Here is a 110,017-nt window from a genome sequence, read left to right on the forward strand (position 1 = left end):
ACTCACAGCGATCTGCCTGCCTCGGCCTCCTGACTGTTGGAATTACAGGTGAGCACCACTGCGCCTGGCCTCACTGAGCTTCTGACAGCCAGTGGCTGGTTAGATAGTCAGCTTCCTCTTACCCATCACATAGGAGGGCCCATGAAGAAAAGCTCGCTTTGGTTTTTGAGCTCTGTCTTTTACCGGACCAGGACTAGTCCATTCAGCTAGTATGGCTGGCTGAGGAACCCAGGGTTCCCCAGTCTCTGCTTCCTCAGTGTGGAGATCGTAAATTTGCACCACCACATCAGGCTTGGTTTAAGTGGTACTGCAAAGGGGCACATTCTATGCCATGAAGCAGCAGGTTTGGTTAATATGTGATCCATGTTAAAGTCTAACTCACTGACAGTGGCCAGGATGTGGTCTGTGTCTCTCTGTCTGTGAGTCTTCATGAGAGCAGTGCATAGCCTGTCCTTTGTTTTTATTTATTTATTTTAAAATATTTATTTATTTATTATTTATACATATTCTGCTCACATATGTGCCTGCCTGCCAGAAGAGAGCACCAGATCTCATTGTAGATGGTAGTGAACCACCATGTGGTTGCTGGGAATTGAACTCAGGATCTTTGGAAGAACAGACAGTGCTCTTAACCTCTGAGCCATCTCTCCAGCCCTATTTATTTATTTTATTTTTTGGTTTTTCAAGCTGTGTAGCCTTGGCTGTCTTGGACTCACTCTGTAGACCAGGCTGGCCTCGAACTCACAGCGATCCGCCTGCCTCTGCCTCCCGAGTGCTGGGGTTAAAGGCGTGCGCCACCACCACCACCTGGCCTAGCCTGTCCTTTGTATCTGCACCTAGAGGAGAGAAAGACTTCAGGGGAGTGTGGTTGAGATTGTGAGGCCCTTCAGAGAAATACCAGGAGGGTCAGGGATACATAATGAATATGAGAAGGTGGGGATATGGTGCAGATGCCTAGCAGGAATGTAGCCTTGGGTTTGACTTGTAATGCATAAACCTTTATATGCTGATACATGTGTAGAATAATACTAGCACCTGGGCTGGGGAGATGGCTCAGTGGTTAAGAGCACTAGCTGCTTGTCCAGAGGTCCCTGAGTTCAATTCCCAGCAACCACATGGTGGTTCACAAACACTTGTAATGAAATCTCATGCCCTCTTCTGTCATGAGGCCATACATGCAAGTAGAGTGCTTATAGACACAAATAACTTTTCAAAAAATTATTTTAAGAAAACACCCGCTCACCAGGCATGGTGGCGCATGTCTTTAATCCCAGCACTTGGGAGGCAGAGGCAGGTGGATTGCTATGAGTTTGAGGCCAGCCTGGTTTACAAAGTGAGTCTAGGACAGCCAAGGCTACACAGAGAAACTCTGTCTTGAAAAACCAAAAGCCGGGCTGGAGAGATGGCTCAGTGGTTAAGAGCACTGACTGCTCTTCCAGAGTTCATGAGTTCAATTCCCAGCAACCACATGGTGGCTCACAACCATCTATGATGTGATCTGATGTTCTCTTCTGGCCTGCAAGTGTACATGCAGGCAGAGCATTGTATACACAATAATAAATAAATAAATCTTAAAAAAAAGAAAAACCAAAAACCAAAAAAAAAAAGAAAAGAAAAACCAAACAAAAACAACAACAAAAAACAAACAAACAAACAAAAGTAATACCTCCCCCCCAAAAGAGAAATAATACCAGCTCTTGGAAGGTAAGGCAGGAGGATCAGGAGTTTTAGCTCCTTGGCTATATAAAGGGTTCAAGCTGGGTATGGTGCCACACCTGTAATCCCAGTACTCGAGAGCCAGAGGCAGGCAGATCTCTGTGAGTTCAAGGCCAGCCTGGTCTACAAAGTGAGTCCAGGACAGCCCAGGCTGTCTGGAAAACAAAAAACAAAACGAAACAAAAAAAGAGTTCAAAGTCAGCCTAGGTGCATGAGACTATGTCTCAAAAAATAAAATGAGGGGCAAAGGAGATGACTCAGTCAAACAAGCTCAAGGACCTTGGTTTGGATCCCCAGTGCCCTTGTCAATTTCCAGCTCAGATGGCACCTACCTGTAATGCTGTGGCTGGTGAGGCAGACAGGAAGAGCCCTGACACCAGTGGACCTACCCAAACCACTTGAGCTCCAGGCTCGATGAGAGACTCTTTTCAAAAATTAAAGTTGACTAGGTGTTGGTGGCGCACAGCTTTGGTCCCAGCACTTGGGAGGCAGAGATAGGAGGATCTCTGAGTTTGAGGCCAACCTGGTCTACAGAGCGAGTTCCAGGACAGCCAAGGCTACAGACACATTTTACAGCTTTCTCTGCTCCAGGCGCTCTTTCTTCATGTCTCCTGGACCTCTGGTCATGGCTTCCTCTCTCTCCTCCTCCCTGGTCGGCAGGAAGTCCAACCCTATTCTCTCTTAGGCAGGAGGTGGCCAGGCCGCTTGTGCCACCATGGCTGGCTTCTCCTGCAGTGTTTGTTTTAGGCTCTAATAATATTCTTTTGTTGTTGTTGTTGTTTTCCGAGACAGGGTTTCTCTGTGTAGCCTTGGCCATCCTGGACTCACTTTGTAGACCAGGCTGGCCTTGAACTCACAGCGATCCGCCTGCCTCTGCCTCCTGAGTGCTCTAATAATATTCTTGAGCTTCTGTGTGAGTCCATTCTTTCTTTTTATTTTCTTAATGATTTGATTATTTTATGTATATGTATACCTACATGCCAGAAGAGGGCATCAGATCATATTATGGATAGTTACAAGCCACCATGTGGTTGCTGAGAATTGAATTTAGGACCTCTGGAAGAGAAGACAGTGCTCTTAACTGTTGAGTCCTCTTTCCAGTCCCATGCAAGTCCATTTTTTTTTTATTGTTTTGCTTTTTGGGACAGAGTTTCTCTGTGTAGCCTTGGCTGTTCTGGACTCACTTTGTAGACCAGGCTGGCCTTGAACTCACAGCGATCCACCTACCTCTGCCTCCCGAGTGCTGGGACTAAAGGCGTGCGCCACCACCGCCCGGCGGCAAATCTGAAGGAGAGATTAGATCTGTTTTTGTTATGATTCCAAGTGTGGGATCGGTACAGTCTTGTGAGAACAGGTGAGGTTAATCCACTAGAAGACAAAGCACCTCATGTGGGAGCTTGATTGTTGCCAGCTGAAAAGATCCCGTGAACAGGCTCTGGGAGGAGATATGTAAATGAGCCCAGAACTGGAGGCGGGGCTTTTGGAGACTTGGGATAGTTTGGCTGTTCATCCTTCCACTTCGAGAAGCTTCTAGAGAGAACCGCTCGAGGGAAGGCTTCTGGGCTCCAGCTCCTACTGAAGTTCCGGGTTCTGGTTGCTCCAGGTTCTAGCAAAAGAAATCCTGCTGACTACACCAGGAGAATTGTTCCTCGGAATTGATATCCTTACAGTTTTATTATTGCATTCTTTAATCCTCTTTTCCTGTTGTTTAGGTTAGTTGGGTTATAAGTGACATACACTTGGTTAATAAGTTCATAATAAAACATATTTGTTAAGAGAAAAGTAGCCTACACAAGTCCATTCTTTTTTTTTTTTTTTTTTTTTTTTTTGGTTTTTTTGAGACAGAGTTTCTCTGTGTAGCCTTGGCTGTCCTAGACTCACTTTTGTAGACCAGGCTGGCCTCGAACTCACAATGATCCGCCTGCCTCTGCCTCCCGAGTGCTGGGATTAAAGGTGTGCGCCACCACGCCCGGCCACAAGTCCATTCTTAAGTTATTTTATTAATGAGACTAAGAACTCCAAGAGGGAAACCCAGATTTCTTCTGTGTCATTCATGTAAGATACCAAATGTCGACCAACATCTGGCCTAAATATACACATAAAATGTACCCATATTGCACACATGTGCACACACCCCGCCCATGAACACCATGCATAGACGCGCCACACATACCCAATAAATAGAAAATAAATATTTTGGTGGAAAGGGTCAACAAAAGCAAATAATGTTTGAAAATGCCATAATGAGGTTAATAATTTATATGATAAATACAAAATAAAAGTATTTTTAAAGGTCTTCATTTTCAGTACTGGAATTGTTACAGCAGGGGATTGTCTGATTATGCGCAGGTTTCTGGATCCCCAAGGACAGAGTCTGAAGCTGTATGCTTCAGAGATTATTTAAACTCGAGCCCAAGGGCTCTCGAACCTCAGCGGATCAGTAGGAGAGTCCTGAACTACCAGTAGGCAGAGCTTTTTTGTTTTTTGTTTTTTTAAGATTTTATTATTATGTATACAGTGTTGTCTGCTTGCTTACCTGCAGGCCAGAAGAGGGCACCAAGTTACATTATAGATGGTTGTGAGCCACCATGTGGTTACTGGGAATTGAACTCAGGACCTTTGGAAGAGCAAGTGGTGCTCTTAACCACTGAGCCATTTCTCCAGTCCCTTGTTTTTTGTTTTTCCATCAGGGTTTCTCTGTGTGACAGCTCTAGCTGTCCTGGAACTCGCTCTGGAGACCAGGGTAGCCTCAGACTCACAGAGATCCGCCTGCCTCTGCCTCCCAGTAGGCAGGGTTTTTTATCATGGTTATGACAAAGAGCACCAGTTTGGCAGTTACAGGATTGGCTGACATTTAGCAAGGTTGGGTTGATGGTAGTGGATTGATCAAGCCTGACCTTGAAATGCTTCTGGGGGAGTTAGCTCAGGCGTAGGGTGGGTCTTTTCCTGGAACAGTTTGTGTTTTTTACTGTAACTGGGGTGACCTTGAGGACAGGCGTAAGGACAGGCCTGTGATAAAGTCTGGCAACAAGATGGAGTCACAGTGGCTGGGGTTCCACAGTCTCAGGGGTTTTCCATGATTTGCTCTTCATGTCTTGAGCAAAGAATTGAGTGAGACACAGAGTAACTACAAAAAGTGAAGGCGTGGCAGGGAAGAACGTGCAGAGCTCTCTCCATCTTGTATTCTTCCTGAGATTATTTCAGGTGTAACTAGAATTTGATCTCCTTGATGGAAAATCCCATGGGAAATCATCCAACTCTATTTTGGGGCACAAAGTCAAGAAGAAGCTCCAGGTAGGGAGGCAGAGGCAGGTGGATCGCTGTGAGTTCGAGGCCAGCCTAGTCTACAAAGCAAGACCAGGACAGCCAAGGCTACACAGAGAGACCCTCTCTCGAAAAACAAAACAAAACAAAGCAAAAAAGCCCCAGGTAATTTAGCTTCTGTGCAAACCTCCCTTTGCTGTGCTGAGTGAGAGTCTAGGAAGTGGTTTTGTGTTTTAAAACCCCATATTAGCCGGGCGTGGTGGTGCACGCTTTTAATCCCAGCACTCGGGAGGCAGAGGCAGGCGGATCGCTGTAAGTTCAAGGCCAGCCTGGTCTACAAAGTGAGTCCAGGACAGCCAAGGCTACACAGAGAAACCCTGTCTGGAAAAACAAACAAACAAACAAAACCAAAATAATAAATAAATAAATAAATAAATAAATAAAACCCCATATTAAGGGGGCCTGTGGTAGCACAGGCCTTTAATCCCAGCACTTAGGAGGCAGAGGCATGTGGATCACTGTGAGTTTGAGACCAGCCTGGTCTACAAAGTGAGTCCAGGACAGCCAAGGCTACACAGAGAAACCCTGTCTCGGGGGTGGGTGGTGGGTAGGATGGGAGCAAAAAAATTAGACATCAGCAAGAATGTGACTCAAAGTGTCTTCCTGTTTTCCACTTTAGGGCTTTTAATTGCAAAGGAAAAGGGAGAGGCTCCCTAAAAGCCATCTTCTGACTGAAGTAGGTGATTGAAGTCTCCAGGTTAGGGAGTTGAAAGCATGGCTCAGTGGTTAAGAGCACAAGTTGCAGAGGACAGGGTTTTGACTTCCAGCACCCGCATGACAGCGTACAATTATCTGTAACTCCAGGGGGATCTGATGTCCTCTTCTGACTTCTGAGGGTACCAGGATGCACACTGTGTACATGCATAGATGCAGGTAGGACAGTCACACACAAATCCGTCCTGAAGAAAGTCTCCAGGTTATATGGCATGATGTTTACTATACATGCACCATCCCGTGATCCTTCCCACATATAGTCATATATGTGCACAAGCTCTTGTGTGGCTTGCCAAGTCCCTAAGGCTACCTGGAGATGAGGTAGTGTTGTTAGGAGACAGTTGTCTGAGCCCAGCCATCTCAGGAACAACCTCTATCTTACTGACAGGGACACAACCGAGTTCATGTTGCCAGGCTCCAGAACCAATGCCTACCCTGCCTCTTCAGATGTTTCATGTTTGCCTGTTAACCAGTAAAGGATGTAAAGAGGGAAATTGCCATCATCCTGTTATCTAAACCGAGGCTCATAAGCCATAAATGTGTAGCCTGCCTTGACTTAATTGACTATGTGCAGCTTGCCGGCTCCTTTGTTTCCTTATCATCCTAAATCCGGGGCCAAAGTCCAAGAGGGGACCCAACTGCTAAAGCTGAATCAAGGACCCTAGAATAAGGCCCAGTCACCAATGTTAACTTCTTTGCTTAACCCCTTGAGTCAAAATATGATTGGTCAGTGCAATAGCCCAACCCCACTCTCCCCCTCGCTTTGTGTTCCCATCCTTGAAAAAATGTGCGATCTCCCTTCAGGGAACGTGGCTTCTACCCCAAACCCAATAGTAGTTCTTTCTGTAAGCCAGAGTAGGCAGAGACGGGCTCAGTAGAAAAAAGACTGTATAGCTATCCTGGCAGGACAGAGGACACTACAGGGAGGGACAGGCACTTGTACTATTACTAAAACAATGTGCGTCGATGAACTAAGTATTCTGGCTGGGAGTGGCACCACGCAAAGCCTTTGGTTCCAGCACTCAAGAGGCAGAGACAGGTGGATCTCAGAGTTCCAGGCCAGCCTGGTCTAGAAAGTTCTAGGACAGCCTGAACTATATAGATAGACCTTGTTTCAAAACAACAATAACACCCTACCCCCCCAAATCCAGTGAAACCTTAAAGAATTATAGAGGAAGGCCATGTTGGGGAGTCTTAGTCAGGGTTACTATTGCTGTGAGGAAACACCGTGACCAAAAGCAAGCAGAGGAGGAAGTCAGGGCAGGCGCTCAGGCAGGGCAGGATCCTGGGGGCAGCAGCTGATACAGATGCCATGGAGGGGTGCTGTGTACTGGCTTGCTCCTCACGACTTGCTCAGCCTGCTTCCTTATAGAACCCCGGCATGGGGACACACACAATGAGCTGAGCCCTTGATAAACCTGAGACTCACAAGGAGAGAAGACCAAAGCCACGACTGCCCAATTAAAGCCAGTTGTATTTTGAGGTGCATTGGGACTGGCCAGCTGGCTGTCTCACCCTAAGTTGGGATTTGAGAGAGCAGCTCCTTTTGTCGGAGAGATAAAGTGTTCACAGGGGCGAGAGGGTCCACATTACACACTGTTGGAAAGATACCTAGCGTGGTGGCGCACGCCTTTAATCCCAGTGCTCGGGAGGCAGAGGTAGGCAGATCGCTGTGAGTTCAAGACCAGCCTGCTCTACAAAGAGAGTTCACACCAACCAAGGCTACATAGAGAAACCCTGTTTAAAAAAAAAGAAGTTACAATGAAAGGGAAGGAACAAGGATGAGGCTTTGCATCATGGGCAAGGATGTGCATCATGGGCAAGGATGTGCATCATGGGCAAGGATGTGCATCATGGGTAAGGATGTGCATCATGTGAATGGAGTTGCAGGCAGTTTACAGCAGATCTCAGAAACAGGATCTTATTCCTTTTGTTTGTTGTTTTGTTTTTCAATCAGAGTTTCTCTGTGTAGCCCTGGCTGTCTTGGACTCCTTTGTAGACCAGGCTGGCCTGGAACTCACAGAGATCTGTCTGTCTCTGTCTCCTGAGTGCTGGGATCAAAGGCGTGCACCACCACCAGGTGAAGTTATTCTTTTTGTTGTTGTTTTGTTTTGTTTTTGTTTGTTTGTTTGTTTGTTTTTTAAGACAGGGTCTTCTGTGTAGCCTTGGCTGTCCTGGACTCACTTTGTAGACCAGGCTAGCCTCGAACTCACGGCGATCCACCAGCCTCTGCCTCCCGAGTGCTGGGATTAAAGGTGTGTGCCATATATTTTTTTAAATTAAATTTAATTAATTTATTTACTTTGGGTTTTTGAAACAGGGTTTCTCTGTGTAGCCTTGGCTATCCTGGACTCTCACTTTGTAGACCAGGCTGGCCTTGAACTCACAGCTATCTGCCTGCCTCTGCCTCCCGAATGTGGGGATTAAAAGTGTGTGCCACCATGCCCAGCTGTGAAGTTATTCTTTTTTTTTTTTTAAGATTTATTTATTTATTATGTGTACAGTATCTGCCTGCATGCCAGAAGAGGGCACCAGATCTCATTATAGATGGTTGTGAGCCACCATGTGGTTGCTGGGAATTGAACTCAGGACCTTTGGAAGAGCAGCCAGTGCTCTTAACCTCTGAGCCATCTCTCCAGCCCCTGTGAAGTTACTCTTAATTACAAATAAAAACCTTAACTTTCAAGGACTTAATATAGGACAAGCAAGAACTTAATCCTTTTTTTTTTTTTTTTGAGACGGAGTTTCTCTGTGTAGCCCTGGTTTTCCAGGCTGGCCTTGAACTTTCAGAGTCCACCTACCTCTGCCTCCTGAGTGCTGAGCTTAAGGGTGTGTGCTTCTAGCCCCAGGAACTTACTCTTAACTGTTTTAACTACAAATAGAACCCTTACCTAGCAAGGTATACTGTTCCTGTTTTGGTTTCCCACTGACTTGCAAGGTATATTATAGTTCCTGTTTTGGTATCCCTCTGACTTGCAAGGTATATTATAGTTCCTGTTTTGGTCTCACGCCCTCCCCCATCAATCACTAATTAAGGAAATGCTCTCTACAGGCTTGCCTGCAGCCCCGTCATATAGGGGTTTTTTTTTCCCTCAGTGGAGGATACCCCTCTCAAATGACTATACCTTGTGTCAAGTTGACAGACTAGCCAGCTCATGGGCTAAGGGAACCTAAGAGAACCTCTGAAGCTGTGGTGTTAGTCAGAGGAGAGGAGACTCTGTGTTCCCCAGTCAGAGAGCCACAGTTTCAACCTAAACCTGAAGATAGTTTGTTAATCTTTTTGTGTGTGTGTGTGTGGTGGTGGTGCATACCTGTAATCCAAGCACTCGGAGGCAGAGGCAGGTGGATTACTGGGAGTTCAAGGCCAGCCTGGTCTACAAATGGAGTCCAGGACAGCCAAGGCCACACAGAGAAACCTTATCTGGAAAAACAACAACAACAAAAAGAAAACAAAACAAAACCCTCCTTTTTCTGCTTTTTTTGGATGAGCATTGCTCTGTAGTTCATGTACTTAAGGCCCAGTGGCCAAGCCCAGCTTGTTGGCACCAAGGCCCAGGCTCTGACCGTAAAAACTTCAGTAATGAGGAAGCAGATGGGAGAGTTAAATAGTTGTTTTGAAGTTACATTCCTTGCAAACATACAGAGAACCTGGAGACTTCTGTTTTTCTGTTTGGTTTTTTGGGCAAGACTGTCTTCCTCTTCCTGCCACAGAGCTGGCCTAACTGGCGGTGCAAGCCAGTCCCCCCCAGGCCCAGTGTGAACTTTAGCTGAGTGGGCCCCTTTGAGTATTTAGCTTGCTCTCTCAGGCCCAGTGTAGGAATCTGTCCATATCACTGCCCTCTGCTAACAAATATTTACTAGGAGGAGGAAGAGGTGTAACCAAAGCCTGGGGTTGTGGGAAACAGAGAAGCGATGTTAAGAAGGAAGTGGTATGTAAAAAGGAAAAATGTTTAATTAATTAAAAAAAAAAGTTGGGCTGGAGAGCTGGCTCAGTGGTTAAGAGCACTGACTGCTCTTCCAGAGGTCCTGAGTTCAATTCCCAGCAACCACATGGTGGCTCACAACCATCTATAATGTGATCTGCTACCCTCTTCTGACATGCAGGTGTACATCCAGACAGAGTACTCATATATATAAAATAAATAAATCTTAAAAGAAGCAGAAGAAGAAGAAGAAAAAGAAGGAGGAGGAGGAGGAGGAGGAGGAGGAAGGTGGAAGGGAGGGAGAACCAAAGACTTGTTGCCTGCCAGGCCTCAAAATGCCCTTGTCAGCCTGTGTATGCACTGTCCTCTCCAGGGCACCGTGACCTTGATTCCTGGCTGCTAGGTAGTTGAATAGCTGGGACCTTATCATATAGGTCAGCTCAGAGGTCACATAAGGGGTGAGCAGCATCCCAGGTGAAAGGACTGCCCTGTGGGTGGTGGGAGAGGACCCAGCCTCAAGAGCCCAAGGGGTTGGCTACCTTCAGGACTGCGCAGGGGGCGAGGGGTGGGGGGGAAAAGGAGGCATTCTGAGAATAGATGTGAGAAGGTTGGCATGGAAGAGAAAGGGGAGGGAAGTAAGGACTAGGTTGAGGACATGACTCAGGAGAGTGCTTGCTTAGCACGCAGGATGGCTTGGGTTTGATCTTCTTCAGAATTCACAAAAACCTGAGGACCAGAGTTCAGATCCTCAGCAACCACGTAGAAACTAGGTGAGGAGCAGGGCGGTCGTGGCATACACCTTTAATCCCAGCACTCGGGAGGCAGAGGCAGGTGGATCGCTGTGAGTTCTAGGCCAGCCTGGTCTACAAAGTGAGTCCAGGACAGCCAAGGCTACACAGAGAAACCCTGTCTCGAAAAACCGAAAACCAAACCAACCAAACAAAAAAAACTGGGTGAAGATCTGTAACCATGGGAAACCTGTGATTACAGCACTGGCCATGACGAGGCAGGTGACTCTCAAGGGCTCACTTCCCAGCCACAAGCCATAGTAAAGTGATCCAGTCTTAGCCACAGATCTTATCTCAAAAAAATATGGTGGGCAGGTCTGGGGATCTAGCCCAGTGGTAGACTCCTGGATTAGTGTCTCAGGTTTCTTTTTGTTTGAGACAGGGTTTCTCTCTGTGTATTCCTGGCTGTCCTGGGCTCACTTTGTAGACCAGGCTGGCCTCGAACTCACAGCGATCCGCCTGCCTCTGCCTCCCGAGTGCTGGGATTAAAGGCGTGCGCCACCAAGCCCGGCCATCCACAGCAATTTTTTGTTTGTTTGTTTTTGTTTTTATTTTGAGACAGGGTCTCTCTCTGTAGCCATAGCTGGCCTAGACTCGATTTGTGGACCAGGCTGGCCTTGAAAGCACAAAGATCTGCCTGCCTCTGCCTCCCTGAGTACTAGGGTTACAGATGTGAGCCACTACGCCTGACAAGGAAAACATTTTTGGGGGGCTGGCTTGCAGTGTCAGAGGTTTATTTAGTCCGTTGTTGTCAGGGCAGGAAGTTCAGGCAGACATATTGCTGGAGAAGTAGCTCAGAGTTCTACATCTGGTTGCCACTGGCAACAAGAAGTGGCAGTGACACACTGGCCAGGCTTCAGCAGCTGATAACTCAAAGTCCATCCCCTAGTGATGCACTTCCTCCAACAAAACTGCACCTACTGTAACAAGGCCACACTTCCTAACAGTGCCACTCCCTGTGGACCCATGGGGGCCATGTCTATCCAAACCACCACGCTAAAACAGGAACTAAAGAAGAAACCGTGGAGGAATGTTGCTTAGTGGTTTGTTCTGCAAGGCTTGCTCAGTCCCTTTTTTTTTTTTTTCCAGAAGCCAAAGCAGGCGGATCTCTGTGAGTTCGAGGCCAGCCTGGTCTGGAAAGCCAGGCCATCTAAGGTTACACAGAGAAACCCTGTCTCAAACAACAAAACAAAACAAAAAGGGTTATTTATTTTACTTTGTATGTGAATGTTTTGCCTATAGGCGTATTTGTACACCATGTCTATGCCTAACGGATTCCTTCAAACTGAGGTGACAGATAGTTGTAAGCCACCACGTGGGTGCTGGGAACCAAGCCTAGGCCCTCTGTATGAGCAACAAGTGTTCGTAACCACTGAGTCATCCCTCCAGCCCCGCCCCCCTCTTTTGAGACAGAGTCTGTCTATACAGCCCTGGCTGTCCTGGAACTCTTTGTGTAGACCAGGTTGGCCTCAAACTAAGAGAGATCTGCATCACAAGTACTGTCAGCCTGTGCTTTCTTGTACAATTCAGGAACACCTGTGCAGAAATGGCACCTCCCACATCAATGATTAATTAAAATGTCCCATAGGCAGGGCTGGGCATGGTGGTACACTCCTTTAACTCCAACGCGGGAGGCAGAGGCAGGCAAATCACTATGAGTTTGTGGCCAGCTTGGTCTACAGAGTGAGTCTGGGTCAGCCAAGGCTCCATAGAGAGACTCTATCTTGATTTTTTTTTTCTGAGACAGAGTTCCTCTGTGTAGCCTTGGCTGTCCTAGACTCACATTGTAGACGAGGCTGGCCTTGAACTCACAAGGATCCACTTGCCTCTACCTCCCGAGTGCTGGGATTAAAGACGTGTGCCACCACTGCCTGGCGAGATCCTATCTTGAATAACAATAAGTGAATGAATAAATAAATAAATAAATAAATAAATATAAAATAAAAATATTTACTTAAAAAAAAGATGCATTTATTTATTATGTATACAATGTTCTTCCTGCATGTGTGCCTGCAGGCCAGAAGAGGACACCAGATTCATTATAGATGGTTATGAGCCACCATGTGGTTGCCAGGGACTGAACTCAAGACTTTTGGAATAGCACCCAGTGCTCTTAACCTGCTGAGCCATCTCTCCAGCCCCCTTATTTTTATTTTATGTGCATTGGTGTTTTGCCTGAATGTGTGTCTGTGTGTCAGACCTTGGAGTTACAGTTGTGAGCTGCCATGTGGGTGCTGGGATTTGAACCCAGGTCCTTTTGAAGAACAGTTTGTGCTCTTAACCACTAAGCCATCTCTCCCATGCCCTAAAAAAAAACATCTTTAAGCAACTGTGCCCCCAAAATACCATCCACAGTGAGGTGTGCATTTAAGACCACTGGGTGTGTAATATGTCTCTTAATCGCCCTTTGGGGAGTGATGATTAACCAAAGTTGTTTGGTTTGGGTTGTTCTTTGAGGCAGGGTATCACTACACAAGCCCATGCTGGCCTCAAACTCATAGGAATCCTCCTGCTTCAGCATTCCAGGTACTAAAATTACAGGCATGAGTGACTACACCTGGCAAAGGGCTCTGTTTTTTTGCAGGCTCAGAGCAGTGCGGCTGAGCCCTCCACTTGTTTCTGGTCTATGCCCTGGAGCAGTGCCTGCTGTCTCTTTGAAACCGAATGCTTCTCTCCTTGTTTGAGTACAAGTCCATTGACTGCACTGTCAGGGATATTCTCCACGTTTTCTCCCAGGCACCTGACAGTTTTGTCTGTCAACCATGTTACATCCAATATTTCTAGGGGCATGTTCACTTTTAGGGAGCAGGGTAGATCCTTTCTGCTTCTCCACACACAAGGCATTTTCTCAGCACCATTCCACCCCCCACACACATCCTACCCCTCCAACCCCACCCCCACCCCCACCCAAGGGTCTCTTCGCAGGCTAAGCATCACCGTCCCCAGATAACATGCACATCTTGTACTGGGTCACCCAGGTATGAGGGGCATCTCACCATCTCTGTCATACCCACAAATATCTTGAGAAGGCAACTATTTTATATCGTTTGCTTGGAAAGAAGGGAAAGCCCTTTCTGAGTGGTGTGGGACGCCCCGTGTGTCTCAAATGGCTTGAGTGGCCACAGGCGTCTATGGCCTGCTGTGGGCGATTAAGGGGTTGGCAGACCACAAAGACATGCTTGTCCCCAGACAGAGATGGGCCTTGTTCATGGAAATATTTGCTGGTGGTGGCACTGGGCACAGAGCAGTAGCCACAGCAGTCCCATACACAGAGAGCTTACTGGCTAAGCAGCTTGTAAGCGATCCCCGGGCATGGGGGTTTAAAGTTCATTCTTCTTTCTTGTGTAGGGCAGATCTATCTGACCTATGGCTAGCCTCTCTTCAACTGGGGTCCCACAGGTAGTGCCAGTCTTTCCCTCTCTCCTGGTGACTTGTTGGATAGGGAGTAGAGTGAGGCATATTGCAATTTTTTTATTATTATTATTATTATTATTATTATTATTATTATTATTATTATTATTATTTTGTTTTTGTTTTTGAAGACAGGGTTTCTCTGTGTAGCTTTGGTTGTCCTGGACTCGCTTTGTAGACCAGGCTGGCCTCGAACTCACAGAGATCCGTCTGTCTCTGCCTCCTGAGTGCTGGGATTAAAGGCGTGTGCCACCATGCCCAGCTGCATATTGCAATTTTAAAAGTTGCACTTGAACCCCAGCCCAGATGACCTGGCCCCTTTGTGTCTCATTCTGGGTCCAGGCCTGCGTCTTAAAGCTTGACTGAGGCCACCCAATGCTGAGCACAGCGCTTGGTGCATGGTTATAATTTGTTGTTCCTCCTTTGCAGACCACGCATAGTGACCGTGATAGTGAGATTGCGAGAAGGTCCCAGACTGACTTGCTATGCGGCTCTAATACTTCCATTTCATCACTAGGCATCTGGGACTGGTGGTCCACTGTTACTCTTTTTAAAAGGTCCTGAGGGTGCTGGGCGTGGTGACCCAAACCTTTAATTCCAGCACTTGAGAGGCAGAGTCAGGCAGATCTCTGTGAGTTCGAGGCCAATGTGGTCTACAAAGAAAGTCCAGGACAGCGAAGGCTACACAGAGAAACCTTGTCTCAAAAAAAACCAAAACTCCAGGGCTGAAGAGATGGCTTAGTATAAGAGCACTGTCTGCTCTTCCAGAGGTTCTGAGTTCTATTCCAAACAGCCATCTATACTAGGATCTGATGTCCTCTTCTGGCATGGAGGTGTATATGCAAATAGAGCACTCATATACAGAAAATAAATAAATAAATAATCTTTTAAAAACAACAAACAAAAAAGCCAAAGAGGAGAGAGGGAGGGAGGGAGGGAGAGAGAGAGAGAGAGAGAGAGAGAGAGAGAGAGAGAGAGAGAGAGAGAGAGAAGAGAGCGAGCGTTGTCTCAGGCTTTAGGAAGACTTACTACTGTACCCACAACTATTTATAATTCCAATTCCAAAGAATCTGATATCATGTCTAGCCTTTGTGAGCACCAGGCACACATGTGTACAGCGTACATACATACATGTACAGGCAAACATTCATGCACATGAAATAACAACAAGAAAATCTAAAAAAATTTTTTTTCTCAGCACAGGGTTTCTCTGTATAGCCCTGGCTGTCCTGGACTCACTTTGTAGACCAGGCTGGCCTCAAACTCACAGTGATGCACCTGCCTCTGCCTCCTGAATGCTGGGATTAAAGGCGTGCACCACCATGCTGGGCTTATATATTTATTTATTTATTTTGTTTTTGAGACAGGGGTTCTCTGTGTAGCCTTGGCTGTCCTGGACTCACTCTGTAGACCAGGCTGGCCTCGAACACACAGCGATCCCCCTGCCTCTGCCTCCGGAGTGCTGGGATTAAAGGCATGCACCACCATGCCCGGCTAAAAAAATATTTTGAAAGTAAAGATTTAGATTTTGTTTAACTATGTAACTCTGGCTGGCCTGGAACTTGCTGTGTAGACCAATCTGACTCCAATTCACATAGATCCTATTGTTTCCTGATTTCTGGCATTAAAGGCCTGTGCCACCACATCCCAGCTCTCTGCTTTTTAAAAAGGACCTTGGTGGAAGGCCCTCCAGAGAAGCAGGGACAACCTCTGAGAACCCAGAGGCCGGAGCACATGGGAGTGTGGAATTGGAAGCGCCTGTGGTTCGAGAAGGATGCCTGGGCTGAGAGGGCTGGAGCCTCCTCAGCTGTCTGGAAGCAGCATTCACGGTAGGAGGACCAGGAAGGGCAAGCAGGAAGCAGATGCATGTTCTGGAGATCCCCGAGGGTGGCGCTAGGCACATTGGAGGTGAGGCTGGCTCCAAGGGGCTGGTCTCTCTGAGCTGAGGGGCCTAGAGCCTCTGAGACCTGAGCCAGGCCTGGCAGGACGGTGGACTGGATGAAGGACACTGTCTCTGCAGCTCATCCTGAAGACTGAGGTGACCCCTGCGGGGATTTGGAATGCGGGACAGTCCCCACACCAGGTGTAAGGGATCTAGCAGCTACCCAAGGATGCACAAAGAGCTGCCAGCAGATGGCGCCAAAGGCTTGCGCCAAAGGAAGAGTTTCTGGCCAGTCAGCCAGGTGCCCCTAAAGAGCTGATACCTGGGCAAGCTCTTGGTGCCCGCTGCGAACTTGTCCGTGGAGCCTTTCAGGCTCAAGCCCTCTCTTTTTGACACCCCTGGCCCCCCATCTTGGAACAAAGTCTTCTAGGTTGTGCCTTTACTTCCCCTCTGACTCCTGCGCCTGGCCCTGATGAACTCCGCTTCTCCTTAGAATGGGCCCCGCAAAAGCCAGCTGGTTGGAAGGCTTTGAGCTGTCTGTCTAGACGCCCTCTCAAGTCCCTCCCAGAAATGTCCCTAGGGCATTTTGGATGGGTGTGGAGGTGAGAGGTGTCCCCTGGCATGGCCAAAGCAACCGCCTGTGGATGGGCTGCTCTCTGCTCTTTGAAAGGACATGGCCAGGCTTGGTGATACACATGGGATCCCAGCACTGGGAGCGGTGCAGGATGATTTAGTGGTCAGGGCCAATGCATTATCCCGGGAGAAGGATGGGGGCAGTTTGGGAATTGGGGCAGAGTACCTCACCCCAAGAGACAGACATGTAAGTTGCTAGGAGAGAAACGGTTTATTGACATAGCCCGGGAGTCCCCACTCTCATCTCTGGGTCTGAGATGAGACTCCATCCAGAGCTTGGAAACTCACAAAGGCTGGCGGACACAGCCAGAGACAGCTGCTGTCCCCAGGCTCTTCAGGTGCAACGGGACGTCTGAAGACAGAACCTCTGTCTGGTCCATTCTTAGATCTTGAAAGAAGAAAGAATACAGCACATTCCATCCCAGCAGGGCGCCCACAGCCTCCTGTCCTGGAGCCCCATGACCAGGTTGTTCTTAGGGTGCTAGTGGCGTGAAGGGGGTGGGCAAATCTGAAGGCAAGGTCATCAAGCTGGTCATCTGGGAGCTCAGGCCCACGCCGCGGTTAGGGCCCAGCGGACACAGGGGCAGGTGACTGGAGAAGCAAGCAGTACAAGGGAGAGTTGTCGGGCTGGGGCCTAGCGTCATAAGGAACAGGAGCCTCCGTGTGCACAGGGAAGGCCAGGGGAAGAGGCCTTGCCCACTTGGAGAGTCCTGGGGCCTTGGCAGCAGGTTGAGAAGGGGCTGGCACTGCCAGGTACAGGTTTGGCTGAGGCTGGCCTTGGTTTAGGGAGGAGAGTGTGGGTTGGGGCTGGGGCAGGAGTGGCAAAGGAGCCACCCACAGGTGGCTCATGCACAGGACTCCACCTGGAGGCAGGTAAGCCAGTTACACCCAGTCCGTGTTCTTGGTATAAAATAATACACATATAAAAATAATACTCCATGCATTAGGGTTGGTCCCACTACGGGTGCGGCCTCCCCTCTGTCTCTGGTGAAGTTCGAATCGTTGGTTTAGCTTTCCTCTGACTTCCTGAACCTGTTCATAAGTTCCTCCAGCTCCGATCCACTTTGCTTTTTCTAGGAAAGAGAGATCGGACCTCAGCCGAGAGGTTGGAGAATAGGGTGCCCAGGTCAGGGCTCTGCTGTTGTTTTTTCAGTGACCCCAGGAACAGGTGCATGTGCCAAGAAAGGACCTCGGAAGCAGGCAGAAACCACTCACCTCCAGGAAGGCCTTCTGAACTGTAAGCTGGCTGTACACGCGGCTGCCCTCTTCCCCACACACTTTCTTCAATTCCTCTTTGTTGAGGGAGAAGAGCTGGGGCCCAGTTAAGATGCCCAGGTTCTCCACGATCCTAGAGGGGTCAGGTGGGGGCATGAGGGTGTGGCCCACGTGTCCTCCTGCCCCCCCCCCAGCTGTGCACACGGGGCTCACCAGCCACTGAAGGCCTTGGCTTCCAGCCAGGCTCGGACTTCTTTGGGACCTGACTCGAAGGTAAGTGGCAGGTGCACTGGCTGGCTGCGCTCCACGCGGAAGTTGCGCTGCGGCTGTGCCTTGATGTGGCTGATCTTTTTCATGAGCTCATCATTGACCTCGTCCATATGGTGAATTAGCTCTGCGGGGCGCATGCACTCAGCCCCTCCACCAGGACTGGTTCCACGCCTTCTCCCGCACCCCCCTCACACACTTCTGACCCCAAATGGGCTCTACTCACCTTCTTTGTTCCCTGCGAAAATGGGGGGCATTTTGTGGGTGGGGCTGGCAGGACCCCAGTATTTCTGGCCAGACTGCAAGGGGGTGAGGAAAAGGTAAAAGGGTTATTAGGACTTTACCCAGGACCCCTAGATATGTGGGCCAGCCCTTCCTTCCCTTGAGTAAGACCCCAGGAACCCACAAAGCCCTGGGCCCAGCTTGGGGGGCAGCAGGTTTCCAGGGCTCAAGCTCAAATGTCATATGGAGACCAGCTGCACCCCTGACCTTAGGGGCTATGGCTGTGCTGTAGACAGAATGGAGGCGTGGCAGGCGATCACCTGTTCCAAGGGGGCACCAACGTCTTCCTGCCGAGCCTCAGCCAGGATGTTACAGGGCACGTAGCCGGCCTGGCCACTGCGATTTCGCAGCTTCCACCACTGCCGGCCATCCTCCAGCACCTGCCAAGGCGTCAAAATGCCTGTGAGACACACCAACACCCGTGTGCAGACAGACCTCAAGTACTATTAGGGTCAGATGCTGGGGCTACTTGCCAAACTTTTACAGAGGGCCAGAGTCATCCAGGTGTCTCCTTAAGCCCAGCTTTCCATCCTCTGGGCCGTCTTGCCCTAATGGGCTACACAGTAGCTGCCTGGCGCCCCCAAGTCCTGGGGATAGGGTACCTCTTAACCTGATTCTGAATGTAGAGCTTCCCCCATCCTGTCCCACTTTTTGTCCCTGAGTGGGTGGCCTGGATTCAGGCTTGGCACAAAGAAGCTGGTCCAGCGTACCGCTCTTAGGTGGGCGCGAGTGACAAGCCCCTGCTGGGTTCTGCTGAAAGGCTACCCCACCACGGTAGACCTTCAGGGAATTCCCCCAGACATCAGAAAGCGGCTCAGTGGCTTAGTCGGACTGTGGCCGGGGGTGGGGGTGGGGTGGGTCAGAGAGGGCAGTGGAGGCTGAATAGGAAGCCCAGGTCAAGCACCCCGGGAAGACAGGTGAATTATACAACCTGGTCCCCACCGCAGCCCCCACCTCTCCTGTATATAGCCCAAGTCCTCACCTCCAGGACCTCATCCTTGAGCACGGACAGCTCATTGGCATTGCGTGCCGTGAAGTCGTAGAGGATCTTTACATACTTCGTCATGGCTGGTGTCGGCTGGTAGCCCCTGCAGGACCAGGAAGGGTTGAAGGGCAGGGCTGGACTGGGGTCTCTTCCTGCCTCCCAGCTGCAGCTGTCTCCCGCTCTGCCGCCCAGGTTGCAGTGCACAGAAGTGGTGCTCGCTCACCAGCCGGGAATGGAAACTGTGACATCCCAGCAGGCAGGAGGGGGCAGAACAGACTCCGAGAGGCTGGCTCAGCTCAAACTGTCTTAGGGAGTCTCTTGCCCTGCTCCTCAGAGGGCCTAGAGCAAGGGGTGTGCCTAGGGAGTGACAGGGTCACAGGTTCCCCGCTAACCACAAGACTAAGATTATTTTCAGAGTCATGGCCCCTTAGAGGCAACCAGGTGACCTCTCTGGAAGCCTCCCTGCACCCCTGGAGCAGGGGTGAGCTCTGGCTATTGGTACACTCCCCTAGCCAGGTCATGTTCCTGGCCAGTATAGTCCTGATACAGGGCGGTGCCCTATTCAGGTGCACTGGAGAGGGAGGAGGAATGGGCGATGCAGGTCTGTGCCCAGTGTATAGAGGTCTGAGAATCTTCTATACACGTGGTCCTAGCAGGGCCACTATATACCAAGCTAAAGAAGGCCAAGGAAAGGGGCTCGCTTGCTGGAAAATCTTGTTTATAGCCATTGAAAAGGAAGCCCTGGGCTGGGCGTGGTGGTGTACACCTTTAATCTCAGCACTCGGGAGGCAGAGGCAGGTGGACCACTGTGAATTTGAGGCCAACTTGGTCTACAAAGGGAGTCCAGGACAGCAAGGCTACACAGAGAAACCCTGTCTCAAACAAAACAAAACAAAAAAACCCTATTTTCTTCTTCTTCTTCTTCTTCTTCTTCTTCTTCTTCTTCTCCTCCTCCTCCTCCTCCTCCTCTTCCTCCTCCTCCTCCTCCTCCTCCTCCTCTTCCTCCTCCTTCTTCTCCGTCTATTGTTATTATTATTATTTTTTGAGACAGGGTTTCTCTATGTAGCCTTGGCTGCCCTGGCCTCACTTTGTAGACCAGGCTGGCCTCGAACTTACAGCAATTTGCCTGCCTCTGTCTCTGCCTCCCGAGTGCTGGGATTAAAGGTGTGCACCACCATGCCCAGCTGAAGAAAAAAAAATTTTTTTTCAATAAGAATTAAAATTATATAGAAGAAAGAAGAAAACTGGATCCTCACTTGGAAGCTAAGTGTTTTACACCAGAAGGAAGCATGTGGCACCGTGTGGTGGCAGCACACTTGTGACAGTGTGTGTGGCTCTCGCTCTCTAGGGACTTACCTGTTACTATGTGGGGAGCTGCCCGGTGGTGCAATGTCCTCTGGGGCTGGGGACTCAGAAGAGTGGCTGTGTTTTGAAGAGTTTCGGATGGACAGTCGGCTCATGGGGGTCAACTGTGGGGGAGAGCAGGAAGCCTGGGCTTGTTGTGGGGTACATACAGGCTGGGCCAGGGAGACACGGGGGGGGGGGGGGGGGGAGAAGCTTGATGAATTGCTGTGACCTAGCACCATTGAGGACAAAGGGCCGAATGCTAAGGCAGGTGGTGAGCCAAAGTAGCGAGCGTGTTGCGAGGGTTGCGGCAGACCGCATTGGTGCTTTGGAGCCTTGAGGGTAGAGGCACAGGCGGGCTGGGCTGGGGCTGGGCTGCAGCTCTGACCTGGTCACCGGGCACAGACGACAGGCCCTCTACTTCCCAGGGAGCCTCCTGTAGGACGTCCAGGGGTGGTTCCCAGCCGCTCTGGAACTTGGGCACATAGAGCGGCACCTGTGGCTCCCGGGGCCACTCAGAGCTGTGGTTGGCAGTCCAAAAGGTCAGTAACATGCCCTGCAGGGACCAACCCACCAGGGACCTCCATCTCAGGTCAGATGTTTCCCCTTCTCCATACCGAGGCCTCATCCAGGTCTCCCCCAGTGACTCCCACAGTGTCATCTCTTTGGGCACCAGGTGACCACGCAGGAAGCTCACAGCATCCGTGGACAGCAAAGGGCTGGAGACAGAGCGTGCAATGTCTGGGCCACCACAGGTGTTGATGATCTGGGCATAGTGAGTTTCAGTGGGGGAGGGGGAACCCAAGGCCACCAAATCCACCAGCCCCAGCCTATCACCCATCTACCCACCCACCACAGCTCTATAGGCTGGTGCTCAGGGAGGGACCGTGGCCTCCTGGGAACCTAGACAGAGCCTGAATATGCTAAGGTAGGCACGCGTTTCTTCCACCCCCAAACCCATGGCGTATCACTCTGTTGCCCCAGTCCCAACCGGCCCCGGCCCCAGTCACCAGATCCAGAGGCCCGAAGAGGAAGTGCACCAGCTCGGCTGCACTAGGGTTTTGGATGTGTTTCTGTAGCTTTGCCTGGGGGGCGGGAAGAACAAGCAGGTGACAGATGGCATGTGTGCGTGTGTGCACGCCTGTGTGCTGCCCCGCCCTCACTGCCAGCCAGCGCAACCAGTGCAGGGAGGGGCTGACTCACCAGGAGGTTGATGGCTAGCTTGGTTTTCTGGAAACAGTCCACGAACTCGCCTTCTGAGGGAGGTCGCGCTCGAAGTGTGAGGACACCCTCTGGCAAAATGTGGGAAGCTGTGAGCCTGGGACCCCCCCCTCCCCCCGACTGAGTGCCTGATGGGTCTTGCCTGGTGTCCACTTCCCACCATTCCTCGCCCCAGGGTTGTCCAGCCCTCCCTGTCACTCCGGTCAGCACCTGCTGGCCCCTTCTTGTTCTTCTTCTTCCCCCGTTTCCGCTGATTCAACTGCTTGAACGCCTCAGCTGCCTTCTGCAGCCGGGCCACGAACCACTCAATGTCATCCAGGGCGGAGTTGAGGATTTGCTGAGGTTAGAAGAGGGGTCCGGGGGTCAGCCATTGTCATCCCCGCCTGCTGTGGGGACACTCTGGCAGCAGAACGAATGGTCCAGGCCCAGTGCCAACAGGAAGCGGGCAAGGATGGAAAAGAGTCTTGGAAGGCTGGGTACCCACCGTTTCCTTTTCTATTCTCTGAGCTAGCACAGCCCGTGGCTCCTCATCCTGGGATTCCCTGCGGCGATAACCTGTTGTGGGGGCGGGGGCGGGGGGGGGGGGGGAGAGACGGTCAGAGCAGCTGCCAAAAGGGCTCTCTCTATTAACTCCAAAGGGTGTCCCCCACCCACCCCTCAGCCTACCTGGCTCACTGAATGGCACTGGCAGTGGCAGGCCCACACGGTTCTTGGCCTGAGGGGAATCTCCAGCCTGTCGTTGGAAGGGGATGTGGGCGGGGCTTTGAGGAGGGGGCAAGATAGACTGCCTCTGACGGATCTTCTCCTGGTGTCCCCTAGGGCGGAGAGGAAGACACAGTTCAGCCTAGCCATGGTCCTCCCACCCTCCCTACCCAGGCTACTGTGCCCCAAGCAAAAAGGGCACTTTGGACATTTTCCCTTCCCTTTCTACACCCCCCCCCCAGGGCCGTACTTTAGGGTCTGTGGCCGCATCTTCTTCCCCAGCCGGTGGTCAGCCAGGGCGCTCTCAATGTCTTCCTGCACCAGCTCTGCCTGGGGAAACAGGGGTGTCAAGTCAGCTTGGCCAACTGGCACTATGCCCACCCCTGGCTGTCTGCCTCACCTCCACCTCATCACAGTGAAAGAAGTGGATGTCGGGCTTGCTCTGGTCGGAGTCCTGGCACACCAGCAGCAGCACGGAGGGGTAGCGCAACTGGTTTAGCACTGTCTGGCTGTGCTGCACAGTGGGCAGGGGGAAGTTCTCCAGTTCTTCCTGTGGGAGGGTATGTGATGGGTGAGCCGTGGCTGACAGGCCCTGGCTATGGATGTAAGCTACCATCATGAGCATAGATGACACTACGTATGTGGCTGAGAAAGGAACCGACACCCCAGCAATGGATATTTCCGGTCATAGTGTTTGGAACATGTTACACAGATAGGAACACATGTGTAACTCGCAGATGCAAAACGAGAACACAGCCGAGACTTGGCCCGTGGGCAGAGAGAGAGAGACACAGGCACTAATGGGGATGGCCCCAGAGCACAGGCAGGCCCCTGGGACACAGCCAGCAAGCCTCTCGCAGGGAACAGCGCTGGCCTGGTTGCTCAGCAACCTAGCAGGTGCAGAGCTAAGCTGTCCTAGGCTGCCAAAAGTGGCCCAGACTCCCAGCTGGGTCCAGTTTTCCCTACCCACCCTCAGCCTCGTTCCCTTCCATAGATCAGCATGGCCACACACGTCCGGATGAACTGGACATCTGGCCCTGCCTCCGCCCATCCACTCCGTGCAGCTGCTGCTGCTGTTGTCAGCCAGTACCTGAGTCTCAACGTCCAGCAGTCTCAGTGACTTGTCATTCACCTGCAGCAGCACTTCCTGGGCCCAGACCTTCTCCTTGGAGCTCAGCTGCACCAGCTTCCGGATGGCATCATCCACTGAGGCAATAGCCTCACTCTTGTCCATGATGAATGTGGCCAGGTGCTAAGGAAAAGGTCAGAGGTCACCACTGGGCACAGGAGATGGCAGTCTGGGAGCCTCAGGCAACTGGGGGATCCTGAGGGGGTCCCAGGTACACCTCAGGTGGGAGGAGTCGCCTTTCTGCTCTGGTGTGTGTCTTTGTGGGTCCTCAAAAGCTTTCAGACTGGGGCAAGAGAGATGGCTCAGTAGTTAAGAACAGTAGCTGCTCTTTCAGAAGATGGGGGGTTCAGTTCTCGGCATTCACTCGGGAGGCAGAGGCAAGCAGATTGCTGTGAGTTCAAGGCCAGCCTGGTCTACAAAGTTAGTCCAGGACAGGCAAGGCTACACAGAGAAACCTTGTCTCGAAAAACCAAAAAATAAATAAATAAATAAATAAATAAATAAAATTAAACCACTTTCCATACTTGCTAGCTTTGATGCTACATGCTTTTATTTCTAGCACTTAGGAGGCAGATGCAGATAAATCACTGTGGCATTGAGGCCAGCCTGAAATATACAGCAAGTTTCAGGAAACCCCACAGTGAATGCACACACACACACACACACACACACACACACACACACACACACAGTGAATATATACATATATATACACACACACACACATATACACTGTGAATATATATATATATAGACTATTGTATAGCTGGGCAACACTCTACTTGTGTCTCCCTATTTTTTAAAAAATATTTATTAAAAGCCGGGCGTGGTGGCTGTAATCCCAGCACTCGGGAGGCAGAGGCAGGTGGATTGCTGTGAGTTCGAGGCCAGCCTGGTCTACAAAGTGAATCCAGACAGTCAAGGCTAACACAGAGAGACCTTGTCTCAAAAAACAAAACAAAACAAAAATTATTTATTTATTATGTATACAGGGTTCTACCTGCATGTACAGCTGTAGGGCAGAAAAGGGCATCAGATCACATTACAGATGGTTGTGAGCCACCATGTGGTTGCTGGGAATTGAACTCAGGACCTTTGGAAGACCAAGTGTCTCTCTTAACCACTGAGCCATCTCTCCAGCCCATTGTCTCCCTATTTTGATACTGTGATGCAGGGACAGTGGAGTTTAGGACCTTTTGCCCTCACAGCACCTAGTGTCCCTTCCTTCACAGATGTCACCTTCCATACTGATTTTGTTTTGATCTCTTTCTGTCTTGTTGAGACAGAGTCTAATGTATCCTGGGCTGGTCTCAAACTGAAACTGGCTACGCAGCTGAGGATGACCTTGAACTCCTCACTTTTCTACCGCATCTCCCAAGAGATGTGATTGCAGGTTTGTGCCACCATATCTGTATGAGTCTGTGGTGCTGAGCATCAAAGCCAATGCTTTGTGCCTGTTAGGTAAGTACTTTACACACTGAACTACATCCCCAGCCCCTCAGCCCTTTTGGGAGACAAGGTTGTACTCTGTAGCCCAGGCTGGCCAGGATCTCACTATATAGCCCAGGATATTTTCAAACTTGCAGTAAATCTTCTACCTCAGATTCCTGGGTGCTAGGATTACAAGCCTGTGCCACCTCTCCTTGCTTTTGGCTAGTGTCCTTTTTTATTTTTGTGTGTATGATTATTTTGCCTACATGTATGTATGTGTGTGTACCATGTATGTGCCTGGTGTCAGAGGAGAGCAAAAGAGGGCGTCAGAGCCCCTGCAGCTGGAGTTACACAGTTGTGAGCTGCTGGATGTGGGTGCCTTTGTAAAATCCATCTCTCCAGACCCTGGCTAGTTTTGTTTATATACATAAAGAGAGAGACATGCGGTTGGACAGCGGTGGCACACGCCTTTAAGGCCAGCCCCTGGGAGGCAGGAGCAGGAGAATCTTTGTGAGTTCAAGGCCACCCTGGTCTACAGACCAAGTCCAGGACAGCCAAGTGTACACAGAGAAACACTGTCTCAAACAACAACAACAGCAACAAAAACCAAACCAAACCACCCTGAAGGACAGGGGTACTAAGTCCTTTAAAGTGCCCAACTATCTTGCTCAAACCTCCCCAGTACTGAGATTACAAGTGTGTGCTACCACACTGGGTATAAGTAACTTTACAATTTTTAAAATCATTTTAGCTGGGCATGGTGGCGCACTCCTGTAATTCCAGCCCTTGGGAGGCAGAGGCAGGTGGATCACTGTGAGTTTGAGGCCAGCCTGGTCTACAAAGTGAGTCCAGGACAGCCAGGAGTACAAGAGAAACCCTGACTAGAAAAACAAAAGCAAACAAACAAGCAAATAAAAGATGTATTTATTATGTATACAGTGTTCTGCCCGCATATATGCCTGTTCGCCAGAAGAGAGGCACCAGATCTCATTATAGATGGTTGTGATCCACTGTGTGGTTGCTGGGACTTGAACTCAGTACCTTTGCAAGAGTAGTCAGTGCTCTTAACATCTAAGCCATCTCTCCAGCCCCCTAGTGTAATCTTTTAACAAAGTGAATTATATGACGTCTGACTGAATTTTAAAAATTGCACTTTTTAAAGAGACTATTATTTCTAGCCAGGCATGTTGGCTGGTGGCGCATACCTTTAATCCCAGCACTTGGGAGGCAGAGGCAGGGGGATTACCAAGGCCAGCCTGGTCTACAGAGTGAGTTCCAGGACAGTTATGGCGAAAACAAAGAAACCCTGTCTCGGGGAGGAAGAGAGAGAGAGAGACACTATCCTTTTATTTCGGGATTGATTTTCATCTCTTCTACTGGCCAATGCCAAAAGTCCCTGTGAGCTACACTCGTGCGTTTAGACACAGAGAAGCGGCAGGCACTCTGGTCCAGCCCGAGCCCGCTCTCTCTACTGACAAAATGGTGACACCTGGAGAAGCTGAAGCATGCATCTTCTTCCCTTCCCAGAACTAACGCAGGTAACCTGCAAGGTTTAGTGCAGGTCGATGGCTCCGAACAGGCTCAGCAATGAGTAGGCAGAAACAGTGGGATAGGTAACAAGTCAGGCAGGGTAAACACTGAAACACAATTCCCCACAACTAACCAAACAAAACCATGCTGCTAGGTGACCAGACAAGTCTCAGGAGATGCCAAACGACTGAAAAGCACGGAGTTCTTTGACCTTAGGGGAACTAGAGCACAGATCAATAAAAAACCTTCAGCAGGGTGTGGTGGTGCGAGGCTGTCATCTCAACACCCGGAAAGCACAAGTCAGAAACCAGGAGTTCAAGGTTCTCTGTACGCATTGTGTTCAAGGCTAGCTAGTCTGGCCTCTATGGGGCCCTGTCTCAAAAACAAACAAGCAAATACATTTATTATATATACAATGCTCTGCCTACACACCAGAATAAGGCATTATATCACTTTATAGATGGTTGTGAGCTGTCATGTGGTTGCCGGGAATTGAACTCAGGACTTCTGGAAGAACAGTCAGTGCTCTTAACCTCTGAGCCATCTCTCCAGCCCCTAAATAAATAAATTAAAACTGAAAATATTCTCAGGGCTGGAGAGAGAGCTCAGTGATAAATGGCACTCTTCCAGGGGATCTGAGTTCAATTCCCAGCACCCACATGGTAGCTCACAACTATCTGTAAATGGAGTCTCATTTCCTCTTCTGGTGTGCATGAAAACAGAGCACTTGCCGGGCTTGGTGGCACACACCTTTAATGCCAGCACTAGGCAGAGGCAGGAGGATCGCTGCAAGTTTAAGGCCAGGCTGGTCTACAAAGTGAGTCTAGAACAGCCAAGGCTACACAGAGAAACTCTATCTTGAAAAAAAACAAACACAAAAAACAATCAAACAAACAAAAACAAAAAAAAAAAAAAGAAAAGAAAAGAAAACAGAGCACTTATATACATAAAATAAATAAATATTTATAAAAACACAACAAATTCTTAAAGCATGGTAACAAATGCTTGTCACCCCAGCACTTGGGAACTGAGGCAGGGGGGCCAGGAGTTTCAGGCTAGTCTGGGTTACAGAGTAAAACCCTGCCTCAAAAACCTGTGAATGAATGAATAAAGAAATGAATGACATATAGCAAAAATAACTTATGGGTCAAAAATAAAGTCACAGCCCAGCAAATGGCAGTAGCTCATCCCTTTAGTCCCAGCACTTGGAAGACAGAGGGAGGTGGATCTCTATGAATTCTAGACCAGCCTGGTTTATGAGGTCCAGGTCAGCCAGGACTTGGCTTACCAGCCAGTAAGACCTTGTCTCAAAAAGAAAAAAAGAAAAGAAAAGACAAAAGAAAGAAAAACAAATAATGAAGTTACAAAGAAGATGTAAAAATATTATTTGGAGCTGAATAAAAAAGTCACATATGACTATTGTTTCAGTGAAATCTATAGCTTCCAATAAACATATTAGTTTAAAAAAAAAAAGCACCTAAGGCCAGGTACGGTGGCCTTTAATCCCAGTAATCAGGAGGCAGAGACAAGTGGATTGAGTAAGTTCGAGGCCAGTCTGATCTACAAAGAGAGTTCTAGGACAGCCAGGCTATTACAGAGAGAAACTCTATGTTGAAAAAAAACAAAAACAAACAAACAAACAAAAAAGCATTTAAGATCAATTATCTAAGCTTTTACCTTAACAAGCTAGAAAACCCTGTTGGCTTTGCGGTTTAGTGGTAGGCACATGTCCAGCCTGAACATCGGCCTGGGTTCCATCCCTAGCACTGAGACTAAACAAACAAAGCAAGTTGAACACAATGAAATAAGACCCAAAGTAAATGGAAGGAAATTATGGGCAAAAATCCACAAACCAGGAAACAATCAACATAGTATATTAAATTTAAAAATTAAATAAGGCCCAAAGTTAACCCCTTAGCAAGGGTAATTAGAGGCAACACTAATGTCTGAGCAGGGCATGGTAGGTGGTCTACGCCTACAGTCGCAGCAGCCTGGGAGACAGAAGCAAGTGGAAGCAGAAGGGTCATTGCAAGGTCAAAGCCAGCCTGGCCAACACACCAAGTTCTAGACTAGCTAAGGTTAACTTGAAAGACTCTGTTACCAAAAAACAAAAACAAACAAGACAAAAACTAAAGAACCCACAACTACAACGATAAAAAACAAACAAACAAACAGACAAATGAACAACCAAAAGTACCCTGCTGATTTTCAAAAACCAAAAGGAAAGACGCAACATGACTAAAAATCTTACAGACATGAGAATGAAACTTCCATACAAAGGAAATCTTGCAGGCCAGGCGTGGTGGTTCACACTGCTAATCCCAGCACTCAGGAAGAAGAGGCAGGCAGATCTACAGAGCAAGTTCCAAAACAGCCAATGCTATAGAGAAACTTTGTCTCAAAAACGACCAAACACCAAACAAACAAAAAACAAAAGCAAACAACCCACACCTCCAAAAAGGAAAATTTGCCATGGTTATTATACAGAAAATTGAGGTCTCTATTATTTATTTAATAATATTATTTAACATTTATTTTAAAAAAATAAAAAACACAAAACACAAAAAACAAAAAACAAGGCTTAGCCAGTCATTGTGGTGCACTCCTATAATCCCAGCCCTTGGAGAGGCAGAGACAGGCAGATCTCTGAGAGTTCGAAGCCAGCCTGGTCTACAAAGCCAGTCTAGGACACAGAGAAACCCTGTCTCGAAAAAACAAAAACAAAAACAAAGAAACGAACAAAACAGGGACTGGAGCGATGGCTCAGAGGTTAAGAGCACCGACTGCTCTTCCAGAGGTCCTGAGTTCAATTCCCAGCACCCACACAGTGGCTCACAACCATCTATAATGAGATCTGGTGCCTTCTTCTGGGGGGGACAGGCACACATGCAGGCTGAATGTTGTATACATAATAAATGAATAAATGTTTAAAAACAAAAAACAAAAGAACAACAACAACAACAACAACAACAAAACCCCAAACAAACAAAAAGTGCTCAGGTCTGGAGAGCACATCCTGTTCCTGCAGAGGAAGGTTATTCAGTTCTCAGCACCATATCAGAAACATGTGCATACACATAAACAATAAAATGTCCATAATAACGTGTTAGCAAATAGCTATGAACATAGACAAAGGTTTTTGTTTCTGTTTTTGGTTTTGGTTTTTGGTTTTTCAAGACAAAGTCTCTCTGTGTTGTCTTGGCTGTACTGGACTCACTTTGTAGACCAGGCTGGCCTGGAACTCAGCAATCCACCTGCCTCTGCCTCCTGAGTTCTGAGACTAAAGGTGTGCACCACCACACCCGGCTCAAAGTTGTTTTGTTGTTGTTGTTTTTGCTGTACTGAGGACTGAATTCAGGGCCTCATGTATGCTGGGCGAGTATACTACCACTGAACCATATCCCCAGCTCAGTTAAAATTTATTATTTAGCTGGACATGGTGGCGGATCGCTGTGAGGTCGAGACCAGCTTGGTCTACAAAGTGAGTTCAGAACAGCCAAGGCTACACAGAGAAGTCCTGTCTCCAAAAACAAAAACAAAAACAAAAACAAATTTAAATTATTTATTTCAGGGCTGGGTGTGGTGATACACTCTTTTAATCTCAGCACTCAGGAGGCAGATGCAAGCAGATCACCGCATGTTGGGCCAGCCTCATCTATATAGCAAGGTTCAGGACAACCTGGATCTATCTAAAAATTTTATTTATGCATTTATGTACTTATGTATTTATTTTTGTGTTTTTGTTCTTTGAGACAGGGTTTCTCTGTGTAGCCTTGGCTGTCCTGGGCTGGCCTCAAACTCACAGAGATCCACCTGCTTCTGCCTCCCACGAGCTGTTATTATTGGAACTCACTCTTTAGACCAGGCTTACCTCAAACTCAGACCTCTTCCTGCCATTGCCTTTGTAGCACTGGGATTAAAGGTGTGCACTACCACCACCTGACTCAGTATTTTATTTTATTTTTATTATTTTGGCTTTTTGAGACAGGGTTTCTCTGTGTAGCCTTGGCTGTCCTACACTCACTCTGTAGACCAGGATGGCCTCAGACTCACATTGATCTGCCTGCCTCTGTCTTCTGAGTGCTAGGACTAAAGGCGTGCGCCACCACACTCAGCCTTCTGCTGGTTGTCTCAGTCAGAGAATGGAGGCAAGAAAAATAAATGGCATAGAAATAATAAATAAAGAATAGACTTCCATTTATTTAACTATTTCATTATTCATTCGTGTATTTCTTGATTTACTTTTTGAGACAGGGTCTCAGTATGTAGCCCCTCCTGTTTGGAACTCATTATGTAGACCAGGCCGACTGCAAACTCATAGATAGCCACCTGTCTCTCCCTCTTGAGAGCTGAGATTAAAGGTGCATGCCATCACAGCTGGCCTTTAAAAAAAAAAAAAACCACCCTATGTGAGTGTGTGAGTGTGTGTGATAGTGTGTGTGTGTGTGTGTGTGTGTGTGTGTGTGTGTGTGTAGGTACTCACGGGGGCCAGAAGGGAGCCAAGATTCCCTTGACCTGAATTTACAAATATTTCTGAGCTGCCCATTAGCGGTGCTGGGAACTGAACTTTGGTCCTCTGAAAGGGCAAGCAAGTGTTCTTAACCTCTCAGCCAGCTCTCCAGCTCTCAGATATTTCTTTTCAAACAATATAATTGTCTCTATGAAGACAGTCTGGTCTCCAAGGAAATCATTAAACTCACCAAAGCCTCAGGACACTTGACAACCATACAAAAGTTCCATTGTTTAGCTATATATAAGCAGCAGATAATTAGAAGATGAAGTTAAAAAAAAAAACAATACTACAGTGCACACACCTTGGGGGCCACCACAGCTCTCTACTTAAGTCTAAGATTCTATTAGTGAGAGGGAACTCATGCCTTGCAGCGAAAGCCCAGCCAGCTAGCTACCCAGGACTCGTGAAGTCATGGATCTTGGAGGAGAAACTACGACTGCAACTTTATTACACCAGCATAACTCTTACTTACATTTTATTTTATTTTTGTTTTTTGTTTTTCTTTTTTGAGACAGGGTTTCTCTGTGTAGCCTTGGTTGTCCTGGACTCACTTTGTAGATCAGGCTGGCCTCAAACTCAGAGATCCGCCTGCCTCTGCCTCCCAAGTGCTGGGATTAAAGGCATGTGCTACCACATCCGGCCCTCTTATTTACATTTTAAATATTTGTCCTCATACCCACAGATAAATGTAGTCCTGACGCTTTGACAAGGAAACTTCTCTTTGTAACAAAAGGAGACCATTACAGAAAACCACAACCAACCGAAACGCAGAGCTGTGGAGCCCAGTCCCAGCGATAAACCTACAAAGCAGCCCCCCCCCCCCTACAGCTCAGGTAACATTGCAGATGAAGGGGCAGAAAGACTGTGTAAGAGCCAGAGGGTCAGGGAGTGTGCTGCGAGACGGCGGCTGCTAGTAATGTCCGAAACCGCACCCATAAAGTCCCATCAACATGGCTGCTCAAAAGTGAGCTCAACAAAGATAACAACAGTATACATGCCAGAGTGGGTGGGGCAAAGCCCACAAGGCCTCAGTCTCAATCCCACACCAAGACAGATAGGCAACTGAGGAATGTGAGACCTGGAGAAACAGTCTTCTCTAGGGCAGAGCACACCAGCTGGTTTCCAATACCAAATGGTGGTCAGCCCTGAAAACATACATGCGCACGAGCAACATTGTACAGGCTGAACAAGCTGAATATTCAGGAAGATATATGCATATATAAGCATACACACACACACACACACACACACACACACACACACACACAACAAGCATACACACACACGTAAACAATTAATGAAAAACAAGGCCATGAATTTGAAAGAGAGGCAAAAGCGGTATATGGGAGAATTTGGAGGACGGAAAAAGAAGGGGTACATGATATAATTATATTATAATTTCAAAAATTAAAAAGGGCGCCGGGCTGTGGTGGCGCACGCCTTTAATCCCAGCACTCGGGAGGCAGAGGCAGGTGGATCGCTGTGAGTTCGAGGCCAGCCTGGTCTACAAAGTGAGTCCAGGACAGCCAAGGCTACATAGAGAAACCCTGTATTGAAAATTAAAAAAAAAAAAAAACAAAACAAAAATTAAAAAGGGGCTGGAGAGATGGCTTAGTGATGAGAGTACTTTTGTTCTTGCAGAGGACCCTGATTCAGTTCCTGGCACCCACGTGGCAGCTTGTAACTGTCTGTAACTGTATTTCCAGGGAATTTATTGCCCTCAATGGGTACCAGACTTGCATATGCTGTATATACATACAGACAGGCAAAACACTCATATGTATTATAAAATAAATCTAAAATATTTAAAACAACAACAACAAAAGGGAAAAAACAAAAAGAAGAACCAGGCTCTGTGGTGCACACCTTTAATCCTAGCACTCGGGAGGCAGAGGCAGGCAGATCTTTGTAAGTTTGAGACCAGCCTGGTCTACAAAGCAAATCCAGGACAGTGAGGGCTACACAGAGAAACCCTGTCTTGAAAAACCAACCAACCGGCCGGGCGTGGTGGCGCACGCCTTTAATCCCAGCACTCGGGAGGCAGAGGCAGGCGGATCGCTGTGAGTTCGAGGCCAGCCTGGTCTACAAAGCGAGTCTAGGACAGCCAAGGCTACACAGAGAAACCTTGTCTCAAAAAACCAAAAAAAAAAAAAAAAGAAAAAGAAAAAAGAAAAACCAACCAACCAAACAACCAAACAAAAACCAGTACCATCTGTGCCAGGTGTGGTGATACACGCCCTCCTCCCCAGCACTACGAAAGCAGAGGGAGGTGGTAAATCTCTATGGAAACCACCCTAGTCTAAATAGCAAGTGTCAGGTCACTCAGGGTTACATAGTGAAACCCTGTCCCAAACCAAAACCAAAACCAAAGCAAGAATAAAACCACACGACTGTTTATGTTGTGAGCATGACGTGGGGAAACTTCTCATGGTTCCATTTGTAAGCTGAAGAATAATTCAGATGTTAATATGACCTCCACAATGAAAGCCAGGAAAAAAACTCGTTACAAAATTAAATCTTAATAAATGGAGAAATATTTGTGAATGGGAACACGAAATATTGTTAAGATGCCAATTCTCAAGTTGGAGGCCAACCTGGTCTATAAAGTAAGTCTGGGACAGCCAAGGCTACACAGAGAGACCTTGTTTTGAAAAAACAAAAAACAAACAAAAGAGATGTCAGTTCTCCCTATACTGATAATAGATTTGACTCAATGACAATCAAATGTTACCAATGTGCTTATTTACTTAATTAGAGACTGGGTCTCAAATATTAAAATAAAGCTGATAATGGGCCTAGATGCAAAAATACTACACTACCATGAAAACACAGAACTCATCAGTGTTAACTCCTGGAGATGAAAAAAAATAACCAGCCGGGCGTGGTGGCGCACGCCTCTAATCCTAGCACTCGGGAGGCAGAGGCAGACGGATCGCTGTGAGTTCGAGGCCAGCCTGGTCTACAAAGGGAGTCCAGGACAGCCAAGGCTACACAGAGAAACCCTATCTCAAAAAAACCAAAAAAAAAGAAAAAAGAAAAAAAAAAGAAAAAAAAAAAAAAAGAAAGAAAGAAAGAAAGAAAATAACCAGAAAAAGCAATGGGCATATTACTAGATGTCTCTAAAATCAAATATATCTGCTTATCAAAAGATGTTGACACACATTAATTAACAAATTACTGGCTGGAAAAAGATTTGTTTGCTTTTTTCTTTTTGAGACAGGGTTTCTCTGTGTAGTCCTGGCTGTCATGGAACTCTGTCATAGGCTCTGTAGACCAGGCTGGCCTCAAACCCACAGAGATCTGCCTGCCTGAGTGCTGGGATTACAGGCGTGGGCCACGGCACCCTGCTTCTCTAAAAGACAAATGTTGGGGCTGCAAGACAGATCAGCATTGCTAGGGGTCGGGGTGGGATGGCTTTGAACAGGAGGAGGTCTCAGAGACACCTAGGAGTGATGGATGGTAACAGAACCGTACCCCCACGTTAATTTATTGTAGAAGTCAGGAAAAAGTCAAAAGAAGCAGGCCCGGTTTCAGCACTCCTACTGTTTCTCAGTCTCTTTCTCTCAGGCCTCAATGTTTTCATCAGAGAGAGGCAGACAAGCCTTAAAGAAAGCCCTGCCCTGCTGGCCCCTGAGCAGGAAGAAAAGGTCCCCGCATCAGCAAGGCAGTGTCAAGTAGTACAGAGCAAAGTCCAGGAGCCAGGCTAGACGCCCCACACACGCACGTAGTTCCTCACCAAGGAGGACAAAGTTTCACTTCTGAGGAAGGTGGCGCATTGCAAAGGAGGAGGTCAGAGCTGAGCCCTCTCTGCCTTCATGCCCTGTCCTTGGACACTGAATTGCTGTGGTCACTGTATCATGACCCATTGGCCCAGGGTGGTCAGAACCTTGATCACCCAAGACAGCAGAGCTGAGGAGCCATGGGGATACCTGATCGCTCTTTTGGTCCATTGGTTGGGGATACTGTGTGGGGTCGGGAGACAGGAGAGAGACAGCAACACAGGGGACCCACTGCTAATGCTGGTTACTAGGGGGCTCCTCTGTCTTTTTTGGGGGGGACTCCTCTGTCTACTTCTCTGTCATTACTCAGGGTTACCTTACAAGCTCAGTCTATGGCTAGGAACCCAGCCGGCTCCCCGTCCCAGAAAAGCCATTTTAAAAGATAGTTCTTGGATTGTCAGGGCAAATGAAAAGTAGCTAGGAGAAGAGCCACTCAAGCTGGCAGCTGGTCAAAGGGCACAGGTTACGTCTAGACTCAGCACTGCCATCCAGGCTCCCTTTAGCACTCCATAAAGGGCGGCTTTGTTCCATCATGCTCCTCCCAATGCAGTTCCTTGTTTGGGGGCCAAAGATGACAACTTCCTTCCACGGTCTTTCCTGAGCTGCCCAGTGACACAGGTGATGTCTCGGGCACCCTGGGTGGTGTGGGCCACGGGTACCCAACTCCATTCAGGCCCCACTATGAACTCCCACAGTCTTGAGGAAACTGCGTTACCACCATGGCTGGGGCCAGGGCCAGGGCCAGCAAGGGCCGGTCCTTTGCTCTCTCCTCCCACATCTCCCTGAGCCTCTGATTCTCTCTCCTGTTTCCAAACAAAGGGAGCAGCGGGTATTTCCTGGCCCTTACCTGGACGTGGTACTGTGAAGTCTCATGCATGATGACGTTGGAGTTGGAATATTTCTTCCTCTGCTCTGGATGGAGAGACAGATGTCATGCACCCCAAAGTGTAAGACCCAGGCTAGTGGGACTTGGCCCCCAAGGGTGACAGGGGAGAGTAGAGTTCAGAGTTGAGAGTTGCTGCTTTTTGAACCCCTCCCAGCCATCAGGAAGGACTGCAGGCTGAGGAGTGGCACTGAGGCTCCTGTGGGGACTAGAAGGATCACATGGGGGAACCTTCTAGCTTGGCCCTGTGACAAGCCCCACTGGGGACCTGAAGCTCCAGAAGACAGATTTATTCAGAATGGGAGGGCTCAGTTCTCATTAAGGATTCTTGGGTGAGGGGCAGGAAACTCAGTGATATCTAATGGGGCTCCCCACTTTCCTAGGGAGGAATCCAGGCCAATGCCTCTCTCTCCTACGCTACCACAGGAACACGCCCTCTCTCTCTGGTACTGTCTAGCCTCCATCTTCCAGCCTGTAGCATCCAGCATCCAGAGGCACAAAGGGAGGGCACGGTTGAGCACAAGCAGCCTGGTCCGTCGGAGCGGATACCCGGCAGCTGGGTCCCATCTGACCCCACTTACTCGATCGGGTTGCAGGACTGCACAGGTGAATCAATATTAATGCCCCTTGAATTATTCGTAAAGGCCTCTCCCCTTACAGAGCAGCAGAGAGCAGTTAGTAGCCAGGAGTCTTGCAGACAGATACCCAAAGTTCTCAGTGAGTCAGGGTCCAAAGACCTCCTCTGGGCACTTAGAACTACCCAGGCTTGGGGCGAGCAAGGATGAGACCACCGTGGTCACATTCATCCTCCTTAAGTCCTCGCCATCCTTAAATTTCACTCACCAAACAGGTCCTTTGCGCTCATCTTGGGCATACCATAAGACCGGCCCAGACTGCCGCTGCAGGGGGGGAGAGGCAGGTGAGGGCAGAGCTCATGTCACACCCTTCCCTGGGGACTTCAGGGATGGTAGGAGAACACTTACTTGGCAGCTCCTGGGCAGCAGCTCATGGACCCTGACTGGCTCATGGTGTTCCCAGTGGCAGCCAGCGTCAAGGAAGGCAAGCCTTAGTCTGGTTGGAGTTTAGGGCCCAGCACCTGGCCTCCACCTAAGGACAGAGAAGCCCAGCTGACACGTTCTCCTGGCCAGCCTAGGCCTGGGTCTCCTGTCTCATTTCTGCTAAAGGGCCTAGAAGCCTCAGGGCCTGGCCCGACTCCTCAGGGGATTTCCGGGAAGCAGAGCCCTCCAGACCCATGCTATTGCTGGTAGCAACGGAGACCCAACTGGTCCCAGACTCTTGGTTCTCTGCTCCCAGAAGCTGCCAGGGAGGCTCTGATGGAGGGGTTGGGCAGGGAGCACTCTGAGGAGAGAGGACAGCTTTTTCAAAAAACAAAAACAAAAACAAAACCCACAAAAAAACCCAAAAAACAAACAAACAAAAAACCCTGAGGCAGGGTAAGGCTGGAGATCTAGGGGGGCATAAAGTATAGAGGGACCCCAGTACCCCAAGGGACCCCTGCATATCCATGTGGATACGGTCACAGGGGCCAGCTCCTTCAGATCCAGCAAAGAGACCAGCCCTTAGCTCCCTCTTGGGAGACCCTCGAAAGGATGGGTGGAGGGCAGGTGTTTTGAGGGTGGCTGACCTCCCCAGTATAAGCCCAGGTGACCATACTGCAAGGCCACTCCATGAGTAGGATTCCCAGCCCTGACCTCCCCTGGCTACATTTTGGGGGAACTGAGGCAAGGCTATCAATGTGAACAAGCTTTCATATATACTAGACTTGCGTCCTTTGGACATAACAGAAGCTGCTGGCCTGCGCCAGCCTGACAGCAAATGAGGGTTGTAGAGCTCTTCAGTGACAGGCTGCCTTCATGCCACTGGAGAGACAGGTAGACAGCATTTCTAGCTGTCCCTCTGGGGCTCTTCCTAATGTCCTGGGTCCACATACAGATTACCTCTGTCTGATATTACTAGCAGGGCCACCATCTCTCTGCAAGAGTAGAGCCACCAGTCAGGGGTGCTGGTACGAGGGCTCAGGAGAACGCCTTCAGTATTCTAGAATTTTCTGGTTTGACCGGGTTCTTGAGGGGTGGGCTGCCAGGAGTTGAGGCCTTAGCTACTACCTTGGCTAGCTCTCCTGCTGCACTCCTGCCCCCACCCCAGGTCCTAGCTTGTGAGAAGGGGCTGGGCCAGATTTCTAGGTCCACCTATCCATGGAGAATGTCCGGAATGCTCCTGACCTCAGTAGGTGAACCCTAGTGTGTTTGCTTAATGGGATTCCTGGCTAGCTCAGCCAAGGGCGCCAGGCACGTGGGGCCAGGAATACACAACCGGGACAAAACAAACTGCTAGAGACCCAGGCCTGAAGGCACACAGACTCTGAACAGGCTTGGACACGCAGCCCTGCCCTTGGGGAAATCTAGGCCAGGACCTTAGGCCTAGGTAGGAGGGATAACACTGGGGCTACCTCTAGCCTGCAAAAAGCCTCACTCCCAGGAGGCCTCTACCGCTGAAGGGGAGGCAGGGGGCAGGAAATCTATACAATCCGTTGCGGGCTACGATGAAACACCCAGGCCTAGAAGGCTTGGGGGCTCAGGCTGAACTTCAGCTTTACTGTAGCCATTTTCCGGGTTGAAAGGGAGGCCCAGCATGTCAGAGGAAGGGGAGGAGGCCCTGGCACGGCAAGGAGGGTGGAAGAACTGGCTCCAAGTTCAAATTCCAGCTCTACATGCTGAGTGACCTTGGGGAGGGGTCAGCTTAGTCACCTGGGCTCTCAGGCTGTCCTTGTGGGAGCTGGGTGTGGCCCTGGAATGGGATGGGGGAGTCCCTTAGGTCCTCGGCTGGGTCCTACTCTAGGAACAAAGTTCAGAAAGCATCAGGTGAGAGCTATAGAGGCTGAGATGAACTGGAAAGCTATTGGTGGGACGGGATGGCTACTCCTGAGGAGACCCGGGAAGGCTGGGTGGGAGTGATTGGCCCACCAGTCCTGTGTAACAGATCATGGAGTCTAGGGTGGGAGTGTGCCCCGCTTTGCCTAAGAAGGCTGCACATGGGGGACAGCAGAGGTGGTCTGTGCCCATGCCTGCCCCCACCCTGCCTCCAGTGATACCTTCATGTACTAAGTAGCACAGACTTGTCAGTCCCGGGGATCTTAGGGAGGCAGGCTCTGGATGTCCACAGGCCCTTCCACCAGCTGATTGCCGTCCCCTCAAGATCTACTTCCAGGCCCTACCCCCCACCCTCTGAGATTCCACACCCCAACTTTGACCTGAAGACTGACGCAGCCTGATACTTCCCCGGCTCTGGGTTTCTCTGGGGCTCAGAAAGCCACTGGGCTGTATGCCCATGCCAGGGTCAGATTCTGAAGGAGGTCCAGTCTGCTGGACGCAATGAAGGCCCTCCCTTCCTTACCACCTCTCTTGTCAACTGCCAGGTTCCCCTCATGCGCCCCAGGGCTGGGAGGGGGCCGGGACCAAGGCGAGTGAGTCACACACCACTGGCTTAAAAATATCACTGAACCACTGGCCACCGCCCGCTGGACCGACGGGGCCTCAGCCAAGCGGTTCTTAGGCTAAAAACCCAAAAAAGGCTCAGGCCCAGCCTCTCCCCTAAGTTCCTACGCCCCATGTCCCTCTTACAACCCTTAAACCAGGCTTAGCTGTCCCCTGAGTCCCACGATGCCAGCCATGCCAAACCCCACACTCAGGTGCTCTCAGCTCCTGGTGCTGGGTTGCCCTCCAAAGCAAGCGTCTCTCCCAGAGTCTCGGCCCAGAGCTCCCCGTCCCATGGCCACTCTGGGAAACTGAGGCCCAGATTGGTAAACTCCTTGGCTAAAGCTCTCACCTGCTCTCCGGCAGTCAGCGCCTGCGCTTGGCTAGTCCACTAGGTCAGTTTGTCCGCCGCCCGTCTGTCAGAGCCTCAGCAGCAGAGGAGCTCCCTCTGCCCGGACAGGCGGGACCTCTGCTGGGCCGGATAGGCAGGGGCGGGGCTGTGAGAGGAGGAACCTGAGCGACAGGTTACCGAGTCACCCGGGAGTGGGCTCCTGGGAGGCTGAAGAAAGGGGGCGGGCCTGGGGTACTCCCTCCCCCCCCAAACACAACACAGTCCCGCCTCCCTCGCCTCCGCCTGCCCTCCCAGCGGTCCCCAAAGCACCTAGGGCCCCTTCGCGGCTGGCCCTGGAGTACAGGGTGCGGCCCCAGCTGCTCTGACTGGCCAAGCTGCTGTAGCAGGTAGGGACCTGGGGCTGCCTGCAGGGGCAGTACTGGATGAAGCCTTTTGAGGCTGCAACCATGGGGAAGTCTCAATCAAGCCGCTATCAGATACCCTCCATCCCCAAGTTGTAGTGGGACAGAGCACTTTAGTGGTTCAGTCCTGGGGCCTGGGACATTGGGTTCAAGGCTTTTGGGGTCTCGGGGCTTTCAGCCCCCGGTGGGGGCCCCTCCCTTCATATACAGGAGCTCCTCAAGCTTTTTGTCCAGCTTGAGCATCACCTAAGAGATGGGCTATTATGGAGAGGGCACCTGTCTGCGTCTTGTTGACCTCAAGGCTACCCTGCCCACCCTGCTGTTTGACAGCTCGGGGCAGGGTAGGATGACTTTAGATCAGCCAACTAGCTGGGTAGGAGGAAATAAACGGAGTTATGAACCGCTAGCCAACCCTAAGGCCCCGGCTATTGTTCCTGGGGTTGGAGCAGAGGAAATGGGTGCTGCCAGGAAGTCAGGGTCCCAGGCTACAGTCCCAGAAGGGTAGGGCCCTGGCATGTTTACCCTGGGCAGGCAGTCAGCACTTCCTAGGGCATTGGGTGCTCTGCCCCAGAGGGTCAGCAACACTGTGTGACCTGGCTTGTGCGCACCTGACACACTCTGGGACACCGCAGGTGAGCTGGACAGAGGTGTGGCAGAAGTGGACTTGGTCTTCCAGGTCCAGCTCCTGATGAACCCCAGAGAGGCTTCCTGGTTCCTAGCCCTTACTGCAGACCTCACAGAACTGGCCCAATCTTGCTCTGCCTGTGACCTCACCCTGGCCCAGCAGCCAGGGGTCAAGTGCTCAGCTGAGTAATGGGAGGGGCAGGTGCATGTGTACGCCCTGACATTCTTGGGCAGTGCTGGGGAAATCTGTAATGCAGGTGGGGCAACCTAGTGCTGCTACCAGTGTTCATAAATTTTGTTCTGAGGCAGCCCAAGCTGGTGGCAGTAGCTGATGTCCATTCTGGGCCACCTGAAGTACCACCTCCATGTAGCCAGTAAGAGCAGGGGTATTAAAGGCTTGAAATTCTGGCTTACTATGTGTGCAGGTGACAAGCTTCCTTCCCAACAGAGGTCCTGACTTGATGTGGAGGGAGTGGCTGAGCCCTCCAGACCTACTGGCCTTGGTCTATTCTGCATGCCCAGGCTACACATGCTCAAGGCAGAGGGACAATGGGGACGGAAGTGCCCATAGGCTTTCTACATCACTGGTCCTCCCCACGACTCCCTGTGGGACAGGTAGAGCACATCTCCAGCCATTCTGGTTCTCACCACGGTCTCTGGCAGACATGGGTAAAGGAAACCAGCCAAGGACCCATGGTATAGAAGGTTTCCTGGTTCCAGAGAAGGCTCTGGAAAGCCCAGCAACATACCACCTCAGCAAACTTCACAGGGAGGCTTCTGGCTAGTGACTAGGGTAGAAAAAAAGCCAGGCAGAGGCTACAGGGAAAGTCCTAGGATAAGGTTGAGAACGGGCAACAGGGTGGGCTCTTCCATACTGGACCCAGGGGCGAAGATAGGTAGTTATAATTAAGACAAAATCATGACAGTATAAGTATTTATTTATTTTTTTTAAGGAGAAACTAGGTATTTGAACATAGCATCACAAACAGAAAACACGTAACAGAAACAAACGGAAAAAAAAAAAACACTGCTTAAATACTGTTTAAGAAAAAATAGGCTAGGAATGGAAAAATAAGAGATGATGGAAGTCACTCTACAAAAGCGGCAGTTTAGTGGAGTGTGACTCCCAGACTCTCAGACTGAATGCTGTTCTTTTATCTGTCTTCTGCTCCCTATAGCTCCCTAGCCACCCCCAAAAGTGGCTGAGACGAACATCACAATACACAGTTCTCTGGTCTGTTCACTCCCCCACCCTAAGACAAGGGTTTCTCTGTGTAGCCTTGGCTGTCCTCGACTCACTTTGTAGACTAGGCTGTCCTCGAACTCAGAGATCCACCTGCTTCTGCCTCCCAAGTGCCGGGATTACAGGTGTGCACCACCACGCCAGCTTACTTTTTTTTTTTTTTTTTTTTTTTTTAAAAAAAGACAAGGTCTGACTATGTAACCCTGACTGACCTGCAACTCACTAGTAGACCAGGCTGGCTTTGAACTTACAAAGATATGCCCGTCTTTGCCTCCTGGGATTAAAGATGTTTGTGTGCCATTACACCTGGCATACGTCTGCTTTTGTTTCCTTTTGGAAACTAAGCAATTTCATTCAGGGCTGGCCTGATGGGGAGTCAAACTGGGGAACACTGGAACACAGGGCCTGCCTCCTACAGCCTTGGACCAATGTCTGGCAACAGAGTAACAGTAGGCTTTCAGAACAAGAACCAGGGCCAGTGTGGGAAACATGGAAGTCAGTACTTCCTGTGTGAAAAAACACATGGAGGCAGACCAACACAGCCACGTCCTCCTGCCGTGATGCCCCATTTCTGGTGCTGAGACAAGATGGAGTTGCTGGGCTGGCCCCAACTCTGACTTCCTGAAAGGCCTTACCTTCCACTGGCCTGGCAATCATTGGAGGTCCTGCTACTACAGCCAGGACTTCGGGCACAGGACAGGAATAGACACCTCTGGGATTCACTAGACTACTATGCATGATGGCCATCTTCAAGCTTCTAAGTTTTTCCCTCCCTGCTTTCTGTACCCAACTCACTAAAAAATTATTTGTAAACCATCTGTCTATAGACAATCAATAGAAAATGACACCCTCCTTCCTCCTTGCGTGGGCAGTGGAGTTGGCTGGAGGCTGAGGAGTGCTCCTGTGCATGTGATGGTCCATCTACCTGATGAAGTTGGCAATGACCACCACCTGCAGGCCAGCCTCCAGCCCATACAGCACCAGGAGGATGGTGCTGAGGACTGAGTCCATCCACAGGACCAAGGTCTGCCAGAGCAGGAAGTGGACGGAAAGGAGCCCGCTGGCTGCTGTGAATGCCAGGCTGGCAGCCAGGGGTGCTTCGGCCTCAGTCAAGTTTCCTTTTGTGCCTGGAGAAGAGAGTAAACATGAGAGTAAGGCAGGGGCTACAGGCACCCAACAACTGCCCTGCTCCAGGTACTGTGCTTGCTAAGTGTCAATGAATTCATGGGAATTGGGAAAACTACCCCACTGGGGCCACTCCATGTCAGAGAGGTAAATCTCAGATTCTGTACTCTTGAGGCACCAACAGTTCGGATTTAAAACTGTGGGCATTTGCCACCTTTTTCCAACTCCAAGTGAGATCAAAGGCATTTTGTTTAAAATATCTAAAAATATTTCACTCTGTGCTAAGGCAGCCTGGTTCTGGAAAATTTCATGAATACTTATGAAAAACAAAACTGCCCATTTTATAAACAAATGGGTCAGTCATGGAAAATGCCAACTTGGAGCTGCCAGTAGCTGGCCAGCTGCCAGGATGCCCAAGGGTCTGCTGACCAGAGATGCTGGGGAGGCCTAAAGGCCTGGGTGTCTGGTTAGGCTGACTCTAGTGGATGTGTGTGCTAAGGGCCTGCTGAGTAATGCCAAGTGCTTAGCGAGGTCTAACGCTGACAGCCCCCTACAGGAGACTACACAGGAGTGGCCTGACTCCTCAGTGATGCAGCACAGTCTCTGCAGCCCATGGGAGCACTGTCTACTGAGCAAGCTGTGGAAGTGCCAGCACAGTCCATGGCAGCAGACACTGGGGCTCTGTCTAGGATGAGCAGAGAGGATACTTGCTACTCCCAGCAGAGGGGGAGGGGAGGTACCAGATCCAATCAAAAGAAAGGGATCAGAGCCTGACAGTGCAATGTAGCTGGAGAGACCCAGATGTGTAGCCAGCTCTGGGAGGAAGACTTTCACGGTTCACTTTTGCACTCCTTTCCTATTAGAAGAACCTACCTGTTCTGACCCTAGTGCTGATCTAAATGAACCGTGTGACTTAGGAAACTTAAAAAAGGGGGGGGGGTGGTGGATGGGGGATGTAGTTCAGTTGTTAGTGTTGGCCTAGCATGCATGAGCCCTGGCTTTGACCCTACCAGTACATAAAAGCTGGACAGGATGATGCAGGCCCACAACTCCAGCACTCAGGAGGAAGAGGCAGACAGATCAGGAGTTCAAGGCCAGCTTTAGTTACATGAGACTCTGTCTCAAACCAAACAAATAAATAAGTGAAGAGGCAACTGGCTAAGAGTGGCCTCTAGGGCTGGAGAGATGGCTCAGAGGTTAAGAGTGCTTTAGACTCTTCCTAAGGTCCTGAGTTCAATTCCCAGCAGCCACATAGTGGCTCACGATCATTTGTAATGAGATGCAGTGCTTTCCTGTGGTGGGCAGGCCCACATGCAGGTAGAATACTGTATAAGTAATAAATAAATCTACATATAAAAAAGTGGCCTCTAAGGTGGGAACGGATGTGAGTGTGTGGGCTAGACAAGGCAGGGCCCCTGTCCTTGTAAGGGGCTTGCCAGGCACTTCAGACCTGGCCGACTTTCTTCCTGACAGCTGACGCCAATAGGCAAGAGAGAAGTTCAGGGGCGTGGTCAGGAGCTCTAGCTTTAGGCTGGGCTTCTGGTCTGAGTGCAACTGTGGTACGCACATCCTTCCAGACAGGATGCCACCAGTGTCGTTCTTGGAGCAAAGCACCTAACAAATGTTTAATACTTAATTCTAGCAGAAGGAGATGCTGCACAACACCTGGTAAAGCTGCTTGAATGAAAATGTCTCCAGACGGGCTGGAGAGATGGCTCAGTGGTTAAGAGCACTGCCTGCTCTTCCAAAGGACCTGGGTTCAATTCCCAGCACCCACATGGCAGCTCACAACTGTCTGTAACTTCAAGATCTGACTCCCCCACACCAACAAACAAATTAAAATTAAATAAAACATTTAAAAAAGAAACAGAAAAAAGAAAATGTCTCCAAGACCCATGCTATAAAATGATTAATATTTAAAGGTTCAGAAAGTTTGAAGAACACCTATCGGACCATTAAGCATTTTATGGCTTCACAGCCAACTCACCTAGGTACAGCCGAGTTACTTCGAGAACTCCCATGAGGAACAAGAGAAACAGATCCAGAACCAGACAGTCACAAGGATAGCTGAAAACCTGACCTAGGAACACACACATACAGCCAGAACTGAGATCAGTTTATGAGGGGCACAGTTCCTGTGATGGGCCTGGCACTCATAACTTACTTTTATATGCAATCATCAGGAGTGTAGCTAGGAAGTACAGGGCATAGTACAGGCCACTGAGGTGAAACAGCATCTGGAGAGGAACTGAGGAGAGCTGGTAAGGAATCAAGGATCCTCAAGCAAACCAATGGGGTACAGAAGGGCCTAGTTTGCCACCCATAGCTGCAAATCAACAGGTCTGGGTAGCTCCAACAGAAGGGCAGCCACAGATGGTCATGGAATCCAGCCGCTGATACCTGCCTACCGGGGCTTTTAGCTGCTACATGGGCTCCTGGAGTGCCTACACAAGGGCACCTGGTGGTCACAAGAGTGATGCTTGGCTGGCACCTCCCACCCGGGTAGGGCATGCCCTAAGTACTCCCATCCTCAGCAGATGCAGGCAGGACAGAGAGTTCTTTATCCTGATTCATGTCATGAGTTACAAAGAAGAGCCTTTGCATTTTCTTTGGAGAAAATATACTACGTGGTCATTTAAAGTGAGGGCTTTTCACCTTCTGCCACATTGGTTTGGTTGGTGGCAGGCAAGTGGCAATCCTGATAATGTGCCAAGCCTGTAAAGGGAACAGGGCTGAGCTGGTGGGTGACAGAGCCAGTACACCGGGAAACACCTCTCTCTCTTACATGTTACTAGCTGGAATTTAAGAAAAAATGGGGTGGGGGCATGAAAGGTTCAGAAAGGCAGAGAGCTGACTGTGCCAGGCCAGCAGTCTAGTGTGGTGCTGCCCTGAGGGGCTAGGCTTGGTCAAGGCCTTGGGAAGCAGGAGCAGGATACCACCTTGAAGGAGCCTCTCCCTGGAAGACAAAGGATTGCCAGTAAGATATCAACAGTCCACGGCACACATTTAGTTCTCAGACTGCATGTTTGCAAACAGAAGTGACCAATGGCTGCAGCTCGGTCCTTCTACAACCGTCCTTTCTAGGACATTGCTTTCTGCTGGAATTTTATTCAATTTCCCAAAATAACTGTCTGGGGGGAAAGCACTTTCTAAAGCAGCCATGCAGCCTCTTAGAGTGCCTCCTGCTCCGCACAGGTGCTATTCTCCTCATCGTGAGAGTCGGCTCTAGGGGGTGTAATGGAGACTCCCTTGTGTCTCTCGGTCTGAAGTTCTATACTTGACAATCTGCCTGGCCCATCCCTAGATGGAATGTGACCTGGGTCAAACTGCCTGGCTGGAGGCTTACACTAGCTGCACATTCATGCTGTGCACGTCTCTACATGTGTACACACATCATAAAACCTCAGAATTTGACCACAACTTCTTATAAAAGAAGCTGACTTCTGAGCAGAGACAGAGCAACACTGAACCCAAGCTGCGAGCATCTTCTGTTCTAGTCCCCGAGCTCCCTAGAGGCGCAGCAGAAAAGGAATCAAGGGATGCCTTGGCGAGAGTCTATGGGCTACTTGACTTTGAAAGCCAGCTTGAAGCTGCCTACTCTGGAGCTGTGCACTCTTGTGTGGGCAAGTCATAAGCTGGTAAACGCAGGTCGTTAGTAACAGCTTTTGGACAGACTTCTAGCAGGCACACGTGTGGGAGCAGGAAGCCAAGCGAGTGTGGCTGGAGTGGCGTCATATTTCTACAAGGTGCTCTAGTAAACCTGATCTGTTCTTTTCCAGGCCCCAGCTAAACGAGGCTACCTAGATACTGTCAATATTTGGGTTGGTTTTACATTAATTAGAGTTTTTTCCCTTTTGAATCCTTTTTTAATTAAAAAATGTTTTCACCTTTAGTTTTATGTGCATGGGTGTTTTGCCTGCATGTACGTCTGTGTATCTCATACACAAAGTGCTAGCAGAGGCCAGAAGAGGGTGTCAGATCCCCTGGGGCTGGAGTTATAGATGCTTGTGAGTTACCACATGGGTTCTGGGAATCAAACCTGAGTCCTCTGCAAGAGCAGCCAGTGCTCTTTTCTTTCGTTCTTTTTCTTTTTTTGAATTTCGAGACAGGGTCTTTCTGTGTAGCCTTGGCTGTTCTGGACTCACTTTGTAGACCAGGCTGGCCTCGAACTCACAATGATCCACCTGCCTCTGCCTCCCAAGTGTTGGAATTAAAGGCCTGCACCACCACGCCCAGCCTGCTCCTAACAGCTGAGCCATCTCTCCAGTCTCCCTTTGGGTCCTTTTGATAATACTTGGGATCCTTTTAGTAATACTCCAGATGTACACAGAAGACAAAACACTTGCCTAGCATGCAAAGGTCCCAGGGTGAGCTGAAGATGTGCTGTAGTTGTGTCCTGGGTATCGTCAGTGTGCTACTCCTGTGTGCCAAGGGTGTGGTGCAGGGTGAGAAACAGGTGTATCAAGGTGAGCACAGGTGAGCAGCGAGTGTGCCATGGATGAGCCACAGGCATTCCATGTATGTTAACTCTGTCTCACATCCCTAAGAATATAGCGGAAGCATTTAAATTGTACCTGCTGGCTGCCTGTTGAAAATCAAAATTGTGAGACTTGGGGACTACTGTATTGGGGGGCTAGAGAGATGGTTTAGCAGGTAAAAGCACACACTGCTCTTATGGAAGATCTGAGTTTGGTTCTGTCACCCACATCAGGCAGCCACAAGTAAATCTAATGCTTTACATAGGCTTCTGTGGACACCTTGCACTCAAGTGCTTACTTCCATATACATGTAGCGAAACATTTAAAAAATACTGTATAAAGCCCTCAAAAGACATAATATTGGTTTGTTTTCTGCGATTGGGTCTCACTATGGCTGACCTGGAACTTACTATGTGGACCAGGCTGGCCTCAAACTCGCAGAGATCTGCCTTCCTCTGCCTCCTTGAATGTATTTATTTATTTTAATTTTTAATTTTTGGTTTTTCGAGACAGGGTTTCTCTGTGTAGCCTTCGCTGTCCTAGGATCACTTTGTAGACCAGGCTGGCCTCGAACTCATAGGGATCTGCTTCTCGAGTACTAGGATTAAAGGCATGCGCCACCACATCCAGCTTGCCTCCTTGAATTTAAAGATGTGCTCCACTGCACCCAGCTTAAATGGCATATTTAAATAACTGATTTAATTAATTAATATCACTTTTAACTTTTTGTTTTCTGAGACAAGATTGCTGGCTGTCCTAGAATCACTCTGTAGAACAGGCTGGCCTTGAACTAAATAGTCCTAACATTTTCAAACTTTCAAACATTTTCAAAATAATTCTAACACAATTCTAACATTTTCAAAGCAGTTCATGGGGCTGGAGAGATGGCTCAGTGGTTAAGAGCACTGTCTGCTCTTCCAGAGGACCTGGGTTCAATTCCCAGCACGCACATGGCAGCTAATAACTGTAACTCCAAGAGCTGACACCCTCACACAGACATACATGCAGGCTAAACATCAATGCATATAAAATAAAAATAAATTATCAAAGCAGTTCATTTTGGCTGAACTGCTATCTGACTTTTGTGATTTAACACTTTTCTTATCAGTGAGTCCAGCTGACTTTGAATTTATAATCCTGCCTCAGCCTCCCAAATGCTGGGATTACTTTTTTTTTTTCTTTTTAATGAGATAGGGCCTCACTATTTAGTTCTGACCTGTCTGGCCTGGAATTCACAGCCATCTTCCTGACTCAGCCTCTCAATTGCTGGATTAGTAGAGAAAACCAAAATCCCAGCACGGAAACTAGGGATATTTATGTGACTTAATTCCAAGACCACTTTCTCACCCAGGATTTCCTTTTCACTGTAAACATACACATACTACCACAGCACTGCCAAATTTGTGGTAGATATTAAACACGGCAGCATGGCAGTAAGTGCCTGGCAGGCTAGGCTGCGTGTGTAGTACAATCACATTTCTGCAATTTGTTCCACTAAGGAACATGTGGGAGAATGGATGGATGGATGGACAAGCACAGGTCTGAGCTGGCTATGACCAGCTTCTGATCCACATAGCTGGCACTTGGCCCTGCCTGCCCATATCATGTGGGCCCATAAATGTTGGCTGCAGCACCGTCTGGTTGCTCAGGACTCAAGTAAGCTGTGTGTGTGTGTGTGTGTGTGTGTGTGTGTGTGTGTGTGTGTGTACTCACCCAGGGTAAGTTAACATTGTGCCATGGTTGTGTATGGTGTGTACCATGTATGCCGAGGGTGTACCCAAGGTGCACCTCAGGTATGCCCTGGATGTTCTGGGGAGAACAGTAGGTGTGCTTGGGATGAACTGAATGCATGTTAGGAATATCTTGAGTGTGTCTCAGCACCTGCCAGAGGCATGCTATGAATGAATGTGTGGTGAGTTGTAGGTATGCCAAGGTGTATCCCAGGGTGAACAGCAGCAGGTGTGTCACAGCTACACCTGGTAAAAAGAATCGCTTCAAAAGCCAAGGCCCTATAACTGAGCTCAAAGTTTTAAGACGTTAGCTATTTGGGGATTTTAGGGGGAAAAGAAGAAAGAAAGAAAGAAAGAAAGAAAGAAAGAAAGAAAGAAAGAAAGAAAGAGAGAGAGAAAGAAAGAAAGAGAGAAAGAAAGAAAAAAGCAGCTGGCCCCTACCCCAGACACCCTACAGTTGCAAAAAAGACACAAAAGTCTCCTAAGTTCCAAAAGCAGTTTGTCTGAGGAAAACTGCTAACCTACCTATATTGCACTTAACAAGTGCCCCTTCCTTAGCCTTAGCTACAAAACCCCCAGCCTAAACCATGTCATCTGTTGTCTTGAAGTCTGGTCACTGAGTGACCGGATCCTGAGCTCTGTTCACCATAGGGCCAGAACGTGACAGCCATGTCTCTGACACTAGCCTACTTCCGCAGTTTGAGATTGCCTAAATTATCATTTTTTTAAACTTTCTTCCTACAAATTTACTTATCCTTACACCTGGGGTGAACAGCAGGCGTACACAGGTATACCTGGGCGAGCTGCAGGTATGCCAGGGCGAGATGAAGATGTGCTGTATGGTTGTGTCCTGGGTACCAACGATGTAGCGCAGGGTGAGAAACAGGTGTGTCAAGGTTGTACACGGGGCGAGCCCCGAGGGTGCCACGGGTGTGCTCAGGATGAGCTGCAGGTATGCCATGCGTGTCAGCTTTCGAGAACTATGGTTGTGTCCTTCGTTTGCCATTGGTAGTGTACTCTGGGTACTCCGTAGGTGGGTCCCGGGAGTACAGAAGGCACAGGATGTACCTCCGATATGTAACTGGAATACCGGGACCAGCTTCAGGAGAACCAGCAGGATTCAAGTGCCCCACGCCTACCCGGAAGGCAACGTTTCCCTCTCCACCCCCAACTCCTGCTCAGAAAACCTCAGTAGTGGCCTTCAGCCACCATAGCCTGGAGTGGCGAGATAACAATCAGGAGTTGCGGAGCCAGCCTAAACAGCCTCTCATCGCGACAGCACGACCACACTGTCCCGGCGCCCGCACGGCCCCACCCGCCTCACCTGGCCGCACGGCCGCCATTTTGCCGCTGGGTCCGCCACAATCCCAGCAGCCTCTTGGCCGCACCCTCCCGCCATCTTCGCTCCTCCCGCCGCGCGCAGCGAGCGTACGACCACGGCCGAGGCCCGATCCTTCCGTCCGGCAACACTCGGGAGCTTTCGGACCGGAGGAGGCGGGCACTAAGGCTCCGGAGAACTCTGCTCGGAGACATTCGGTGGAGTTCGGCTAGGCCTCGTGTGGGCTCGGCTTCCGCCGCCTCCAGAGAGGGGGTTTGGAAAAATACAGTGTCGCCAGGGTCTTTCGGCGAACCCAAACTTCGTTGGAAGCCGGCGAGAATCTGTCCAGAGCAGGCCAGCTCTTATCAGTCGGTGACCACAATCAGATCAGTCACCAAGGCAGCGAGGAAGAAACGCTCGTAAACTTTCGTGAACCTTCGGAACCATTCGTTCTGACTCGACTCTCCACTTCGGAACTCTTCGGCATTTTTCGGCTCGACATTCGTGACATCAGCTCGGCGCTGCGGGCGGCTTCGGCTCGACTCGGCGGGCGTCAGGCTGTCTCTTCGGTCGCTGTTCGGGCGGTGGCTTCGGGCGGCCTCGGCCTAACTCGGGCGGCCTCTTCGGGCCCCGCTTCGGGCTCGGCGCCTGGCGCTTCGGGCGGTCCCGGACGGCGCCTTCGGGCGGACTCGGTGGAGTCCGTATGGAGGACTCGGACTCGGCGGCAAAACAGCTGGGCCTGGCCGAGGCGGCAGCGGTGGCGGCCGCGGCCGCTGTGGCGGCGGCGGCCGCGGCCGCAGCAGAAAGCGAGGCGGAGGAGCCGGTGTTAAGCAGAGACGAGGACTCGGAGGAGGACGCGGACTCCGAGGCGGAGCGCGAGACGCGGCGAGTCACGGCTGTGGCGGTGATGGCGGCCGAATCTGGGCACATGGATATGGGTACCGAGGCTCTACCCAGCCCCGATGAGGCTGCCGCTGCCGCCGCCTTCGCAGGCAAGTGCGTCCGCCGGCCTCGCGCCTCACCGGGTTCCCGCGTACAACCCCTAAACACATGCACCACGCATAGGCCTCTTCCCATATGCTTTATGCATCTGTCATGCACATCTGTCTCACAGGAAAGGCTCTCTTCCACCTGTCCTGCACATCTGCCCAACACCTTCCTGCCTAATGCACCTCACAATGACCTGCACACCTGCACTGTCCCTGTCCATGCACCTTACACCTGCTGCATACATATGCTCTGCACCTGCCTGTGCACTTCACACCTGCCCATGCACTTTACAATGCCCTAAACACCTACTCTGCAGCTGCCCATGCACTTCACAGTGCCTTGCACGCTGGCTCTGTCCTTGCCCTGCATCTCACAATGCCTGGCATACCCACCTTGCACACACACGCGCGCGCGCGCATACACACACACCCTCACTAGCCTGGCTCTGCGCTGTATGCATACCTGCTCCCTTGTGTGCGTGTGCCTCTCTGCTCTTTGTCTTTTTTATCCTTTGGAACTTTCTGAATACCTTCTACCTGCCTTGTCCTCTTCCTGGGAGCTGATAGCACAGGTGGATCAGATGTGAATTCTGTTCTGGAGGTGCTTCAGGTATGGTCAGCAGCGTTATTGCTGGCAGACCTGTCTACCCTAAAGATGTGTCCTCACAGAGGGCCAGGAGAGTCCTCCAAGGTAGGCAGCCTTTCAAATGTAATGATGCCGAGATCAGCCTTGCTTTATAGAGTGACGTGAGGGTCTCCTGTGCCAGATCTGCTAAGTCTGCTTTCCTATGCAGAGATCCCCTATTTTGTTTCTTCTGATTTTTGGCATGTAGAGCACCCCGAATCCCATGTTTTATATGACAAGTGGAGCTGAGCTTCATCACCCAGTACAGGTGATGCCGCACCTCACTCCCTCCCACTCTCCGACCTTCCTGAGCTTTGAGCGCCCTACCATTTATTTGGAGCTCCTGAATGTTTTATGCTTCTACATTGGAATCCTTGAGAGACCATTGTTTTTCCATGCTTTTTGTATTGTTTGATGTTTTTCCAATTGAAATTCTGCAGGTTTGGCACTGGGGTTTACTGGGGGTGCATCAGAGCTGAGGCTTATCGACTCAGGGTGTTTGTTTCTTCAGACCCCTAGGACTGGAGCACAGTGGTTCCGCTTGTTTACTGCCTGTCTACCTGTAGTCTAGACCCGTCACAGAAGCGAGGGAGGCTTCCTGCAACTTTGGGTTTTTTAGATAGATTTTTATTTTTATGTGTGTTTGTATATGATTACACACGCCTGTGGAGTTATTAGATTCCTAATGGAGCTGGAGTTATACATGGTTGTCAGTACCCAACATGGGTGCTGGGAATTGAACTTGGGTCCTCTGCAAGAACAGTATGCACTCGACTTCTGAGCCATCTCTCTGGTCCCTTCCTGGGGTTCATTTTTGTTGTTGTTGTTGTTGTTATCTTGGCTTTTCAAGACAGGGTTTTTCTGTGTAGCCTTGGCTGTCTTGGCTGGCTTGTCGATCAGGCTGGCCTTGAACTCACAGAGATCCACCTGCCTCTGCCAACCCCTCCCCGAGGGCAGGAATTACCCCAAGCCCAGTTGAGCAGTGAGTACTCTAAACTTCTGAGCCATTTCTGGTCCTATTCCTGGAGCTTTTGTGTTTGTTTGTTTGTTTGTTTGTTTGTTTCAAGACAGAGCTTCTTGGTGTAGCCCTAGCTGTCCTGGAACTTCCTCAATAAACCAGGCTGGGATAAAACTTAGAGACCTGGAAGCCTCTGCCTCCCAAGTACTGGAATTAAAGTTGTGTATTACCACTACCTCATTTTTCCTGGAACCTGTTTTGTTTTGTTTTTTGAGACAAGGTTTCTCCGTGTAGCCTTGCCTGACCTGGACTCGCTTTGTAGCCCAGGCTGGCCTCAAACTCCCAGTGATCCACCTGTTTCTGCCTCCCGATTGCTGGGATTAAAGGTGTGCACCATCATGCACACTTTGGTTCTTTCCTGGAGCTTTTACTGCTCCTTTTTCACCCATGAATTCTGGGTTGATATTGGAATTTGGGTCCATGAAGTTTTTGGGTGTTTTTTTTTCCCACATACCTTTCTGAGTTCGGGAGACTTATTTGCATTTATGGTGTGTAGGTGTGTGTATTAGAATTTTAGCTGTATATTTATGTACAGAACATTTCTAATTTTTTGTTGTGAATTTCTGAAGTCAGATAATATCCAGGTGGCTCAGTGCTAGCTGGGTCAAGGATGACTTGGTGTGCCCATGTATGGGTTGGTAATGGATGTGAACTGGGCAGGTGCAGGGGTGCAGGTTGGTCAGGGCAGGATGAGTGGGCTGGCAGGACTCCAGTTGGCATCTTTGGGTATTTCCCTTATGCCAGAGGCTTCCCTGGGTGTTGGGCACTTTAGAATACTGGCTGGCTGGCAGACAGGACCTGTTGTAGAGATTAGGCAGGCCAACTGCAAAGGATACGTAGTGGCAGGCAGCAGGATACGGAAGAACCTAGCAGCGCTCGCGGCAGGAAGCCTCAGGGACATGACAGATCTATGTGGCACTGCTCTGTGCCGTTGCTGGTAGACCTGTCTGCGCCAAGGAGTCAAGTTCATGTTGCAGGTGTGGCTGTGGTAGGTTGACATGTCTTTGAGGAGGAAGCGTTTCTGGGGATGGCATGGAGACCGCAGATAGTGGACACATGACGGTAGGATGCCTGAGCTATGGCGGTGGAGAGCGATGAGGCTGGGGTCTGCCATGTCTTGATCGACAAGGAGGTGTCCCAGACCTGTGGGACTTGCAGCTTCTTTGGAAAGGAAGAAAGGCCAGTGGAGGAGTGGGAATGGGAAGTTATGGTGGATACTTTTGCTGCATGTGAAAGGTTCTGGTGGAGAAGGGCAAATATCCCCCTGATCTGAGAGCAGCAGGTTCTTTAGACTGGACTAGAGATGTCAGCTGAGCGTTAGCAGAAATGTTAAGGTGTCTGGGTGGACATGGGCACCTTAAGGCTCACAAGGAAGACCTTTACCTTTTGCGGTCTTCGTTCACGATGTTGAAGTTCCGCTGTGTTTCGTTCTGTTGTAGAAGTGACCACGGTGACTGTGGCCAACGTGGGGTCCTCTGCAGATAACGTCTTCACAACATCCGTGGCTAATGCGGCATCGATATCAGGACATGTCCTGGTAAGCTGCTGTTCCTGGGTGTAGTTCAGGATGCTGGGCAGCTGTCTTCAGAGCCTTTGACTTCTCCACACAGCCCACAAGACCCTCTCAGGGTTAGGTGGGCGTGAGCACTGGCTGTCCTGGGAGCCCTGGGGGACCTATGTGCCTCCCTCCCAGGGCTCTCGGGAGTTTCAGGGCCGGGCAGGATACCCAAATTGACCTAGGGCTGTATCCTCACTTTAGTTCACCAACATGAAAGGTGCAGTAGAAATCTAGAAAGGCCGACAGCTATGTATGAGGAGCTCTTAGGCTGTGGTGAAGCCGTCCTCCATGGCAGCTGGCTGTGCAGCCCGTGTCCCACCAGGCTCAGGCTGCCCTTGGCCCACGTAGAGCTTCTTCTCAGTGCCTGGCTTTGCTTACTTTCTGTTGAGCTCTGTTGACACGTGAAGAATCACTGCCCTTTTCTCCGAGACTTTTGGTCCATTAGTCCTTTCCTCATGTTTCGCTCCTGTCGTTATTAACATTGAGGATGCCCCAAATCAGAGGCTTTTTGTCTTTCACCTGCATCATGCTTTGTGTGTGAAGCCTTTAAAACTGTCTTCTTGAGCTGGGCGGTGGTGGCGCACGCCTTTAATCCTAGCACTTCTGGAGGCAGAGGCAAGTGGATCGACGTGAGTTTGAGGCCAGCCTAGTCTACAAAGTGAGTCCAGGGCAGTCAAGGCTACACAGAGAAACCCTGTCTCAAAAAACCAAAAACCAAATCAGAGCAAAAACAAACAAACAAAAAAACTGTCTTCTTAGACGAGGCCGACTTGTTCAGGGTCCAGAAAGCAGCTGTGCATGTGAACATGGTACGCTTCACCCTCCACAGATGTGCAGACACTTGGTAGCCTTCTTGGTTCTGTCCTGTGTACCCTGGGGCTGTCTGTGAAGAGGATGTGTGGGCCTAGGTGAACATCCTCTCTTGCTGATAAGTAACTATAGAGTCTTGCAGCAGGGCCACATTCCACTGGGTCGAGTAATGTGCCTCTGGCCATCCTAGAGCTGACGAGAGTGTCTTTCCTTCTAGTCTGGTAGGACAGCCCTGCAGATCGGGGACAGTCTGAACACTGAGAAAGCCACACTAATAGTTGTCCACACAGATGGGAGCATTGTGGAGACCACTGGGCTGAAGGGCCCAGCAGCACCTCTTACCCCAGGTACCTGCAGCACCTGACCCCAGGCCTTTGTGAGCATGTGTGTGTGTGTGTGTGTGTGTGTGTGTGTGTGTGTGTGTGTGTGTGTCTGTGTGTCTGTGTGAAATTTGAAAACTAAATAGATGTCTATAGAAAGGGGGTAAATTTTTCCAGGCAGAGAAGGAATGCTGCCCATCGAAGCTGTGGCACCACCCTTCAGGGCTATCCTTAAGTACCTTTACGCTTGGGGATGGAGCATCCTGGGCTATTGTGGTCACTCTTTGCTCTCATGCTCATAGCCTCTCTTTGCCCAGGTCCTCAGTCTCCTCCTACCCCACTGGCACCTGGCCAGGAGAAAGGTGGTACCAAGTACAACTGGGACCCGTCGGTTTATGACAGCGAGTTACCTGTGCGCTGTCGGAACATCAGTGGCACTCTGTACAAGAGCAGGCTCGGCTCAGGTGAGGCAGCACTTGGCTGTGATTATTTCATGTTAAGACTTTGTTCTTTTTTTTTTTTTTGGCTTTTCGAGACAGGGTTTCTCTGTGTAGCCTTGGCTGTCCTGGACTCACTTTGTAGACCAGGCTGGCCTCAAACTCACAGCAATCCACCAGCCTCTGCTTCCCGACAGACAGTGGATTTGAGATGACTTGCCAGGCAGCCTACTGGGTGACCATAGGGTAAATTTAGATTAGATTAGACCCTAGGGTAGATTAGAGGCCACGCATGGCAGAGAAAAAAGGCAGTGGAAGGAACTGATGTCAGAAAGACAAAGGCAACAGCAGGACTTGATGAATTCTAAAGACCAGCTCACTTCACTCCAGGAGGCCGGGGTCGGTGTATCAAGCAGGGGGAAAACTGGTACAGCCCAACTGAATTTGAAGCCATGGCAGGAAGAGCCAGCAGCAAGGACTGGAAGAGAAGCATCCGCTACGCCGGCAGACCCCTGCAGTGCCTCATCCAGGTATGTGCTGGGGCCAGCTAGCCAGAGGATGAGCAGTGGGAAGTGCTCAGAGTGTGGTACCAGACAGGGTCTGATGACAAGTACTCACTGCGTGGCTGGAGCGGTTTGCCTGCCCTTTTGATGTTCTTGTCCTGGGTGTGTGAGGTGTTGACTCAGAGCATTGATGTGGGGAGCAGATGGAGTAGCAGTAGGCACCGAAGAGGGAAACATCAGACACATGAGATTAAAGGTAGAGGGAGTCAGAGTGACAGCACCCAGACACACCTGCCTGCCTTTTGCTCCATTTTCCTTATGAAAAAGAAAACTTTTTTCTTTTTTAAAAGATGTGTTTATTTATTATTATGGATACCGTGCTCTGCCTGCATGTACACCTGCACACCAGAAGAGGACATCAGATCATATTTTAGATGGTTGTGAGCCACCATGTAGTTTCTGGGAATTGAACTCAGGACCTCCAGAAGACCTCTGAGCCATCTCTCCAGCGCCCCACCCCCTTCTTTTCTTTAGATTTATTATTTTATGTGCTGAGTGCTTTGCCTGCATGTATGTATGTGTACCACGGCATGGTACCTGTGATGTCAGATACACTAGGACTAGAATTACAGACAGCTGTAAGCTGCCACGTGGGCTCTTGATCCTCTACGAGAGTAATAAGCGTTCATAACCACTGTGTCCCCTCTCCAGCCCAAGGAAAAAGATTTCTGATTCTTTTTTTTTTTTTTTTTTTTTTTGAGACAGGGTTTCTCTGTGTAGCCTTGGCTGTCGTGGACTCACTTTGTAGACCAGGCTGGCCTCGAACTCACAGTGATCCACCTGTCTGCCTTCCGAGTGCTGGGATTAAAGGCGTGCGCCACCATGCCTGGCTCTGGCTACTCAATATCTATGGAGTCTCATTCCTAGGAAGATAGACTCAAGCCCGCTGGCAGTGGGGCCTTATGCAGACAAGAAGTTTCCAGAAGTGACTGTGTTTTATGCTCACACTTTTGTCGTGGTGGTGGGTACAGTATAGTACTGAACAACTCCTGGGAGGGGGTGGGGCAGACTCCCTAATGTCTATATTTCTACCTGTATAATTCTATATTTGTACCTGTGTAATATCTACAGTGCCTTCTGTATTTCAGGATGGTATTTTGAACCCTCATGCTGCCTCCTGTACCTGTGCTGCCTGTTGTGACGACATGACTCTAGTAAGTCATTAGGTGTTCTGGGCCTCCTGCTTGCAGAGGCTCTGTCCCTCCTCGTCTTGGGTTCTCTTGTCTCTGAAGGCTTCTGTCTTCACTGGGTGGTAGAAGGTGGCTGCAGGGAAGTCCAGGACGCTGAAATAGGAACGCTACCTGGAGCCAAGTGAGCCCAAAGCACTGCCTCCTTTTTGTTTGTTTGTTTTGTTTTGTTTTGTTTTGTTTTTTGAGGCAGGGTTTCTCTGTGTTAGCCTTGGCTGTCCTGGAGTAACTTTGTAGACCAGGCTGGCCTCGAACTCACAGGAATCCACTTGCCTCTGCCTCCAAGTGCTGGGATTAAAGGTGTACGCCACCCTGCCCGGTGCAGTGCCTCCTTTTAAAGTGGTTACAGTCAACGTGCATGTGCCACCTCTGCTCTATGCTTTCAGCATTGTGTCATAATTATTTTACCGGTCGGGCCTGGTAGGATAAACTTCTTATTCCAGCTACTGGGGAGACTGAAGCAAGAAGATTGTCAGTTCAGGACCCAACTGGCCTGGCATGGTGGCACACATCTTTAATCCCGGTACTCAGGAGGCAGAGGCAGGTGGATCTCTGTGGGTTCAAGGCCAGGTTGGTTTACAGAGTGAGTCTAGGACAGCCAAGGCCACACAGGGAAACTCTGTCTCAAAAAAACAAAAACAAAACCAAAAAAATTTGCAGAGTGAGTGCAAAGCCAGCCTGGGCAATCTAGTGAAACTAGATTTTTTTTGTTTCTGTTTTTTTGAGACAGGGTTTCTCTGTGTTATCTTGGCTGCCCTGGACTTGCTTTGTAGACCAGGCTGGCCTCGAACTCACAGTGATCTTCCTGCCTCTGCCTCCCAGCGCTAGGATTAAAGGCATGCACCACCATGCCCGGCTCACGAAACTCTTTAAAAGAAATGCTGGGCAGTGGTGGCCGATGCCTTTAGTCCCAGCATTCAGGAGGCAAAGGCAGAGGCAGGTGGATCTCTGTGAATTTAAGACCAGCCCAGTTCACAGAGCGAGTTCCAAGATAGCCAGGGCTATTAGAAACCCTGTCTGGAAAAACAAAAACAAAAATAAAAGGAAAAACAAAAAAGAAAGAAGGAAAGTAAAAGAGGGTGGATTCCTTCACAGAGTTCCTCTCTCTGCCCGGATGTTTCACCTATCCTCCCCTGCCTCATCCATTGGCAGTTCAGCCCTTTATTAAACCAATCAGAATGTGCTGGAGGGAGTGTGTACAAACTGAGACGCAGCCAAAGAATAACAATACAGAAGTCCAGCTTGCACTTAGCTCTCTGCTGATACAGAAATCAGCATTTGAATATACACAGACTATCTTTACACGGTGCACAAGAAGATCACCCCAACAGTGGAGACATAGCTCAGTGGTTAGAGCACGTACCTGGCAAGTGAGGGGCCCTAGATTCAATCCCCAACACCAGGAAATAAAAACTCCTCCCTACCTTATCATAGGTAGATCTTTTAATGTCCTTGATATTTCATTCTAAATTCTAACATGAACCATACTACTTTTGTGCCCACTTCTCTTAGTATTACAAATTATTTTTAGGGGTTGGAGAGATGGCTCAGAAGTTAAGAGCACCATCTGGTCTGCCAAAGGTTCTGAGTTCAATTCCCAGCAACCGCATGGTGGCTCACAACCATCTATAATGAGACCTGGTGCCCGCTTCTGGCCTCCAGGTATACAAGCAGGCAGTACATTGTATAAGTAATAAATAAATCTTTTTTAAAAATTATTTTTAGCCGGGTGTAGTGGCGTACTCCTTTAATCCCAGCACTCGAGAGGCAGAGGCAGGTGGGTTGCTGTGAGTTCGAGGCCAGCCTGGTCTACAGAGTGAGTCCAGGACAGCCAGGGCTACACAGAAAAACCCTGTCTCAAAAAATTTAAAAAAAAAATTTTTTTTTAAATGTCGTAAACATAATGTAGATGCTGCCCGATTATGATTTCCTTGCTTTAGCTTAATTACTAATCTGGTAAATTACTAGATGATAAAAATAAAAATTTAGGCCAGGCGTGGTGGTATATGGCTGGAATCCCAACACTTAGGAGAGATGGAGTGTCTTAGTTAGGGTTTTTACTTTTTATTTTTTGGTTTTTTGAGACAGAGTTCCTCTGCCTTGGCTGTCCTGGACTTACTGTGTAGACCAGGCTGCCTCGAACTCATAGCAATCCGCCTGCCTCTGCCTCCCAATTGCTTTTGGTTTTAAATACCAAGTATATTTACATTTTTGGCTTGTTTGTTTTTGAGACAGACTCTTTGTATCCCTGCCTGTCCTAGAACTCAATATGTAGACCAGGCTGGCCTTAAACTGAGATCTGCCGGCCTTTACTTCCTAAATGTTGGGATTAAAGGGTTTACCGTTACACCCAGCTTATTTAATTTTAGTATAATTCTACTATTTAAAATGTTTCATGAAAATAATATAATTTAAAACATCATTAAAAGGGGGATGGCTGGAGAGATGGTTCAGAGGATAAGAGTACTGGCTGTTCAATTCCCAGCAACTACGTCATAGCTCACAGCCAACTGTAATGTGAGATCTGGTGCCTTTTCTAGCCTGCAGGTGTACATATAGGCAGAAAACTGTATAAATAATAAATAAATAAAATCTAAAAAAAAAAACCCAAAACAAAACCCCGAAGGCAGTGGTGGGACATGCCTTTGATCCAGTACTCAGGAGGCAGAGGCAGATGCATCTCTGTGAATTCGAGGCCAACCTGGTGTACAGAGCAAGTTCCAGGACAGCCAAGGCTACACAGAGAAACCGTGTCTCAAAAAACAAAACAAAACAAACAAACAAAACCCCACCAAAAAATGAGATCCTGAGGTGTGGCAAAGAGCAGCATGAGGGATTTAGTCTTTCAAGGGCTAGGGACACACCACAGAACCATTGACAGTTGCTGCAGAACATAAGTCCTTAGGTGTACATCCCATAAAACATGGTGGGTGCTGTGTGGTGAAAACTGGAAAGTGCTGATAAAAGGAGTCAGTGGAAACGTAGACACTTCAAGGCACACTGCCTCTATGGATCGACGATCCAGCATAGTTGGGGAGCTAAGTTCCCAAACTGACAGGTCCACAGGGGTCAGCATCTCTCCAGGGTTCCCTAGGCACAGAGAGAATGAGTCTACAGTTTATACGAAAGGGAAAAGAATAGCCAAAGCAATTTTGAAAGTCTCAAAGCCAGGTGAGATGGCGCATGCCTGCAATCCCAGTACTCGGGAGGCAGAGGCAGGTGGAGTTCTGTGGATTAGAGGCCAGGCTGGTCTGTGTAGTGAGTTCCAGGCCAGGCGGAGCTACATAAGGAGACCCTATCTCAGAACCAGGCTGAGATTGCCAGGCTGGCACTGTGTATTGCTGTGGTAATCAGTCCAGTGTGTCAGCAGGGGGGGATGGGGGCCTCTTGAGATCTGAGCAGAGTCTAGCTGCCAACCCCGAGTGTCGAGCATGTGCTGCTGAGCCATTGGATGTTCCTGGACAAGGAATGAACTCTGACCCTAACTACACTGTTGATAAAAGTGAATTCAAATTATAGCAAAGATCTAAGCATGAGAGGAAAAGAAGGAAACTCGTGGTGCAGTCTCAGTGACATAGGACTGGGCCTGGAGTTTCCACATCATGGAACCAGTGACACAGTCTTTAAATACCACTTATCGGACTAATTTCATGGTTGAGGGGCACCATAGCATGAGGGACTGGGTCGTAGTGTTAGGAAGGTTGAGAGCCACTGCACTGGGGCTGTGAGGTACTCTGTTAGTCTATGCCTCCAAAGAAGTCAGCGGTGAAAACTGTGGAAGACAACTATTTGAGGTCTCTGGAGATTGTCCCCAGGGACCCCACAGGTCACTGACCACCCAAGAAATGTGCCAGGTCCAAAGGAAAGAGGTGAGCCAGGTACCCTCCTCCACCTCAGGCGGAAAGAGGCTCCTCTCCAGGTTGGTGCTTCTGCCTCAGCTTTTCCGCAAGAGATGGGCCTCCTCACAGTAGGGATGGGACATAGCCTTGCTCACCTAGCAGCTCTGAGTTACAGTGATTTCTCAACAAGTGCCAGGCTAGGACCCCTTACCTCAGCCCCTCTATCTGGCTTCCTGAGCCTATTGCTTGGTATCTTCAGCTGAGAATGTCCCTAGGGCTAGTTTCCAAAATGTGATGGGTCCCGCCTTAATCCCTGTCCACACGGCAGGGCTGCTATGACCCCTCTAATGAACTGACCGTGTTAGAGACTGTAGGGACGTCCATAGCCAAGAAAAGTCTGGAAACAGTGGGAAGACTAGTAGCCACATCAGAGCAAGATGCTGCCTTGCATCAGGTAGAAGAATCAAGAGAAGCAGCAGGCGCCATGTCTGCCTTTGAAGAGCAACAGACCATTAACTTGCTAAGACAATGGCAATTTACAAGCCTGGAATCTGTCAGGAACTCCGGAGCCCTACCGCAGTTCTACCAGGAGCCACTGCTCGGTAGGGAAGCCAAGGGCAGAGCCAGCCAGCTGGAGGCCTACTTTTTACTTGAGGCAACTGCACACCCAGGCTGAGCTCTCAGAGACCATTACACCCTGCGGCCAACAACATGGGCTCCAGCAAACAGAGCAGAAAGCCAGAGATGGGGATGTCAATACCCACTCCTGCTACAGTGTGTCACCTGTATGGTCTGGTTCTCAAACTAAGATACAGAGACAAGCAAGAAGCATAAACCATACAACACAACAGCAGACAGCAGGAGAGGTGTGGGTGCAGATGCCAAAGAGCCACGTAAAGGAGGAGGGAAGGGCCAGGGGGATAGCTCAGTTGGGAGAATGTTTGCCCAGCACGCACAAAGCCATGGGTTCAATCCCTGTATGTACCACAGAAATTACATCTGCACTCTCAACATTCACCAGGTGGAGGCATGTGGGGGGTGTTTTTGTTGTTGTTTTTTTGTTAGCAAACCTTAGAAGAGGGAATCTCATTGAGGAAATTCTTCCACCACATTGTCTTGTGGGCTTGTCTGGGGGGAATTTTCTTGGTTATTTTCAGGTCAGAGTCTTACTGTGTAGATGGCCTTGAACTCACTGAGGTCCACCTGTCTCTGCCTCCCACGTGCTGGGATTGAAGGCATGCACCACTATGCCTGGGCTCTGAGCTTTTTAGTTTTGAGGCTGGGGCTCTCACTGTAACCCAGGTTGGACTTGAGTTCAACGGCAGCCACCTTGCCTCTCTGCCTGTACCTTGCATCAACGGAGCTCTGAGTAACTGTCCTGCCCTTGCTGCTGCAGCTCTGGGTGACTGTCCTGCCCTTGCTGCTGCAGCTCTGGGTGACTGTCCTGCCCTTGCTGCTGCAGCTCTGGGTGTCTGTCCTGTCCTTGCTGCTGCAGCTCTGGGTGACTGTCCTGCCCTTGCTGCTGCAGCTCTGGGTGTCTGTCCTGTCCTTGCTGCTGCAGCTCTGGGTGTCTGTCCTGCCCTTGCTGCTGCAGCTCTGGGTGACTGTCCTGCCCTTGCTGCTGCAGCTCTGGGTGACTGTCCTGCCCTTGCTGTTGCAGCTCTGGGTGACTGTCCTGCCCTTGCTGCTGCAGCTCTGGGTGACTGTCCTGTCCTTGCTGCTGCAGCTCTGGGTGACTGTCCTGCCCTTGCTGCTGCAGCTCTGGGTGACTGTCCTGCCCTTGCTGCTGCAGCTCTGGGTGACTGTCCTGCCCTTGCTGTTGCAGCTCTGGGTGACTGTCCTGTCCTTGCTGCTGCAGCTCTGGGTGACTGTCCTGCCCTTGCTGCTGCAGCTCTGGGTGACTGTCCTGCCCTTGCTGCTGCAGTTCTGGTAACTGTCCTGCCCTTGCTGCTGCAGCTCTTTATTTCGGGCTGTGGTTTTCCTTGTTCTCTTTTCTTTGGCCCCACTTCCTTTCTTCTAAGAATCTAAAGCTCCAGATGTTAAGGATGTGCTCTTTCTGGTAGCTGTGCTGTCCATATGTGTATTATGAAAATGCCTTAACTGCCGTTTGTTGAGGGCTCCTGTGGGCTTCTGTTCTCTGCAGTACTAACAGTCTCTCTGAATTGATAAGGAGTGGGAAGCAGGCACTGTCCTTCAAATGTTACTCTTTTTCAGCTTTTCCTTTCTCCCCCAGAGTGGCCCTGTCAGGCTCTTCGTCCCTTACAAAAGGCGCAAGAAAGAGAATGAGCTGCCCACAACTCCAGTTAAGAAGGATTCCCCCAAGAACATCACGCTGCTCCCTGCCACGGCGGCCACCACCTGTGAGTGCTAGCTGCAGGGCTGGCTGTGCTCCTGTCCTCCCGTAGCCCAGCGGAGAGGGCTTCTCATTGCTGAGACAGTGTGACAGTGAAAGTTTTCTAGCCAGGCATGGTAGCGCACGCCTTTAATCCCAGCACTCAGAGAGGCAGAGGCAGCCTGGTCTACAAAGCGAGTTCAGGACAGCCAAACCATACCCAGCCCAAACTACAAAGTATTTTAAGGTTATTTTAGTTTTTGTTTTTTGTTTTTAAATATATATACTTTATTTTATGCTTAGATGTGGGAATGTCAGATCCCTTGGTACTGGAATTACAGACAGTTGTGAGCTGCCATGTGGGTGCTGGGAATTGAACCAGGGTCCTTTGAAAGAGCAGACGGTGCTCTTAAGCACTGAGCCATCTCTCCAGCCCGGTTCTTTTAGGTTTTATTTTCTGGCTGGTGTGTACAGTTCTCTGGCCCTATAGTAAGACTCAGTTGTGTGGATAGAGGCTTGAGTCCTGCCCTGCCCGGCTCTCTCCGCCATGAGCCAAGGTTATTGGCTTCCTGGTATCATACTATGCATCTGGTATGCCACTGTCCGTTTTGGCCCAGCTCCTGGGATCTCTCTGCAGTCTGCACCTTTGCAAAGAACAGTGCATGCTTCAGGTCCAGTGTCTGGCCTGGCCATGCATAAAGTGCTTTTTTGCCCTTCTAGTCACTGTGACACCCTCAGGACAGATCACTACCTCCGGAGCACTAACCTTTGACCGAGCATCCACTGTAGAGGCCACTGCTGTCATCTCTGAGAGCCCAGCCCAAGGCGATGTCTTTGCAGGAGCCACAGGTAAGTTGTCTCAGCATCTGCCTGATATGTCCCCAACTCTTATGGCAGGCTCTGTTGGACTCCTCAGCAGGGGCCCTGAGCAGGGGCTAGATCTTGGTAGGAGCCTGGTGGGTAATGGAGCCACTGTGACCAACACCCAGAGCTGGGGATAGGTAGCCTGAGCTGATGTTGCTTTCAGCTGACTCCAACCACTAGAAACAATCCCAGTCATGTGTAGCTGTAATATTTAGCAAAGCACATGGTATTATCTTGTATTTTTATTTGTTTGTTTGTTTTTGAGACAGGGTGGTATTATCTTGTGTTTTTGTTTGTTTGTGACACCGGGTGGTATTATCTTTCGTAATACACTTTACTTCATCAACCACTCAAATCCCACTGTGTCATCAACTCACAGTGCACACTCAGGTCATGCAGCGTCAACCCAGGCCCTGTATGCAGTGGTAGGCACTTGGGATTGAACCTGCTGTGCTGAGGCTGTCTGCCTCTCTCTCATAGTGCAAGAGGCAGGTGTGCAGCCCCCCTGCAGGGTCGGCCACCCTGAACCCCACTACCCTGGCTATCAGGACAGCTGCCAGATTGCGCCATTTCCAGAAGCTGCATTGCCAACATCACATCCCAAAATCGGTGAGTAGAGAGAATTTATGTGCATGCTAGCTGTTGTCCTCAGAAAAGCTATGCAGAGAAACCCTGATTTTTATTCTTTGATGTGCTGGGCGTAGAAGCCAGGATGTCAGGCATGCTAGGCATGTGCTGTAGCTCTGACTCATGCCCCAGCCTCAGAATTCCTTGTGAGTGAAATAAGGATTGTGCTGATGTGTTTGTTTTTTCTCATGAAATGCTGGGTTAGGGCTGGCAAGGTCCAGCCTTCTGCCTGTATTTGTAAATAAAGTTTTATTAGACACAACCTGTTGTTCACTCTTGTGTAAGGCTTCTTTTGTTTATATCAGGCTGTTCCCATAGAGACTAAAATCACCTAATGTTAATATTGTCAGGTCCACCCCAGCAGAAATGTGTGTGTAGACTGACTGGTTTCTTGTTTTTGTGAACCATGAAATTGGATCAAACCGTGTCTGATGTGAGGGGCTGTGCCAATATCTGTGTCCCAGTAGCTGAGAGCTAGAGGACCTTCTCTAGCTCTTGACTTTGGATTTTCATGTAGCCTTGGCTGTCCTGGACTCAGTTTGTAGATCAGGCTGGCCTCGAACTCACAGAGATCCACCTGCCTCTGCTTCCCGAGTGCTGGGATTAAAGGCGTGCACCACCAGCACCTGGCTGACATTTGTTTTTTATACTTGTCTTCTTCAGCATTGAGAAACTTGTCTACAAGAGCTAAACAGTAAAACAACTAAAATTCCTCTCTGAGCTCTCCCTTCCACCCGTAAGGCTCACGCAGACCCCACTTCTTCCAATCCATCTCAGCCTCCTCCCCTTGGCTCTGGTTCAGGCTGGGCCCCATCTGGCCTGGGTGGACTGTGTTCTTTACTGCTCTTCTTGGCACTCAGCTTGCAGGGTACCAAAGATATTTTAATAATATTAAAAGTGTTTTTGAGAGGCAGGTGGATCATTGTGAGTTCAAGGCCAGCTTGGTCTACAAAAGTGAGTCCAGGACAGCTAAGATAACATAGAGAAACCTTGTCTCAAATAAATAAATAAATAAATAAATAAATAAATAAATAAATAAAGCTAGGTGTGGTGGCTCACACCTTTAATCCCAGCACTCAGGGAGGCAGAGGCAGGCAGATCGCTCTGAGTTCGAAGCCAGCCTGGTCTACAGAGTGAGTTCAGGACAGCCAAAGCTATGCAGAGAAACCCTGTCTTAAACTCTAGACCCCCCCACCCAAGGAAAAGAAAAAGTCATACATAAACAATACAAAGAACTTTCCCCCCATAAAGTATTCAAGAGTAGTTGCAGACGTCACCCAACATGCTTCAGTGTTTTTTGCTTTTGTTTCCTACAAAAAAAAAAAGATGGTTTGAAACTCAGGAAGTAAGCATTTTCTGGTCACCCATGAGGCCATGACTGGACCCAGTGGCAGAGTTAGCCCTTGCTTCTTTCCCCTCCCTTCTTGGAGGTCCCGAGCAGCTGTCGTGTAGCATGCCCACTACCCTGGCACTGTGAACTTGGCTCCCGTGCCATGACTTGTGTCTTTGTCAGTGATGGTACAGACCTGTGGCAGGGGCTGCTTGGGACCCCGAGCCCTGTCTCTTTCTGCCGAGGGTAACCCTGACACCTGTGGGATGCTGTTTCGTTGCACGAAGCCTCTTTCCAATTCCCTCTATGAACTGGGTAAGGTGTCCAGTCATCACAAGAGCCAGCACTCAGCAGTTCCAGGCTTCTGTGTCATAGGCTTTTGGGTGTTTCTATTCTCCGTCTTCCCAGTAGACCAAAGTAGAGAGTGCTTTGAACCCATATAAGTGCGCCTCTATTCTAGACCCACCTGCAGGGGGAGTCTGAAGTCACAGTGTGTTCTGATCCCCTCTGTCCGTCTTGGTGACAACATGACTCCCACTGTCCTGAGTAACTTATAAGTTACTAAGTGACCTTATGACTGCAGACCCCTGAAGACTTTCCAGATAAGCCTTGGTTTTCCTGTGTGTGGTGCTGGCTGAGTCTCTCCACCCCTTGCCCTCGATGTGCGTGTCCTGTGGCTGTCTCCTTCCATGCCATGGCTACCCCTTCCCTGGCTGTGAGAGCCTTGCTTGCCATTCCTCTCTCCCTTGTCCTCTGGGAGCTTCTGCTCTCGTCTCCTGTTGGAAGCGAAGCGACCAGCTGGAATGTGAACAAGGAGCCAGGCCAGAACATTCCCATCCCCAGTCCTCCTCGCCCAAGGCTGGGAGGAAGCTTGGAAGTCACTAACCTCTTGTTTATCCCACATTCTGCATTCTAGTCCTGACATCCCTGCCCGCCTTGGCTGTGCCCCCCTCCACCCCCACCAAAGCTGTCTCTCCCACCGTGGTCAGTGGGCTGGAGATGTCAGAACAGCGCAACTGGCTGTACCTGGAAGAGATGGTCAACTCCTTGCTCAGCACAGCCCAGCAGCTGAAGACGCTGTTTGAACAAGCCAAGCAGGCGAGCTCTTGCAGGGAGGCTGCTGTGACCCAGGCGAGAATGCAGGTGGATGCAGACAGGAAAGAGGTAATGTGAGCTCAGACCTGGAGCTGTGCCCATCCTCCTGGGGCCTGGGATAGCGTGTGATCCTGTGCTGGCCCGAGGAGATCACTGCCCCACTGTCCCTAAGAAGGGAGATTTGGAAAATGCGGACGAGGGTGGCAGACACCGATATGCAATCTGTGCACGCCTGGCATGTTTCAGCAGCGAGGACATTTTGATATACATCAACCATTGTGTTTGGATGCATGGTCACCACAGATGTTTCTACATTCAGGCTATCTTTATGTAGTGAAATGTGTCTCATATTTTTAACATCGGAAAAGTGATATTTGGTTTGGGTCTGATGCATTAACACAACTGCTTTCCATCTGCTGTCACAATGCCCTGCTGTGTGGGCCATGGAGGGTGCTGTGACCTTGTGGCCACCCTGTTTTCCTGTAGCTTCTCTACCATCAGGGCCCAAAGATAAGTGACTAGTAACATTTTCTGTGTGCTTTGAACTTTTTTTTTTTAACAAAGCAAAATTCAGCCACAGTAAAATGTCTATATCCTATTACAGGGCCCATGATCTTTTTTTTTTTTTTTTTTGGTTTTCGAGTCAGGGTTTCTCTGTGTAGCCCTGGCTGTTCTGGACTCACTTTGTAGACCAGGCTGGCCTCGAACTCACAGTGATCCACCTGCCTCTGCCTCCCAAGTGCTGGGATCAAAGTGTGTGCCATCACACCCCCCTAGGGTCCATGATCTTTGGCAAATGTATCACCAGCCACACTGAGGGTGGCCACCCCAGTGGCTACCAGTGCCATCCCCTAGGGTTCCTACCTATAGACCCGTCCTGATTTCTGTTGTCAGCGGTCAGTGCCGACCTGTGGAGCTTCATACCAGTGCAGAGGCCTGGCAGTATGTCCCATTTTTGTTTCATTTCTTTTATTCAACATAACACTTGTGGGCTTTTGTTTTGTTTTGGTTTTGGTTTTTCGAGACAGGGTTTCTCTGTGTAACAGCTTTGGCTGTCCTGGAACTTGCTCTGTAGTCTAGAGTGGCCTCGAACTCACGGAGCTCCACCTGCCTCTGCCTCCCAAGTGCTGGAATTAAAGGCGTGCACCACCACCGCCCGGCCCACTTGTGGGTTTGGAGTTTCGTTTTCCTCCAGTTATTCCAGCAGCAACTGTGCAAAAGGCTGTCCTTTTCCCACGCGGAGGTCTGCTGGAAGCCAGCCAGCTGATGGACTCACGCTGACCTGCTTTAACCTTACTCTAGATCTCCTCGAAGAGTGTGTGAGTCTCACATGGCTGAGGGCTTTCTGTTTCTATGGCAGTTGACTTCCTTCCAGTGCGGCTTGGAAAAATGTTCTCTGTGATATTTTAGCAATGCTTGTTTAGTTTAGTTTCTGTGGATTTTTGTTTGGTGGGTTTGTTTTTGAGACCGAGTCTCTCTGTATAGCCCTGGCTAGAAGAACTCACAGAGATCCACCTGCCTCTGCCTCCTGAGGGCTGAGTGCTGAGCTTAAAGGTGTGCACCACCACACCGACCTTGGTGTTTGGAGACTGGGCCTCCTGTAGCCCAGGCTAGCCTTGAATTTGCTATGTAAATGAGGAGTCCTCCTCCCTTTACTCCCCAAGTCCGGGAGTTATAGGCATAATCCACCATGCCCCGGGGTTGGTTTGGTTTGGTTTTTTGAGGCAGAATCTTCCTGCTTAGCTCAGGCTGGCTATCTCATGATCCGCCTGCCTCAGTCTCCTCAGTGTTAGTTTTGGAGACTGTGCCATCTTGTCCTGTTTGTGTTCACTAGGATTCATTTTGTCCTGCAGTGTGGGCTGTGTTTCGATGAGCACTGCTGTGTACTTGGTAAGGGCACACTTTATTCTGCGGTCCACCAGGGCACAGTAAGTTGACACCATTTCAGTCTTCAGGCTTCCCTTCAGCCTGAACAGCTCCACGGCTACTGCATACATTTGGTGAGCAGTTAAATACCTACATGCAATTCAAACACCTGTAACACATAGAATTTCCAAACTAAAGCTAGGTGTGATGGTGCACGCCTTTGAGCCCAAGACTCAGGAGGCAGAGGCAAGTGGATCTCTGTGAGTTCAAGGCCAGCCAGGTCTATAAATTGAGTCCAGGACAGCTAGTGCTCTGTTACACAGAGAAACCCTGTCTCCAAAAATTGGAAAAAAAGAAAGAAAAAAGAAATAAAAGAGAAAAAACATATATATATTAACAATCCAGGTATAGTGACACACACCTTTATTTCTAGCACTTAGGAGGCAGAGGCAGGTGGAGCTCTGTGAATCCAGTCTGCTTTACATAGTGAGTCCCACGACAGCAAGAGCTACATAGTAGGACCCTGTCTTGAAAAAAACAAACAAACAATAAATAAATATTAACAAGAAGAACCTACTAACCATCAGTTGGCCAAGGTGGCTGGACTTATGTTGAACCTGTTGACACTAGGAACAGGCCTTGACTGCTGGTGACACTAGGAGCAGGCCTTGACTGCTGGTGACACTAAGAGCAGGCCTTGACTGCTGGTGACACTAAGAGCAGGCCTTAACTGCTGGTGACACTAAGAGCAGCAGGCCTTGACTGCTGGTGACACTAAGAGCAGGCCTTAACTGCTGGAGACACTAAGAGCAGGCCTTAACTGCTGATGACACTAAGGGCAGGCCTTGACTGCTGGTGACACTAGGAATAGGCCTTGACTGCTGGCGTGTGGCCAGAGTCGCATGGCTGTGGGCACAGACCAGAGGGAAGTAAGGAGCCATGTCACCATCTGGCTCCTGGGTACACAGCCCAGCGTACCTGCTGATGGCCTTGATAAATGTGCTGGCCACAGCAGCTGGTCCCTGAGCTCTTGTACATGGTGGCTTCTGAGCTAGAACTCAGATCCTTTGAGGACTGATTCGATCGGCAACTCAGTAGACATGGACTCAAGACGCTATAGGAAGGCCCTACACATGGGTCCCTGAGTGTTCAGGGGGGAGGGGCTAGGGGGCCCTTCTTTTTACCTTTAGCAGGTGTGGATTTTCTTGAGATTAGCTGAAACACTAACACCCAAACACATCAACTGGCATTAAAGTAAGTTTGCATTCCCTGAGCCTGTACTCTCCGTGCTTTGGAAGTTTGATTTGCAAGGAATCCTACTTGATCACAGGGTAGGAAGTGGAGGTCCAGAAGGCAAACGGTGCTTGTGTGGGAGTGGAAGCATCATGTTGGGACCCTTTCCACTTGGGGTGTATGGATTAGGGCAAGCTGAGACGCCTCACTGAGGGGCTTTTAGGAGACGTGCAGAAGTCAACACAGCTGGAGGAGTTCTGAATCTGCCAGCTTTCACATTTTACTTGGAATTTTAAAAGAGATCAATTTTAGCATAGCTGAACCAAGTCATTACAGGATTTTGTGTGCATGTATGCCAGTTTTAACAATGAAGCGTGTGTGTGTGTGTGTGTGTGTGTGTGTGTGTGTGTGTGTAATTAGATGTGCAGCGACTAAACAGGGTGGAAAAGCAGATACCCTTGCCTATCAAGGGTACTGTGTCCAACAGAAACCAAGGGGCTGAGTAGCTACGGGGTCTTTCAGGAGCCCGTGCCCACTTTCTGAGCAGGTCAAAGGTGTGGGTACGTGAGTGGCTCATCTGCTCAGACTCTGACAAGGAAGGGCTGTGCTTGCTTTATACAGACCGAGCTGAATAGCCCCTTGAGTAAGACAGTCCCAGAGCAGGAACACGGCCCTCAACTGTGGGCTTCTTGGCTGCTGACCAAAGATGCCACTGCTCATCCCCAAGAAGCTCCTCGAGGAGACCTGTCTATACAACAGAGGGACAACCCGGAAATGCTGGCCTCATAGCCTCAGGAAGGAGCTGTCCCCACGCACTGGATAGTGGGACGATTAGTTCAGAGGAACTAATTAATTCACAGGCATCCGCTTGTTCAGGGGATAGAAAGGCACAGATAAAAGGCTGGGGTTGGTGGTGATGCACACTGTTAAATCCAACAGGGACCGGGCTCAAGGCGAGCCTGGGCTGTATAGCAAGTTCAGGCCAGACAAGCTACCGTAGTACAGTCCCTGGCTTTCTCCCACATAGCCAGCTTAGCAGCCACGGCCCTTTCGATTTGATGTCCTGCAGGCAGCTGGGGAGAGAAATCCATGGGGGTTTCACCTGCCCTGCCTCCAGTTAGATGCTGTTAACTCAGCCCCTTGGCCTGTGCCTGCTGGCAGTCCTGCTTTCTGATGAGTCTTGTGGATTTGAGGCTTTCCACTTGTCTCAGCTGCTTTGTCTGGGAAACAGTCACACCGATTCTGTGCTTCTCTTATTGAGCCCCAGCTCCTTGGCATGCTTTCTTAGGGGTGCTGAGGGAGGATGCTCAAGACTCCCTTTTCATGGCCAGCACCTGAAGTGGCCAACCGTTGTAGGAACAACCCCTAGGCTTCCGGCTGCTGGCCCATTCATCCATCCACCCATCTATCAGAGCCGTAGCCTGCCCCACATGGTTTTCTGTTTCAGCCAGCACACAGCTGGCCTCCTTTCTTTTTTCTTTTTTAAACAGCTTAGGGTTTTTAAAGAATGGTGTGTTTATTTTTATTTTATGTACATGGGTGTTCTGCTTACATGTATGTCTGTGTGAGGGTGTCAGATCCCCTGGAACTAGAGTTACAGATAGTTATGAGCTGCCATGTGGGTGCTGGGAATTGAACCCCAAGCTGTCCTACTTTGAATTCGCAGGCTTCAGGTGTGTGTGTATAGGCCAGGCTCTGGCAGTTTCTTCCAATGCCCAGGACTGCTTCCCTCTAGTCCTCTGTGTAACCTGTGGCAGCCAAGGCTGCAGAAGTGGAACCACTGCTTTACAGGACAGGCCACGGTGCTGGAAAAGGAGCCTTTGCCATTCTGCCTGGCTGGGGCTGAAAGGACGAATGTCCTCTCTCCCAGGCTGACCTCATACTGCACTTCTGAAGCAAGTGCTCAGGGAGGGGTAGTAGCGTCCCTTCCCTTCAGTGTCCTCTGAGGACAACTGGGGATGTTCCTCCTGAGAGCCACCATGCGCCCTGCAGCTTGAGAAGCAGGCACGCACGGCAGAGGGGTGTTGTGTTCCCGACAGGCAGGCACTGAACCGATGCACAGTTCCAAGACTCTAGACACTGAACACTCACTGTTGCCTCACCTGCAGTGCCTGCATTTGTGCAGCAGTGAAGATGTGTCTATCAATGTGAATTAGACAGGACACTATTCTGGACAATCAGCAGTGTTGCTGCTTTTTGGCCCAGGGCATGGAGAGTCAGAGAGGTCCGTGATGCATGGTTGTCACCGTTGGCTGTAGTCCATCTTGGCCTTCGGTCTCTACACACTTCCTTCTAGGCTTGGTGACCATGAAGGCTGGTCCTCACTGCCAATCACACTTGACTCTCGCTTGGTGAAATTGGAGCTCTTACACAAGTGCACATGCCCTTTCTTTCCTGGTTACTATGTAGCCCAGGCTGGCCTGGAACTTTGAAGTCCTGCATCTGCCTCCCCAGCACTGGGACTGTCTATATGTACCAAACTCAAGGCTCCTCATGATTTGTGGTTTTGGTTTTGATTTTTTGAGACAGGGTTTCTCTGTGTAGCACTGGCCGTCTTGGAACTTGGTCTGTAGAACAGGCTGGCCTAAAACTCAGACTCTGCCTCCTGAGTACTGGGATTAAAGGCATGTGCCACCACTGACTGCCTGGCTGTCTTCATATGCTTTCAGAGGACTAGAAAAAATGGAGCTGTAGCAGCAGCTACATGTCTGTCTTCTGCCCAGTTCATCCGCAGCTTCATCAGCAAGCACACACACAGAAAGAACACACTTTGTGATACGCTGACGATGGATTAGACCCAGCAGACATTCTATAAACTGCTAGTGAAAAGCAGGATTGGAGCCGGCACGGGAGTGCACGCCTATAATCCCAGGACTCCTAGAGGCAGAGGCAGGAGGATCTCTGTGAGTTTGAAGCTAGCCTGGTCTACGAAGCCAGTCCAGAATAGCCAAGGCTGGTACACAGAGAAACTCTGTCTCAGGAAAAATAAAAGAAGAAGGGGAAGAAGGAGAAGAGGAGGAGGAGAAGAAGTGGAAGAAGGAGAAGAAGGGAACAGGATGGGCTGGAGAAGGGGCCTTACTCTGAGGGACCTTTGCCTTCCTTGCCCCAGGGAGAGGAGTCCCTCAGAAACCTCACTGGGGCGCTGTATCTAAACAGAAGCAGGACTGGCCAAAGATCCGAAGGGCACCGGAAATTCTCACAGCCTCATTGTACTGGAGGGGCGTGGCTTCACTTTTTCTAGGCCACCACCTGGCACAAGACTCAGTTGTAAGATCTTGGGGTCAGGATATGAGAAACAAAGCTCCTTACTTCATACAAAGATACAGGAAACTTGCCGGGCGTGGTGGCGCACACCTTTAATCCCAGCACTCGGGAGGCAGAGGCAGGTGGATCACTGTGAGTTCAAAGGCCAGCCTGGTGTACAAAGTGAGTCCAGGACAGCCAAGGCTACACAGAGAAACCCTGTCTCAAAAAAAGACGGAGGAAAAAAAAAAAAGATACAGGAGACTTGGAGTAGCAGAGCTAAACGGTTTGGTTTTTGCTCTTGCAAAGGCAAAAATGGCTGGCTTGCAAATTTGGTGCAAAGCGCTGTTTGTTTGAGTCCCTGGCTGCATCTCTCTGCTCCCTGAACTTCTCGTTGCCTGGGTCCCTCAAGGAGGTGCACTCCAGTGTCTGATGTTGTCACATTCCTGAATTTTCCCGTCCTGTTGGCTCAGGGTACAGAGCCTTATCTGACTGTGTTCTGGGGCTTTGGATTCCTTCTCTTGATCCGTGGCCTCAGTCCAAAGCACAATCCTGTGACTTTTCAACCCTGGCATGAACTGGTTACGCCTCGATAACAGCTGCCAGCCAGGCACGATGGGGGAGGGGGCTGGCGCCTCCTGCTTCTGTCGTTCTCTGGGGAGCTCCAAGGGCATCTCACACTGGAAACAGATGGAGAGGTGACGAGCACCCTACAAGAAGACCATCAAGGCTGGAGGATCTGGACCCAGGGCGGCCTGCACAAACTACTGCACCAACCAAGGGCAATGCACGCAGTAAACCTAGACCCCTATCAGACCCAGCCAATGGACAGCGCATTCTCCACAGCTGTGTGGAGAGCAGGGACTGCCTCGGACATGAACTCTGGTGCCCCCTATTTGACCACTTCCCCTTGGTGGAGAGACCTGGTGGCACTCAGAGGAAGGGAAAGCAGGCTACCAAGAAGAGACATGACAGGCTGTGATCATATGGTGGGGAGGAAGTCCCCTTCTGTCACAGGCCTACGGAAGGGGAATAGGGTGAAAGAGGGAGGGAGAGGGGAACGGGAAGATACAAGTGAGGGGATAGCAATCAGGATGTAATCTGAATAAATTATTTAAATTTTAAAAAAAGGGGTGAAGAAGGCCGGTTCAGTCTGTAAAGGCGCTTGCTGCCAAGCCAGGTGACCTGGATTCGATCCCTAGGACCCACATGGTGGAAGGGGGAAAACCCGCTCCTCCATGTGCACCATATCATATGTGCTCAAACACCGAAGCCTAAGTAAGTGTAATAAAAACTGAAAGCCTTCAGAGAAGTCAGGAGCAGAGTCAGGTGGATTTCTGAGTTCGAGATAGGCCTGGTCTCCAAAGTGAGTTCCATACTAGGGACAAGGCATGAACCACCCCCCAACATTAGCAGGTCCCAAGTTTGGTTTTTTGTTTCGTTTTTGTTTTTGTTTTTTTCCCTCTCTTTTCTTTCATTTTTTGGGGTGGAGTTAGTTTGGTTTTTGTTTTGTTGCTTTTTTTGTTTTTGTTTGTTTTTTTTCTCGGACAGGGTCTTTCTGTGCTAGGCTTGGCTGTACTGGACTCACTTTGTAGTCCCAGGCTGACCTGAACTCACAGCGATCTGCCTGCCTCTGCCTCCCGAGTGCTGGGATTAAAGGTGTGCGCCACCACACCCAGCTCTTGTTTTTGTCTTTTCAAGACATAGTTTCTCTGTGTAGCTTTGGCTGTCCTGGTTTTGCTTTGTAGACCAGGCTGGCCTCGAACTCACAGAAATCCTCCTGCCTCTGCCTCTCCAAGTGCTGGGATTACAGATGTGCACCACCGCTCCCAGCTGGCAGTTCCCAAGTTTAAATCAGGTTTAAAGGGCCTTTTCAGAACCAATGACAAATTGAGATTATTTCTTGTGATTCAGGATTAGTGGGCACTTTATAGGTGATCTTTTGGTCATATTGTTTGGATCTTTTGTGAGAAATTGCTCAGTAACCTGTGATGTACAATTTGTGTAACTTAGAAATGAGTGACGCCTAGAGCAGTGGCTGGCGGAGCTGCTTGTTGGTCATATTCCTGCCACATTGTAAGTTGACACAGAAGCTGGCCTGGGTGCTGCGCCAATGGACGGTTCACTGGCTCTCCCTCTGAGGCAGAGACCCAGGACTCCCTGCCTGTTGGCAGTTGCTATACATGCTGCTAGGGCCATGGTGCTCTAGACGCTGCAGGCTCACATCTGGGCCTGCTCTTTGGACCGCAGGCTGTCGTGTGGCCTCTTTACTGAAGGTCACTGTGGTGATCCTCTGCTGGGGCCCATTCATGGAAAGCCACTCACTGCCTCTTAGGCTTTCTGTAAGTTTCTAGGAAGCTCACGGGCCCCAGCGCAGTAAAGGACAGGTATTTTCCCCAGCTACGGAGGCCGGGCTGGTCCCTTCTCTACAGCCCTGAAGAGTCTGGCAGGTCATCTGTGGAATGGACAGGAGGTTTCAGCAGGAGTCCCCCATCTTATCGCACCGCATCCCTGTATTCAGTGGCAGTCCTTGCAGCCTGGACTAGGGCCGCCCATTGTCTGCTTCCTCTCCCTCTACTGGCCTGGTCACTGAACAGGCTTACCTAGGAGCTCTCCTGGACAGGAATCAGGAGTAACCCACCAGTTTGTCTCCCGCCCGACTGGCCTGTCTGGTCATGTATTTCTAGCAGGGTGAACACACTGATATTTTGAGCTCTTTGGTTGTAGCCAGTGCTGTCTTCCTAGCTCCCGTGTATCTGGACCCCGCCCTGCCTCCCAACTCTGTCTACATGGTTATGGACCTTTTTTTTTTTCCCCAGTGTTTAGTCATTTAAGGAGGAGGCAGATTCTGAAGGCTTGGCTCAGTGCTAGAGGCCAGGCAGTTAATGCAGGTCGTGCTTTCTAAAGGAAATGACGTAGTTGATGTTTCACAGGTGGGAGAATGGTGGTCACAGTGACAGTCACAGGAGGAAGCTGAAATTCAAAACAAATACCTGCTGTTTCCAGCAAACCCGCAAAAACAGTGGCCAAACTGGACTGAGGAGTACTGTGAGGCCGCCGGTCACATCTGCATAGTGTGTGTGCTGGTCACAGCAGGCTGCTGTTCCTCACCACCCACCACACTGGATCCCTTCAGCCTCTCTGACCCAGGACCCAGATGGGTGCTGTTCCAAAGCTGTAGCTTAGTCTCAGGTTTTCTGGGTCCCACCATCCTGGGCGGGGGATGGGGGGGGGGGTTGCTAATAGCAAGCTTACAGTTGCCAAATGCTGTATTTAACCAGTTATTCCACAGAAGTAAGTTGATGAGAGGTTGTATTCAGCGCCTTGGTTTATTAACCATCCCCACTGAGTGTAGCTTAAAGAAAAAGTACGCGAAACATTGGGCTCTTGGTGCTGTTTCAGTGAAACCTCTGAACAGCAGTATGGGGGAAGCCTTGGCCTCCACTGGGACACTAAGACCAGAGCTGATAACACTGGAGGCCGCTCGGAGGTCCTGGCGTGTGTGGGCTGTTTCCGTGCATGTCTGTAGGCTGGCCCCTCAGGCACTCAGGAGGTGTGCCCAAGGGTTGAGAACTTTTCCCAAGTTGGGCTTTCTATACCCATGGGCCTCCTTGGAGTTTGGACACTGACATTCTGTTAAACGGTACAGGGCAAACTCAGGTAAAGGGAGGAGGGCAGTTCTGTACGGCTGAACAGCTTCGGGGATGGACGCATTCCATAAGCTGCACCTAGTGTTTCTTTCCTCGTGGGTAGCTGACCTGGAGCCCAGCACCTGCTGTGACACTGATACTTGTTTCTCCTTCTTGCAGCAGTCATGTGTCAACTGCGGTCGGGAGGCCATGAGTGAATGTACCGGCTGCCACAAGGTTAACTACTGCTCCACGTTCTGCCAGCGCAAGGTAGCGTGCCTGCTTACGTGCCTGCATTACCTCAGCCTTTTCCTTGGGTCTGATGTCCTGACAGGTGCCTGGACAGGTGGACTCACTCGAGCACCTGCAGGCCAGAATGCTGACTTCAGGGTTGCAGTCTGGACAGAGTGTCCAGAGCAGTGGCTGCCTAGAGCTGCCTGCTGGATCCTCTGCAGAAGGACAAAGGGCCCTCAGAATCCCCAACACCCTCCCTCGCCCACCCACCCACCTTGCTAGATGTGGGCTCTACTTCCCCACTTCTGCCGGCTCCCAGCTGGATCTGTGCGGTGCCAGCACATGTGTGTCTATGTGCACTGGGCGAGCTCCTCTGGTAGAGACTCCATGTTCTGAGGACCTCTCACCGTGTCCTAGCCCAGCAGGCCTCACAGAGCACTGTGAGAACGGTCATCCACACCGTCGTTGTTTAAATTATTTAACCATTGGCTCTTAGAGCATCAAGGAGGGTTTTTCCTTTTATTCTCTGAGACAAGGTCTCATGTATTTCGGGCTGGCATGGAACTCTATATGTAGTCAAGAATAACCCTCAAGTAGACAGGCGCTCTACACCTGAGCCACATCTCCAGCCCCCGGCCCTCTTTCTTTTTGAGACAGGGTTTTATGTAGCCCAGGATGCCCTGAACTCCTGCTCCCGTTGCCTCCTTTCCTCTGGTGCTTGGATTATAGGCATGCTATCACTCCTAACATTAAAGGCGGCTTTTTGCGTGTCTAGCCTTTTCATACCGTAACATGACAAAGTGCAGACTCAGGAATTACAGTCACATTCCCAGGAGGAGCAAAAACATTTTTATGTTGTTTTAAATACGGTTATGGGGTCACTACTGGCCTGTGGGCTGTCAGCTGAGCATCACATGCCTAACACTTCTTCTGTTCCCAAGAGCACTTGAGGACCTCATTAGTTTGTTTGTTTTTTTGAGATAGGGTGTCTCTGTGTGGCCCTGGTTATCCTGGACTCTCTTTGTAGACCAGGCTGGCCTGGAACTCACAGAGATCCACCTGCCTCTACCTCCTGAGTGCTGGGATTAAAGTGCAACACCACGCCCATCAAACCTCATTAGTTTTATTTTTTTCCAAAGTCATTAGCCCATGCTTAACCTAGGAGGCTGTGAAGCATGTGGTACCCTAGTCTGGATTGTGGCGGCCACTCCAGCCTCACAACATTCTCCACATGGTGATTTCTGTCCTTTGTGCCCTGCTGACCTGGGTGCTTCTTTTTTTTTTTGCCTAGTGCAAGTTTTGGAGATGTTGGAACCTTAAGTTCCTCTGTAGGACAAGCAGATCTTGTCCATGATATTCGGCAGTGCCAGCCAAGTAGAAGCTGGACCTGCTGGAAGACTTGAGCCTGCACTATCCATCCACGGCTGCAGCCGTGTTCTTGTTCCTCATAGAGCATTTTCCTAAACAATGCCCATGCTTCATAAGACAAGGTATGCTTTTTTTTTTTAAGAGATAGTTTTTTTTAAAAAGATTTATTTATTTATTATGTATACAGTGTTCTGTCTGCATGTACACCTTCAGGCCAGAAGAGGGCATCATATCACATTACATTATAGATGGCTGTGAGCCACCATGTGGATGCTGGGGATTGAACTCAGGACCTTTGGAAGAGCGGGCGGTGCTCTTACCCACTGAGCCATCTCTCCAGCCCGGTATGCTCTTTTTTTGTTTGTTTGTTTGTTTTTGGTTTTCGAGACAGGGTCTCTCTGTGTATCCTTAGCTGTCCTGGACTTGCTTTGTAGATTAGTCTGGCCTCGAACTCACAGCGATCCACCTGCCTCTGTCTCCCAAGTGCTGGGATTAAAGGCGTGCGCCACCACGCCCTGCCCACTTCTGTTCTTACTTTCTGGGACTGCTGCAAGGAAGGATGAAGTGCTGATATCCAGGCTGGACAAGGACTCCTAAAATCTCTGACCCGGGGCACAGAATGGCAGGAAGCTGGGGCACTCAGTTTCCTAGGCTAGAATGTAAGCAGAAGGAGCCAACTTGTTCTTGGGATGAGTAGGGCGTGACCTGGGTCACCTGGCGTTCATGGTACTGGTTCTGGGGATGTTGAGTAGTAGCCTTGGGCCCTCGGGTCTAGGTGTGTGAATAGGGAAGCAGGCCCCACAGGAGCCATTGTCTGTAGGGTTCAGAGGGGTGCTGTGGCCTGTGCTCTCTGGGCATCTCTGTACTTGCACTGGTCTCCAGGGTGCCAGAGATTTGGGGATCAACATCAGAAGTTTGTCTTCTGAATTCCACTAACAAGCTTTTGCACTGAGAAGAGTTCAGCCAAGTTGTTCCACTGGTACTTGGGGATGCTGGGACATGGGTCAGAGCCACAGGTAACCAAGGAGCCCCATTCGCAGTCTGAAGCCTCCCGAAGGACTGGCACAGGCTCGATAGGGACCTTGTCACAATACAGGCCTCTGTCTCACCCCCCCTCACGTCATGTTCTGGGAGCTTTGATTCTAGGAATAATCTGCGCGAGAGATTCCATTTCTTGGAGTCTATGCTAAGTCAGCCCTCTCGATGTCCTACATCAAACAGCAAACATTCTGACCTTCTTTCTTGTTTTAGAGGGACAGCTGTTCACTGTGTGTTCCTGGCTGTTCTGGAACTCATTCTTCTTGCCCCCGCTTTTTTTCCCCCTAAGATTTATTTATTTATTATTTTTACAGTATTTGGACTGCATTTGAGTCGGCAGGCCAGAAGAGGGCACCAGATCTCATTATAAATGGTTATAAGCCACCATATGGTTGCTGGGAATTGAACTCAGGACCTTTGAAAGAGCAGACAGTACTCTTAACCTCTGAGCCATCTCTCCAGCCCTTTTTTGGTTTTTCAAAACAGGGTTTCTCTGTGCAGCATTGGCTGTCCTGGACTCACTTTGTAGACCAGGCTGGCCTCGAACTCACAGCGATCCACCTGCCTCTGCCTCCCAAGTGCTGGGATTAAAGGCGTGTGCCACCACCTCAGAACCTTTGGAAGAGCAGCCAGTGCTCTTAACCTGTAACCTTAGTTGTCCTGGACTTGCTTTGTAGACCAGGCTGTCCTCAAACTCATAAAGATCTGTCTGCCTCTGCCTCCCGAGTGCTGGGATAAAGGCGGGTGCTACTTCTTCATCTGAACTGATAGAAAATGAGTGTAGGGGACTGGGGAGGTGGCTCGGTGGTTAAGAGTGCTGCTCTTCTTACAGAAGACCTGGGTTCGGTTCCCAGCACCCACATGATGGCTCACAGTTGTCCTAACTGCAGTACCAGGGGCTCTGATGCTCTCTTCTCCCCTCCATAACACCAGACACAAACACGGTGCACAGCCATTTGTGCAGGCAAAACACCCATACACATAAAATAAAAATAAGTCTTTTTTTAAAAAGTGAACGTCAGCCAGGTGCATGCACGCCTGTAATCCCAGCACCGAGTGGGGCAGAAGCAGGTAGATCGCTATGAGTTTGAGGCAGCCTGGTCTACAAAGTGAGTCCAAGACAGCCAGAGCCACACAGAGAGACCCTATTGGGGGTGGGGCAATGTCACTGTCCATCATTCGCATCTTGGCTTCAGAGGGAACTCTAGCTGGGAGCTGAACAAACAGAAGCTCAAGGGCATGTGTAACACGTGGCGACTTGTGAGTAAGGCGCCCTCCTCACCTGGGTCAGTGCGGCACCTCAAGAGGCAGCTGTTTTTGCCTCCTTATGGGCTAGCTAACAGTTATAGCCTGTTTTTGCTTGTAACTTGCACCGTGTTTCTTTCCTTCTAACCTCGTGTGAGCCGTGTGTCGGAGCATCTTTAGTTAGCTCTGATTTACACACCATAAAGTTCACCTGTTTCGGGGCTGGAGCAATGGCTCGGAGGTGAAGAGCACGGCTGCTCTTCCAAAGGTCCTGAATTCAATCCCCAGCAACCACATGGTGGCTCACAACCATCTATAATGAGATCTGGTGCCCTCTTCTGGCCTGCAGGCAGAACACTGAATACATAATAAAAATAAATTTTACAACGTTCACCTGCTTCATATTCATATGAATTCAATGAATGTTAGTCACTGTAGAGGGGCACAGTAATCCAGTACATTTCTTTTTTTTTAAATATTTATTTATTATTATGCACACAGTGCTGAAAAGGGCATTAGATCACCACGTGGTTGCTGGGAATTGAACTCATGACCTCTGGAAGAGCAATCAGTGCTCTTAACCTCTGAGCCATCTCTCCAGCCCCCATCCAGTACATTTCGAAACATCCCTCAAAAGAATCCTTGGAGCCCTCCCCACCCTCACTGCCCTCATTTTTCCTCAGGCTTTCGTGGGGATCCTCAACTTTCCACACAGACATTTGCTTGTTCTAGACATTTCACAGTGAAGGCATCACCCAGCGCATGCCTGCTGCAGCTAGCTCCTTTGGCTCACTGTTGTTTTGCTGTTGTGCTGGGGCTTGAATTTAGGCCTTGTGCGTGCCCAAGCAAGTGCTCTCCCAGTGAGCTACACCTTGCCCCTTGTTTGTTCTTAGTTACATTTATGTGTTATTTAGCATGCCCGTGCCTGCGGGGGTTGGCCCTCCCCTCCCCCTGGAGATGGAATTCACATCATCAGGCGGAGGACCTGCCTTTTTTGATACAGGATCGACTGTGTATCCCAGGCTGGCCTTTAACTCGTGACCCTTCTTGCCATAGTATCCCAAGTGCTGAGGCTGTAGGCTCTTCTCACCATTCCCAGAAGGACAAGTTTTGAAAAGCAGTGTTAGGGCTGGAAAAGTGGCTCAGAGGTTAAGAGCACTGTCTACTCTTCCAAAGGTCCTGAGTTCAATTCCCAGCAACCACATGGTGGCTCATAACCATCTACAATGAGATCTGGTGCCCTCTTCTGACACACATGTGGGCGGAATACTGTATAAATAAATAATAAATAAATCAATTTAAAAAAAAAAAAGAAAAGCAATGTTAATTTTAAAGTCTTAATTATACTAGGTTGGCATATACAGGAAAGACTGTGTCTAAGCCTGCGGGTTGTGTATCTGAAGCTATCAGCCTGGAGAGCTAGGAATAGCTTGCATGCTCAGCTGCAGACACGCTGCATCTTACTCACATAACGTGCAGAGCCCGTCTTCTGCCAGGGACTCTAAAATGTGGCTATGTCATTTCCCACCACAGTGCTGGTCCTTTGTGCTTCACTCTGTGGAAACTTTGAAATGTCCATAGTGGAAGGTGTCTCTGAGAAAGTCTGGTCAAGCAGAACACCTGCTTTTCTGGGTCAGGGTGGAATATTTTCAAACAAGCCAAAGACATCACAGTTTGCATCCATGAGCCAGGATCATTGTCAAATAGGGACTGTTTCTTAACGGGATTTTTAAAAATCATTGTTTTAAAAGTATATGATGTTGGTGCCAGGTACCGTGGCACACACCTTTAATCCCAGCACTTTGGAACCAGATCTCTATGATTTTAAGGCCATCCTGGTCTATATAGCAAGTCCCAGGCCAGCCAAGGCTACAAGGCTACCCTAGCTCAAAAAAAAAAAAAAAAGCAACAAAAATGTATTTGTGTGTGTCTCTGAGTGTACACGTGTGTGTGCTGGTGCATGTTGAGAGACCAGAAGAGAACATCAGATATTTTTCCTTTACCTATTCCTTTGAGACAAGCTTTCTTCTTGAACTTTTCCTTGGTTATCTGGAAGCCAGCAAGCCCAGCTGTCCTCCTCCTGTCTCTGTTTCCCTTGAAGCAGGAGTTGCATATATAGGCTGCCTGGCTTGTTACGTAGATGCTATGGTCCAAACACTGGGCCTCGTGACTTCCCAAGAACACTCTACGTCACCCCGGCCATCTCTTCAATTCCTCTTTTCACTGTGTAGCCCTGATTGGCCTTGGACTCAATGCTGACCAAGCTGACCTCTCCTTCCAGAATGCGAGAGAGAGAGAGAGAGAGAGAGAGAGAGATAGAGAGAGAGAGAGAGAGGGAGAGAGAGAGAAGGGAAGGGAAGGGAAGGGAAGGGAAGGGAAGGGAAGGGAAGGGAAGGGAAGGGAAGGGAAGGGAAGAGGAGAGAGAGAGAGAGATGGGGGGGAGTGTGCATGCGTGCGTGTGTGTGTGTGTGTGTGTGTGTGTGTGTGTGTTGCCCACAGAGGTCAGAAGACAGTCTTGAATCCCTTGGAAACAGAATGATTGGCAGCTTTGAGCCGCCCAGTGTGGGTACTTGACACTGAACGCGGGTCCTCTGGGAGAAGAGCAAGTGCTCTCTTCAGTCTCAAGATTTATTTGTTTTTATTTTATATGTATGAGGGTTTATCTTTATGTATGTGCCCCACATTTGTGCAGTGTCCTTGCAGACTAGAAGAGGGTGCCAGATGCCCTGAAACTGGGCTTATAAGAGGTTGTGAGTCACCACATGGATGCTGGAACTGAATCTAGGTCCTCTGCAAGAGCAGCCTGGGCCCTTTTTCTGGTACCAAGATGGATTTTTTTTTTTTTAAAGATTTATTTATTATGTATACAGAGCTCTGCCTGCATGTACAGCTGCAGGCCAGAGGAGGGCATCAGATCACATCACAGATGGTTGTGAGCCACCATGTGGTTGCTAGGAATTGAACTCATGACCTCTGGAAGAGCAGTCAGTGCTCTTAACTGCTGAGCCGTCTCTCCAGCCCCAGAACTTGAGGTTTCAAGAATCAGTCTTGGATATTTACATTTTTACTCCAAGACCTGGATGGAGGCCTACTTGTTGCTTGGGGTAGACACTGGCATGTGCCTTGAGAGCTTCCTTGTCCACTCCCCATCCATTCACCTCACAGAAGAAAGCATCTAGAATTCCCTGGGTACCTGGCCAAAGTCCACAGCTCCAAGGCCCCATGCCAGTTCATACCAGTTACAGAGGCAGAGTCTCGCTGTGTAGATGGCTGCCAGGGTCTGGTCATTGCCTGGGCCTGATGCACACAGTTAGCTCACCCACACTGCTGCAACTATGTGGATTTTATAACTTGGTGCAATTTGTGGGGGAGGGTATTTGTTCAGGACAGGGTTTCTTTGTATAACCCTGGCTGTCCTGGAACTTATTCTGTAGACCAGACTGGGCTTGAACCTACAGAAATCCATCTGCTTTTGCCTCCCGAGTGCTGGGATTAAAGGCGTGCACCACTATCTGGCCGGGACCGTTTTTATTATGGAAATAAGGCAGGCCTATCTTGAGGTGACCCCCACACACACACTTCAAGATGTGCTTGTTTCTGCTTTCCTGAGCATGTCTGTGTGCATGGGTGTCTCTGCACACAGATGGGGTCACCCTCACAGCTATGAATACCACTGTGGGTGGCAATATCACTTATAAATGTATTTGCTTGTTTTTACTATTAGCCTAAGCCAATCTCAAACTCATGGCAGTTCCCGTGTTTCAGCCTCCCACATGCTGGGATCACAGGTATTACACACTGTGTCCAACTTTTCATATGAATCTGTACAGCATCTGAGCATGGTGGCACGCACCTTTAGCTCCAGCACTCAGGGGGCAAAGGATCTCTGTGAGTTCTAGGCCAGCCTGATCTAATAGTGAGTTCCAGGACAGCCAGAGCTACATAATAGGGAGACTTTATCTCCAAGGGAAAAACAAAACAAAACATGGCTGCATGAGCATATGTGGTCTTATCTTGTGTTATCTGACTCTCTAGCCTCAGTGGTTGACACACAGGCCCAACGGGGACATTCCCTGACTCTGACAGCTCACAAACAGCCACTCTTCTGTGAAATCCAGGGCCCACCTAAGTGCCCCACCCTCGGCTCATCCACAGGTGCTGTGTTGCTCTGTAACACAGTGGATCCCCCTTGACCTCCCTGCTCACATGAGTGTCTTCTCTTCCAGGACTGGAAAGACCATCAGCACGTCTGTGGCCAGTCAGCCTCTGTCACTGTCCAGGCTGACGAAGTCCATGTTGAAGAAAGTGTAATAGAAAAAGTTGCTGTTTGAGCCAGGCTTCTCCCTGCTCTGCTGTGAGGCTGTCACAGGCTTAGGCCCTCTGATGACTGTGGGGGGCCGCTGAGGAGAGGGGCCATGGGAAACTTGCAGGACAAGTTGCTAACAGGAACTCCTGCCAGAGACCGAGGAATGCTGGTGGCTTTCGGAATGGGGCACTCTGTCGCAGCCCAGGGCCCTCGACCTATCATGGTGCTCTTTCATGCCTGGATCATGAGTGTGTCTCTTTACCCATGGGGGTCCCCTATGCCACGTGTACATATCTGTTGTATCTGTTAATAAGGTTGTAAATAAAGCCCTCACCGCCCCACCTGGATGTTGCCATTACAAAGCCCACTTTATATTCAGATGGCCAGAGGGTTTCTGCTGTGTACTGACTGTGTGACCACAGCTCTCTGCTCCCTTGCATCCTACCTTAGGGACACAGGCCTGCTGACATTCTTTCGCTGACCTGTCTTCACTGCCTTCGTGGCCATCACTTAGGAGGGCTGCCTTGCCTGTGACCCCAAGGAGTTTTTAACTTGTCTTTCTCTACCGGGAGTGGCTTCAGGAGGGGGGGGGGGCCTGCTTAGCAAGATTTACCCTATCAGTTCTGCATGTGCCTTGAGCAGCTGAAGGGCTCTTGTAAGTCCCCAGGGCCAGGCCCTTGGATGCACGCGGCAGTGTGTTTGGCCTGTGACTGGGGCTTCTGCATGCACAGTCCTGTTGTCTTTGTTTTTCTTCCCTCCCTTCTCATTACCCAGGACCACCCACCTTACCTGGGAGCAGGTAAGCAGGCAGAGTCCTTTGGGAGCGACTTGGCTGACCTAGGAGTGGGACCTGCTGCTCCTCCTGACAAAGAACACTGGCAGAAGAACACTCTGGAAGTCAGGGTGCTGAGGCTCCCTACACTATGTAGGGGATATGCAGTTTCAGCCAGGGCCCAGGGGAGTACCTTCAAGTTTAGGATGAACTGCTCCACTCACCAGCTCTGGCACCTACTTCTAAAACAGTTCCTGTGAGGTAAACGCACTTTAGCATGTGTAAGAAAGTCATCCCTATACCCAGCAGATCCCGGAGGTCCCTCATGTGAGTGTAATGCATGTGAGGAAGGAGATCCCATTCTGTGAGGTCCCTGCCTTCTCCTCAAGGCTTAACAATGAGTCAGGCGCCTGAAGCCTTTCCACTGAATAAGGGCTCCGTGACCAACCTGTTGAGTTCTGCTGGAATCAAGCCTGGGGCCTCTTTAAACCTGTGAGTGACCCTCAGCTCTGACCAGACACCCAGGCTAGGCAGAGTCAGCTGACTATACCCAGTCCATTTCAGTTTGCACACTGACAGGAGCGGTGGGGGGAGGGGGCAGGGGACGGAAGACCAAAGTGTGTGGCAAAGTCATCTATACCCAAGAGTTCCTCAGGCAAGAAAATGCCCAGTCACTGCTAACCACAGGACAGCCTGCAGGGGCCATCCCTGGTGTCTACCCCCAAGGAGTGGCACTATGTGAGGGCTGCAGAACACCAAGATGAGTTTTGGGGTAGTGACCATCCAAGAGCAGTGGATGACAAATGCCACCTGGAATTGATCCAATTTATTCTTTCCTTTAAGGAGGAAACACAAAGAGTCCCGGGGCTTTGGCACTCAAGGCTCAGTTTCCCAAGCTGACTTCTGCCCCACTCATGAGTTTCAGCCTTACCTTTGTATCTGTAGGGGCCTTTTCAATGGAAGTCAGCAAAGGCCAGACACACTTGGTGTCCTAGGGTCTCCAGGGGTAAAACTTAGGGGACCTTCAGTTCCACTAATATCAGACTCTGGACAGACATGAACCCACTACCTCATTGGCCCCTTGGGAGCATGCTAGTCCTGGGAGGGCAACAGAGGCCCCCCACAGGGGACATAAGCATCCAGAGCCCAGTGAGGCTATAGGACCCTCCATGCTAGGGAGTTGCCCCGCATCCAGCCAAGACTATTTTAACACTTGAGGGGTTCGCTCACTGCCGTAGAACTCACAGCTCCTTGTTTCCCAATATTGAGGACAGAGTGTGACACTTGGTGCCACCTGCCATCAGTATGGAACCCCCCACCCCAGCAGTCCTGACTTACATCTCTCCCACGATGGGGGTGGGGGGAGAGGGGAAGAGTGTTAGGGTGAGCTGTCCTTGCCAGGAGTCACCTCTTCTGGCAGGGCTCAGCCTTGGCTAAGGAGCCCCCCAGCACTGGGGCTGCTTGGGCCCCTCAGTCGAGCCTTGACCCCTGCTGTCTGTCATATAGGCACCCAGATGCTGGACAAACTTGAGGTACAGATGGCCAGGGTGGGCTTGAATGTAGGTCTGTCTTCCAGAGGGTACCCTAGGAATTTGGTCAGTGGTCAGAGTTTTGGATATCTTTTGGCGGGAAGCTATGTGTACTGTATTCAGAATGTGCACCCCTTCAATGACAACAGAGCCCTCCCTTCTTGGCTCTCCAAGGAGTAAAAGCTGGCCTAGACAGGATCTTGGGGACACAGCAGCCCCAGGAAATTCCTCTAGCTCCTCTCCCAGGAGGGCAAACTAAGTCAGCGGTAGTAGATTTCCTACTCTTCCGGGGCAGGGGAGACTGGAGAAGCCTCCTGGAGCTGAGCCAGTAGCATCCTCAAGGGTGGAAGGAGTTAGCCAGGCCTCTCATTCAGGCAAAACACCCTTCTCGTTTCCGCGCTCTTCCCCAGCCCCCAGCCTTCATAAGTGGTTAGGAGAGATTTCGTTTAATCAAGACGAATGCTCGCCAGCGCACTCGGCACACAGGCTTAGATCTCCTTGACCTCAGGACACCGGTGGCCCTTTCAGCATCGGAGACAGAGAGTCTTGCGGAAGACGCTACGAAACTCGGCGTTGAAGACTGTGTAGATGATGGGGTTGAGAGCACTGTTGACATAGCCTAGCCAGGTGACGGCACTGACCAGGCTTGGAGGCACGAAACAAGCCGGACACAGCGCCCGAGTGATGTGCACCACGAAGAAAGGCGTCCAACACATCAGGAAGGCCCCTGGGGGTGGGTGGCGTGAGCCCGGACATCTGCACTCGAAGTCCCTCACCCGGGACCCCCCGCCTTTTACCCTTCTAACCTGGACCCTTCCCTACTCCCGCCTTGGCGCCCGGGACCCCCTCCACCTGGTGCCCCAGGGCAGAAACCCACCGACTACCACAGGCAGGACCCTCATTGCCTTGCGCTCCCTTCCAGGGATCTTGGCGCCTCTCCTGCAGGAAGGTGGCGCGGGCGGTTGCTGGAGCGCTGCATCGGGTAGCGGACACTCCTCGGGGCCATAGGGTCTCCGAGAGAGGTCTGACTCCGGCCCGCTGGAGCCGCTGGGTAGGAGGCTGGGTGCTGGGGGCAGACAGTCTGGGAAGAAGGGACCCTGCGCAGGGTCTGCCACCGGCGGGCCGGGGCCGCTGGGTCGCCGAGGCGCTCGGCTGTGAAGCTTGGTGTGCCTGGCTGCCTCCCAGCGCCGCAGGCTGCGAAAAGTGGCCCAGTAAAGCAGTAGCATGAGCGGACAGGGCAAGAAGAAGGAGCAAACGGACGAATAGACCACATAGTCGCGGTCCTCCAGACGACACACGGCTGGATCGCGGCCCGGCACGTCGTTGAGGCCGCAAAGCACCGGCGCAGCCACCGCGGCAGACAGCAACCACGTGGCGGCGATGAGCAGCAGCTGGCGCTGGCCCCGACTGTTGTAACGCAGCGGCCAGGTCACCGCCACAAACCTAGAGGGGACACAGACGTGGTGAGGCCACGGTGTGGAGCGGCTGACTGGGAGGTGGGGATGGGAGAGGGGGCCGTCCGGGGTACCCACCTGTCCACGCTGATGGCGCACAGGTTGAAGATGGAAGCGGTGCACAGCATGACGTCCATGGCCATGAGGGTGTCACAGAGGCGGGAGCTCAGCAGCCACACACCACCCTGGACCTGGGCCACGCAGAGGTTGCAGAAACGAAACACAAGACCTGACCTTCGAGCCACAGAATTTCCGAACCCCACTCTTATTGAGGGAGAGCGAGGGCTGTGTACTAGAGGGGAGGGGGAGGGGCATAGGAGCCCAACGTGAGCCTGAGACAGTTGAGGACATGTGTGTAAGAGGAGACAGAGGGGGCAGACTTGTCTCGGTCTTCTTCCCTTAGATGAGAAGGTTGGGGAAGACCCTTGAAGGATTGATACCATCTGGGAAAGAGGGGGCCTTAGAGGCTTTGGCCTGACCCTCTGGTCCCTAAACACAAATCCTACGCATCTCCGAGACTCAGCTAAGCGTTATCCTGCCTGCGCTAACAGTCACTGCTGGGGGACTTTGGATGGGTCCTGTCAAGTGCTGGACAGTATACACATGACAATGGCCTTGAGGACAGACGTGCTGTAAAAGTACAAAGACCTCCTAGGGCTCTCTGAATCTCCCCCGGGGTATTCCTCTTCAAGGGCAAAGGAGCATGCAGCCATCTTAACCCACCCATCCCCAAATCCCTTCACGCTGATTTGGGACGATTAGGAGCTTAAGAATGCTCACAGTGACGTCTGTCCCTTAGGGAAGGATCTGGGGTCAAGCGTGGCCACTGGCCTCTGCCCTAGCTCCAGAACTCACTGTGTCTTCCTTAGAAATTCCATGAATCATCCCCACCCCACAGTCCAGGCCACTATGTCCCCATCCCTGTCCTAAATAGCTTTTCTGTGGCCAAACCTGGTCTGGGGTGACTCTGTCCCAGGAGTCTCCAAAAGCTTTTAAGCCACCTCCCTTAAGCAGCCCCCGCCCGCCCCCCCAGAGTTCACTGTCCTGCCCTGTCTCTACCTACACCCTTCACTGTTCCAAGCTCCTGGCAGTTGGGTGGCCTCAGGTTTCTTCCACAGGGTGGTGTGTGTGTGTGTGTGTGTGTGTGTGTGTGTGTGTGTGTGTGTGTGTATGTTTTCCCAAAAAGGCAGTGGTCATTAGCAGTGATGTGTGTCTGCACACGTTGGCCTGTCTGTCAAGCTGACTTTTGGCGGGGTTTGGGGTATAGTATTTCTGGAAGGGAACCAGGGCTTAAATAGGAAAGGCAGTTTTCTATGATCCTTGGTTCCAAAAACACAAGTCCCCTCTGGGTTGGCAGATCCCAGACAGAGAGTAGGAAGAGATCCAGAGGGTGATAGGGTGACCGACAGACACAAAATAGGCGGAGGACTCTGAAGAGCCGGGAGAAAGTGGACAGTCGGAAGTGAGGGGACCCGGGGCTCCCTGAAAGCGCCCTGGCTCAAGGCTGCTGAGGGTCAAAGCCGCCAAACTGGGCCCGGGATGTCGGAGAGGGAGACTGGGAACGAGCGCACCAAGCCTCACCTCGGAGTAGACAAAGAGTGGCAGCACCAGCACTGCGAGGAGAAGGTCGGCAGCGGCCAGGCTCACGATGAAATAGTTGGTGGGTGTCTGCAGGGTGCGCTCAGAGGCCACGCTCACGCACACGAGCGAGTTCCCTGCCAGCACCATGCCGATGAGCAGCACGCCCCCCACCAGCGCCGCAGCGCCCGAGACCCCAAGCCCGGCGCCAGTCCCTAGGGACTCTGACCCCCGCCCCGCCAACAACCCACCATCGTCAGCTGCGCTGCTGTTCCCCATGGCGCGCCCGCCGAACGCGCTCGGCTAGGCGAGGAGCTTAAGGATTTGCAGGTAGGGGCTGTGTGAAATCCCGCCCCTAGCACGCCCAGCTCCGCCCTGGCGGCGCGGCTTGAATTTCTGCACTCTAGGAAACTAGCAAAGGGAAAAATGCTTCAATTCAAGAGATGAGAATTGGGCGAAATGTCTGGCAATAAAAAGGCCGAGCAGCGGCTGGTGTTTCGCGTGATCGGGGCCAATTTGTGTTTCCAGAAACCTATGAGGAGAGCAGGTTGTCTGGACCAGATTTGTCAGAGCCAGCCAGCCAGCCCGGCCAGGAGACATTTAGGACCTTTCAGTCCACCAAATTACCTATCAGCTTTGGAAGATAAGGCCGAACCTATACTCCTGCATTGGGACAATGTCTTTCCCACGCAGGAAAACACCAGCTCTGGTTCTGCAACAGACTAAGGGCTCCTCGCCTCTTTCTCCGGTGGTTCTGGGACTGCTCCTTATCCCCTGGGCACAGCAATCTGGACATGCAGCTCGCTCTCCATTGGACACCCACACATGGGCGGATGTGCAGGACCGCTTGAGATCCCGGCGCTGCCTGGCGCTCCATTTCTTACCGTCTCTCTTCCCAAATGTCTGGTGCTGCCAGCTCCATCAGCCACTGCTGAACCTGGCAACTGTGAAATGAAGCGGGCCCAGCCTAGGTAGCCCTGGCTGTCCTAGAAATCCTTCTGTAGACCAGGCTAGCACCAAACTCCAAGATCCTCCAGGCTAGGCTCTTCCCTCCAGAGTGCTAGGATTAAAGAGAGTGGAGTGGCTCAGCCAGCGTTAACCCTGAACCGTCCTCAGTGGGCAGCTGAGCGGTGGCCCCATTTCCCATCTTAAGTACCCACTTGGCCCACAGCTTTCTTGCCTTTGAGATTGTGTGGATCACTGGCTACCAGTGGTACCTGACAAGGACTGAGCTAAGAATGCTCTCACACAGGGTTGGGGGGGGATGAGGAGTGGGAGAGGGGTCTCTCTCTCCTTCCCCAGACTACATCTGAAGGAAGCCATACTTTTCACTCTGTGCCAACACTGGACTGCAGGAACCCAGGCTGGAACAGGATAGCACCGATAAAGATGACACTACAGGATCATGACATGAGAAGAGACAGCAGCAGGAACTGTCGCTGGAAGACTGTGAGTCCATGCAATGAATGTCCACAGGGACTGTGTTGATGGGAGACTTAAGTATATGGGCTTAATGAGGCCGAGAGGTATTTGCTGGAATCCTGTGACTAGAGGGCTGTCCTTCAAGTGGATGTGGACGAGTTACTCCTGGCTAATAAACCAGCCTTTCTGGCAGGAAAGCAAAGAGCTCCTGGGCCTGTACGGCATGCCACGGGGCAGAGGGTGGGCTGGGCGTGGGTGAGTGGGTGGGGGAACACGGGGGTGGGACTCTCAGGTTAGAAGAAGCTGAATTCGAAATATTTCAGGAAGAAAGAGGCAGGTGGATCGCTGTGAGTTCGAGGCCAACTTGGTCTACAAAGGGAGTCCAGGACAGGCAAGGCTACACAGAGAAACCCTGTCTCAAAAACAAAACCAAAACCAAAAAACAAACAAAATAATAAAACAGAAATATTCTCAAGCAGGACCTGCAGGAGGCTGTGGCCCAGTTCAAGAGCAGGCCCCGGGCTTCCTTCCTTGGCTGGACAGAGCCTTGGCAGCTCATTCATATACCCAATACTTAGTCTGTTCTTTTTTTTTCAGATGAGGTCTAATATGTAGCCCAGGCTGGTCTTGAACTTGCAGAAATCCTTTCCCTTGGTCTCTCCTGTGCTAGGTTTGCGTCACCACACCCGGATACCTGGCCCTTCCTGAGGGGTGCATTGTGATGGCTGTTATTTTTCTGGATCTTCATTGAGCTCTGGGAGGCTAATTGCTGGTGCCCTCCTAGGCGAGGGTCTTCGGGGAACATAGACCTCCCCTGCTCCCCATCCGTACAGCCTCAGATTCCAGTGCCTACCGAGGACTCTTCTCTCAACTACTGCAAATGCCTCCTGGAAACAGAAACAGCTGGGGAAGGCCACGCTCCCCTCTAATAATTGAGGCAGCCTGTCTGGAGCATGGAAAGACACAAGTAAGTCCTCTTTTTCTATGTTGTTTGTTTGTTTTTGTTTTAAGACAATCTTTCTTTGTAGTCCTAGCTGGCTCGGAACTCTCTCTATAGACCAGGCTAGCCTTGAACTCACAGAGGCCCACCTGCCTGACTCCTGAGTGCTGAAATTAAAAGTATGTACCACTGAGTAGAGGCAGGCTTGGTGGCACATGCCTGTAATCCAAACACTCAGAGAGGCAGGGGCAAGTGGATCTCTGTGAGTTCAAGGACAGCCTGGTCTACTAAGTCAGTCCAGGATAGCAAGGACTACAAGAAAAACCCTGTCTAAAAACAAAAACAAAAACAAAAACAAAAAACATGTACTACTATGTCAGGCCATGATAGGTTCCTTTTTTGTTTTTGTTTGTTTGTTTTTAAACATTGTCTCACTAGGTAGCCTGTCTCCGTTTGCTTCCCTATGTTGTTGTAAACACCATGACCAAAAACAGCTTGGGGAGGAAACTTTATTCAGTTTACAGGTTAAACCCTATCACTGAGAGAATCCCAGGTGGGATTCTGGAGGCAGGAGCTGCAGTGGAGGCCACAGAAGAGCCCTGATCACCTGCTTGCTTCGCCATGCATGGCTTGCACAGTTGATTTTGTTTTGATGTAACCTGGGCTCACTTGACCAGGAATGGCACCGCCCACAGTGGGCTAGGCCCCTCCCACATCAACCATTAATCAAGAAAACGCCCCCATAGTCTTGTCCAAAGGCAGTGCCCTCAACTGAGAGTCCCGGCTCCAAAACTGTGACATAGCCCAAGCTTGGCCTCAAACTCACAGTCCCCCTGCCTCAACTTCCCAGGACTGGGATTTTAGGGGTAAGCCAGCACAACCGCCTTACAAACTCTAAGTGATTGTAACCTATCACTAATGGCTACCATGCAGCTAGAATGCATGCATTTTTTGCTTTGCTCCTGGCTTCCCATGTACACTAACAAAGCAATCTCTCAGGGACCACCACTTTTTTTTTTTTTTTTTTTTTTTTTTTTTTTTTTTTTTTGGAGACAGGGTCACTTTTTGTAGCCCTGGCAGGCCTGGAATTCTCTCTATAGACCAGGCTGGCCTCAGACTCATAGAGAGCCTCCTGCCTCTACCTCCCAAGTGCATATGCCACCAGTTCTCAGGGTCTTTCTTTCTTTTTCTTTTTTAAAGGTTTTATTTATTATGTATACAGTGTTTGAAGGCCAGAAGAGGGCATTAGGTCACATTATAGATGGTTGTGAGCTGCCATGTTGTGGTTGCTGGGAATTGAACTCAGGACTTTTGGAAGAATAGCAGAACAATCAGAGCTTTTAACCTCTGGGCCATCTCTCCAGCCCCCTCTCAGGGTCTTTCTTAAGCCCTTTCCAGACACGACCTCTGACAGCTCTGCCACCCTCCTCTGACGTCAGTGTACAGCCGCCCTTGTAGGGCAGCAGCCATTGTCCTGCTCCCTCCCCATGGCCTGACCATCAGTCTTCCTGCCGAGGCTCTGTGACACCAGGATGCCTGACTAGGGGAGGACAACCTCCTGCCTCCCAGTGTCCCTGTAGGTCATTGCTCACTAACCACCTGCCTTCTTCCTTGTGCTTATTTACTCAGGGATTTGATTTTAGTGTCATGTCTATGGTTCCCCTGGTCAGGACTGACATATGCTTCGTTTCCCCCTATGGTCCTGAGTATTGAACATAGGCCTCATGCATAGTAAGCAAGTGCTCTACCACCGAGCCATGTCTGTAACACACACACACACACACACACACACACACACACACACACACACACACATACACACCACCATAGCAGCTTTATTTATAGATGCCTGAACTTGGAAACAACGCAAATGTCCTTCACTGGGTGAGTGGATAAACACACTGGTCCATTCAAACAGTGGAACATTGCTAAAGCCCCAGAAAGAACTGAGCTACTGAGCCATGAAAAGATTCAAAGCAGATGTAAATGATTATTGCCGAGTGAAAGAAGCCAGTGTGAGGCAGGCGAGAGGGCTCGGCGAGTGGAGGCCCCTGCTGCCAAGCCTGGCCACCTGAGTCTGACCCCTGGAGCCCACAGGGGAGAAAGAGAAAGCTGAGTCCTACAAGCTGTCCTCTGACTTCCGTGCACCCACCCACCCACCCACCCACCCGTGTGGAAGCCATTGTGAAAAGGATACAACCTGTGCTTCCAGCTCTGAGACCACAGCAGCATCGGTGAGGAGGGCAGGAGGAGTAAAGTGCCACAGGGAACTTTCAGGGCTGTGACCAGGATCTGATACTGTTAGACTGGATCCATGCCAGTATACACTGCCCAACCCTATAGAGTGACAATCCCCAAGTAGCCACTGGTAACAACTGCAGGCCTTGACGACACTGCCGGGTTGACCATGGTCCACGCCTTTAATCCCAGTGCTTGGTTAACTGAGGCAGGTGGATCTCTGTGAGTTTGAGGCCAGCCTGGTCTACAGAGTGAGACACAGAGAAATCCTGTGTCCCAAAACAAACAAACAAACAAAAAAAAAAAAAACCCAAAAAAGATTCTGGGGAGGGAGTGTGTGAGGGGCATTAGGGAACTGCATGGCACACTTTCAGTTCAGTTTTACTGTAAACTGAAAACTGCTCTAACGCATGAAGTCTGCTGTTTTCAAAGCCTCATGTAGAGGTTGGGAATGGGCAGCTCTCTAGAGTGCTAGCCTAGCATGTGTGAAACTCCAAGCTCCGTTCCTAACACCATTTAAAACCAGGCGCATTGGCACCCCACCTCACTCCCACCCCGCAATCCCAGTACCCCAGAGATACTGACAGGGAGACGTGAAGCTCAAGGTTACCCTAAGATAAGTGACAAACTCGCCATCAGCCTGGGCCTCATGAGACCTTGTCCTCAAACAATTCAACACAAAGAACTTGCAGCTCAGCACCTGGCCCCTCCCCGACCAAATGCAAGTCTGGCCGAACTTGGTGGTTTACGCTGCTGGCAGTCTCTGCTTCTGAGAGGCCAAGGGAAGAAAAGGGAAGAAAATTGTTGAGGGTTCCAGGCCAGCTCTGGCTATATAGTGAGCCCAAACAGCCTGAACTAAATACTCTGTCCCCAAAAGCTAAACCAAACCAAACCACTCCCAGTAACAAAAAGCATGCGATTTTTACCTGAGAGCTAGCTCAAACAGTTCGTTCTGTTTGTAATTTGATCTTAAGGGTTGTCTTTTGGGTTCAGGTTTTGGTGCTGGGTTGGACTCAGGTCCTGGTTCCTGCTAGACTAGTGTTTTACCACTATAGTCCAGGACTCCAGGTAGAAGGATGTTTTGCAAGCCCGTTTGTCATCAGTCCCCATCCATAGCTCTTTCTCGTCCCTTCCCTACAACCTCTATGCACCTGCTTCTTTTTTTTTTTTTTTTCCCCTCTTGTTCTAACCCATCTCCGCCTCCTGTTACCAATATGAATAGGTTATTTCCTCCCATCCAAAAATGCAACCACAAGCCTAAGAGGATTCCCATTTTTGCTTCCGGTGCTGGGCTGACCTTACAAACGGTCCTCCTGCCCAGGAATGCTAGGACTCTGGCCTCTTTCCTCCTCTGTCGTCCACTTGTCCCTCCTAGGCTCCTCAACACACCCACAGCCCCTTCCAGAAGATGGGTCTCGGTCTGGGCTAGGCTTCAATAGGATAGCTGAGGCCTCAAAGTGAGGTTCCCGCTGCCTGTCCTGAACCGCCATCCCATGCTCCCTGCCCCTGGTGCCAGATGCAGGTGTCCGCTTCGCTACCTGATAGCACTACCCTTCTACTCCCCCCCACCTCGCCCAGCCATCTGAGGGGCGCCAACGCGGCGGTGGGGACAGGAGGTGGCCGGACGACAGCTGGGGGGGCGGCCCTGACCTTCCAGCAATCGATGGGGCGCGGCCGGCCGCGCGGAGCCGGGGCGGTGCTGGAGCCCCTCGCCTGCCGTCGGGGCAGCTATAAAGCGGCTGCACGGGGCTCAGCTGCAGAGCTCATCACATCCATAGCCGGACCATGGAGCCTCTGAGACTCCCGCCTCCGCTAATGCTGCTGCTGCTGTTGCTGCTAGCAGGTTCCACTGCGCTCCCTGCGGCTCCCAGGTGAGCGAGGTCGGGAATCCTCTTCATCCCGGCCACGCCCCCACCATCTTTCTCTGACCCTTCTGGCTCTGCCTCTCCCCAGAACCCCAAGGCACTCAGATGGGACGTTCACCAGCGAGCTCAGCCGCCTGCAGGACAGCGCCAGGCTGCAGCGCCTGCTGCAGGGTCTGGTGGGAAAACGCAGGTGAGCCAGGGAGGTATGGGACAGGCTTGACACGGTCCCCTACCAGCAGCCTGCCACACCCCAGTACACTACTAATTCTAATTTGGGGTTGGGGGTGGGGCACAGCGAGCAGGACCCAGAAAATACCCCAGAGAAGAGCCTGTCCCAGTCCAAGGCCTCAGAAGACCAGTTCTGCTTGCTGTGGTCGAACCCTCAGGCCCTACACGATTGGTAAGCTCTCTACCCACGGCTGGACTCCAAAAGTACCCTTCCTGTTCCCCAGGCCACGAGGGTGCATGCACTCTGATGGCCAGTTCCTAGTTCCCTAACCAGCTGTCACCATCCACAGGCTGCTACTCCCCAGGTTCTCCCTGGATGGGTTCCCGTCTCTCTGGCTGCCTCCTGGACCAAGATCTGCTGTCAAAGTTTCAGAATGGACTGAAGCGACCAGGCAGCCCAGATGAGGGAGGGACGGGGATTCTCCAGGAGCCTGGCTGGAGTAGGGTTTGCTTGTCCTTGACATCAATAAAGAAGGAATTGAGACCCTGGTCTTCTGGCTTGTGGTGTGTGGTGTCTGATAACATCCAGGCAGCCCTGCTCGGTGAGCCTGGCAGGTGTGGACAGCTCCATCCAGCTCATTCAATGGCTAGGACCACACCCAGTTGTCCTTTGAACTGGGAGGCCAGCTAGGACATTTCTTCCTTATCTCTGTCATCAACTGACCTCCTCATTTCCCAGCTGAACCACTGTTCCACCCTGCCCTGTGGTCCAGTTAGCAAAAATTCCAGGGATTGGGGATCCCCACCCTGGTCCAGCCATGTAGTCAGGGTGTACAGAGTGGTAAGGAGACCCACGCCAGGCCGACACAGGTTATTCATGAACGGGAGGACCTGAATACATACCTGGACAGTGATGTCATCTCCCAGTAGGCAGCTAAGGGATCAGTGAGGGGTCATAGGACAAAGTGCTCAGTCCTGACAGAGGCCTGGAGCCTCCTCGCGAAGGCTTTTACACATCTAAAGCAGCCATGCAAAGGTCCAGAGTGGTGAAGGCTCCGCAGGGCCCTTCAATATAAAACCTCCTACCAGCCGGGCACGGTGGCGCACGCCTTTAATCCCAGCACTTGGGAGGCAGAGGCAGGCGGATCTCTGTGAGTTCGAGGCCAGCCTGGTCTACAAAGTGAGTCTAGGACAGCCAAGGCTACACAGAGAAACCCTGTCTCGAAAAACAACAACAACAACAACAATAAACAACAATACCCCCTACCACCCTCCTGGCCCCACCTGAAGGCCTCTCCCCAGCTCTCAGGGCTTGTAGGAGGAAGCAAGAAAGACGAGAACAGGTCTCACGGAGGCCTGGGCTGTGTCCTCACCAGGATTTCTGTCTCCCATCAGACAGTGGCTCTCCCGGCCTCAGCTCCCAGCTGTGGCTCAAAGGGCCCCCTGGCATTCTATTACTCATCAAGGCTGTGCCAGGCCCTTCCCCAGGGCAACTGCTGTGTTTCCCTGACAGGCAGGAACACACTAGGACATAGCCTTTTCCTGTGTGAGTGGAGCAGAGAAGGAAAGCAAAGCAATATGGCTCTGGGATGATTTTGCTAAAGGACATGGAAGAGAAAGAGAGATGAGGGTCATCCTGACATGGGTAGGAGGAAACCCAGGACCAGTGGCTCAGCCCACACCCCTGTTCTTGCCCCCCCCCAATCTCCCCAGCCCTGATCCACCTCCTCCCGCTCCTCTTCCAGGTCCCCTAGTGCTCTCCCAGCCCATCCATTCCTGCCCAGTGCTCCAAGACTCCAGCCAGGCACCAGGTTCTGCCCCTCAGCTTCTCCCCAGCCCCACCTTAACCCTTTCTGATCTCCCCATAGCCTCCTCCAGCTCCCAGCCTCCCAGCTGTGACTCAGCTTCCTTAGACCTATGGGCCTCAGCCTTGCCATGGCTTCACCTGGCCTGCTCCCCACTCCCAGTGGCTCTCAAGTTTTTTTTTTTTTTATACCTTATGTATAGTGTCTATGGGTTGAGTTCCCAGTTAGTTTCCTGGGAGTCCAGGCTGAAATATGACCTCATGTCCCCTCTCAGTGCCGGCCTGCGGGAGCCCCCTTGGTAGAGGCCATCTGTAAAGGGTCATAAAAATGAGGCGGTGCCTGGCAGGGGCGAAGGTCGCCCAAGGCAGGAACTGTACCAGCCCTGGAACCAAGCAGGCTGTACCCTTCTTCCAAGTGACAGTCACCGCCATGGGGGCTCCGGCCCTCCTGTGGCCTTTCCTGATGTTGTCATCGCTTATAGTGCTTTTTGGCCAACCTCCAGGGACCGTGGCCCAGGGTATGTGCCGGACAGGGGCAGGATGGGTAGGTGGTAGATGGGGTGGAAGGCACCAACTTCTCCTTTGCAACTTTCTAGGCTGCTCTGTGAACCAGACCGTATTTGAAGTTGTGGAGAACACTAATGTCTCTGAGCCACTGTTGAACATTTCAACTCAGAAAGACTATGCGGTGACCCTGGGAGACGCGTCCACTCCTTCTGCCTTTAAGGTCGACAATAATCAGCTGTTTCTCACCGTGATTCCAGATTACGAGGTACAGGCTGTATGCTGGATGGGATGTGCCCTCTTGGAGACAGACCACATCAGCAGCCGTTCCTCTAGCCTAGAGAAGATTCAGGGCAGGAGGAACGAAGGGATCTCTCTTCCCCAGATAGTGAGGAGCCCTTGGGGCCTAGTTAGTGTTTGGATGGTTTGTACTGAGGGGTGGGCCTATTAGGGAACAAAGTTACCAGGTGTCCCCTACACCCAGGATTCTCCACCAATGACCAGGGCCTTGGAGAATTACCGGCCTTCCTAGCCACACTCTCCTAGCCTAGGGCAGTGGGGTGCCCTATGTGGCAGGTGACTCACAGGGCCCCTGGCTTCGTTCTCAGGAAAACTCACTGCTGCAGGCAGTCCTGGAATGTAAGAGAGGAAACGTTGTGGTAAGTCAACCCCATCACCTGCCCTCTGGCAGAGTCCCCCAAGATCACTCTTCCATGACCTCACCCCAGGGAGTCTGAACAGCAGCTCTCTCCTGGCCACACTCATCCTTCTTTTAGCCCAGACTCTGCCCTGAGCTCCAGCTTGAAACTCAGCTAACTTAGAGCCGTGTATTGAGGCAACACCCCGAGACCCTGAGTCTGCCCCTCACCCCTCCCCTGGGAGACACCTTCACTTAGGCCACTTTTGTTGTCACCCCACCCAAGGTTGGCTGTGCCTCAGTTAGAGTCAGACCTACTCTTCCTACCTCTAGTCCCATGGGGCCTTGGTCAACAGCCCCCCTTTCTGACCCTTCTAATAGCTCTACTTGCTTGCTTTCTTTTTCTTTTCTTTTCTTTTCTTTCTTTCTTTCTTTCTTCCTTCCTTCCTTCCTTTTTCTTTCTTTTTTTCTTTTTACTTTTTTTTTTTTTTGACACAGGGTTTCTCTGTGTAGTCTTGGCTGTCCTGGACTCACTTTGTAGACCAGGCTGGCCTTGAACTCACAGTGATCCACCTGTCTTCCTTCCGAGTGCTGGGATTAAAGGCGTGCGCCACCACCACGCCTGGCCACTTGCTGCTTTCTTGCCCCTTGCCCTCCTCTCTCCCTTCTCCACCCAGTAAATCCCTAGCATCACAAAGAGAACCCTGTATGGCCTCACATAGAAACTTCCACATTTTCTTACTGGAAGTCAAAGCTAAATTCAGAGCTGGGCATGCAAAGCTAGGGGTATGCAGACTCTGGCCTGGTGTGCACATTGCTTTTGCCTGCTCTGGTTAGCATGGAAATGTCGTCTCCTTAGGGAGGTGCCCAACCCTTTTACTCTACATGGTCCACTTACCCTACCTCACATTTTCAGCCTTTTACCAAAGGAAGCTCGCAGAGGGGCCTGGAGAGAGGGCTCAGCTGTTAAGAGCACTGACTGCTCTTCCAGAGGACCTAGGTTCAAGTCCAGCACCCACATGGCAGCTCACAGCTGTCTATAACTCCTGTTACGGGAGATCTGACACCCTCACACAGATATACACGAAGTCAAAACACCAATGTACATAACACAAAAAATAAGTTATTTTATTTTTAAAAAGGAAGCTCACAGAAATAGCAGAGCCCCACACACTTTCTGCTCCACCATGAGCAATTCTCACACCCTACACTCCTGTCCTATACCATGACATGTCACCCACACATAACTCAAATAGATGATGCTGATGATAACCCTTTCAGGTATAGTTTAGTGGTAGAGTACCTGCCTAGTATGGTTGAGCTCCTCGGCTCCACCTTCAACACACACACACACACACACACACACACACACACACACACAGAGAGAGAGAGAGAGAGAGAGAGAGAGAGAGAGAGAGAGAGAGAGAGGAGAGGAGAGGGGGAGCGTCATGACCTTTGCTATCTGTCATACTGAGAAGAACAGCTTTTCCTCTCTGTCCTCTGGCTCCTGGCTATGTTCACTTCTCCTCCCTGGGTCGCAGGAAGGTTGATTTTAACCCAAAGGCTCCTTTCTCTGCTGTTCTCTTGGAGACCTGTTTCTGAAGCTGTGAGACTGCCCACATTTCAGTTCCTTTGATATTTTGCTGCCTGCGTCCCTAGGCCTGCCACTGGTTCTCCTCAGCACATTCATCACACACGAGCTGTCACACTCTAGAACTTAGTGGAGTTTCATTCTTGTGTGTGTGTGTTTGGTGTTTTTTTTGGGTTTTTTGTTTGTTTGTTTGTTATTTTGAGACAAGGTTTCTCTGTGTAGCCTTAGCTGTCCTGGACTCACTTCGTAGACCAGGCTGGCCTCGAACTCACAGAGATCCGCCTGCCTCTGCCTCCCGAGTGCTGGGATTACAGGCGTGCGCCACCACGCCCGGCCATAGTTTAATTCCTATAGTCTCAGTCCCCCCTGGTACAGGAGGCCACAGGCCACTACATTGTTGATGCCGCCCATGTCTGGTGAATAAGAGCGACAGATTGCCTGAATGAGCTGAGAAGGGAAGAAAGGAACGGATATGGGGGCATCAGCATAGTTTCTCAGCCAGAGGTTGACGTTGGCGACTTTCCTGCAGGTGACACAATTGCAAGTGTTTGTGGTTGTCCTGGATGTCAATGACAACGCTCCACAATTCAGCTTTACAATCAAGGAATTTAACGTAAGAGAGGTGAGTCCGGCGGAGCCAGAGATGGTGCCGTCTGAGTATGAAGAAGGCACAGGGACAGAGAGGTGTCTGGGGGACACCATCAGGGAGATCTACAGACAGAAGCCAGAGCGTGGCTAGACCAACCTCCTCTCCATCCCCAGGACACCGCAGTGGGTACAACCGTCGTCCCTGAGACAGAGCTGAAGGCCACAGATGCTGACAAAGATGACACCCTGTACTACACTCTCCAGGAAGTGACCCCTGTCAGTGCTTTCCCCATCCCTGCTTATTCCTGACCCCTCCCTTCTGATGCCTCGGGGCCTCAGTTCCTTCACCTAGAGTCTCCCCTCCTCACCCTTCCTCAGAATGCCAGTAGCTTCTTCTCCCTGGTGAGTGTAAGCTACCCCGGGCTGATGCTGACCCGTTCCCTGGATTTCTACAAGAATCAGAACATGACTTTCAAGCTGCTGGCACGGGTAAGCAGGCGGCGTCCACCTGAGTCTTAGCTGTTCTAGGCCCTCGCCCAACCTGGGTCTGACCTGCCAGGGACTGGTTGTTACCACAGGACACTTGGGAGGAGGATGAAAAGCTCAACCACACAGCCACTGCCACCGTGGTCCTGACCGTGCTGCCAGCTGACCTACGGACACCCTGGTTTCTGCCGTGCTCCTTTTCAGATGGCTACTCCTGCGTCCATGCCCAGTACCATGGGGTTGTCCCCACGGGACACACGCTGGTAATGGGGAGTGAGGAAACCCAGGGTCCCACTTGAATCTGGAGCTGAGAGAGAAGAGGTTCAGGGTAGCGATGACGACGAGCAACGCTCCCTGAGAGGCTTATGAACAAATGTGAATGAACAACCGATCCTTCATTAACTACCCTTCGCTACCTCAGCGGAGGGGGAGGGGGCGGGAGGCGGCGCCAGCGAGGGCATACAGACAAGAATCAGTGAGGAGTATGGACCCTGTGATGTCTGCTGGGAAGTGAGGGCTCCATGCTAATAAGGGACCTGCTACCTCCTTGTCCTTACCCAGCTGACGGTCTCCTCTGAGGCCAGTGGTGCTGCCAGGCAGGTGGGGCCCAGCCAAGGCTCCCACAGCCTCCGTTGTGCAGAGAGGCCTCCGTGAGGCTGCAAGTGTTCCTTCTTAAATTCCTGCAGCCACTGAGTCCTGCTGTGGCTGCAGCTTGGTCCTAAGCAAGCACTGCCCTTACCCGTCCCCATGTTCCAACTCAGGCTTCAGCTCTTGAGGGACAACAAGAAGGTAAGAACTGGAGCCATTCAACCTCAAGATACCCTTATCCCCACAGCCATCCCCCGTAATCTTGAGTCCTGGTCCCATCTATGCTGTGGACGGAGATCAGGGCATCAACGAGCGCATCATCTACAGCATTGTGAATGGTGAGTGAGGGCTAGCCCCACAGGGCCTGGACTCTACAACGGAGGGACCAGACACCAAACTCTACCCTGAATTCTCCCAGGAAACACAGATGACACATTTATCATCAACGCAGACTCTGGCAACCTCACGATGGCCAAAAGTATCCCCGACCCCATGACCTTCATCCTGATCGTCAGGGTGGGTACCAGTCCCGGATGACAGATGGGTCTCCCGTGTTCTCTTGAGCCCCAGCTGCAGCCCCAAATCCATTAAGTCCCATTGCTCATGCCTGCTTCCCCTGACACCTCAGGCTGACCAGGCTGATAAGGCCCGCTACTCAGTCACCCAGGCCGTTGTGGAGGCTCGGAGTGTCACTGGGGTCCCGCTCCAGTTCTCTCAGAGCCCGTACCTTGGCACGGTGGTGCTTGGTTCTGAGGCTGGCACAGCAGTGAAAGACAAGATTTTCCCTTCGGAGATCCTGAGGATCCAGGCTCAGTACCCAGGCTTCCTGGTATGCAGCCCCTTCCCTTCCACTTATGAACCCTGTAAGCATCCCTGGACCCTGGTCTATCTGTCTGCCTCTCTGTGTGGACTGGTTGGGATGGACAGGGCTAGCTCTCATGGCAGTCTCATCTAGGATCTCAACTTGGCCTTCACATATCAAGTCACCAACTCCTCAGAGTTCGCGATGAGAGGGGATATCGTGCTCACCACGGTGCCTATGGAGCAAGCAGGAGTCTTCTATATAGAGGTGGAGTGGGGAGAAGGGGACCAAGGGTGTGGGGTGAAGAAGGACCCAAAAGGAACAAGGCCCTTTCCTGACCCAGGTAGAAGCTACTAATACTGTGACTAACGAGACAGCCACTACCGTTGTTGAGATCCGAGTGTCAGAGCGGGAGCCCACAGGTGAGCCCCCGGAGCCCCCAAGCAGGGTGGCTTGTCCTCTGGGACAGGCATTATTTGGGGGCAGAGGCAAACCCAAGTTCTGTACATGCCACCCCCAGAGTCCCCCACACCCCCAGAAGCTGGAGGAACAACTGGGCCTTCAAGTAGCACCACTTTGGAGAGCCCCACGACCTCTGGGACGTCTCAAGGACCTGCCACAACCAGTGCCGGGGGAAGTGCTGGCCCCTTCCCACCCACAGGCACGACTCTGAGTCCTCCTGCCTCCTCACCCATACCTGGGGGGCTCCCTACTCTTGGAACCAGCACCTCTCCCCAGACAGCCACACCCAGTGGGGGCTCAACTCAGACCCCCAAACCAGGAACCTCTCAGCCATTGGTCCCCATTACAGGAACCAGCACCTCTCCCCAGACAGCCACACCCAGTGGGGGCTCAACTCAGACCCCCAAACCAGGAACCTCTCAGCCATTGGTCCCCATTACAGGAACCAGCACCTCTCCCCAGACAGCCACACCCAGTGGGGGCTCAACAGAGACCCCCAAACCAGGAACCTCTCAGCCATTGGTCCCCATTACAGGAACCAGCACCTCTTCTCAGCCAGCCACACCCAGTGGGGGCTCAAAAGAGACCCCCAAACCAGGAACCTCTCAGCCATTGGTCCCCATTACAGGGGCCAGCACCTCTTTTCAGCCAACCACACCCAGTGGGGCCTCAACACCGGCCCCCAAGCCAGGAACCTCTCAGCCGACAGCCACTGGGCCCATCAGGAGCCCCCCACCTTCAGGTAGTCCAACACATTGTTTGCCCTGGAGTCACTATCACCCACCTTGACTCAGACAGGAGGTCTAGGATATACTCTAGGACAGGGTCTACCCAGGCAAGCCTGGCCTGACCACACTGATCATCTCCAAGGAGTCTGTACCTGGTTCCAGACAGATGGCACAGGGGGTCATTACAGGGTGAAGTGAGGATGCAGAAGCAGATGTTGGAGGCAGCAAGTCCCATAATTCCCAGGATGATGTGTATTTAAGGTCTTCAGGTGGGAGCACTACTCCAAAAACTAGGGAAACAGAAGATAAAAATTAAGGTTTTATAGTTGTCAGAGTGTCCTAACATATCCCTTCACACCTAGCACTGGGGAATTAGTGAAAGGCAGATCTCTGTGAATTCAGTCTAGCCTGGTCTCTACAGTGGCTTTCAGTCCAGCCACAGCTCCACAGAAAGAACATGACTTTTAAAAAAAAAATTATGGCTGGGCGTAGTGGTACATACCTGTGATGCCAACTACTGGAGAGACTTAGGTGGGAGGATCACTTGAGCCTAGGAATTCAGGGCTAGCCTGGGCAACAAACTGAGGTAATGTTGCTAAAACAAAAACAACAAAGATCCATGGCTAGAGAGATGACACACTTGGTAAAGTATTTGCCTTCTAAGAATGAGGACCTGGATTTGGGTCCCCAGAACCCACATCAAACAGTTGAGTGGGGGTGGGGGGGGAGCACAGGGTCAGGGAGTGCACTTAGAACCCTAGTTTTGGAAAGCTAGGGACAGGAAGGACACTAGGAATCACTGGCCACATAGCCTAGGCAGCTACAAAGCCAGCTCTGGGCCAGCAAAAGACCCCACCCTACAAAATAAGATGGAGACTAGAAAGATGGCTCAGCATCTTGCCTGACAGCCTGAGTTGGATCCCTGGGTCCTACACAGATAGTGGAAGAAGAAAACTGAGTTCTGCAGGTTGTCCTCTGGCCACAACATGCACCATGCCTGACACGTAGCACCAACTCAAATACACATACTACATAAACTTAAAACACAACACAACACACACACACACACACATACACACACACACACACACACACACACACACACACACACACACACACACGTTCCCTGAAAGGTCTTTGTATGGGTCACTAGGCTGTACCCACAAAACCCTTCAAGGTACAGGGTCACAAAGGGCCAGGCACGGCTAGCGGTCCCACAGGAGTGGTTACCAGAGGCAGTCTTACGTGGCTGGCTTCTGACGATCGTTCTCTGAAAACTGTCAAGTGTCACCGAGCCCTGGTTCTGGTCTAAGTGCAACATGTATTCAGAATTGGACTTGAGGCCACATAGGACAAAGTTCACTTACAGCTGTCTGCGAAGTGTGCCTGTGAAGGCCATCCTGGTGGATCAGAAGCTGGCAGCTATGACACCAGGCGCCTTGGTATATGCCCCAGGCAGGCTCCTGGTGGAGTTATTCTCAGAACTTCAACTCTAGGTGACGGGCCAGCTGGAGGGGGTCTATCTTGTTTTCATGGTACCTCAGCCTGGCTCAGGTTGGAAAGGGAAACGCTTGGGGGGGGGGTGTTCCAACTGTTAAGTGGTCAATGGGTGTCTTGGACAGGAGAAGGCGAGCTGGGTGATGGCCAGAGATTTTCCACGGTGGACATGGCAGTGCTGGGCGGGGTGCTAGGTGCACTGCTGCTGTTGGCCCTCATCGGCTTGGTCATCCTCATCCATAAGCACTACCGTCACCGGCTCAATTGCTGCTCTGGCAAGGCTGCGGTAAGGACCTCGGTGGGGTGCTGAGCTGGGTAGAGTAGAAAGGGCGCTAACCCAGGGCTGAGGGAATCACAGAAAGGGGTCATGGAGGCATGGAAAGGAAGAGCCGGAGGGAAACAGCTTCACAGGGGGAAGAAAATAAGAGGTAGGCTAGGGTGAGTGTGCTGACACCAGGTAGTTGGGGGGTGGGGGTGGGGGCAGGAGAAGAGTGGGAGCCAAGCGATGGGACTGGAGGGTTCAGAAGGCACTGGCAGAAATACCAGCATGGCTGTGATGCCTTTGCCCTTGCTTGTACCCTTAGCATCCACAGCCGAATGGCTACGATAACCTGACCTTCATGCCAGACCAGAAGACCAATTGGTCAACCACCTCCGACTCGCAGCCAGAGCCAGGCCCTGAGCCCTCCAAGCCACCCTCTGAGCCCCCTAGTCCCATGTCCTCCAGCCCCACGCCCCCGAGTTCCGCGCCTCCTAGCCCTGTGCCCAGAGCTTCGGGCTCTCCTAACACAGTCCAGGCTGGGGACAGTCCTTCAGCCGTGAGGTCTATCCTCACTAAGGAGCGACGGCCTGAGGGGGAGGGCGGCTACAAGGCCGTTTGGTTCGGCAAGGACATCGGGGCGGAGGCTGACGTGGTGGTCCTCAACGAGCCCACTGCAGACGCGGACAGCGCCAGCGCCTCGGGAAGCGAGAGCAGCGAAGATGATGACCCTGGCCAGAATACGAATCTTCACCTCCACGCCGGTGTGGACAACACTTACATCTAGAGGGCACCCCAACTCTCCGCCCCAAGCCACGCCTTTTCCTCCGCCTATTAAAGTAGCACTTTCGAATTCCCAGAGTCATAAAGCGGGTGGGAGGGAGCGAGTGCCAGGAAAGGTCGGTCAACAAAGGCCAACCGCGCGTGCCTCCTCTTTCCGGTTGTGGTCCGCTCGCCCGACTCCCTCCGACTTCACCCCCAACCCCCCCCCCCCCAACCCCAACCCCACTTCTCTCCAAGCGCAAGTAGGAGGGAGCGCTGAGAGTAAAACATCTGCTTTGAGCGCCCAGCTGGGGGCTTCTAGGTGGCTAGCAGCGCAAGCTCCCACTGTGTGTGGGGTGGGGGTGGGGGGCGGGGGCGGGGATAAGGGGGGGATGGGACCCAGACTCCTAGCCAGAGCTCTCCAGCTCCTTGCTCAATGGGGACAGCTTCACTTGAGGGAAGCCCAGGAGGCAGAACTGCTTACTCCACATGCACAGTCATTTGGGAGAGGTGGTCTCTGGGACCTTCCTGAGGGTAACAGCCATTGCAAAGAAAGGTCTGGCCAGGAGCAGTGGCTCACATACTCCCAGAGGCAGAGGCCAGCGGATCTCTGTGTTTTGGAGGCCAACCTGGTCTACATAGTGAATTCGAGAACAGCCAAGACTGTGTAGAGAGACCCTTTCTGGGGGAAGGGGTCAGGTTGCTGTGACAGTGAACACTGCACTCTGCCCCACACAGAAATCTTAGATGTAAGAAACTGAGAGCTGGGTGTGGTGGCCCATGCTTTTAATCCCAGCGAGTCCAGGACAGCCATGGCTACACAGAGAAACCCTGTCTCGGAAAAGAAAGAGAGAAAAAGAAACTGACACCTACAGGTTGTGTTGGTGGGTGGAGGGAAACCAGGACCAGAGAGGTTCCACATAACTCTCTGGGTTTGCTTCCTTGGGGTGCCCCACTATCTGGGCTTTTTTGTTTGTTTTGTTTTGTTTTGTTTTGTTTTGTTTTGAGACAAGTTTTCTCTGTGTAGCCTTGTCTGTCCTGGACTCACTTTGTAGACCAAGCTGGCCTCGAACTCACAGTGATCCACCTGCCTCTGCCTCCCGAGTGCTGGGATTAAAAGGCATGGGCCACCACCGCCCGGCTTGCTCTT

General features: G+C 50.7%; 6 protein-coding genes and 1 long non-coding RNA gene across 21 annotated transcripts; 4 read left to right on the forward strand and 3 right to left on the reverse strand.

Moving 5' to 3' along the window:
- Positions 1-16,587: 16,587 nt before the first annotated feature.
- EPS8L2 (EPS8 signaling adaptor L2) lies at positions 16,588-39,675 on the reverse strand. 2 transcript variants are annotated; one of them, XM_084773529.1, is made up of 22 exons: positions 39,519-39,665; positions 38,441-38,527; positions 36,656-36,779; positions 36,516-36,571; positions 35,637-35,701; positions 23,498-23,659; positions 22,808-22,957; positions 22,658-22,737; positions 22,372-22,520; positions 22,190-22,260; positions 21,916-22,042; positions 21,688-21,776; positions 21,495-21,569; positions 21,102-21,250; positions 20,873-21,005; positions 20,497-20,609; positions 19,138-19,243; positions 18,416-18,535; positions 18,100-18,172; positions 17,820-18,000; positions 17,607-17,739; positions 16,588-17,464 (listed from the first exon to the last, which is right to left on the reverse strand). In XM_084773529.1, the coding sequence occupies exons 3-22, from the start codon at positions 36,697-36,699 to the stop codon at positions 17,399-17,401; spliced, it is 2,142 nt and encodes a 713-aa protein (XP_084629655.1). In that variant the 5' UTR covers positions 36,700-36,779; positions 38,441-38,527; positions 39,519-39,665; the 3' UTR covers positions 16,588-17,398. The 2 variants fall into 2 exon arrangements, with proteins under 2 accessions (XP_084629655.1, XP_084629654.1); XM_084773528.1 differs by lacking the exon at positions 38,441-38,527 and having other exon boundaries at positions 39,519-39,675.
- Positions 35,603-44,888, forward strand: LOC311592764. The gene is made up of 3 exons (XR_014777505.1): positions 35,603-35,736; positions 36,099-36,278; positions 44,554-44,888. It is a non-coding gene; the product is annotated as an uncharacterized lncRNA (long non-coding RNA).
- Positions 41,464-50,843, reverse strand: TMEM80 (transmembrane protein 80). Of its 6 annotated transcripts, none has more exons than XM_084773543.1 (5): positions 50,444-50,843; positions 45,848-45,867; positions 45,076-45,159; positions 44,899-44,991; positions 41,464-42,913 (listed from the first exon to the last, which is right to left on the reverse strand). In XM_084773543.1, exons 1-5 carry the CDS (start codon positions 50,650-50,652, stop codon positions 42,708-42,710), a joined length of 612 nt encoding a protein of 203 aa, XP_084629669.1. In that variant the 5' UTR covers positions 50,653-50,843; the 3' UTR covers positions 41,464-42,707. The 6 variants fall into 6 exon arrangements, with proteins under 6 accessions (XP_084629669.1, XP_084629670.1, XP_084629668.1 ...); XM_084773544.1 differs by having other exon boundaries at positions 45,076-45,169; positions 50,444-50,592; XM_084773542.1 differs by lacking the exon at positions 50,444-50,843 and adding an exon at positions 49,914-50,435.
- Positions 50,844-50,985: 142 nt separating this feature from the next.
- Positions 50,986-86,534, forward strand: DEAF1 (DEAF1 transcription factor). Of its 4 annotated transcripts, none has more exons than XM_084773530.1 (12): positions 50,986-51,429; positions 54,509-54,606; positions 55,655-55,784; positions 56,075-56,221; positions 56,585-56,724; positions 57,846-57,911; positions 64,017-64,143; positions 64,836-64,964; positions 65,460-65,588; positions 67,853-68,100; positions 78,183-78,272; positions 86,114-86,534. In XM_084773530.1, the coding sequence occupies exons 1-12, from the start codon at positions 51,141-51,143 to the stop codon at positions 86,216-86,218; spliced, it is 1,698 nt and encodes a 565-aa protein (XP_084629656.1). In that variant the 5' UTR covers positions 50,986-51,140; the 3' UTR covers positions 86,219-86,534. The 4 variants fall into 4 exon arrangements, with proteins under 4 accessions (XP_084629656.1, XP_084629657.1, XP_084629658.1 ...); XM_084773531.1 differs by having other exon boundaries at positions 78,186-78,272; XM_084773533.1 differs by having other exon boundaries at positions 51,261-51,433.
- Positions 86,535-87,816: 1,282 nt separating this feature from the next.
- DRD4 (dopamine receptor D4) lies at positions 87,817-91,848 on the reverse strand. 2 transcript variants are annotated; one of them, XM_084765942.1, is made up of 5 exons: positions 91,778-91,848; positions 91,530-91,663; positions 90,027-90,139; positions 89,372-89,937; positions 87,817-89,221 (listed from the first exon to the last, which is right to left on the reverse strand). In XM_084765942.1, the coding sequence occupies exons 1-5, from the start codon at positions 91,803-91,805 to the stop codon at positions 89,019-89,021; spliced, it is 1,044 nt and encodes a 347-aa protein (XP_084622068.1). In that variant the 5' UTR covers positions 91,806-91,848; the 3' UTR covers positions 87,817-89,018. The 2 variants fall into 2 exon arrangements, with proteins under 2 accessions (XP_084622068.1, XP_084622067.1); XM_084765941.1 differs by having other exon boundaries at positions 91,530-91,821.
- A 5,937-nt stretch (positions 91,849-97,785) lies between these two features.
- On the forward strand, positions 97,786-98,702 carry SCT (secretin). Its single transcript, XM_084754028.1, has 4 exons — positions 97,786-97,997; positions 98,080-98,181; positions 98,287-98,391; positions 98,510-98,702. Exons 1-4 carry the CDS (start codon positions 97,912-97,914, stop codon positions 98,622-98,624), a joined length of 408 nt encoding a protein of 135 aa, XP_084610154.1. The 5' UTR covers positions 97,786-97,911; the 3' UTR covers positions 98,625-98,702.
- Positions 98,703-100,308: 1,606 nt separating this feature from the next.
- On the forward strand, positions 100,309-108,958 carry CDHR5 (cadherin related family member 5). Of its 5 annotated transcripts, none has more exons than XM_084771872.1 (15): positions 100,309-100,481; positions 100,560-100,735; positions 101,076-101,126; positions 103,225-103,317; positions 103,458-103,559; positions 103,662-103,772; positions 103,862-104,032; positions 104,605-104,695; positions 104,776-104,873; positions 104,986-105,186; positions 105,313-105,426; positions 105,503-105,581; positions 105,680-106,363; positions 107,972-108,132; positions 108,431-108,958. In XM_084771872.1, the coding sequence occupies exons 1-15, from the start codon at positions 100,394-100,396 to the stop codon at positions 108,890-108,892; spliced, it is 2,682 nt and encodes an 893-aa protein (XP_084627998.1). In that variant the 5' UTR covers positions 100,309-100,393; the 3' UTR covers positions 108,893-108,958. The 5 variants fall into 5 exon arrangements, with proteins under 5 accessions (XP_084627998.1, XP_084627999.1, XP_084628000.1 ...); XM_084771873.1 differs by having other exon boundaries at positions 107,975-108,132; XM_084771874.1 differs by having other exon boundaries at positions 100,311-100,481; positions 106,157-106,363.
- The last annotated feature ends 1,059 nt before the right edge of the window (positions 108,959-110,017 follow it).

Source organism: Acomys minous (genome assembly GCF_964271855.1).
Source record: "Acomys minous genome assembly, chromosome: 2".
Taxonomy (NCBI): domain Eukaryota; kingdom Metazoa; phylum Chordata; class Mammalia; order Rodentia; family Muridae; genus Acomys; species Acomys minous.

Coding starts and splice junctions, on each gene's coding strand:
- SCT (XM_084754028.1), top strand. CDS start 97,912: ATGGAGCCTCTGAGACTCCCGCCTCCGCTAATGCTGCTGCTGCTGTTG. Junction 97,998..98,079: donor GCGCTCCCTGCGGCTCCCAG/GTGAGCGAGGTC, acceptor GCCTCTCCCCAG/AACCCCAAGGCACTCAGATG. Junction 98,182..98,286: donor GGTCTGGTGGGAAAACGCAG/GTGAGCCAGGGA, acceptor GGTGGGGCACAG/CGAGCAGGACCCAGAAAATA.
- DRD4 (XM_084765941.1), bottom strand. CDS start 91,805: ATGGGGAACAGCAGCGCAGCTGACGATGGTGGGTTGTTGGCGGGGCGG. Junction 90,140..91,529: donor CACTCTTTGTCTACTCCGAG/GTGAGGCTTGGT, acceptor TGCGTGGCCCAG/GTCCAGGGTGGTGTGTGGCT. Junction 89,938..90,026: donor TGCGCCATCAGCGTGGACAG/GTGGGTACCCCG, acceptor TGTCCCCTCTAG/GTTTGTGGCGGTGACCTGGC.
- DEAF1 (XM_084773530.1), top strand. CDS start 51,141: ATGGAGGACTCGGACTCGGCGGCAAAACAGCTGGGCCTGGCCGAGGCG. Junction 51,430..54,508: donor CGCTGCCGCCGCCTTCGCAG/GCAAGTGCGTCC, acceptor GTTCTGTTGTAG/AAGTGACCACGGTGACTGTG. Junction 54,607..55,654: donor CGATATCAGGACATGTCCTG/GTAAGCTGCTGT, acceptor CTTTCCTTCTAG/TCTGGTAGGACAGCCCTGCA.
- TMEM80 (XM_084773542.1), bottom strand. CDS start 50,125: ATGGCAAACGAAGGACACAACCATAGTTCTCGAAAGCTGACACGCATG. Junction 44,992..45,075: donor CCTGATGATTGCATATAAAA/GTAAGTTATGAG, acceptor GTGTGTTCCTAG/GTCAGGTTTTCAGCTATCCT. Junction 42,914..44,898: donor AGTAACTCGGCTGTACCTAG/GTGAGTTGGCTG, acceptor TCTCTTCTCCAG/GCACAAAAGGAAACTTGACT.
- EPS8L2 (XM_084773528.1), bottom strand. CDS start 36,699: ATGAGCCAGTCAGGGTCCATGAGCTGCTGCCCAGGAGCTGCCAA. Junction 36,572..36,655: donor TGCTGCCCAGGAGCTGCCAA/GTAAGTGTTCTC, acceptor CCCCCCCTGCAG/CGGCAGTCTGGGCCGGTCTT. Junction 17,740..17,819: donor GCCAAGGCCTTCAGTGGCTG/GTGAGCCCCGTG, acceptor TGACCCCTCTAG/GATCGTGGAGAACCTGGGCA.
- CDHR5 (XM_084771872.1), top strand. CDS start 100,394: ATGGGGGCTCCGGCCCTCCTGTGGCCTTTCCTGATGTTGTCATCGCTT. Junction 104,696..104,775: donor CATCTACAGCATTGTGAATG/GTGAGTGAGGGC, acceptor GAATTCTCCCAG/GAAACACAGATGACACATTT. Junction 105,582..105,679: donor GTCAGAGCGGGAGCCCACAG/GTGAGCCCCCGG, acceptor TGCCACCCCCAG/AGTCCCCCACACCCCCAGAA.